General features: G+C 38.2%; 1 protein-coding gene, 1 non-coding gene and 1 pseudogene across 25 annotated transcripts; 2 read left to right on the top strand and 1 right to left on the bottom strand.

The window, feature by feature from the left end:
- The first annotated feature begins 18,286 nt into the window (after window positions 1-18,286).
- Window positions 18,287-106,300, top strand: IPO7 (importin 7). 24 transcript variants are annotated; one of them, XM_072727308.1, is made up of 31 exons: window positions 18,403-18,705; window positions 22,361-22,440; window positions 41,528-41,720; window positions 42,972-43,129; window positions 47,421-47,489; window positions 50,497-50,545; window positions 50,628-50,994; window positions 67,157-67,238; window positions 70,921-71,074; window positions 71,841-71,999; window positions 76,644-76,800; window positions 78,314-78,403; window positions 82,916-83,010; window positions 83,123-83,207; window positions 85,611-85,745; window positions 86,346-86,445; window positions 87,317-87,393; window positions 87,542-87,658; window positions 90,213-90,302; window positions 90,721-90,886; window positions 91,066-91,226; window positions 93,224-93,352; window positions 95,078-95,144; window positions 95,228-95,353; window positions 95,769-95,866; window positions 98,075-98,170; window positions 98,878-99,098; window positions 99,185-99,390; window positions 100,782-100,988; window positions 103,438-103,554; window positions 104,163-106,300. In XM_072727308.1, exons 7-31 carry the CDS (start codon window positions 50,911-50,913, stop codon window positions 104,258-104,260), a joined length of 3,117 nt encoding a protein of 1,038 aa, XP_072583409.1. In that variant the 5' UTR covers window positions 18,403-18,705; window positions 22,361-22,440; window positions 41,528-41,720; window positions 42,972-43,129; window positions 47,421-47,489; window positions 50,497-50,545; window positions 50,628-50,910; the 3' UTR covers window positions 104,261-106,300. The 24 variants fall into 24 exon arrangements, with proteins under 24 accessions (XP_072583400.1, XP_072583423.1, XP_072583408.1 ...); XM_072727301.1 differs by lacking the exons at window positions 41,528-41,720; window positions 47,421-47,489 and adding exons at window positions 35,920-36,122; window positions 40,139-40,283; XM_072727318.1 differs by lacking the exons at window positions 22,361-22,440; window positions 41,528-41,720; window positions 47,421-47,489 and adding exons at window positions 35,920-36,122; window positions 40,139-40,283 and having other exon boundaries at window positions 18,472-18,705; window positions 50,632-50,994.
- Window positions 90,454-90,638, top strand: LOC112927118 (small nucleolar RNA SNORA23). The gene has a single exon (XR_003236463.1). It is a non-coding gene; the product is annotated as a small nucleolar RNA SNORA23 (small nucleolar RNA).
- LOC140594482 (dCTP pyrophosphatase 1 pseudogene) lies at window positions 97,510-98,092 on the bottom strand (annotated as a pseudogene).
- Window positions 106,301-111,426: the final 5,126 nt, after the last annotated feature.

Here is a 111,426-nt window from a genome sequence, read left to right as displayed (position 1 = left end):
GGAGCTTGCTTCTCCCTTTGCCTATGTCTCTGCCTCTCTCTGTGTGTCTCTCATGAAGAAATAAAAAGAAAATATTTAAAATAAATAAATACATACATACATACATACATAAAAGGAATAAAATCTTGCCATTTGCAACAACAGATGGATCTAGAGGGCATAATGCTAAGTGAAATAAGTCAGAGAAAGACAAATACCATTAGATTTCACTCATATGTGGAATTTAAGAAACAAAAGAAATGAACAAAGAAAAGAAGAGACAAGTGAAAAAAACAGGCTCTTAAATTTAGAGAAAAAACTGGTGCTTCCCAGAGAGGAGGTGGGAGAGGATGGGTAATGTAGGCAAAGGGGATTAAGAGTACACTTATTGTGATGAGTACTGAGTAATGTATAGAATTCTTGGATCACTATCTTGTACACCTGAAATTAATCATAAGCACTATATGTTTATTATACTGGAATTTCAAAAATAAATAAATAAATGCCGGGAAGGTAAAAATTTACCATATAAGGATGGTAAAAATTAAGATATTTTATTGCCTTGGGGCATTTGGTGGCTCAGTCAGTTGAGCATCTGACTTTTGGTTTCCACTCAGGTCCTGATCTCAGGGTCATGAGATTTAGCTCCATGTCGGGCTCTGCGCTCAGAGAGGAATCTGCTTGAGATTCTCTCCCCCCGCCCCCCGGTCATTTTTTCTCTGAAATAAATTTTAAAAAAGATATTTGGGACACCTGGGTAGTTCAGTGGTTGAGTGTCTGTCTTTGGCTCAGGTTGTGATCCTGGGGTCCTAGGATCGAGTTCTGTATCAGGCTCCCCACAGGGAGCCTGCTTCTCCCTCTGCCTCTGTCTCTGCCTCTCTCTCTGTGTCTCTCATGAATAAATAAATAAAATCTTAAAATAAAAATAAAAATAAATTTAAAAAGACATTTTATGGCCTTCATATTTGTAATGGTTGATACCAAGTAAAGATGTATATTTGCATCATAAATAATTCATGTTATCAATCACAGCTTTATCCTAAATGTCTGAAATATAATTTTGGTAATATTGCTTGTATGAAATCTTTAAACTAGATTTCTGGGTCAGTGTGGGAATTTGTATGTAAGAAGCAGGGCCCTCAGAGAAAATGGCAATTGATTTCATTCCTTTCACCTTCATTTTCCTCATCTGTTAAATGGAACTAATAATCCTTATCATAAAGAATAGATAATGTATACCTAGCTTTAGATGTAAGTACCTTGCTAAAGCAAGATATTCTATAAATGTTATTTTGGGTTGTCTCTCTCTTTAAAGTACTTGAGATCCAGAAGTCCTTTGAGTAGCATCTGGCCTTCTGGTCTGTGATCTGCTTCAGCCGTACTGAGCTCTATTACTCATCCTCCCTGAAAGTTTATTATTCAGCAAGTGCTGTGGGAATAAAGAGTATTCTGATTGTAAGCTGCTTCTCAGAACAATAACAACAACAACAACAACAAAATCAAGTATCATTTCCAGTCTCCTCTCCAGCATCAGCTGTAGGAACCTAACACTAAAGAGGTATCTGGGATACAACTGAACAATGTGCATTAAGAGCCTGTGCACCCATCTGGTGGAGGTTACACTTCGTCAGAGCCCACAGAAGGAGCAGTACAAAGTTGAAACACAGCAGTGAATGTCAGGGATGCCTCCCTAACAAGCGGCGGCTAGCTATATGAGTAGAGCTCTGTCTCATCCCTCTTCCTACCCCTTCCCAAGAACTGGGAAAGGGATGAGGTGCCCAAGCACATGATCCAGATCCATCTGCCCTTCTGGGCACTAGAGTGGGAACATGATTGAAAAAGTCAACCAGGGCAGCCCCGGTGGCGCAGCAGTTTAGCGCCGCCTGCAGCCCAGGGCATGATCCTGGAGACCCTGGATTGAGTCCCACGTCCGGCTCTCTGCATGGAGCCTGCTTCTCCCTCTGCCTGTGTCTCTGCCTCTCTCTCTCTCTCTCTCTCTCTCCCTCTGTCTCTATGAATGAATAAATAAAATCTTAAAAAAAAAAAAAGAAAAAGTCAACCAAAAAAAAGAAGAAGAAGAAGAAGAAGAAGAAGAAGAAGAAGAAGAAGAAGAAGAAGAAGAAGAAGAAAACTCAACCAGTCTTCTCCTGGGTAAGTCTAGCTTGTATTGGGTGAGGTAGAGAGTTTTGAACCAAACATGAGTTGATGTTTTAAATGAGATTGAATTGCATTGTAGTATTCAAGTCATAGAATCTGCCAGGGGTGTAATTAAGGTACAGGAGAGGGGGATTTGCCAGCCCAGTTGACAGTGGTGACTGAAAATAATAATAACACCTAATAATTACTGAATGCTTACCAGGTGCCTAGCCTGTTCAAGAAATTTACATATATTAATCCATTTAATCTTCATAATAACCTTATAAGGTAGGTCCACGATAATCTCCACTGGACATAAGAAGGAATTGAAGCTCAGAGAAGTTAATTTACCTAATCCAGGCCCCTGCAGTCCTGCTCCAGAGCCACATTTCCACCTAATATGCTCTACTGCTTCTTATGTCTTGATAGGTTTAGATTTCCTTGTAAGTCAATTACTCATATATGTGGGGCCCACCCCATATCAAAACCGTATGTGTGAGTTCGGAGTATTCTCTTCAGCTTCCTTAATGAATAAAATCTCTCAAGATAGGAATTTCAAGAAATCTCATCTTATTCGAAGCAGAAATTTTTAAAGGTAAAACCCTCCTGGTTTGCAAGATAAAGACCAAATGCAGTCCCTTATCAAGAAAAGTTAAGAGAGCATCTTCCCTGTCTGCTATTGTCTGTCTCTCACTCCATTTTTTTTCCATTTTTTTAAAGTAAGCTACACCCAATGTGGGGCTTGAACTCATCGCCCCGAGATCAAGAGTTGCATGCTTGACCTACTGATTGAGCCAGCCATATGACCTTCTCAGTCCATTTTTTAATAGCGAAGAATTTACATGAGAACAGCCTCCCAAAGTATTCATGTCTTCCTTAAGCTACATTGCTCCTTGTCAAAGAGCTCTTCAGTTTTTTCAGTTAGTTTCTTCTATGAATCAATTTGACAAATGCTATTGAGCGTCTGAATTGTGTTCATCTGACTGTTTCATCCCAGGGTTATTATGAAGAGTCACTGTTGTTTTTTGTTTTTTAGAGAGGGAGAGAGAAAATCTCAAGCAGGTACTATGCCCCCATCATTGAGCCTGACACAGAGCTGATCTCACAACCCTGAGATCATGACCTGAGACAAAATCAAGAGTCTGGTGTTAAACCAACTGAGTACACCCAGGTGCCCCATGCAGTGCACTGTTATGATAGGTTCTTCCCTCAGGAAAGTAAAATCATATCTACCAGGAGAGAAAGGAAAATATGTAACTAGCAATAACTGCAATTGGATTATGGTACTTGTTCTGGTGGTTTTGTGGGAACCCAAAGAAGTGAATACTGGGTCCTGGTGTGTCAGGAAGCTCCATGGAAGAATTAGCATTTGAGTTGGATTTTGAAAGATGAGTGGGATTTATGTAGAAAAGGTGGGGAAACAGCATTCCAGAAAGAAGGAAACCATAAGCAAATCATAAAAATGCATGACATGTTCTGGGAAAGTAGTGTTCAACAAGGCAAAAGAAGGAGGATGAATGTTGGGACAAGGTGATATTTAGATAAGAACGTGAGAATGGAAATTGGGTACTAAGAAAGGGAGCCTAGGAGAGAGAGAAGAGGACTGGGCAGGGACCTGGAAGAGAGTGTGGCTTGCCAGAGAGGTTCCATATGAGAGGTAGTGGTAGCTATAAAAATAATTTGGGACTAGACTAGGGAAAGAAAAAATTCAGTTTGGGACATGTTTACAGTGTTTGCTTATTGTGTAGGTGAAGATACTCACCAGAAAAGTAAAATTTAGGACCTAAAGCTCAGCAAACTTTAAGGCGTTGAATAACAAATGAAATGATTCAGAGGAATTAGCCTATGAGTGAGACAGAAAATTGTGGGAGTGAATAAAATTATTCAGCAAAGAGGGTAGAGCAAGAGGATAAGATGTCTAGGAATGGAATCTCAGAGATCTCCTTAGGGCAAGTAGAGAAAAGAAAACAGTGAAGGTACAAAGAAAGAGCCGTTGGAAAAATAAAAGGAGAATCCATGCAAGGGGGAAATCACACACACCAAGGGAGAAGAGATTCAAGAAGTCAAGGGCAGTCAAAATGGCAGAGAAAGGAAATTGAGGGACACCTATGACTCTTGATCTCAGAACATGTGATTCTTGATCTCAGAAACATTGGGTGTGGAGCCTACTAAAAAATAAATTAATTAAAAAATAAAATTTAAAAAGAAGAAGAAAGGAAATGGAGTGAGAGTCACTGGGTTTGGCAACTAGAGATTGATGACCTTAGAGAGGGAAGTTTCAGTATAAGAGAGATACTTTCTCAAAAAAAAAAAAAAAAGAGAGAGAGATACTTTCTCTACATCAGAGGGTATACAGCAAATGCTATCACTAATTTCCTTTAGTAGTTGCCTTTTTTTAATAAAGATTTTATTTTACTTATTCATGAGAGACACACACAGAGAGAGAGAGGCAGAGACACAGGCAGAGGGAGAAGCAGGCTCCATACAAGGAGCCTGGTGTGGGACTCAATCCAGGGTCTCCAGGATCACACCCCGGGAATGAAGGTGGCACTAAACCGCTGAGCCACTGGGGCTGCCCTAGTAGTTGTCTTAATCATTGTCCTAGGCAGCTCAAGTTACCATAAAGGAATACCATAGACTAGGCGGCTTAAACAACAGACATTTATTTCTCATAGTTTCGGAAGCTGGGAAGCCTAAGATCAAGGTGTCTCCTGAATTGGCACCTATTAAGGACTTTCTTCCTGGCTTGCAGATGTTGCTTCCTCCTGTGGCAGAGAAAGACAGCTCTAGTGTCTCTCCAGCTGCTTGGAAAGGCACTATCCCATCATGGGGGCTCCAGCCTCGTCACCTCATTTAAATCTAATTACCTCTTGGGTCGCCTGGGTGGTTCAGTGGTTTGAGCATCCGCTTTTGGCTCAGGGCATGATCCTGGGGTCCCGGAGTCCCGGGATCAGGTCCTTCATCAGGCTCCCTTGCATGGAGCCTGTTTCTCCCTCTGCCTGTGTCTCTGCCTTTCTCTCTCTCTCTCTGTGTGTGTGTCTCAAGAGTAAATAAATAAAATCTTCAAAAAAAATCTAATTACTTCTCAAAGCTCCACTTCCAAATACCATCATATTGGGGGATAAATTCTCCAACATATGAAATTTGGGGAGACACGAAAGTTCAACCCACAGCAGTCACAATTCTTTGGGTCACAAGTAATAAGAGAAATTCACTTCAAACTAGGCAAGAAGGAGGTATTTCAGGAATGCTCCAAAGTAACCAGGATACAAACGCAAAGGAAACAACATCCAGAAAACTATCAGGAACCATGATCCTGATAGTCCTCTTCATCTCTATTTCTCTCTGCACAGCTGTTTTTAGGTATCCTTTGTCATGGAAAACTATCTCTCAATGTTTTTTTACATGCATATGACCAAATATGACTATTCCATAACTTCTGAGAATGCACTTCCTCTCCTCAAGTATCATGCCGATACTGAAGTAGAATTTCTCAAAGCTATTATAATTATTGATGTGGGTTGTATACTTGAAGCCAACTCCACCTTTGGCATGCTTTAGAGGAATGAAACAATAACCTCCCTTTTTTCACAGGTTAGGGTTTGTTTTGTTTTGATTGGTTGGCTTTGTTGTTGTGTTTTCTTTTAAGTAGGCTCCCAATGCAGGGCTTGAACTCACCATCCTGAGGTCAAGACCTGAGCTGAGATCAAAAGTTGGACACTGGCTCAGCTCCGCCCAGCTCAGCTGCTGTCTGCACTGCCTGAGGCCCGCCGCTTTCTGAAATGGCCGAGCAGAAGAGATCCAGAAGCACAACCACAGCAAGAGCATCTGGTTGATCCTACACCACAAGGTGTACGATTTGACCAAGTTTTTGGAGGAGCATCCTAGTGGGGAAGAAGTATTAAGGGAACAAGCTGGAGGGGATGCTACTGAAAATTTTGAGGACGTGGGGCACTAGAGAATTGTCCAAAACATACATCATTGGGGAACTTCATCCGGATGACAGAGCAAAGATAAACAGCCTTCGGAAACTCTCATTACTACTGTTGATTCTAATTCCAGCTAGTGGACCAACTGGGTGATCCCAGCCATCTCAGCACTGGTGGTAGCCCTGATGTATCACTTCTACACAGCAGAAGATTAAACACGTTCTCAGAAGCCAATGAAAGAAAAGACTGCTTTGGACCAGGGAGAAAGAAGCCAATGTTAACTGCTTTAACTGATAGAAACTTTCACCTAAAAAATAATTTTAATGCACCAGTTTCCCTTTTCTCCTACTTTGAATCAAACCAAAAGAGAACTCTTCTGTTCTTTCTACTCCTGAACTCTTAGAATGTGCCTTTTGTTCATCAACTTTTTTTGATGTTCCATCATTACATAATTTACTTATTATAGGCGTGATCTTTTAAAAATATATCTGGCTTAAAAAAAAAAAGTTGGACACTTAACCTACTGAGCCACCCAAGTGCCCCTCACCAAAGATTTTTTTTTTTTAAGATTTTATTTATTTATTCATAGACACACAGAGAGAGGCAGAGACGCAGGGAGAGGGAGAAGCAGGCTCCATGCAGGGAGCCCAACGTGGGACTCGATCCTGGGTCTCCATGATCACACCTCAGGCTGCAGGCAGCGCCAAACCACTGCGCCACCAGGGCTGCCCCACCAGGGCTGCCCCGAAGATTTTTTAAATTGGGTTTCTGTTATATGCAATTGAAAGAGTTCAGAATTTCTTTTCTTTTAAGATTGTATTTATTTATTTGAGAGAGAGAGCATGAGCAGAGGGGCAGGGCAGAGGGAGCGACCTGATTCCAGGACCCAGAGATCATGACCTGAGCCGAAGGCAGATGCTTCACTGACACCCGGGTGCTCCAAGTTCAGAATTTCTGATGGTAAAAGTTGTTGAACCCCAGGATGGTTTCCAAGAAAGGCTTTCTTTCTAAAGAAACTCTCCAAGAATTGCCTAAAATGAACAATTGTTTTCTTAAAAAGGCCTGAAATCCAAATTTCTTCCTATCATTTCAAAAGCAAGTGACCAAGAAGAAATCACTCAATTGCTTCATCTCCCTGGGGAGGCAGGAGTATTAATATCCCAATCTGACGTATACAAATGGGTACAAAGATACTGAATTATTTGCTGTTGTTATCCATCATGTCAACAGACCTGCTAGAAATGGAAAAGTCTTTTTACCCTCAGGATTTTTTTTTTTTTCAAAAGTAAACTGCAGCACATCAGCAGTTAATAAGAAGGAAGGTAAACTTCTAGAGCTCATTTACTCCATCCAAGTAAACACTAGCCACTGTCTTAGCCAAGTACACTAGGTAGCTTTAGGCAAATGAACCCTTGAGCAGAAGATATGATTGGGAATGAGCTCCTTTAGCATCTAATCTTTTTCACCCAGTTATTTCGGTACAGCTTGCCTCCTCTAAATAATCTTTCATCATTTATTCTTTAGGGAATCTGAGCATTGCATTGCCTTTTGAGATCTGGTTGTGAGGCATTTCAAGTCCTTTGGTAAGAGCGGGATTTCCCACTGTGAGAAAGGTATTTTAACTAGTTACTTTGAAGGGGGGGTGGGGATTGTGCAGGACTTTTACTTCCTAAATTAAATATTTCTGAATTGTTTGAAATGTTTACAATGAGTATGAATTGCTTTTATCATCAGAAAATAATGTGAACATATACTCCTTTAACATGTTCAATGCCAAAAAAAATATATAATAACATTTCAATGCCAAATAAAAAAGCAACACACAGAAAAGATACTTTAGTGTGGAACTCTCCGAGGGGAACAGTGTTTTCTCTAGCATCTTGCATATTTCGTGCTTTTTCTCTTCTAATGATGAAATCCTGTGCTTTTCTAGAAATGCTAATGTCTTAGCAGAATCACAATAACCTCAGGTCTCTGCCTCCAGCCTTGCCCTTTTCATTCCCCACACTGTTACCAGCGTGATCTTTTTAAAACATAGATCTGAGTATGTCTCATCCCTACTTCAAATTATCTGAGACTTCGCTTCCTCTGCAAGCCTCAGGGACTCCATAAACCAGTCCTTACCCACCTGCTTCTCCAGCCTCATTGCTCTTTACCTCTCACCTTGCTCTTTAAGTTTCCACAATACCAGACTAAGCTATAAGACACAGCATCTCAAGGTCCAAACTGAGTGATCTCCTTATCTGCATAGATAAGGAAGTACAAAGACTTCTCAAAAGACTTGACTTTGCTGGGGCTGGACTCAGGTGTGCTCCTGTGAGTAGAACCAAAGTCATAGGGATGGAGACACAAGAGTTGGCACTTAAGTGTGTGGAGTGTCATCACCTTGGTGATCATCTGCAGACATCTCCTCATTCCTACCCTAACAACAGCAGAATCACCAGCACATTTCTACATCCCCTTAATAATGTTTTTTTCTGTGATCTTAGGGGCTTGACCTAATTCTTTGGTGGCTGTTGCAATGTCTGCAAAATGGATCACCTGATATTTCTAACACAGAAACAACCTCAAAGTGAATGTCATGTAGATCACAGGCTGCTGTGGCTTAGTGTTACTGGGCCTCTAGAGTTCCTGTTGTTGCTAAAGGATCAGGAAGTGGGGGGTGGGGAAGGGCCTTAAGTAGGAAGAGAGCCCACACCAGAGTAGTCCTGTGCCCCAAAAGACTGTATTATCAAAGGCCAGCTTCTTCCTTGTCTGCTCTTAATTGTGCAACAATTGGAAGCACCCCAAGCTTTCCTCTTAGACATGCACAATTTATTATTGAACTGATGTGCTATAAGAACACAAAAAGTTATGTGCTAATGATTGCACCCAGGGCAAACACACTTATAAGTGGTTAAGATCTACAAAGGAATGTGCCAAGATATAATTAGTAATGTGTCAGGTTAGTGATACAATAGGTAGCTTTTTCTTTTAAAATGTTTTAAATAAGGGTCGCCTGGGTGGCTCAGCGGTTGAGCATCTGCCTTTGGCTCAGATAATGATCCCCCGGGTAGTGATCCCAGGATCCTGGGAATGGGGAGCCTACTTCTTCTGCCTATGTCTCTGTCTCTCTCTGTGTCTCTCATGAATAAATAAATAAAATATTTTTAAAAATTGTTTTTAAATTAGTTCATCTTTTAACTACTTGCTAAGAGAAGAGGGGGTGGGAAGGGAATAATGCTGCCTCCTTGAGACCTGAATTTCTAGCATCTAGTGTAATGGAATGTATGTATACCATATAACCTGTTCTACTCCAGGAGTCACCACAGAGCTCAGCCAAATACAGCCATGGAATCAGAAAGTCATAGAAGTTACCTTAAAGACAGTCTAGCCCTGTTCTTCCTTTTATAGAAAAGAAAGCTGAGACCCAGAAAGAGCAAGTGGTTTTCCACACTAGCCCAGCTAATTAGTGGAAGAGATGAAAAGAAAAGTGAGACTTCTTACCTTGGATAGAAAGAAAAGAACAATTTTATTTTTTCTTACTACTGTCATAAATAAATAAATAAATAAATAAATAAATAAATATATAAATAAAATTAACACAGCTCATAACCTTGACTGACAAGCCTGACTTTTTTCCTTCTGCTTTACCAAATTCACTCTGTTAACTCTCCCTTCTTATCTCCTTAACTTACCACGTCTGGTCCTTCAGCCTTTGCTCACCCCTCAAGTGGGATAAGACATCAGTCTTTACACCCCACAATGCTGCAGACTCAGATCAGATTGTCCCAAGTACTCTCTCCCCACACTCTGCTCTAGTCCCCAGCGACCTCAGGGCATTTCTTCCCTTCAGCACATGTGGCCATTAGAAGTTGGTCAGTCTCCCCTCATGTCAGATCCATATTCTTTACCCACCCGCCCCTTGACTGGAGAGAGAAAAACACAGCACTCTGAGAGTTCTCTTCAAATAAATCCTCACGTTTGAAGCCTCTTCTCTTGGACTGTCTTTTCTCAGGCCCCAAGTGGGTGACAGGTGATAGGTTTCAGGACCCTGAATTAGGGGTCTACCCTCTGAGCAAGTCATGCATAAATGATCCAACTCATCTCCTTATAATATGGGGGCACTTGCCACCTATTATTCTAAGTTCTGAAACTAAGGAAATAGGGAAATCTCAGTTAACATCCTGTTACAAGCCCATCTGTTTCTTTCCCAGTTCTCTTTGTTTCTTAATACATTCCAGCTGAAATTTTTCAATTTAATTTTTTATTATGTAATGCATTCCAATGAGAGCATAACATGCCTCTTACATTTTGTAATTCGTTAAACCCTGTGGTGGGACCAACCTCTCCCTTCTTCCCCTTAGCTGAGGCCATCAATAGCACCTGCAGGCTCAGTCTTGCTCAGGCATGGGGTCCTACACTGAAGAAGGAGGAATTTATGGTACTTATTCTAGGGTTTCCTACTAAGGCTGTTGTTAGTCTGAACTTATTATGTCCAAGTTCTATTAGATAGCTGAACTTTAGGGGATATGCCTGGGTGGCTCAGTGGTTGGGCATCTGCCTTCGAACCAGGGCATGATACTGGAGACTCAGGATCGAGTCCTGCATTGGGCTCCCTGCTTGGAGCCTGCTTCTCTCTCTGCCTATGTCTCTGCCTCTCTCAGTGTCTCTCATGAATAAACAAATAAAATCTTAAAAAAAAAAAAAAAAAGCTGACCTTCAGTCTCATACTTAAGACTCAGCCCTCCCTGCCTTGGACTCCAGACCCAGTCTATGAATTCTAGCCTAGCACCTCACATCCTTTCATGATAGCCCTGCAACTGGGCCATCTCCATTCAATGGTCTACTCCTTGGGATTGGAGTGTCCCTGAACTTTAGCTCAGTGACTGGGGTCCAACTACCTGCTGACCAGACTTATCTGTTTGTCTAAAATCCTGAGTATTATCTATTATCTCAGAATTCTCTCTCAGTAAGACAACATGTCATTTTCTTTCTGGCTTCATATAGCAACTGCTTGCCTATGATACTGTTTGCTATTTGTCAGTGTGCCCTCTCAATGGCAGATTTGGCCTGCCTGGTACATCTGCAGCTGACATTGTGTCCCCTCTCAGCTGGCCCTAGGCCACCACAGAACTCAAGCCAGGCATGAACCATTTCCCTTGAACAGAATGTTTTATTTCTGAAGAGCCATGCAATCCTTGGGACCAAACCAGGAAAAGCACAGCCCTGTGTAGTGAGCCCTTTGAGGACAGATCATAGAATTGCCTGTAGTCTCTATTCAGGCAGAGCCAACCATGATCAGAAACCATTGAGTCCTAGTCCTAGTGAATGTGTGTGTGATGGTTTTTCCTTCCCCATTCTCAATCCATAAAGTTCTGTCTGATAGGGTTGATCCAAAATCCAGCATTAGCCCTGGCCAACCAGAGCAACACAATATACCTTGGACATAATGATTGTTTTGGGGATGTGCATGTGACCCAAGCTGGGCCAATCAATGACAGTCTTACCTGAGGATGATAGAGATGCTGTCTGCTAGAGATAGTAAATTGGTAGAATGCAACCTGGAGCTGCTGGTGGCCATCACTGGGAATGACGTCAACTCAGAGAAAAGCAAAATTGAAAAAAAGAAGCAAATTTCTTACATGGATCCAATCCTAAGGCCAGCCATCCAACAATGGACCCCTTGGTTTATTAACCAACGTATTTACTTTTATTGTGTAAGACAGTAGAAGTTGTATTTCTCTTACTTTAAAATTAATACACCTGGGGCACCTGGCTGGCTCAGTTGGTAGAGCATGCAACTCTCAATCTCAGATCATTAGTTCAAGCCCCACGTTGGGTGTGGAGCCTATTTTAAATAAATAAATAAATACAATTAATATAGCTCATAAGCCTGACTGAAAAGACTGACTTATCTCCTTATGCTTTACCAACTGGTTAAACCTCCAGGGTGGAAATACAGCAAAGAAAAGCAAGTTGAAGAAAAACATACTCAAAAATGTATTCTTTCATTCATTCAACTATTACATAAGAACAACAGCATAATGCAATGAAAACAACACAAGGTTCAGTGCCTATCAGAGCTCTGTTCAAATCTTAAATCTCCTATTTTCTAGCTGTATATAGTGGGCATGTTAATACCTCTGAGGCTTTGTTTCTTCTTTTGTAAAATGGGAATGGTATCACCTACATCCTAGGGTTATTAGGAGGAATAGATATAATGTATATGGTGCCTGGCACTAAAAGGTTTTCAATAATGGTGCTTATTTTAATTATCAAACATCTTGAGCAGCAAGGTCTTGGGGCTAGGGGATTTTTTCTTTTTTTAGATTTTATTTATTTATTCATGACACAGAGAGAGGCAGAGACACAGGCAGAAGGAGAAGCAGGCTCCCTGCGGAGAGCCCGATGCAGGACTTGATTCCAGGATCCAGGGATCTCAACCCAAGCCAAAGGCAGCAGCTCAACCACTGAGCCACCCAGGTGCCCCATGGGGCTAAGGGATTTAAAAAACGAAAGCAAGGGGTACCTAGCTGGCATAGTCAGTAGAGCAAGCAACTCTTGATCTCAGGGTCAAGTAGGATCCACATCTAATGTGGAGCCTACTTTAAAAAAAAATTGTAAAAAAAAAACAACAAGGGATCCCTGGGTGGCGCAGCGGTTTGGCGCCTGCCTTTGGCCCAGGGCGCGATCCTGGAGAACCGGGATGGAATCCCACATCAGGCTCCCGGTGCATGGAGCCTGCTTCTCCCTCTGCCTGTGTCTCTTCCTCTCTCTCTCTCTCTGTGACTATCATAAATAAATAAAAAAATTAAAACAAACAAACAAACAAACAAACAAACAAACAACAACAAACCAACAAAAACAGCAATAAGACTTGGCCACCACCAGAGATTTAAAATCTAAGGAAGAAGCAATGTTAAATAGAGAGAGTCAATGTAAGCTGTCTTGTGACTGGCAGAAGCCTTGATAACTGGAAGGAAGGAAGATAATTCCCTCTGAAGTGATCAAAAAAGGCTTCATGGAAGAAGTCAAATCTGGACCCTAGAATAAACAGAATTTTTTAAAAGATTTTTATTTATTTATTTATTTATTTTAGAGAGAGAGAGCAAGAGAGCGCAGGGGGAGTGGGAGGAGGAAGTGAGGGGAAAAGGAGGGAAAGAGCAGGGGGTTAAGCAGACTCCCTACTGAGCACAGAGCCAGACTAGGGGCTTGATCCTAGGACCCTGAGATCATGACCTGAGCTAAAGTCAGACACTTAACTGACTGACCACCCAGGTGCCCCTAGAATGAACAGAATTTTTTTTTTTAAGATTTTTATCTATTTATTCATGAGAGACAGAGAGAGAGAGAGAGAGGTAGAGACACAGGCAGAGGGAGAAGCAGGCTCCATACAGGGAGCCCGAAGCAGGACTCGATCCCGGGACTCCAGGATCACGCCCTGGGCCAAAGGCAGGCGCTAAACCGCTGAGCCACCCAGGGATCCCAAGCAGAATTTTTAGTAAGTGGAGATTGTGAAAAAGAGAAGTCCAGTTAAAAAAAAAAAAAAAAAGGCAGGAGTGAGAAAATTGCCCTATGTGTGGGATTACAGGACATAGCAACATGGTTGGAGTGCAGAATCCATATAGGAGAGGGAGCTAAAACCGGAGAAGTTAGCTGCTGCCAGTCCAGGGGGTGGGTGTGCTGAGGAATGCAGCTTCTGCCCTGTTCTCAGGGACTAGAATCTTTGAATAGAATCAGGTGATGGGAACCTTTGAACATTTTTGGATAGTGTTTGTACAGGATGAAAGTTCTGATTGATCAGAAAATCACTTAGATCCTCTTTCATACTGCACATTTCTACCAGTTGTCCCTAGAAACCCTGCCTCGTGAACCACTGTAACTAAGGACAGCATGTTATAACTCTCAGCCACATGTGCACGAAAAATGGTTGGGAAACATCCATTCAGAGGCAGACAAACTATTTCAGAGACTATTGTATGTGCTCAAAAAGCTTCAGTAAAGCTGTGGGAAAAAAGAGCAGGTGGATAGGAGAGGACCTGTATTTATCTTCCCTTGGCTCCTACAAGTATTTCCTCCTAGCTCCTCTTTCTGCCTTTGATCCTTCTCTATTTCTGACTATTTCATATTTCACAATCAGATTAATCTTCCTGTTCTGATCCTATCATTCCAACTCCAAAACTCTTAATGATAAGCCACAAGACACTATCTACAGAACAGACTGCAATTCTTTGGTTTCCCATGGAAGTGTCCTTTTGGATGAGGTGAAAACCACCTTTTAGACCTCACTTCCTACTATTTTTTTGTTTTAAAGATTTATTTATTTATCTGATGGAGAGAGAGCACAAACAGGGAGAGGGGCTGAGGGAGTAAGAGAGAAGCAGACTCTCTGCTGAATGCAGAGCCCACCCCAAGAGGCTCCATGAGTGGCTCCGTGTGGGGCTCCATCTCATGACCCTGAGACTATGACCTGAGCCTAAGTCAAGAGTGGATGCTTAACCGACTGAGTCAACCAGGCACCTCAAATTTCTGCTATTTGTTGTCAGGTATCTCTGGTCCAGCCAACCTGACTACTCAAGATTTACTTACTATCCTGTCTCCATGCCTCTTCATGCCACTCCTCCTGCCTAGAATACCACTCCACAGCCTCCTTCTCAACTACCTCCTTTTTTTTCCATTCCTGAAGGCTCAGTTCTCATGCCTTTTCTGACCTCCTCTCTCTGCCACCCTGCTTTGATAGTATTTCTCCATTTTAAACTCCCTTAAAACTTTACCCATCTCTCTGTTTATGTGTGACTCATTTGCTTTAAAACAAAACAAAACAAAACAAAACAAAAAACCCACTAGTAGTTATTTTTTAAAAAATCAAAATTTAAAATACAAAACAGTATAAGAAAATAAAAATTGTACATACTCTCACCACCCAAAATCTCACTCCAATTTTTAAAGTTTCATATTTGCTTCCATATTTCTTTTTTTTTAAGATTTTATTTTTTTTATTCATCAGAGACACAGAGACACACAGAGAGAGAGGCAGAGACATAGGCAGAAGGAGAAACAGGTAGGAGAAACTCCCTGCAGGGAGCCCAATGTGGGACTTGATCCCAGTACCCTGGGATCACAATCCGAGCCAAAAGCAGACACTCAACACAGTAACCCAGCCATCCCAGATTATGATATTGTATCCTCAAATTAATATTAACGGTATCATGATATATATATCGTTTTGTATATTGCTTTTATCACCCAAAGCTATTTTTTGAGACTAAATCAGGTTGATAAATGGATATACTTTTATTTACCCATTACTCTGATAATAATTTAGGCTGCTTCCATCTTTTTCCTTTTATAAACAATAGGGAAGAGAACATCCTCATACTCATTTCTTTGTACACATGGGTGAGAGTTTCTTTGGGATACATATCCAGAAGTATAATTGTTAGGTGATAGGGTATGTACATTAAAGAAAATTGTTAAGGGGTACCTGGGTGGCTCAGTCAGCTGAGCATCCAACTGTTGATTCCAGCTCAGGTTATGATCTCAGGGTTGTGGGATTAAGCCCTGAGTCCAGCTCAAGTGCTGGGCATGGAGCATGCTTGAGATTTTCTCTCTGCTAAAATAATAATAATAATAATAATAATAATAATAATAATAATAATAATAATTGTGGTTAAATTAAAGACATAAAATTTACCATCTTAGCCATTTTTAGGTATACAGTTCAGCAGTGTTAAGTACATTCACATTGTCGTGCAACTAATCTCCAGAACTCTTTTCATCTTGCAAAACTGAAACTCTAAGGTCGTGTACATTGTTAACACATTAAGTCCATAATTTATTATCTACTAAACGGCAAGCTTGATAAATGTGTGATCAACATCTTATTAATTTAACATTTAAAAAAAAGAGCCTAATGCAGTAGTTTAACAGGTAGACACAACAAATATTTGTTAAATGAATGAAGAAACTAATCAATCAAGAGGAATGATATTATTTTCACAATTTTAGCGAGATAAAAATTCCTCATTACACAGATGAGATGCTGGAACTCACCTCTGGCAACCTTACCTACTTGGAGCATATCCTGTGAGCCAGAAAGGGACAGCAATGACCTCTGACAAAAAGAAAAACAAACAAACAAAAAAAACGAATGCTCTAAAAATATACGTATTTTACCATAGGAGATCCCTTTTGAACATTTATATTTTTTTGGAATCTACTTACTAATTTAACATTTGTATTATAAAAATATGGCATATTTGGTGCCAAAATTAGGAGACCACAAAAAAATGTATAAAAATGGGTTTTAAAAAAATCACACTTTGCGATGCCTGGGTGTCTTAGCAGTTTAGCGCCTGCCTTTGGCCCAGGGCTGAAGGGGTGGTGGGATCAAGTCCCACATCAAGCTCCCTGCATGGACCCTGCTTTTCCCTTTGCCTATGTCTCTGCCTCTCCACCTCTGTGTCTCTTATGAATGAATATATATATATATATTTTAAACATGCTTTGATGCAGATAGGCAGACTGGTCAGAGTTCCCCTGAAGAAAGGACTTACTGCCCAGCTACAGGGAGTGACAACATTCAGCTGTTAAACCTCTTGGTCATCCTCAGCTGTCCAGCCACTCATTCTCTCAGAGTGGCCCCAGCCAATGACTGTGGAAGGTGGTGGTACAAAGGCCTGTTTATTTCCATCCCTCACAGAACACCTCCAATAGGCAATCTCTCCTCCAAAGTTCCGTGCTGTGTGCTGGGAAAGATTTTGTCTTGGGACAAATCTTGGGAATGTGATTTTGTCATCACATATGCTCAATTCCACTTCTTTCTTTTCATTGGTTTAACTCCCTGACAAACTTTTTCACTAACTTCAACTCAGCATTTGCTTCCTATAGAACCCAACTGACACAATCTTAATTCTTTAATCCTAATTCCCAAAGATACACACCATATAAGCATTCTAAAGGACTTCTAAGTCATCTGTTTACTAAGAATATATGTGCTTTTGCATTCCTTTTTTCCCACTCATTGAAATTAGCATTTTAGTATGAAATTAAATAATTCTCAAAAATGTGATTTAAAAATCATCATATGAAGGCATCATGATTTTTTAGATTATTGCACTCTGTTAGATATTTACGTTGCTGCTTGTTTTTTTTTCTGGCTTCTAACTAAATTATCCTACAATGACTATTGTATACAAATCTTTGCCATTATCTGTAATTATCACCTTGGTATATATACATAGAAATGAAGGGATCCCTGGGTGGCTCAGCGGTTTAGCACCTGTCTTTGGCCCAGGGCGTGATCCTGGAGTCCCGGAATCGAGTCCCGCATGGGGCTCCCGGCATGGAGTCTGCTTCTCCCTCTGCCTGTGCCTCTGCCTCTTTCTCTCTCTCTGTCTATCATGAATAAATAAAATCTTAAAAAAAAAAAAAAAAGTGAACACCATCCAGCCTAAAAAAAAAAAAAGCTTTAAAAAAAAAAAGAAATGAAATTATGGGAGGGCACCTGGGTGTCCCTGTGGTTTGAGCGTCTGACTTGGTTTTCGGCTCAGGTCATAATCTTGGGCTGGTGGGCTCAAGCCCTTAGTTGGACTCTGTGCTCAGTGTGGAGCCTGCTTGAGGATCCTCTCTCTCCTTCTGCCCCTCCCCTGCTCTCTCTTTCTCCCTCTCTAAATAAATATATTTTTTTAAAAAAGAAATGAAATTATGCAAGGGTGAGTTTGTATGCTTTTATTTTTATCCATATAAAAATGAATTTAAATTTTTTCATTGAAAATGTTCATTGAAATATCGAAAAATATGTCAATGCTTTAATACCACTAAAAAATGTATAGCGAAAAACAGTTGTCTTCTGCCTTGATCCTCTTTATAGCTCAAGGACAACCGTTTTCCACCTTTGCTGTCGCTTTAAGTATTTACCTCCAGATTTAAAATAATGTGTTTTTGTTATTTCCTGACGTATCTGCGTTAAACATGCTTTATGGCCCTGCTGTTGTGGTAGATAAGGATGAAGCACCCTTCCAGATACAACAAATAGACAACCACACAACCTCACTTGTTTCCCATCCTCTCAAAGTAGTTAAATCATCATTTTGGCTTTTTTTTTTTTTTTTAAGATTTATTTGAGAGAGCACGCGCGAGAAAGAGCATGCCTTTCCAACCTTTTTCCTTTCCCCTCTATTCACTTCTTTGCTCTCTGTCCTGCTCATACTCAGAGCACTTACTACACAGTATTGTAAGTACTGCTTTTGTGTTTATCTGCCCAACCCCCAGCTCCTGCAGAGGTGCCACAAAGTAAGATGAAGAGTAAGCAAAATTTATGGGAGGGATGGGGGTGTGGGCGAGCCAGGCTTTGGTGCCTTAAATCCTAGGAGAAGGACTTTGTACTTAAACCGAGAGAAAACAGGAAAGTGTTCCATTATCTGGAGCAGGTCACTGTCTTGATGAACATAGTGTGCCTTAAGAATGTAGCAGGTCGTTGCTGACCGGACGGGAATGCGGCAGAACCAGTTAGGAAGTCATCGCAGTGACCCTGCGCTGGAGGGAAGAAGAGCGAGATGGTTGCGGCAGCATGGAGAGAGGAAGAACTACATCTACTAGCTATGGCAAAAGAAATGATAATGAGAACTGAGATTTGCCGAGTTTCCACGATTGGCTAGGCTGTGCCAACACCACCAAGGTGGGTACGGACGCACCCCCATGTTGCCCATGTGCCAAGTGACATCTGGCTAGATTAACTCTCTGGGGGTCCCACGCCTGCAAGGGGCTGGGCTGAGCTGCCAGTGCAGGTCGTCCGGCCCTTAAGACCCAGGGCTGCCCTAGACCAAAAACGCCCGGGTCAAGGGGTCAAGATTATCCGCTGTCGGGCGATCCGGGTGGCTCCGCGGTTTAGCGCCGGCTTCAGCCCAGGGCCGGATCCTGGAGACCCGGGATCGAGTCCCGCGTCGGGCTCCCTGCGTGGAGCCTGCTTCTCCCTCTGCCTGTGTCTCTGCCTCTCTCTGTGTGTGTCTCTCATGAATAAATAAATAAAATCTTTAAAGAAAAGGAAAAAAAATATTATCCGCTGTCTGCACTGCGGGCCCAGGAATATTTTCGCTGAGCCCTGCAGTCCTCCACCGCGAAGGGCCCTGCAGGCCCAAGCACGGCAGGGCCGGGACGCCTTAACGAGCGTCAGGCCCTTTCGGGACCCTCGAGGCCCGCGTCGCGGCGGCGGAAGCGGCTGAGTCACGGCGGGGCAGGACCGCGGCGGGCGAGGCGAGGGCCTGGCGCCCGGCGGCCCCTGCCCGGGGAGCGGTGACGCCCGGCGGCAGCGCACTCGGGGGGCGGCGGGCCGCTGACGGCGACCGGAAGAGCTGAGTCAGCGCCGGCGCGCGGGCGGGGGCCGCGCCAGCTCCCGGCCCGCCGGCTGCGCCGCCCCGGGAGGACGCGGGTCTGCGCGGGGCGCGCGCGGGGGCGCCCGGGGGTGGCCGCGGAGCCTGAAATGTGAGATGTTGAGGGGCCGCGAAGCCCGCAGCGGGCACGCAGGTTCCAGTGGGAGCTACTGACCTTGGGGAAAGAGACCAGCTTTGTCGCAAAGACCGGATAGATCTTTGACGATCAGAGCGACTTGCTCAGGTCCGAAAATGACTCGTCCATCTCAGTTCCAAAATGCAATAAGTAATAATTAAAATAAAACACACAATTTTGTTCTTTTTTAAATATTTTATTTATGTATTCATGAGAGTCACAGAGAAGCAGAGACACAGGCAGAGGGAGAAGCAGGCTTCATGCCGGGAGCCCGGCGTGGGGCTAGATTATGGGACTCCAGGATCAGGCCCTGGGCTGAAGCCGGCGCTAAACCGCTGAGCCACCCGGGCTGCCCTAATTTTATTTTTTATTTTTATTGATTATTTATTTATTTATTTATTCATGATAGATATATATAGAGAGAGGCAGAGGGAGAAGCAGGCTCCATGCAGGGAGCCCGACTCGGGACTCGATTCCGGGTCTCCAGGATCACGCCCTGGGCCAAAGGCAGGCACTAAACCGCTGAGCCACCAGGGATCCCCCTTTATTATTTTTTTTAATGCAAGAGCAAAGCTTCCAGAATTCCAAAAGAAAATAAACCTTGGAATAAAGATGTACCTCAAATAAAGTTCTGCCTGCACAGGGAGCTTTCTAGAGGTCGCTGGTTAACTTGATCCATAGATCTTTCTCCACTTTCTCCCCACTACTATACTGGGACCAGAAACCCATTTTTGTATATTTTACTGTTTTTACTCAAGCTGGGTTTTTTTAAGTCAAAACGATACTATAGAAATTTCTGGGGGAAAAATGATACCTAATTACAGTCCCTAAAACTGGAAACCACAATTACTTTTGCTTCTCCCCTTACATTTTTGTTCACAGTAAGAGGTTTTTACATAGCTGCATCAGCTCTCATTTTCTATTTTACTGTCTTCACGTAATGTTTTATAAACATTTGCCCATGTCTCACAGATCCTCAAGATCCTTACTTTAAATAACTGCAGTATGCTCATCACGTAAACTACTAAATTATCCTCCTGCAATGTGCTTGTAGATTATTGACTAGAATTACTGTTGTTTTTGATTGTCCAGGTTTGTCTTCCATCAGGAAACCTCACTGGGCAGAAGGGTGGAACCTGATGTGGAAAAGTGGCTGCCAACCATTGCACTTTAGGAAAGCTTATTTTCATTTCATTTCATGAAAGCTATTTCAGCAGGCATAATTTCTCCAATTATTCTTTTGATATTTTATCCCACTTGGATAATCATAGCCTTTCTTTAATGCCATAAGGTATACATTTATCTATTTATTTTTAAATATTTTGTTTATGCCTGGATGGCTCAATCGGTTAAGCATCTGCCTTCTGTCCTCAGCTTGGGTCAGGATCTCCAGGGTCCTGGGGTGGAGCCCAGCAACAGGCTCCCAGTTCACCGGGGACCCTGCTTCTCCTCCTCCTTGCTCATTCTCTCTATGTCTCTCTTTCTCAATAAATAGAGACAGAGAGAGCAGGAGCACAGGCAAGGGCGGAGAGAGAGGGAGAAGCAGACTCCCTGCTGAGTATAGGGTGAGGGGTGTCAGTAGAAGTTGGATGCAGGTCCATTGCAAGGTGTGTCCCAGGACCCTGAGAATATGAACTGAGCCAAAGTGCAAGCTTAACCAATTAAACCACCCAGGTGCCCCATCAGGTATATATTTTTAAAAATTAGACCTTTCCAGGAGTCTGACAGAAGTGGGATTCAGAGTAGTGTCAGATATTTTTGGATTTTCATCAGGCAGTTTATGTTTAGGTGTTAGGTTTACAGCCTTCTGTGTGACTTGGAACAAATTATTTAACCTATGTCAGTCTCGGTTTCCTCATCCAAAAAATGGAGTTAATAATAGTACATTCCTCATGAACTGTTGTGAGAACTTGAGATCACAGTGCTTAGAATGATGAGTGCACATAATACTCCATAAATGTTTTCTTATAAATACTGTCTTTTTGCTACTAAAGACAACAGTAGCCTTGTATAGAGCAGTGACAGGCACATCTACCATGGTTACCAAGGCTGAAATTGTAGGAGTTCCTTGCAAACTTTCCCCACCATTTGAAAATCAACTCAATGTGTAAGCCTTCTTGATCAGATCAGTAATTTCATAGAGAAAATGGAGAAAGCTAAAAAGAGATCTGTCACCAGATCTTTGGAACAAAGTTTATATTTAGGAACTTGTACCTATTTGGACCCAGTGGGACTGAAGGTGGGGGGGGGAGAGAAGGAGATCAAGAAGCCGTTATTTTTCATCTTAAACTCTCTAGTACTACATTGTAACTATGCAAATATATTATTTATTTCTTGTCCTTTTTTTTGTTTTGTTTTTTATTTTTGTTTTTGTTTTTTTTGTCCTTTTGTTTTGAACTTTTGGCCTGATTTCTTGCTTTTGAATCAGAAAGCTGGATAGTTCTTCAAATAAAACCAATCTGAGTCCTACATCTGGTTCTGGTGTAACACACACTAGAATTTTCCTTTTTCATTTTTCTATCTTAAGCACTTTTTGAACTGTTATCATTCATTCATTCATTCATTCACTCAACACAAACTTGTTCAGTGGCTATTATGGGCCAGGCACTATGCTATATGCTGAATATGTTTCTTTAAATATTCAACCAAAATTTGGAACATGTGTGTCAGCTACCTATAATAGATTTTTGTTCAAGACTTTTATTGCGGTTCCTTGGGTTTGTTGCTAGAAAATCTGGAGATGATCTAATAGAATGTAGCTTTTTCATTTTCTTTTCTTTTCTTTTCCTTTCCTTTCCTTTTTTTTTTTTTTTTTTTTCTCCCAACAGAGCTGGACCTAGAAATTCTGCTTCGGACTCCAGGGTCCTGCACATAAGAAATGTAGATACAACTGACTTTGGGTCCTGTGGTAAGGGAATCACTTCCACTAATGCTGCCTTTCTGGAGCTCTGCCCTAAGATATGTTATACCAAAGGGCCCTGAGGGTACTTTGCTGGAGATGTTATTTGATTCAAATCAATTCAATTCAAAATCATATACTGAGTGCCTACTACTTATCAGCACTGGGGTAGGAGTGGGAGATCAGCCAAAGATGAAAACAATCCAGACCTTGAAGCTGATTATCATTTAGGAGTCTTAAATCTTCCTGAAGTTTGTTCTGATCCAGACTCTTGTCTTTTTAAAATCTTTAATGGGTATCTTTTGCTTTCAGATTTTTTTTTTCATCTCAAAAAATACTAAATTTAACTGGACACTATGCTAAGAATTGATGATACCATTTCAAAAAGTTACATTGCTGATTGCAGCGTTGTTGATAGCATCTGAGTCACCAACACAACAAGCTTGTATCAGTCCAAATTGCAACTGTAACATTTATAGTTTTGCTATGTATAGTTTCAAGCATCTGACTACTGCTTCATAACTTCTGGTATAGCTATGCATGAGCAATTACATACTGAAATACATATTATTTTATTATGAATAACTTTCCTTTGTGTTTTTGTGGGACTTTTTTTTGTAATACAGTTGAGCACTTTGTTGATTTTTTAAAAAAATACATGTCTGTGTCGTTAGACTATAGTATCTTTGTACCCCATTTAAGAATACTAGAGAGTTTGAAAAAAAAAGACAAGAGAAAAAAAAGAATTATATAAAGAATATTACAAAAAGGGGTTGGATAGGGAACTCTGAGAACTCTGGCCTAGTCAATTAAATCTGTAGTCACAGATTTTAATTATCCTGGCACACTTATCACACTTATCCTGTCATCACTATCTTGTCCCAGGTTTATTCCTCTTTGTTACACCTAAGATCAGGCCAAGTTGCTTTACTTAATATGCCTATTATGGGAGCAGTGCCTTCCACCCCCACAGCTGTGAGGTCACCTTGTTCTATACCACAGGACTCTGTTACCTTTGACACATCTAATTGACCATTCTATTCATAGCCTGTCCAATTGCCCAAGGGAGTTGCTCAATGGGGATGATAATAATTAACCAGATCAATCAAATTTTCTCTTGCAAAGATTGAATTTGAGGCCCAGACAATAAAGTGGTTAATAGCAGAGTCAGAAGATGAAAGACATACAAAGAAAAAAAAATGTAACTGGAAGTTATGACATAGCAGAAGCCAGGAGTAGACAGGATCTTGAGTGTGCAGAAGTAAAATAAGTTATAAATGGTAGTAGATGCAAGGAACAGCATCCCTATGTAGTGAGAGGCCATAGAGAGGGATCCAGACAAAATATCTGATCCCTTGAGCTGCCTTGGGTCTGGGATAACCTCCCAGTCCCCAAATGGAATTTAATCCCCATGAAGCCTCGGCCCTGAGTGATTGAGATTCCTGTCTTCTTTATTTTCCCACATAGCCTTGGAAGTAATTCTTTTTTAAAGATTTTATTTATTTATTCATGAGAGACAGAGAGAAGCAGGCTCCATGCAGGAAGCCCAATTGGGACTCGAACTCGGGACTCCAGGATCATGCCCTGAGCCAAAGGCAGATGCTCAACCACTGAGCCACCCACACGTCCCGGAAGTAATCTTTATCACTTAAAGTAATGTTGTCTTTGCAACCAAAGATCCTAACTACCATATTCTCACAAACCATGCTCTCCCTTTTCTGTGCCTTTGTCATCTCCACTTGCATTGTTCTGCCCTCAGTCTTGTTATTGCACAATTCAGTGCTATGTATCCAGAGTCCAGCTCAGATGCCACCCTCTCCAGCTACCCATCCCTACCTAATATCTCAGCTGTAATGACTCCTTCTCTCCTCAGAGCTCCCATTTCTAGGGCTTTTAAGAATATTTTTCACTCTCAACACTGTATTATATAAAACATCATCTCATGGGGCACCTGGGTGGCTCAGTGGTTGAGTGTCTGCCTTTGGCTCAGGTCCTGATCCCGGGTCCTGGGATGGAATCCTGCTCGGGCTCCCTGCAGGGAGCCTGCTTCTCCCTCTGCCTATGTCTCTGCCTCCCTCTCTGTGTCTCTCATGAATAAATAAAATCTTAAAACAAAACAAAACTCATCTCTATTAGATTATGAGCATCAAGGGACACCCGAGTGGCTCAGTCGGTTAAGCATCTGCCTTTGCCTCAGGTCATGTATCCAGGGTCCTGGGATGGAGCCCAGTACCATCTGGCTCCCTGCTCAGTGGGGAGCCTGCTTCTCCCTCTCCCTCTGCCCTACCCCCTGCTCCTACTCTCTCTCTCTCTCTCTCTCAAATAAATAAATAAATAAATAAATAAATAAATAAATAAATCATTTAAAAAAATAGATTATGAGCACCTTGAAGTAAATAGAAAGACTATTATATTTTTCCCTCCTAGCAGAGCTAACCATGCCATAATGGTGGTTAATTATTTACTGCTCCTTCTACTGATATGTTGTCTTCTCCCCATTTCTCAGATCTTAATCCTTGCATGGTATCTACTATCCTTAAGAACATGGCTTTGAACCACTAGATTTTTCAATATGTGTTAGCTGAATGGAAGATCTTTTACTTGAGAGTAGGTCAGCATCATATCCCATGCACTAGGCATCAAAAGGATACACCCAATATTTCAAATTAATGTTTTCGGAAACAAACATGTTCCTCTTTTGCATTGCACGTTTATTCTAATAGTGTTACTACTCTGCAAGTCACTCAGGCTTAAAAACTTGCCACTACATCTAAAGTTCCATTGCCATAGTTTGGGTTTCCCCCAAAGTAGAGCCAGGGATATAATGCCAGTAGTTTATTTGGAAGTACAATTGCAGAGGGCAGGAGTGAGGAGTAAAACTGGGAAGGAGAAAGAGCCAACATGAGCGAAGGTTCTAGGTGTCTGCTACCAAGGGATCCTGGCCTGTGACTCTGTGAGATTTATGAAATGTATCTTGGGACCATCTGACCAAGAGAAAAAAAGAGAATCATCAGTTCTTATTCCTAATTGGTCAAGGATTTGCCTCACAAATTGTTAACCTTCCTGCACTTCTAGGTTGCACATACATAAAAGCCAAACAGTTTCTGTGGGTATATTGTAAGATGGCATCCCAAAAGCCCTGGTGTAGGAAGTGAGAGGCCTGCGGTTCAGGCATGAGGTGAGGCCCAGTCACACAGACAGGGATGCTGAGAGAAGATATGAGATTCCTAGGTCAGAGGCAAAGGGCTTTATTACTTACTACACAGCAGGCAGCATCAATTTTACATTCATATTATTACTCTGTTTCTGGAGTAAGTGTCAGTCTCAGTAGGAACCAATTGTTGTCCCTCCAGGGAGGAAGGGATCTGATGTAATTAATCTGTTACCAAGTGTCCGACTGGTTTCCTCAAAAAATGGAGTAATAATGAGTACTCAGCATTTATCTCTTCTGCTGGCAAGTTGGACACACATTAGGTAACACCAATCAGATCATCTTTGATGAGAAAGAACCCATAATGTTGGACCCATGTATAGCTCCCATCCCTGCTATGATGGCCACTCCATTAATAGGGCCATTATTAAAAAAAAAAAAAATAAGGCCATTATTTAAGCATTGGAATTGCCAAGGAGAGAGTCTGACTGGCATCCATAAGACAAGTCATCCTCCCCGCTTGGTTTCTGAGTGCCTTTCTTGTGATGTTTAGTCTCTGGTGGACATCATAACGAGGCACAAAGAGCTACATACTTTGTGCCTATTTCTTTAAATCACCTGTTTACCTTCCCCAGTTCTCTTTGTCCTCATCTTCCAATTTTTCTTTTTCCAACACCCTGATTAACCAGATAAAACATTCACCATTGTATTCCATCTATATCCATATCTCAGGCCACTTATGCTGCCATATAAAGTGATGAGCAAATGTACTGTTATCATCTCTACCTGCTGGGAGAATTTTCCTTTACCACCAATGAGTTCTTTAGGGCCACCCTGAGTAGAGCTGTGGTAGAGCATCCTAGTCCATTTTTTATTAGGATCAACATATTAGCTGATCTTTCTGTGAACCAGACCTACCTTTCCGGCCCCCATCATTGAAGTGAATTGAAAGGAGAAGCTTCAGTGCTACAGACACAGTGACACACAAGTTTGGGTCACTTGTTATTGTAATTTATTTATGCCTTCTCATCCTTAGATCCAATCCCAAATCTAGGATTTCTATCATACAATGGAATGCTTGACTTTTTTTTTTTTAAGATTTTATTTTGAGTGATATCCATACCCAAACAGGGCTCAGACTCATTCCTGAGTTTAAGAGTTGCACATTCTACCAACTGAGTTAGCCAGGCACCCTGGGAATGCTTGACCTTATGGCACAGTAGATCTTGCAACACCAGCACATCATTGGGACCTCTGACTGCATTGTCACTAGTGTCCCATGGAAAAGCACTTGGACTCCACAAGGTCCCAGCTACACACTAGAAACTGTTTCTCAAACAATTATTTAAAGGATCAGGTAGCAAATATTTTATACTTTGTAGACAATATATAATTTCTTTGCATATTCTTTTTTTATAATATCCCTTTAAAAAATGTAAAAACCACTTTTAGCTCGTGAGTGGTTCAAAAACAAAACCCAGGGATGCCTGGGTGGCTCAGCAGTTGAGCATCTGCCTTCGGCTGGCTCAGGGCATGATCCTGGAGTCCCAGGATCAGAGTCCCACATCGGGCTCCCAGCAGGGAGCTTGCTTCTCCTTCTGCCTATGTCTCTGCCCTCTCTTTATGTCTCTCATGAATAAATCAATAAAATCTTAAAACAAACAAAACCCAAACAAACCAAAATCGAAACCAACAACACAAGTTGATTTGATCCACAAGCCATAGTTTTCCAACCTCTGGTCTAAAACCTTAGAAACACATGGCAACTCTCTTTTAGAGCATGCAAGATTGGTTTTACCTACCATGGATATCTCTGACATATCACATCTACTGAGCCATATAACCCAGGTGGCAGGACAGCTTTCTCTGTTGCTTGGACCTTCTGTGCAGCAGGTCTCTCACTCTTGGTCTGACTCAAAATTGGGAGCTTTCCTACATATCTGATAAACGGTTAAAGTAATATGTGGGATGTGCTGTTTTCATAATTGAAAGAAGTCTATCAAGCATAAAAGAATACTGTCTTTCTTGGTGCAAAGTGAATCAACTTGTGCTTTAAATTTTAAGGCTGCCACAAACCATTGGATCCCTAAACACTTCACCAATGTGGTAGTCCCTTAAATCTTCATGAGTTTTTTTCTCTCACAGTCTGGTCTGCATATGTAATACTAGGATATTTAGGGGTATTTCTCACTTCTGCTCACCATGTCCAATTAGTATGATGTATATTGGACCAGTATGGTGTTCTGTAGAAATTCTTTTTTTTAATTTAAATTCAATTACTTAATATATAATGTACTATTGGTTACAGAGGTAGAGGTCAGTGATTCATCATTATATAACACCTAGTGCTCATTACATTGTGTGCCCTCCTTAATGCTAATCACCCAGTTAGTTACCTTATCCCTTCATCCACTCCCCTCCAGCAACCCTCAGTTTGTTTCATATGATTAAGAGTATCTTATGGTTTGTCTCCCATTCTGTAGAATATTCTTAAGAGATCAAGGTCACTGTAGACTATACAGTGGCAGAGCAGGAGACTTAAATAAAACGGTCATGGGGCAAGGCAGCAAATGGGTATTAATGTCTTTTCCATTAAAGGCAAACTGTTTTTGGTCCTTACTTTCTAGAGCCACAACCACTTACTAATTACTAGAAGCTGTGTTCATGTGTTGATATACATTCCTTATGTTCAAGCTTCAAAAGAGCCATCCCTAGCAGGGTATTAGGACCAGCTCCAGGTGTTCTTGCCAGAACATTGAATTTGATTTTTGGGCGAGTGCCTCCATGCTAATAAATTCTCACCTACTTAGCTTTATATCTTGCTCTGCTGTTTTAATACGCTTGAGATATACTCTGTTGGTTTCTTTTGGGACATATTAGCTAATTTCTATCATTCTTTTGGTGCATAATTTATTTTCTCTTGGAGCAGGAATGGTATTTCCTTTCTGGGGCTGTACCGAGACCTAACCCTAGTTACTAGGATTAGCCTGGAGCAAAGAAGGGTGGCAGGGGTAGATCTTTAAAAAGACAAAAATCATCTTACACAACATCTGCCTCAGATTAGATCCTACAGGACCCTCAAGTGAAGGGAGGGACCTCTTCTAGCTGGACTTCTGCCTTCCAGCTTTTGCTAGCTTGGAGGATTTAAGAGAATCCAGGGATTCAAAATTCTCATGCTTATCCATCTAATTATCTTTATTCTAGCCCTCAGAGTTCCACTTTTTATCAGGGACTGACTTTGACATAGATCTGTTGAGGCTCTAAAGCAATATTATCCTTATGATTAGGACCTTGGCTTCATTTTCAACACAGGCTGCAATTTTTTACAGATGTTGGGGGCTGTCCTGAAATGCTGTTGTAGAGGCCCCTACTTTCATAGTTTAGAGTAGTTAATAGACTTACGGGAGCTTGTCTTTTTCCTTTTTAATTCCCATCTTCCAACACTAACAAAAGTGAACTCCATCCATAATCTCATAGTTATCATTGCCCTATGCTGTTCAAGTGCCACAGCCACTGTATACATAGCTAATATTTCCCTTTCACCTACACCTCATCCCAATAAACCACAGGTGAGATTCTTAGTAAATGGAATTCCAGGGCAGGCCAGAGGTCATCTAACCCATCTAACTAAACCTGCTACCAACAGCGATGAAGTCCTTGTTAGGTGATACAATTCCTTCCTGAAGGCTTGCTTTCTAAAACCATTTTATGTATCATGCTCTTAGCCTGGATTGCCCTGATAGCAGGCCCTGAGACAAAGGCTTACATGTTTTTTTAGAGTGTGATTCCAGAGGCAGAAGTAAGGGCAACATGAATTATATAACAAGGAAAGAGGCAGAATCAAGACAGAGATAGACTATGGAGTTAGCTGCTGTTCTGGACAACTGGATGCTAGATCCTGGGAGGCCATCTGAGGAATTATTTGAAATGTATCTCAGGACTGTCCACCAAAGGGAAGAGAGGGGGAAGCATTTGTTCAATCCTGTTTTCATTGGTTAAGTGTTGCCCCACAAGGCTTAAACCTGCCTGGGCACTTCAGGGTTACACAGGTGCAAGTACCCAAGCAGGTGCCCTCAGATCCCAAGAAGGGATTTAGAGAAGTCCTAAGGCAGGAAGTGAGAGGTAAATTGCAGGCTTGAAGTGAAGTGCTAACAGGGAGCCTGGGTGGCTCCGTTGGTTAAGGGGCTGACTCTTGGTTTCAGCTAGGTCATGATATCAGGGCCCCAAGTGAGGCTCTGCACTCAGCGAGGAGTCTGCTTAAGACTTTCCCTCACCATCCCTACTTGCTCTCTCTCTAAAATAAATAAATCTTACTGGAGGTGGGGGAAGAAGTGCTGTCAAGTTGCAGTTTGATGTGAAGGTGAATGAAAACTGCACAGAATTGGTCACTACTGCTGTAGCTGTGAGGATTTGAAGTGGTCCATAAGGGGTATATGAAAGACCCATAAACTTTATTTCCTGAAATATTGCTCTCTAGCAACACTTAGATCCTCTTACTCTTACCTAGGCTATTGTAGCTTGTTTTTATCTGTTATCTGCTCTTAGTCTCAGCTGTTCCAAGTCAACCTTCATATTATCACCAGAGTGATCTTTCCAAAATACAGGTAATTCTCCGGTTCAAATGATAAGCATGATGATGGCAATGATGAGGATAATGACAATAATAATAATAGTAATAACAATAATTCAAGTCCTGAATATTTACTGTGTGCTGGGTACACTGTTTGGAGATTTACTCATTTCTCATAACTTACCAAGATAAATATCATTATTACTTAGGGACACCTGGGTGGCTCAGTGGTTGAGTATCTGCCTTCGGCTCAGGGCGAGATCCTAGGATCCAGGATCAAGTCCTGCATTGGGCTCCCTGCAGGAAGCCTGATTAAATTGTCTCTGCCTCTCTCTCTGTATCTCTCATGAATAAATAAATAAATCTTAAAAAAAAATCATTATTACTTAAGTGTTCATGAGAAACTGAGTCTCACTGAGATTAAATAACTTGCTCAAGGTCATATACCTGCTATGTAAGACAGTTCAAATTCAAACCCAAGTCTTTTTTTATTCAAGTCTGAGATTTTATTTTATTTTATTTAAGTCTGAGCTTTTAAACCACTCCACAGTAGTGTCATAACAAATATTTTTACTATTAGCACAAAGTTTAACATAATACTTTGTTTTGGCACTAACTAACCTTTCTGGACTCATGTTTCATTATCATCCTCCTCTTTCCAACAGGCTCTGTGCTCTCATTACTTAATGTCTGTACACCTACTATGCCTTCTTCCTGAAGTGCTCTTCATCGTCTTTTTAAACAATTTTATTTATTTGAGAGTGAAAGTGAGAGAGAGAGAGAGAGAGCATGAGTGAGGAGAGGAGCAAAGGGAGAGGGAGAAGCAGAAACAGAAGCAGAGGAAGAAGCCAAGGGAGAAGCAGGCTCCCTGCTGAGCAGCGGCTCAATCCCAGGACTCTGGGATCGTTCCCTGCGCCAAAGGCAGATGCTTAACCAACTGAGCCACCCAGGCACCCCAATGTTCTTCATCTTAACTCCATCTGCAGAAGCATCTTTCATCCTCAAGTTAAAAAACCATGATATATAGTCATCTGAAAAGTCCCCCTGGACACCTTAAATATTCATAATTTTGAACTATAGTTTGTTCTTTCATATTTCTAGCCTTACATTTTTCCTTCTTCCTACCTCACTTTCTTTCTTTCTATCATTCTTTACTTTTTGGATGTCAGATGTGAAAAAGTTGAGTTGATTATATATAGTCTTCAGTTTTTAGCACATTATCATCATTAGCCTGTGTGAGACTCCTCTACTTTTCCTCCTTGCGTCTGTGACTCTCATTAGTATCTCCTTCCCTTCCAAGGGGAGCCACTTTAATATGTTTCATATGTATCCCTAAAGAAGTATAATCTTTGTAAAATTTATAATATTATCTTGTGTGAGGATGCATTTTTATTTTTATTTTTTTATTTATTTACGATAGTCACACACACACACACACACACACACACAGAGAAAGAGAGAGAGGCAGAGACATAGGCAGAGGGAGAAGCAGACTCCATGCACCGGGAGCCTGATGTGGGATTCGATTCCGGGTCTCCAGGATCGCGCCCTGAGCCAAAGGCAGGCGCTAAACCGCTGTGCCACCCAGGGATCCCCGAGGATGCATTTTTAAATGTTAAGTAAAATAGGCTTTAATGAAAAAACTTACTGAGATAAACAGAATTATTTCATAATGATAAAAGTTTCAGTTCACCAAGAAATAACAAAGCCCCCAATATGGAATGTAAAAAACTTATTGGCAGAATTTTAAGAATAAATTTAGAAATCTATAAGCATAGCTGATTTTTATTTTTAAAATTGTTTCAAGAAATAAACAGGACTTAGAAAAAGGAGAAGGACTAGGAATGTTACATTGTGTGCCCTCAATATTCCTATGTTGAAGTTCTATTGGTACCTCAGAATGTGACTATATTGGGAGATAGGACCTTAGAAGAGGCAAATTTAAAATGAAACCATTGGGGTGGGACCTCACCCAATCTGACTGATGTCCTTATAAGAGGAGATTAGGACTACAAAAAGAGACGTCAGAGAAAAACATACACAGAGGAAACACTATGTGGGGATACAGTGAGAAGGCAGCTGTCTGCAAGCCACGGAGAGAAGCCTTGGGACAAACTAACCTGCTGACTTCTTTTTTGTTTTTATTTAAATAATCTCTACATTCAACCAGAGATCAAGAGTTGCATCCTCCTCCTGACTGAGCCAGCCAGGAGCCCCATCCTGCTGACATCTTGATCTTGGACTTCTAGTCTCCAAGACTACAAGAGAATAAATTTCTATTATTAAAAAAAAAAAAAGTGACAGTGTGGTATATTTTTTCATTATTTTTTAATTTTTAATTTTTTTTTTTTTAATTTTAAGTAGGCTCCACTGGTGTGGAATCCAATGTGAGGTTTGTGCCCATGACCAGAGATCAAGAACTGAACTGAGATCAGGAGTCAGATGTTCAATTGACAGCCACCCACGTGCCCCTCATTATTTTTTACTTTTTTTCTTAACTTTTAACTTTGGAAGAATTGCAAACTTTATGGGAAGAGTCCAAGAATTCTCATATATCCTTTACCCTGATTTTCCAAATGTTAACATTTTACTACATTTGCTTTACCATTCTCTTTGCATATATTTTTCAAAAAGTTTGAGATTAAGTTGCAGACATGATACCCCTTTACTGCTAATTTCTTCCATGTACATTTCCTTTTTTTTTTTTAAGGTTTTATTAATTTATTCATGAAAGATACAGAGAGACAAAGGCAGAGACATAGGCAGAGGGAAAAGCAGGCTCCATGCAGGGAGCCTGATGTGGGACTCGATCCTGGGACTCCAGGATCACGCCCTGGGCTGAAGGCAGACACTCAACCACTGAGCCACCCAGGTATCCCCCATGTACATTTCCTAAAAGCACAGTGGACAACTTTGAGGGTTTGTTTTTAGATTTTAAGGTGAATCTACTGTTGGTTTTTCATTAAGACATGGTCTTTGGGCAGCCTGGGTGGCTCAGTGGTTTAGTGCCACCTTCAGCCCAGGGCGTTATCCTGGAGACCCAGGATTGAGTCCCATGTCAGGCTCCCTGCATGGAGCCTGCTTCTCCCTCTGTCTCTGCCTGTCTCTGTGTCTCTCATGAATAAATAAATAAAATCTTAAAAAAAAAAAAAAAAGACATGGTCCTTTTACCTAAGGCACAGCCTTTCTAGTGTTTCAGCTGAGGTCCAAAGGGTGTTAGTGAGATTCCTTAGCTTTGTCAAAGCTAAAGCTCCAGTAACCCCCAGACTGCTTGATCTCTAGTATCTCTATTCCATTCTTAAGCTCCTAGAAGTTTCCATCCGGCAAGACTTCAATGGTTTCATATAGTAAGACCAGTTTACTTATAATGGGAGACCACTATACAGACTTCCAGGGGTCATCTCTATGAAGCTCCTTCCTCCATGAAATTTTATCCCAAAGATTCTAGTAATTTCATCTGTCTTGAACTCTTGTTTCTGCCTCCTCATTTCAGCAGGACCCTGGGGTTCTGCCCCAACTTAGTTCTGTGAACTCTAGGTGAGAATTATTCTCAGACAGGTAAGTGACAAGCATGGGGCTCACTTTGTAAAGGTCCCTTTCTCTTAGGGATCATAGTCTTACATTGTCTTTTTCTTTTCCTTTACCCTTTATATTCTGTCCAATTTTATAGTTGTTTACAGTGAGAGGTCTATTCCTGTCGTTACCATGTTATGGTCAGAAGTGGCATGTGTATGGGCTTGTCATTTAAAAAAATTTTTTTTAAGATTTTATTTATTCATGAGACACACACACACACACAGAGGCAGAGATGTAGGCAGAGAGAGAAGCGGGCTCCATGCAGGGAGCCTGATGTGGGACCCCAGGACCCCAGGATCATGCCTGGAGCCGAAGGCAGACGCTCAACCACTGAGCCACCCAGGTGTCCCTGGGCGTGTTATTTACATCAATGTCATTATGCTATAAATTTCATTGAGTTGCTTCCTTTTTCACACAGCAGTGTGTTTTCAAAGATCTGTCCATATTGCTATGGATAGGTACATAGAGATTGTTGCTTTTAACTGCAGCTTGATGTTCCATGGTGTGAATTTACTACTTTTATCTTTTCTGGTGCTCTAGTGATAGATATCTGGGTTACCTCCTACTTCCCCCTACAACAACAAAAAGCCATAAAGAATAAACTCTGAAATATAAACCTTAGGACCAGGAGTATAGGCTTATAGTGTGTAGGTATTATTTAATTTTGTGAAATACTAACAGATTATTTTCCAGTTTATACTCTCACCAGTTTATACTCTCATGAGCCATGCACAAGAGTGCCAATTTTCTAGCATACTTGTAAATACTTGGTATTATACAGTTTTATCTATTTGGTCATTCTAATAGAATAAAAATAGTATTTCATTTTATGATTCACCAATTAATAGTGACCTTGATCATTTCTTTATGTCTCATTTTGTAACTCAATCTTCCTATGAATTGCCTTATAATAATAACATTTTCCCATTTTACTTTTGGGTCTTTTTTCTACAGATTTTTAGAAATTCCACACATAGGGATGCCTGGGTGGCTCAGCAGTTGAGCGTCTCTTTGGCTCAGGGTGTGATCCTGGAGTTCTGGGATCAAGTCTCACATCGGGTTTCTGCAAGAACCTACTTCTCCCTCTGCCTATGTCTCTGCCTGTCTCTCTCTGTCATTCATGAATAAATAAATAAATCTTAAAAGAAAAAGAAATTCCACACATATAATCAATAATAATCCTCCGTGAGTTTTAGATGTGATAAATATCTTTACAGAGTCTGCTACTTATCGATTGACCTTGTCTATATTACTTTTTATTGGACATAAATCCTTACTTTCATCTAGACATATTTTTGGTTTTCAGTTTCAAAAACCTTTCCCTTTCTCTAAGTAAAAAAAAAAATTCTCTTACATTTTTTCTATTAGTTAGAATTTTGCTTTTCAAGTTGATGTCTTTGATCTTTCTGGGAGCCACTTACATATATGGTGTGAGGTAGGGAGCCAGTTTTATTTCTTTCTTTATAAAGAGCCTGTTTTTCCAAAACTACCCACTACACAACTTATACTCTCCCCATTACTTTGGGGTGTCCACTTTGTTATATATGAAATCCTCATTCATATAAGGATCCAGTTTATAGCTTTTGGTTCTGTTCCATTTTCCTATTTGCCTGTTTCTGAGCCAATGACATTGATGCATGTTTTTAATTATTATGATTTTATGGTGTTATAGTGAATCATATCTGATTTCCTGTTATATTTTCTAGTTGGTTATGTTTGAGGTTGGCAAATGCTATTGTTTTTTTTTTTTAATTAAAAAAAATTTTTTTAAAGATTTATTTACTTATTCATGAGAGACACACAGAAAGAGGCAGAGACATAGGCAGAAGGATAAGCAGGCTCTCTGCAGGGAGCCCGATGTGGAACTCAATCCCAGAACTCCGGGATCATGCCCTGAGCTGAAAGCAGACACTCAACCACTGAGCCACCCAGGCATCCCTCTTTTAAAAATTTTTACTGAGGGATCCCTGTGTGGCGCAGCGGTTTGGCGCCTGCCTTTGGCCCAGGGCGCGATCCTGGAGACCCGGGATCGAATCACACGTCGGGCTCCCGGTGCATGGTGCCTGCTTCTCCCTCTGCCTATGTCTCTGCCTCTCTTTCTCTCTCTCTGTGTGACTATCATAAATAAATTTAAAAAAATAAATAAAAAATTTTATTGAGGTATTATAAAGATTTTATTTATTTATTTAAGGGAGAGAGAGAGGAGAGAAGCAGAGAACACAAGCAGGGGGAGAAGCAGGCTCCTGCTGAGCAGGGAGGCTGATGGAGACTTGATTCCAGAACCCTGGGATCATGACCTGGGCCAGAGGCAGAGGAGCAACAGACTGAGCCACCCAGGCACCCTGAAGTATAACATATATAATGGAGTACACAAATCTTAAGTGAAGAAATTAGGTAATTTTTGCATGTGTGTTAATAATTGTTGTAACCACTATCTAGACAAATAGAAAACATTTCCATTATTCCAGAAGGTTCCTTGTGGCCTCTCTCTGTTAGTATCTCCTCCAGGGGTAGATGCTATTCTGACTTCTACAACCATTGATTAGCTTTGCATGCTTTTTAATTTAATATAAGTGGAGTCATATATATGGTTTTGTGTGTGATTTCTTTTATTCAGCATTATCAGGGAGATTTATCCATATTGTGTGCGTATCAATGGTCTGTCTTTTGTTGCAGTGTAGCATTCCATTGTATGAAATTTTTTTATTCTTTCTATTAATGGGTATTTGGATCATTTCCAGTTTTGAGCAATTAAAAAGAAAACTACATAAATATCATCATGCCTGTCTTTTGATGGACATAAGCATTAATTTCTTTATGGTATTTATCCAGGGTCATATGTATGCTTAGCTTTAGTAGGCACTGCCAAACATTTTTCCTAAATGATTGTACCAAATTACACCCTACCTGCAAATCATGAGAGTTCTAGTTGTTCCACATCATAACCAACCCTTTGTGTTGTCAATCATTAAATTTTAGATGTTCCTTGGTGAGTAATGCTACCTAATGGTAGTTTTAATTTGCATTTCTTTGATGGCTAATGATGTTGAACATCTTTTTATAAGTTTATTGTCCATTTTGTTTTTCTCTTAAGTAAGATGTCTATTTAAGTCTTTTGCACGTATTTTAACATATTTTATTTTATTTATTTATTTTTAAAGATTTTATTTATTTATTCATGAGATACACAGAGAGAGGGAGAGAGAGGCAGAGACACAGGCAGAGGGAAAAGCAGGCTCCACGCAGGGAGCCTGACGTGGGACTCGATCCCGGGACTCCAGGATCATGCCCTGAGCTGAAGGCAGGCACCAAACCGCTGGGCCACCTAGGGATCCCCTAACATATTTTATTTTTAAGCAATCTTTATACCGAGTGTGGGGCTTGAACTCGCAGGCTCGCGATTAAGAGTCAAACATTCCACCAACTGAGCCACCCAGGCACCTCAGTCTTTTAAAATTTTTAAATTGAAAAAATAAAAAATAAAAAAATAAAAATTTTAAATTTGAGTTGTCTGTCTTTTAAAAAAAAAAAACAAAAACAAACTGATTTATAGGAATTCTTTATATATTCTGGATATAAGTCCTTACTTAGATTTATGAAACTTATTAGCTTGCCACTATTTATATTTTTATTTATGTTTTTAAAAATATTTTTTATTTTATTATTACTATTTTTAAAATATTTTATTTATTTATTCATGAGAAAGAGAGAGAGAGGCAGAGACGCAGGAAGAGGGAGAAGCAGGCTCCATGCAGGAAGCCTGACGCGGAACTCGATCCCAGGACTCCAGGATCATGCCCTGGCCCAAGGGAGGCGTTAAACCACTGAGCCACCCAGGGATCCCTTATATTTTATTTTTAAGTAATCTTTACACCCAACATCAGGCTGCAGCTCACAACTTGGATATTAAGAGTTGCATGCTCCACCAAATGAGCCAGCTTGGTGCCCCAATTTATCGGGTATTTTTATTTTTTTGATTTATTTATTTTAAAGATTCTATTTATTTATTTGACAGAGAGAGAGCATAAGCAGGGGGAGCGGCAGGCAGCGAGAGAGAGGAGAAGCAAATACCAAATTCTTTGGTATTTACTTAAAGAATATGAGAACACTAATTTTAAAAGATATATGCACCCCATGTTTATTGCAGCATTATATACAATAACCATGATATGGAAGCAACCTAAGGGCCCACTTGTAGATGAATGGATAAATATTTCTCTCTTTTTTTTAAACTTTATTCATTTATTCCTGAGAGACACAGAAAGAGAGGCAGAGTTGTAGGCAGAGGGAGAAGCAAGCTCCATGCAGGGAGTCCAATGTGGGACTCCATCCCGGACCGTAGGATTACACCTTGAGCCAAAGGCAGACGCTCAGCTGCTGAGCTACTCAGGTGTCCCCCCAACTTTTTTTAAGATTTATTTAATTATTCATGAGAGACACACAGAGAGAGGCAGAGACATAGGCAGAGGGAGAAATAGGCTCCTTACAAGGAGCCCAATATGGGACTCGATCCTGGACTCCAGGATCACGCCCCAAACCAAAGGCACATGCTCAACCACTAAGCCACCCAGGCATCTCTCTCTCTCTCTCTCTCTCTCTCTCAAAGGAATAGTACTCAGCCATGAAAAAGAGGTAAAATCTTGCCATTTGCAACAACATGGGTGCGTCTAGAAGACATAAGGCAAAGTGAAATAAGTCAGTCAGAGAAAGAGAAATAGCAGCATTTCACTCACATGTGGAATTTAAGAAACAAAACAAATGAACAAAGGAAAAAAAGCGACAAAACAAACAGACTCTTAAATTGACAGAACAAGCTGGTGGTGGTTACCAGACAGGAAGTGGGCAGGGGGAATGGGTGGGTTAGGTGAAGGGGATTAAGAATACACTTATTGTGGGGTTTTTTTGTATATATATTTTTACTGGTGTTCGATTTGCCAACATATAGCATAACACCCACTGCTCATCCCATCAAGTGCCCCCCTCAGTGCCCATCAGCCAGTCACCCCAACCCCCTGCCCACTCCCTTTCCACCATCCCTTGTTTGTTTCCCAGAGTTGGGTGTCTCTCATGTTCTGTCACCCTAGAATACACTTATTATGTTGAGCACCTAATAATGTACAGAACTGTTGAATCACTGTATTATATACCTAAAGCTAATATAACCCTGTACCTTAATTTAAAAAAATAGTACAGAGAAATCCTGTGTACTCTTCACCCAGTTTCCCTATTACATCTTAAGCAGCACAATATTAAAACCAGGAAATTGACATTGGTGCAATGTTTGTGCATAGCTCTATGTAATATTATCAAATGCATAGATTTGTGTAACTACCACTGCAATCAAGATATTTTATCAGCACATCCCCATTGTGCCACACCCTTTATAGTCACACAGCTTCTTTTCCTCCTTCTTTGTTACCATCTCTAACCCTTGATAACCACCAATTTGTTCTCCACTTACATAATTTTACCACTATTTATTTTTGAATTCACTTTATTTTCTTTGGAGCAGTTTTAGAAAAAGTGAACAGAAAGTACAAAGTGTTCCACTTGTCTCTTCACCCCTCCCTATACAGTTTTCTCTATCATTAGTATCTTTCATTAATGTAGTATTTCTTTTGTAATTGATGAGCTCATATTGATATATTATCAACAAAAGTCTATGGTCTACATTAGGATTCACTTCTTGTGTTGTACATTCTATGGGTTTTGACAAATATATAAGGCCATGTACCTTATATTATTATATAAGTAGTATCATGTGGAGTAGTTTTACTACCTAAAAATCTCCCTATTCATCTCTCTCTCCATCCCTCGAGCCCTGCCAACTGCTAATATTTTCACATTTTCCATGGTTTTGCCTTTTCCAGAATGTCATATAAATATAGTATATAATCTTTTCATGTTGGATTCTTTTCTTTTTTTTTTTAAGATTTTATTTATTTATTCATAGAGATGCAGAGAGAGACAGAGGCAGAGACACAGGCAGAAGGAGAAGCAGGTTCCATGCAGAGTGCCTGACATGGGATTCGATCCCTAGGCTGCAGGCGGCGCTAAACCGCTGCGCCACCAGGGCTGCCCTCATGTTGGCTTCTTTAACTTAACAACATATACTTGTTTCCTCTGTCTTTATGTGGTTTGATAACTCATTTCTTTTCACTGCTGAGTAATATACCATTGCACGAACATATGTGGCTTAATTATCCATTCACCTATTGAACAATATCTTGGTTGCTTCCTAGTTTGACAATTATATAATAAAGCTACCATAAACATTCATGTATAGATTTTTGTTTGGAAATACGTCTTCAACTCATTTGGGCAACTACCAAGGAATGCAATTGCTGGATTGTATGGTAAGAATATGTTTATTTTATTTTTTTTCAAAGATTTTATTTATTTATTCATAGAGACACAGAGAGAGAGGCAGAGACACAGGCAGAGGGAGAAGCAGGCTCCATGCAGGGAGCCTGACGTGGGACTCGATCCCAGGTCTCCAGGATCAGACCCCGGGCTGCAGGCCGCGCTAAACCGCTGTGCCACCGGGGCTGCCCGGTAAGAATGTGTTTAGTTGTGTAAGTAACTGCCAAACTGTCTTCCAATGTGGCTGTACCATTTTGCATTTCCACCAGCAATGAAAGAGAGTTTTTGGGATCCCTGGGTGGCTTAGCGGTTTAGCGCCTGGCTTCAGCCCAGGGCGTGATCCTGAAGTCCCGGGATTGAGTCCCAAATTGGGCTCCTTGCATGGAGCCTGCTTCTCCCTCTGCCTGTGTCTCTGCCTCTCTCTCTCTCTCTCTCTCTCTCTCTCTCTCTCTGTGTCTCTCATGAATAAATAAATAAAATTTAAAAAAAAAGAATTTCTGTTGTTTCACAATCTCACCATTATTTGGTGTTGTCAGTGTTTTTTACCTTAGCCATTCTGATAGGTGTACAGTGGTATCTTATTGTTTTCATTTGCAATTCTCTAATGACCTGTGATGTTGAGAATCTTTTTATATACTTATTTGCCATCTGTATGTCTTCTTTGGTGAGGTGTCAGTTCAAATTACCACTTGTTGAGTTTCCCATACTCTGTGTGCATGGTTTGTGCCAACTGCTTGATATATATGATCTTACCACAATCTAATGATAAAATTACTATTGTTATATTTTACAGGATAGAAAATTGAGGACTTCAGTCATGTCAAAGCTAGGAATTGTAGAGTCTCTCTATTTCTGTGTTAGTATGTATAATGTAATATTACTCAGCCATGAAAAAGAATGAGCTCTTGCCATTTGTGATAACATGGATGGACCTAGGGGGTACTAGGCTAAGTAAAATAAGTCAGAAAGAAAAGACAAATACCACATGATTTCACCTATATATGGAATTTAAAAACAAAGCAAAGAGACAAACAAAACAGAAACAGTCTCATAAATACTGAGAACAAGCTAGTGGTTACCAGAGGGGTAGGGATGGGAGAATGAGTTAAATAGATGAAGAAGATTATGAGATACAAACTTTCAGTTGTAAAATAAGTAAGTCATGAGGATAAAAAGTACAGCATGGGGCAGCCCGGGTGGCTCAGAGGTTTAGCATCGCCTTCAGCCCAGGGCATGATCCTGGAGACCTGGGATCAAGTCCCCACATCAGGCTCCCTGGATGGAGCCTGCTTCTCCCTCTGCCTGTGTCTCTGCCTCTTTCCCCCTCTCTCTCTCTCTTTCTCATGAATAAATAAATAAAATCTTAAAAAAATAAAATAAAAAGTACAGCATGGGGAAATAGTTGATAATATTGTAATAACTTTTTTTTTTTAAAGATTTCATTTATCTATTCATGAAAGACACAGAGAAAGAAGCAGAGACACGCAGAGCATGCAGGGAGCCCGATGTGGGACTTGATCCTAGGGCCCTGGGATCACACTCTGAGCCCAAGGCAGACGCTCAACCACTGAGCCACCCAGGCATCCCTGTAATAACTTTGATAACAGATGGTAGCCACACTTTATCATGGTAAGCATTTTGTAATGTAAATATTTATCAAATCATTGTGTTGTACAATTGAAACCAACACAATATCACATGTCAAATGTACTTTAGTTTAAAAAAAATCTATCAAAAAAGCAAAAATTTGGTGTACTTCGCCCCCAAATCTACATAGTCCTATATCTACTAAAACTTACTTCATTATTTAAAATTTTTCCAGAAAGAAATCTTCAGGGCTCAGATAGTTTCACTGCTGATTTCTACCAAATATTTAAAGAAGAAATAATGCCAGTTCTACCCAAAATCTTTCAGAAAACAAAGGAGGAAGAAGTATATTTTATGAGACTAGCTTTACCCTATTATTAAAACTAGGTAAAGCCATTTAAGAAAACTACTGACCAATATCCCTCATGAAGATAGATGCAAATGTCCTCCAAAAAATTAGCTAATTGAATCCAGCAATATATAAAAATGTTTTTTTTAATGTTAATACATTAAGACTAACTGAGGTTTATTCTAGGAAAACAACATGTGAAAATCAACTCATATAATTCACCACCTTAACAGAATAAAGAAGAAAATCCGTATGATGGTATCAATAGCTCTAGGAAAATATTTGACAGAATTCAACATCCTATTTATGTTAAAAACTCTATGAAAACTAGAAATGTTAGGGAACCTTTTCAATCTAATAGAGAGAATCTATGAAAACTCTATGGCTAAAGTATGGGAAGAAAGTAAAACCATTTTAATGTGCAGAAGATCTGGTTATATGCACAGGAAATTCTAAGGAATTTAGAAAAGAAACTACTAAAATTAGTAAGTTTGCTTAGCAAGACTGTAGGATAGAAGGTCAAAACATAAAAATCAATTGTCTTTCTAGATATAAGCAAAAACAGTTGGAAATGATATATATATATGTTATATATAACATGAAATACTTAGGGATACATTTAAGAAAATATGTGTGAAATATGTACACTGAAAACTAAAAATATTGTTAGAGAAATTCTTTAAATATCCAAAAAATTGAGAGATATACCATATTAAAAGAAAAACACTCAATATTTTTAAGATGTTAATTTTACCCAGGTTTATGTGTAAATTTTTTAAAAGATTTTATTTTTAAGTAATCTACACACCCAACATGGGGCCTGAATCCACAACCCAAAGATCAAGAGTTGCATGCTGCACCAACTGAGCTAGCCACATCTTGTGATGTGCAAATTAAATGCATTATCTATCAAAATCTCGAAAGACTTTTTATTTTATTTTCAGACTTTATTTATTTATTCATGAGAGACACACAGAGAGAGGGCAGAGACAAAGGCAGAGGAAGAAGCAGCGTCCTCGAGGAGAATCTGATGCAGGACTCTGCTGGGACTAAGGATCACACCCTGAGCTGAAGGCAGACGCTCAACTGCTGAGCGACACAGGTGCCCCTTCAAAAGCCATTTTATTGTTATTTTTATTTTTTATTTTTAAAATTTTATTTATTCATGAGAGACACAGAGAGAGGAAGAGACGAAGGCAGAGGGAGAAGCAGGCTCCATGCAGGGAGCCTGCTGTGGAACTCAATCCTGGGTTTCCAGGATCACGCCCTGGGCTGAAGGCGGTGCTAAACCACTGAGCCACCCGGGCTGCCCCAAAAGCCTTTTTAAAAAAGATTTTATTTATTTATTTGAAAGAGATCATGTGTGTGCACACAAGGTGGGGGTAAGTCAGTGTATTTAAAAGCAAGCAGAGGGAGAGGGAGAAACAGACATCCTGCTAAGTAGAGAGCCGGATGGGGGCTCTGTCCCAGGACCCTGGGATCATGACCTGAACCAAAGGCAGACTAACTGAGCCACCTAGGTGCCCCTCAACAGGCTTTTTTAAAACTAGAAATTAACAAGCTGAATTTCCCAAATGTATTTTGAAATGCAAATAACCTAGAATAATCTAAACAAATTTGAAAAACAGTAACAAAGTTGAAAGATTTACACTATTTGACTTTAAGACTTACTAGAAAGGTACATTAATCAAGGTGTTGTGATACTGGCATAGACACAGATAAGATGACATCGGGCACGTTCAGGGTGGTATGGCCATAGTCCGCACAGACACATAAATAGATCAATGGAACAGAGTAGAGAATTCAAACACAGATCTACACATATTTGGTCAATTGATTTTCAACAAAGAGGCCAAGGTAATTCAATGGTCAAGGATAAACTTAAAAAAAAAGTGTACTGTACTAATTAGCTGGATATCCATATGCAGAATGAAATGACTTTAGTCACTACCTCACATCACCTGCCCCCCAAAATTGGACCATAGATGAAAACATAAATGCTAAAACTACAAATTTCTAGGAAAAAACAGGAGAAAATCTTTACAATTTGAAGTGGGAAAGATTTTTTATATAGAACACAAGAGGTGAAAAAAAAAGAACACAAGAGGTGCAATCACCTCGTGAAACAATAGATAAATTGAACTTTATCAAAATAGGACACTGCTTTTTGAAAGATAAATTAAGAAAATGAAAAGATGCAGACTAAAAGAAAATATTCACATTACAGAAATCTGACCAAAAAAATTGTCCCCAGAATATCCTACAACCCAAGAGCAGTAAGGCAACAACCCAATTTTAAAAATGGATGAAACAGACACTTTTCAAAAGATGATACAAATGGCTAATAGCACGTGAAAAGATGCTCAATATTATTCATCATTGGAGAAATGCATCAGTGCGTAATGACATACATAATCACATAACCACTACACATCCACTCTACATTTTAAAAGACAGAGAATTCAAACTGTTGGTGAAGATATGAACAGTGGAATGCCCATAAATAGCTCATGGGAATATAAAATTGTACAACCAATTTGAGAAATGATTTGGCAGTTTCTTATAGAGTTACATATACATTTACAATATAAATCAACCATTCCATTCTTAGCTATTTATTTATTTATCTATTTATTTAAAGATATTTGTTTGCTTGTTTGTTTATTCATGAGAGACACACAGGAAAGAGACAGAGACATAGGCAGAGGGAGAAGCAGGCTCTATGCAGGAAGACCAATGCGGGACTCAATCCCCGGTCTCTGGGATCACACCCTGAGCCAAAGGCTCAACTGCTGAGCCACTCAGGCGTCCCCATTCTTGGCTATTTACCAGAGAAATGAAAACATACATTCACATTCAAACTTGTACAGGAATGTACATATCAGTTTAATTCACAATAGCAAAAACTATAAATGACCCAAATGTTCACCAACAGATGAATGAATAATTTGTATATCAGGTAACAGACTGCCATTTAGCAACAAAGAGGGAACTACCTATACGCTCAGCATCATGGAAATAATCTCAGAAACACTACAGTGAGTGAAAAAAGCCAGACACAAAAAGTACTTACTGAATGATTCCATGTATATGAAACAATAGGAAAGGCAAATCTAATTGATAACGATAGAGAGCACATCAGTGAGCATATGTGGCACAGAGCTGAACATGTAAAGATTACCTGGAAAGGGCTGATGGAGATTATCTATATGTTGATTGAGGTAGTGTGACATGACTGTATAACTTCGTGAACACTCATTGAATTTCCTGTAAATTAAACTTTGATGAAGTTGATCTTTAAAATTGTTTATATGGGGATCCCTGGGTGGCTCAGCGGTTTGGTGCCTGCCTTTGGCCCAGGGCACGATCCTGGAGTCCCCGGATCGAGTCCCGCGTCGGGCTCCTGGCATGGAGCCTGCTTCTCCCTCTGCCTGTGTCTCTGCCTCTCTCTCTCTGTGTCTATCATAAAATAAATAAATCTTTAAAAAAATAATAAAATTGTTTATATGGTTTAGAGCATGAACTCCAATTTTTGTAAGTCAGTGTATTTAAAAGAAATGTAATAGGGGTGCCTGGGTGGCTCAGTGGGTTAAGTGTCTGCCTTCAGTTCTGGTCATGATCCTAGGGTCCTGGGATAGAGCCCTGCTATCCAGCCCATATAGAGGTTCCTACTCAGCGGGGAGTCTGCTTTTCCCTCTCCCTCTGCTGCTCCTCCTGCTTGTGTTCTCTCTCACTCTCTCTCTGTCAAATGAATAAATAAAATCTTTAAAAATAAGAAAAAAATAAAAGAAATGCAATGAGGAATGGTCTTCATTTGACAATTTCAGTCCAAGACTGTCTTTTACCTTTTCTTGCATACTAAGCTTTAGACGCATACTTACAAAGATGCTGAACATGCAGAATTCTAGCTGCTAGGAAGGATGCTCTGCAAAAACTCATTTTGTCACTTTCTTTAACTCTCCTTCCTTGCCCTCTTACTTTCCTTTCTCCTCAGTTCTCCCCTTAAAATACCAATAACGACTTATTTTTGTTCTGATCTTTCTAATTACAAAGCACTTCCCAATCTCATTTGATTCTCAGAATAATTTTGGAAGCCCAGATAGGATTATTTACTCATTTCACAGGTGGAAACTAAAAAATGAGGGCCAGTGAGATAAAAGGTTTCCTGAGGCAGCACAGTTTGTACATGCCTCAGAACATAATCACTCTTTTCTTAGCTTCCATGTCTTTTATTTTTAACCCCCCCACTTTAAAATATTTTTCTGTTGTGGTCCTAGGAGTGAGCAGATACCTGGGAAAGGATAATGCTCAAGAAAACTTATTTATTTTTAAAGTAAACTCTACCCCCAATGTCGAGCTTGAACTCATGACTCCAAGATCAAGAGTCTCATACTGGGCAGCCCGGGTGGTTCAGCGGTTTAGTGCTGCCTTCAGCCCAGGGCGTGATCCTGGAGACCCGGGATTGAGTCCATCAGGCTCCCTGCATGGAGCCTGCTTCTCCTTCTGCCTGTGTCTTTGCCTCTCTCTCTGTGTGTCTCTCATGAATAAATAAATAAAATCTTTAAAACAAACAAAAAAAAAGTCTCATACTTTATTGACTGAGCCAGCCAGGCATCCTAACCCCCTATGTTTTGAATTGTTTAAAGATCTTACCAAAGTGTAAAAATGAATTTCACTTAGTTATGAGTAGTGATTATCATTATTTAAAAAACTAAATTTCATGAAAAATGTTGTCTAAAATGTTTTGGATATCTAAAATAGTCCTAGCATAGGATGTATAGGATGTGGGCTTTCAGTAATTATGGAATGTCTTGACAAAAATCCAGTCACCTCAGACAGATCAGTCTAGGTCTTAAGATACCTTTGGGTGCTAGATATTTGTCATCAAGGCCTTATCTCTGGTGTTTAGCCCACAAAAGCTTCCAATGGAGGTTTGTAAAGGGAAAATTGATTCTTTTTATTCCCTTTTCTTATAGTTGTATGGTCACTCCCTGGACCGTCCTTTCCTTTCATACCTGTAGGAAGACATGTATTTTCTGTTTGAACAACAGAGCCATCATTTATAGGATCAGTTAACCAAGTGACCCTTGCATTGTTCCTTACTTCTATTTTTGTCCAATTCCATTCCAGCTCAAAATCAGCTCTGGGGATCCCTGGGTGGCTCAGTGTTTGGCGCCTGCCTTTGGCCCAGGGCACGGGCCTGGAGTCCCGGGATTGAGTCCCGTGTCAGGCTCCTGGCATGGAGCCTGCTTCTCCCTCTGCCTGTGTCTCTGCCTCTCTCTCTCTCTCTCTCTCTCTCTCTATCATGAATAAATAAGTAAAATCTTAAAAAAAAAAAAAAAAAAGAAATCAGCTCTGAAACCTTGTAATTTATGCTTTTCTGAATTCCTCAGACTAATCTTACCCAAGAAGACATTATATATTGGTTATAGTGGTATTGGGACTTGAGACTGAGCATTGAGGTAAGTTTATCTATTTATGTTTATACTGGCATAATGTAGCACTCTTTTCTTTAATCCCTACACATTTATTGATTGAGCACATGCTCATTTCTGTGTTTACCACAAAGAGAGACATTGTTCCTGCCCTGGAGGAGCTCACATCTAAATATCCAGTCATATAAGTCACGTTCTCCGTGTCACTAGCTTGACAAAAAATAATAAACCTACGGATAAGTTGGGTGTGCTAATCACACAGCAGCTAAGTTTTTGAAGAGTCTTTTTTTTTTTTTTAAAGTTCAAGCTTTTTCTTTTTAATTTTTTTTAATTTATTTATGATAGGTACACAGTGAGAGAGAGAGGCAGAGACACAGGCAGAGGGAGAAGCAGGCTCCATGCAGGGAGCCCGACGTGGGATTCAATCCTGGGTCTCCAGGATCGCGCCCTGGGCCAAAGGCAGGCGCTAAACCGCTGCGCCACCCAGGGATCCCTTTTGAAGAGTCTTGGAGCCAAACTCCTTGTATGGATAAAGGAACTCTGGTTGCCCAGACAGTTATCTAGCATCCTATGAGCTCTATTCTCTCTGAAGCACAATACACAGGCCCCACTGCAGCTTTAGATCTGAAAAACTTCCTGGGTCCCAGTTCCCAATACTACAGCTTAAACACACACACACACACACACACACACACACACACACACACACACACATAGAGGCAGAAACACACAGGCAGAGGGAGAAGCAGACTCCATGCAGGGAGACGTGGGACTTGATCCCTGGTCTCCAGGATGGGGCCCTGGGCTGAAGGCGGCACTAAACCGCTGAGCCACCAGCATTGTCCAAAACCATATTTTCCATTACCACCTCTCCCTTTCAGTTTCAGGGAAAGGGAATTAATATTTTTGGAGCACTTTTAATGCGTCAGGTCTTTTTTTTTTTTTTTTTTAAGATTTTATTTATTTAATCATGAAAGACACAGAGAGAGAGAGAGGCAGAGACATAGGCAGAGGGAGAAGCAGGCTCCATGCAGGGACCCCGATGTGGGACTCAATCCTGGGTCTCTAGGACCACGTTCTGGGCTGAAGGCGGCGCTAAACTGCTGGGCTACTGGGGCTGCTCTGTGTGTCAGGTCTTTTACATACATTGTGCTATGCTGTAATTGTCACAATTTCATAATGTACAAGTCAATCCTGGAATCTAAAATTGATATGTAGTAGTGCAAAGAGGATTGGATTTGGAATCATGAAAATTGAAGTATCAATTCTGGCTCAGCCACCAACAACTCATTACTAGCTCATTCATTCCTTTCTTCTTCTATTCACTAAAACATTTATTGAACTCTTAGCAGATATTTAAGCTTCATGATATGTGATAGGGATACAAAAGTGAATAAAACATAAGCCTTATTTTTAAGGCTATCACAATTGAGGGATAGGTAGAGAGAGGAGATTTTTTTTAAGTTTATTTATTTTTAAGTAATACCTAGGTGTAGACTCAATATGAGATTCAAACTCAGAACTCCAAGATCAAGAGTTAATGACCCCAAGATCAGGAGTCACATGCTCTTCCTACTGAGCCATCCAGATACCCCAGGAAGAGGAAATTCTTTTTTTTTTTTTTTTTTAAGATTTTATTTATTCATTCATGACAGAGAGAGAGAGAGAATGAGAGGGAGGCAGAGACACAGGCAGAGGGAGAAGCAGGCTCCATGAAGGGAGCCGAATGTGGGACTCGATCCCGGGACTCCAAGATCACTCCCTGGGTGGAAGGCAGGCACTGAACCGCTGAGCCACCCAGGCATCCCAGGAAATTCTTAAATAGACTATCAGTACACTGATAGAGTTAACAATAGGTTATATTGGGATGCCTGGGTGGCTCAGTGGTTGAGTGTCTGCCTTTGGTTCAGGGCATGGTCCTGGAGTCCTGGGATTGAGTCCCACATCAGGCTCCCTGCATGGAGCCTGCTTCTACCCCTGCCTGTGTCTCTGCCTCTCTCTCTGTGTCTCTCATGAAAAGATAAATAAAATATATTTTTTAAAAAAGTTATATTAAGGAAATTTTATGATCTTTCACAATTTAAGTAGCTTGTGAACCTTGGATTCTTTATTTGTAAGTTAGGAATAATTATATAAACCTTCCTTCCAGGCACAGAAGTTGGCATGTAAGAGATATTAATATTGCAAAGTCCACTGTTTCAGGGAAAGATTTTTGTGCCCCCATTTCTCTTTTTTTGCAAACTAAAAACAATAAGTGATCTTTTAACAAGTTGCATTTGAAGGTTTATGATTCATTATAAGTAAATATGTTTATGTAATTTTATTATAGCGATGACAAATATGAAAGGAAATTTCTCAAAATCTCAACACCCTAGAAAATCAATTTATTTCATTTGCCAGCTTTGTTTTCCAGTCTTTGCCCATGTTTCAAAGCCATAGCCTCATATAACTGTTTTTGTGTTGTTACTATATGTAATATTTGTCATTTTAATGGGTGTGAAATATTTAATTGAATTATTTTAATTTGCTTAACAGTTCTCATATTGACATTTCTCTTAAAAAGCAGAGTGTTTTAGTGAAGAGAATGAAAACTTTCAAAGCAGAAATATCCTGTTTGAAATCCTAGGTGAACTTCTTACTAAGTGAACTTGGGCAAGTTATTTAACCTTTCTGAAACTGTTTAACTTTTTTAAAAGGTGAGTGTAAATAAATAAATAAATAAATAAATAAATAAATAAATAAATAAATAAGAATCTAATAGAGATTATGTTCTTATTCTGTGTTTACAGGTGATTTATATAAAGTTCCTACCAAAATTTGGAGACTCAATAAAAATCCTATTTTTAGTAATTGGTAATCATAGATATGTAACGTTTAATACCTTTCACACATAAAGTTTATTTAATCTTTTGTGTCATTTTCTTAGTATAAAGTCTCATGAATGGGAATTCTTGGGGTAAAGATTATGAACATTTTTATGGCATTTAGAAACACATCTGAAATTACATTTCAAAAAATTATTTTCAATTACTAGCAATGGATGGCACCACATCTCGCATCACATCCGCCTCACGGTCACACAGGTATATTATTATGGGAAATCTTTGCGTGTGGTTGTTTTAATTTTTTTTATGTGCTGTCTGAACATTTTTCCTTTTTGAAAAGCAAGACCTGCCTGTAGCAGCTACAGTTCAAGGCCACGTGGGCTGCGTAAAGCTCACGCGGACTACATCTCCCAAGGTGCCCCGCGCGCGCGCCGACAGGAAGTGGCTGGAGCATCTCCCGCCTCCACGCCGAGGCGAAGAGGTTCTATCCGGGGCCTTGGCGCTTCTCTTTCCTTTCGCGCCGGTTGCCGCTGCGGAGCGCGGCGGGTCCATGTGCGCTGTGAGCGGCGCTATTCCTGGCCCAGTAGCACCCGAACCCCGGGTTTGACCGAGTCCGCGCTGCGATGGACCCCAACACCATTATCGAGGCCCTGCGGGGCACCATGGACCCAGCGCTGCGTGAGGCCGCGGAGCGCCAGCTCAATGAAGTAAGGACGCCGGGCGGGCGGCTGACTGTGGCAGGCCGAACCCTCTGGGCCTGGCCAGAGGCGCGGACGGCGTCTCTGAGGGGCCCAACAGGAGAGGTGGGGCGGGGACCTGACTGCGAGTGCCACGCCAGGGCGCCACGGGCTGCTGCGGTGGTGGCGGCGGCCAAGGCAGCCTTTGCGTCGGATCCTGAGCTGGGCCTCTGGCTGCGGTCAAGGCATGAGGAGCCGGCTGAGGCGAGGCGGGCGTGACGGGCTGGACACATGGCAGGCTCGGGTGGCCAGCCGCCCTCTGGCTCATTTCCAGCTCGTTCCTCGCGCCCAGGAGGGGGCGAAACTCACTGGGAGGTTTTTCAGACGTTTCCGGGAGCCGTCTCGCTGGCGCCGGGTTCGGAGGGGCTCCAGGGAATGTAGAGCTGGTCCTTTGGGGGCTGCGCCTGTCAGCTTGTCATTTCACGGGGCTGATCGGTGATCTGCACAACTTTCCTGCCTGCGACTGAGCGGCTAGGGAAAGCTTTCAGAGGCAAGCCCCCCGCCTCTCGGGAAGGGCGAGGGTAGTGCGGACTACCTATATCTGTATTAGTCTGATTCACTGTTCTACACTGCTAATGCCACAGTGGGAGGCAGGGCTCTGTAGTAGAAAGTGTCGGGTGAAGTGCACCCTTCTAGGTAGAGCTGAACCACTGATTTTCTTGACTGACCTTGGGCAAGTCGCTTAACCTTTTGCTGCTGAGTTTCTCCCATTCATAAAATTAGGCTACAGGGTTGCTGTGACGGTCAAGTGAGAACAGTGTAAGGCAGGGTGCCTTGAAACGTGCCAAGCTTGTTATCAACTCGCTGAGGATTGGTTCCTTTTTTTCCCCCTTTATTTTCGGGGGAACCACACTTTGGTAAAACAGCCTTAATATGTGGGCAGCTTACTATCCTCAGTTTTATTATTTGTTTCTAAATTTCTGCAACTTTCTATATTTTAGTATTTTAAAGGCTTCTTAAAAGGACACCTGTAATTTCCTGTGCCAGTTAATAATTGGTCTTTTGGTATCCTACTGAGTCTGCAAGCTTTAGTGAAGTTCAGTGTACATTTATTTTTAAACGTAAAAAGAAGTCCCTCTTTAAAGTAGAAATTCAGTTATTTTATGCTCCTCTTAGCTGGTAGGAAACTCAAGTAAAAAACATTTACGTTGACTTCTCAGAAGCCACAGGAGTATTCCTAATTGGACATCTTCAGTGTATAAGGCTGTTTTTAGAGATCTCTGCCCTCAAGAAACTTATATTTTTATAAGAAGCCTACCCAGAAAGTTTACGCAAATTAAGTGTAAAATTATTTTAAAATAAAAAAGTTAGGGACGCCTGGGTGGCTCAGTCGTTAAGAATCTGCCTTTGGCTCAGGGCATGATCCTGGGGTCCCGGGATCCAGTTCTGCATCTGGCTCCCTGCATGGAGCTTGCTTCTCCCTCTGCCTGTGTCTCTGTCTCTCATGAATAAATAAATAAAATCTTTTAAAAATAAAATAAAATAAAAAAGTTAAATCTTACATATGTAAGTGCAACTGTCATTAGATCATACCAAGAGTGATGCTCAATTTTTTAAAAAAGATTTTGTGATTAATCCCTGCATCCAATCCACAACCTCAAGATCCAGAGTCCCCTACTTTACCCAATGAACCAGCCCCCCCCCCCCCAAATTGTTAGGCTCAAAGTCACCTTGGGAGGAGCTTAGATTTCTTTTGGGTATAAAATAATTCACTGAAATACATTCCCATTTTGAACCATTATGAAACTATGGAGGGAGTTATAGATCACTTTGTTTTGTTTTGTGAGAGATACATACAGGTTAAGATGAACGTTATTTTGTCTATGAAGTATTCATGCATAGGTAAGTTTAGGTGCCCCAAAAATTTAGTCAATGATTTCTACCATGATTTTATTATTCTGACTATACATGCTGTATGTAATTGTTAATTTTAAAAATTATTTGAAAAAAAGAGTTGGTTCCCTTATAGAAAAATTTGAAATTCATTCATTCCTCAAGCAGATATTGAATGTCTAGTAGTATACACTGACATCTTATACTTGAGACCTGGGATAAATATTTCATAGGCTGATTTTTAGAAGATGAATAATCAAAATAGTGTAGCATTTTTAACTTAACTGTTAAGCTTCTGTTAAGATTTTGGAGTACTCTGGAATATTGAACAGTGCTCTTCTGACAAAATTTGTGGTCTAGCCTTTATTTCTCTGATTCTTAGCTGTTTACATTTTGAAATTTCTTTCCATTATTTCATCTTGATTTTTTTAGTAATTTTTCCTAAGATAACTTTTCTTTTAATTAGAAAATTCTTATCTTTAGTCTTCATTCAATTTTAATCAAGTGCTTCCATTTGAATGCTTACTTGCTTTGACTTTTTTTTTTTTTTTGTGGCAGAACCTTGATTTAGGAAACAGATCCCGGATAAGTCTTGAAGAAGGTTAACTGTAGTAAGAATGAGGAAGTAACAGTTTATTTCTGTCAGGCTCTTCTTGCTTTGGATAAGACAGGAAGCAATCATTCCATACTGCTTTTAGTCAATTGGAATTATATTTTGGTTCATTTAGTTAAAAGAAAAAGATGATTGACATTTGAGTGAATCGCTTAAGCTAATTGAAGTGATCACTAAGTATAAAAATTGTAAATGTTATCAAGTATAAAAATATCAAATGTTATTATAATGCAGATAGTTAAAAACAAAGTTTTCTTGCCTTACAGTGATTGCACTTGACTGTTCCATCTTCTTGGAACTGTTTTATTTCAGTAATCTCCTAGACTTGATCTCTTCTATCATTGTTCAGCTGTCTCCGTTATCACCGAGGAATTCCCCTGAATACAACATTCCAGACACTCTACATCTCCCTTCATTTATTTTTCTCCATAGCACTGGTTTATCATACATATTTTATTTAGTTTCACTAGTATAATTTTAAGTTTTACAAGGTGTGGATTTGTCTTTTGTTACAGCAGTTCTTTGATTTGTCAGTGTTAGGCTTTACTTCATTAGGGTAGATAATAATATGGGCTTTAGCTCTGTTAAACCACCCTCAAATTACACCCTCAAATTAAGGGTATTTAAACCATTTATATATTTTTATGTTACATATAGATAAAATTAAGAAAGTTCCGTTAAACTACTAGAGACCACAGTAAAGACTCTTTTCGGCAGAAATTTCAAGATATATTTAATACTCCTTACTGACTTAACTCTGTGGCATGGCATGAATTTTGATTTTTTTTTTCCCTCTCAATTGCTGTTACAGTGTTGGACCACGTTGTCATGTCCCAATTTGAAATATCATCATGTAACAAGCTTTTGGCTCAAAAACCGATAAAAAGTACAAGAATTCTTGGAAATATGATTGAGAACCCACTTAGTTACTGGATTTTTTTTTTTTTTTAAACTATGAAGTGTTCTGTACTAGCTGAGGGATGTTAGGAAAGTTATTTAACTTCTAAGCACCATTTTCCTTATGCGTAAGATAAAAGTAGTAATAGTATGTATGTCATAATGTCATGTGGGTTGAGTGAGATGAGGCATGTAAAAACTTCAGGAAAGTATTTGGCACCTAATAAGTTCTTTCCAGGTTATCTGAACTACTGCATAAGTGCCAACTGATTAACCCATCTACTGTGCCATGCGTTTTATTTCCTGTCTCAGTCTAACTGTAGTAGTTGTATATTTCAGTGGAAAATGATCAGCACTAATGGAGAAGGAACACAGATGTCTGAATAGTAAGATCATTAGTAGCATTACTGTAACACAAAAATTAGCACAATTATAAACACAGTGCCTGGCACACTATGGACTCTCAGCAATTACTTATATGCAAAGAGAAATAAGAACTTGAGTAATAGAAATGTCTTTCAGTCTTTAAAGTAGATTTGTGGGATGCCTGGGTGGCTCAATGGTTGAACGTCTGCCTTCAGCTCAGGGCATGATCCCTTAGTCTCAGAATGGAGTCCCCACATCAGGCTTCCTATAGGAAGCCTGCTTCTCTCTCTGCCTATATCTCTGCCTCTCTCTCTCTGTGTCTCTCATGAATAACAAATAAAATCTTTAGAAAAGTAGATTTGTGTACAGGAATCTGTCATTTATCATTTAAATTATATACCTTGAGATTAATTGACTTCTGTATATCTATAGGTAGAGTTTAAAAAAAATTTTTTTAAATACACGCGACATTTGGTATTCATTCAACATTCATTGTATATTATGTTTCCAGAGACTGTTTGCTACTTCCTACTCTCCCTCTCATTCACTTACTCAGAAATACTTGTTTCTTCATTTATAAGATAAAGTTAAGATATCTCTGAAGGTTTTGGCAGATTATTATAGTAGACAATAGTCTTTCTGCATTCTTCCTGCTTTAGCTGTCAGTGTTCTTCAGTGGAAACCTTTATATACAAACCTTTGCTTGTGTGCCAACCCCTCCTGTTAAGCTCTTACCACCTAAAAATAAGTTTTCTTGTTCACAGATCTTATTAATCCCATCTTAAATGCCATCTTTTCCTACTCAGACCTTCTTTGGGACTTTGTAAATTGAAAACTCTCCTTTTTAACACCTAGTTATATATATTTGTCCTTAAATTTTAACTATTTTATTTTTATTTTTTTTAATTTTTTTATTTTTTAATTTTTTTAAAATTTATTTATTCATGATAGTCACAGAGAGAGAGAGAGAGAGAGAGAGGCAGAGACATAGACAGAGGGAGAAGCAGGCTCCATGCAGAGAGCCCGATGTGGGATTCGATCCCGGGTCTCCAGGATCGCGCCCCGGGCCAAAGGCAGGCGCCAAACCGCTGCACCACCCAGGGATCCCCTATTTTAATTTTATTTGAACTAGATGATTGTTGTCACTTCTCTCTCTCCTCTCTCTCTTTTTTTTTTTTTTTAATTTTATTTATTCATGACAAACACAGAGAGAGAGAGGGAGGCAGAGACACAGGCAGAGGGAGAAGCAGGCTTCATGCAGGGAGCCCAATGTGGGACTCGATCCCCGGTCTCCAGGATCATGCCCTGGGCTGAAGGCAGCGCTAAACCACTGAGCCACCCGGGCTGCCCTGTCTCTTCTACTCTAAAAGTTCACTGACTTTGAACTTCTCTCCAGTGGCAATAAAATCTGTAGATGGTGTTTTTTTAATCTTGGGAGATTAGCTGAGAATGGACTATTCAACAACTCATTATTTCTGATTGTTTTCAAATATTTTAAAAATACTTGAAAAAATATTTGAGTGCTTATCATGTGGCAAATTCTGTCTTCATGCTGGGGATACAATACTGTACACAAGACAGAGTCCTACACAAGTTCTCAAATGAAGCTTAGATTTGAACTGAAATTATAAGTGTAATGTCAGGAAAAATTTTTTTTTAATGTTTATTCCGAATAACAGTTCCCAATCTGGTTCTTTTTTTTTTTTTTTTTTTTTTTTAATTTGAGAGAGAGAGCAGGGGAGGGGCAGAGGGAGAGGGAGAGAGAATCTTAAGCCAGCCGAGCTCAGTGCAGAGCCCTACACGGGTTTGATCTTAATGACCCTGAGATAACCTGAGCTGAAACCGAGTCAGGCATTTCACTGACTGCACTACCCAGACTCAGGCTCCTCTGGTTCATTTAATAGCAAATGTCTTTTGATAGGCCGTGAGCTAAGTGGTTGATAAAGAAATTCGTGATTCCTGCCTTTCTGGAGTTTCATAGTCAACACGGCCCTCACAATACATGTGGTTGAGACTTATAATAGAGCTATGTGTAAGTTTTGGATAAGAAAACTATTAAATCTGACTTTGCTTAAGGCAGATATGATCTTAGCATGAGTATTCTTTCCCTCTTAAACTTGCAGCAAGAAAAATGCCTTAAGTAGAATTAAAAGGCTTACCTAGGAGCCTTTTAAACTTTCAGTTCCTAAACTTAATGTGCTATAACATGTTTATGTAGATAGAAATGCTGCTTTCTCACATACTTTATGTGAAAAAGTAAGTGAAAATGGCTTTGATAAGTTTCTTGATACTTCTTTGTGTTTACCCTTTAAATTCATAGACCACCTGAGTCACTTCTAGGATTTTCACAAATGATTACAGTTACTACTATAAGTGATATATTTTATTCATAAGTGGTGAGTTTGATTTTGTTTTATTAAAGGACTTATGAAATGTTCAAGTAATGAAAATATTAGGTCTGGAAAAGTTCGAAATGATGGCATGTTTGTAGTACAATTTGGCATGTCTAGAAATTCAGCAAAATATTTATGGGAATATAATGTATATTTTTGGAAGACAGAATAGTCTGTAGTCTGAACAGGTAACATTCCTTTTTTTTTTTTTTTTTTTTTAAGATTTTATTTATTTATCCACAAGAGACACAGAGAGAGAGAGAGGCAGAGACACAGGCAGAGGGAGAAGCAGGCTGCATGCAGGGAGCCCGACGCGGGACCCCATCCCGGGTCTCCAGAATCATGCTCCGGGTTGAAGGCAGCCCTAAACTGCTGAGCCATCCGGGCTGCCCAGTAACATTCCTTAATTAGGAATATCTCTAAGTAGATGCTGTTTTGAATTTAGGAGAGGGAAAGTCCCTGTATACTTTGGCTGTTACACAGGAAATTATTCAGTGACAGCATGTTAAAGATCTGAAAGAAAGATATCACTGGCATTAATATTCATAAGTAAGTTTCTCTTTTAGATATAGATGCACATAGTATTTAACTTATTATTTGCTTCTATCAGTGGCACATTAATGATGAGTTTGATTTAAAGTGGGTTTTTTTTCTTTTGGTTAATTTGGTTAAGGTAATTTGTAATTAAGTTTTTTTTAAACTCCTTGGTTGAAAAGCATTTTTAAATTTTTATTTACTTATTTTTTTGAAAAGCATTTAAGTATTACCACTATTTAATGAAAAACTGAAAGACATAATGAAGAGTCTCAACTTGGTCCTAATTCTACCACTATGATGACTTAACCTCTCTCTGCCTAATATTTCGTGTAAATAGAATATTTGTCTTTGTCAAATTCTTCTTTTAAGATTGATTGATTTGAGAGAGAGCGTGGGAGGTTGGGGGAGACAGGGAGGAGAGAGTCTTAAGCAGACTGTAGCAGCCCCATATCACGACCCTGAGATCATGACCTGAGCAGAAACCAAGAGTCAGATGCTTAATGGACTGTGCCACTGAGGCGCCCCGTCTGTCAAATTTTTTAGTAAAGCAGAAAAGTTAGAAATCCCGTTGCTCTTGGGACGCCTGGGTGGCTCAGTGGTTGAGCATCTGCCTTGACTCAGGGCCTGATCCCAGGGTCCAGGAACCAGTCCCACATCTGGCTCCTGCAGAGAGAGCCTGCTTTTTCCTCTGCTTATGTCTCTGCCTCCCTCTCTCTGTCTCTCATGAATAAATAAATACAGTCTTTAAAAAAAAAAAATCCCTTTGCTGAATAAATAAATACAATCTTTTTTTAAAAAAAAAGAAAAATCCCTTTGCTCTTAAAATTATCTGGTTGTTTTCATGCATATATTTTGATGTCATAGTGCCCTCATGCTTGTCTTTTTCCTTAAAAATAGTGTAAAGTACAGTAGCTAATTGAAGCTCTCTTTGGTTGCATTCCAAAGAAGGGAAATAAAAAATTACCTCTTAAAGGGTTACTATGAAAGATACTGACATCAGGTAATTCTCTTGGAAAATGTAGGTCTAGAGGGGCAATTGATACTGAAGAAAACAACTTAAGTTTTAAGTCACGTTTGAGGATGTGGTAAACATCAGATAGAAAATGTATAGCAGGGGGATCCTGGGTGGCTCAGAGGTTTAGTGCCTGCCTTCAGCCCAGGGCGTGATCCTGGAGTCCCGGGATTGAGTCCCATGTTGGGCTCCCTGCATGGAGCCTGCTTCTCCCTCTGCCTGTCTCTCTCTCTCTCTCTCTCTCATAAATGAATAAATAAAATCTTTTAAAAAAATGTATAGCAGGCAATCGGGAATGTGGAATTGAAGGTTATGAGAGAAAGCAACAGTAGAAAACTTATTTTTCTGGGTAAATTGTGAGGAAAGGAGTATGAACTAGAGGTGTGGGGTGAACTGGATGGCTTCATTGTTGGCCATGCCCGTTTTTTGGAACTTTAAGAAACAGGAAAAAGGAGACTGGAGAATTGTGCATAAAAGTAGGAGGAAGCCAGGAAAAGGAATTTTAAGTAAGAAGGTTCGTTGTAGGAACTTAGTTTCCTTTTTACTTAAATGAATTTCATAGATTTTCTACCAGTGAACATGAATTACTTATGTAATAAGTAAAAAGCTATTAGGAAACAAAAGGTTGACATTTCTAAATGAGAGAAATTAAAGCAGAATGAAGACTTTGGAGGGAAAAGCTTTTAAAATATTGGTAACCTCGGAGAAAGCAATTTTCTGATACAGTTAGAATGCTAGTAAGGGGATGGGGAAAAGACTGTAGGTTAAAGGGTTAGTAGGGTCTGGGGAAATTTGTTTATGTGAGTATGTGTATTTATTTTTTTCTTTTGTAAAGTTGTACTTACTTTGGAGAATAGGGGAAGCTGCCCATGGAGTAGAAGTTTTTTAGGCCTATTAATACCTAGTAATAATAGCTTTCCACTTATGATGTTTTATAGTCATCTATTCTAGAATTACATCCTTGGTACTGCTTTAAGACTGTGTCATCCGGGACGCCTGGGTGACTTAGTAGTTGAACATCTGCCTTCCACTCAGCATGATTCTGGGGTCATGGAATTGAGTCCTGAATGGGGCTCCCTATAGGGAGCCTGCTTCTCTCTCTGCTTCTCTGTCTCTCATGAATAAATAAATAAAATCTTAAAAAAAAAAAGACCCTATCTTTATCTGATTGTGTAAAAATTTCAAAAAAAAAAAAAAAAGTTCACACTTAATATAGGTCTCGATTTGGTCACAATTTACCTATTCTTTTTTTTTTTAAGATTTTATTTATTTATTCATGAGAGATACAGAGGGAGAAGCAGGCTCCCCATAGGGATCCCAATGTGGGACTTGATCCTGGGACTAGAATCACCCTGAGCTGGAGGCATACTCTCAACCGCAGAGCTACCCAGGCATCCCTTACCTATTCATTTTTGTCTTTCATTGTTGTTTTTCATTCTCTTAATATAAATCTCTTTTTTAAAAATTTTATTTATTCATGAGAGACAGCAAGAGAGAGAGGCAGAGACACAGGCAGAGGGAGAGGCAGGCTCCATGCAGGGAGCCTGATGTGGGACTCAATCCGTGGACCCCAGGATCCGGTCCTGAGCCAAAGGCAGACGCTTAACCACTGAGCCACCCAGGCATCCCTTAATATAAATCTCTTTAACCTTAAACTTTTCCTTTTAAAAATCTTGTCTCCCCATCTCTATGGGTTTAAATCGTTTTAATGCAAAATTTTACCTGTTAGTCCAGGTAGAATTATTAATACCCCAACCTATCTTATAGTGATCTTTCATCTCTGTAGTGTCTGACACATTGTAAGTACCAATAGATAGAATGGAGGTAAAGGAAAAGGAGATGGAGTTGTGGCTGTTGAGGAATTTTGATGAAATGAATTAAAGGTGAATGTCAAATTATCTGGGTTAATGACAAATAATGAGAAGGTAAGAAGTTGTATAGAAAGGTAGCTTTGTGTTACCTTTTTAACTTGAGTATTGGCAGTTTTAGTTCTACCTAATGATGTATAAATGACCCATTTGTTGCTTCAGTTTTCCTGGTTCTCTGATTGCTGGAAACCAGGAGCTTGAAGAAGGGCCTTATTTTTTAATAGCCCCCCCCCCTTTTTTTTAAAGATTTTATTTATTTATTCATGAGAGACCCAGAGAGAGAGAGGCAGAGACATAGGCAGAGGGAGAAGCAGGTTCCATGCAGGGAGCTCTATGTGGAACTCGATCCTGGGACTCCAGGATCAGGCCCTGGGCTGAAGGCAGGTGCTCAACCACTGAGCCACCCAGGCGTCCCAAAGAAGGGCCTCTATTAACTAATGCCAACAGTTTACGTTTATACCCTAACTCGTACTCTAAAACATTTATTGTAGCATCTTGAGGCCTGTATCAATGTTTACTTGTTGAGAATACCATAATTACTCAGATTTTCTTGAGAATTTCATGTCTGATAGTATTACTTTATGTCTATTTGCTAACTTTCTTTGGGAGACTATAAGGCATTAGAGATTTCAGCTGGATGGAAATTTGTATGGGGCAGGTAGGTAGATATCCATCCAGGTTGAATTTGCTTGTTACTTCTGCTGCCAGAAATGACTTTCTTACCCTTTGGTCTAGCTCAGCTGTCTGAAAGTAACACATTTCCTGTTGTACCTTTTAGACTTCTACTTGTGTGTTTTTGAAGGCAAAGTGACTTAAAAGAGTAATAAAATAAGTACTTATTTTAATAGTTCAGTTTTGTTGATTTTTTTTATTATAACTTTATTGAAGTCAACTACTTAAAGTTTCCACTGTGTTGTTAAGATTTTATTTATTTATTAGAACATGAGTGTATGAGATAGGGGCTGGGGGCAGGGGGGCAGGGGCAGACAGAGAGGCAGAAGCAGACTCCACCCTGAACAGGGAGCCTGATGCTCTTCTCCATCCTAGGACCCTGAGATCATTACCTGAGCCTAAGTGGGATGCTTAAAAGACTGAGCCACCCCGGTGCCCCTCCAGTTCAGTGGCTTTTAGTATATTCAGTTATGCAACCATCACCACAAACTTTTTTTTTTAAGATTTTATTTATTTATTCACGAAAGACACATACAAAGAGAGGCGGAGAAGCAGGCTCCATGCAGGGAGCCCGATGTGGGACTCCATCCCGGGACTCCAGGATCACACCCTGACCCGGAGGCAGATGCTTAACTGCTCAGCCATCCAGGCGTCCCATCCACAAACTTTAGAACATTTTCATCACCCCAAAAAGAAACTCCAAACTGTTAGTGGTCCCCCTCTCTACCCCCTGCAAACCCCCCTTCCTAAGGTACTGGTGCCTTTCACAAAATGTATTTTTAAGGTTCACATATGTTGTAGTATATATCAGTGCTTCATTCTTTTCACTACGAAATAATATTTCATCACATGTATGGATATGCCTTATTTTGCTTATCCCTTCATCAGTTGGTGTACTTGTGGGTTGTTTCTACTTTTGGGCTATTATTAATAATGCTGCTGTAAATGTTCAGATAAAAGTCTAGTTAATTTTTTAAAATTGAGGCATAATTCACATGTAACATTAAGCTCAAATATGTATAGCCCATTCCATTTTTACCTAGGTACCACTATTCAGATCCAAATTTATATAACATCTCTGTTGGCTTAGAACTTTCCCTTGAGACTTTCCCAGTTGATACCTTTCCTCCTTCAGGTTACCATTATTCTGATTTCTGTTAGCTATAAATTAGACTTGCCTATCTTTGAACTTCATATAAATAAAATCACATGGTATGTACCTAAGTAGTCTAGCTTCTTAACATGTTTTTTTGAGGTCCATATTATTGCTTGATTGCATAGTTAGGCTTTTTTTTTTTAAGTTACTGTGTAGTTTTTCATTGTATGAATTGTACCATAGTTTGTTTATACATTCACTTATCAGTGCACAGGTATTGTGGACATAAGCACTTATTTTCTTGGGTATATAAAACTAAAATTGCTAGGTTGTAAAGTAGGTGCATGTGTGAAACTGCCAGTTTTCCAGTATGATTGTACCATTTTATGCACAATCTACCAGCATTGTGTATGAGTTCCATTTTTTTTTTTTCACATTCTCACTAGCACTTTGATGCTTTGCATATATTGTTTTCAGGTAGGAGTGTCCACTTGTACAGATTTTTTTGTAAATTGCCTGCATATATTTGCTAATTTTTGTTTTGGAGTGATTTTAACTCTTCCTCAGATGTTGCAGATATCTCCCCACCCCCTCCGCTTTTTTAAACACTGTTTATACTGATGAGAGAGTGGAACATATAAAAATCTTACTTTTTTATTTACTTGATATGAAAACTATTTTTATGGCTTTCAGTCTTTTGGTGTCATGATTAGCTTTTTTTCCACCAAGATGATAAAAATATTTACCTTGGGGTTTTATTTTATTTTTTAAAGATTTTATTTGAGAGAGAGAGATGAGAGACGAGAGAGAAGTAGACTCTCACTGAGCAGGGCTCACTCCCAGGATCTGGAAATCATGACCTGAACCAAAGGCAGATGTTTAACCAACTGGTTCAAAAGGTTCCCCTGGGATTTTATTTTTTATATTTAAACCTTAAGTTAGAAGTTGATAAAATTCTTTTGTTAGTGTAACATTTGTGGAGTACCTATTGTGCTTGTAGGAAGATATAGTTAGTGGCACATGGCTCACTTTTAACTCACAGGTGGATGCATATGTGGGGAGCCAACAGAAACAGTGGTAGTTGTGGTGGTTTTTGTTATTTTAACATGACCCCTGAACATAATCCAACAACTTTATTTGGGGTTCCAATCATAGAAAGCAGTCATTTTCAACTCACAAGGAAAAAAATGTGGTATTGGGACCTCAAGAGAACTTATTTACAAAACCCCATATATTGTATTTTATAGGCGATTTATTTATTTACTCATTCATTTATTTATTTTTTAAAGATTTTATTTATTTATTCATAGAGACAGAGAGAGAGAGAGGCAGAGAGAGAAGCAGGCATAATACAGAGAGCCTGACGTGGGACTCGATCCAGGGTCTCCAGGATCACACCCTGGGCTGCAGGCGGTGCTAAACCGCTGCGCTACCGGGGCTGCCCTATAGGTGATTTAAAGAACTAGAGGACCATTTGGCAATTTTCAGTTTATCCCCTACTGACTTTAGAATATACTCTGAGGTAGATGAGATTCTATTGTCAATGGAGATAAAAACAACAGAAATTTGTTACTTGACATTTACTGTAATATTTTCACATATTTTACTTATTCCTTATAATCATCTTGTGAAGCACCTTTTGTTACACTAATTTTGTAATTAAGTCTTAGATTTACTGAATCAACTTGCTCAAGAGTTAAAAATGTTGGAAGTAGCATCACCTGTATTTGTAATCAGACTGTCCATTCCAGGAATTCATAATTTGATGCAGGAGATAAGATATATACTATAAGTAACCTAAAAAGTTCCCTACTAGTAGTGTGGATAGTAGTGTCCTTTGTGGGCCCATTTATCTCTTTAATATAAACACTTTTTTACACTGCACTGCCCCTAGGTGATCACAGCTGCTTCCAAGGCATTTTTATAGTTGTTTCATTTTAGTTCTTCATATAATAAATTTGTTAAATACCTTAAATGCCAAGAGTCATGAGGACCTGGGTTTACAAATAGTATAGTTCCTATCAGTGAAGCTTAAAATCTAATTAACAGCAGAGGCAGACATAAACCAGTCTATATATATAATAATTACAAATATGTAATAAATGGTATGGAGGAAAAAAACCCCCGAGATTATGAGACTAATAATAGGGAGCCCTACTTTAGCTTGAATGATCAATCAAAGCCTTCTCTAAATGTTTAGGAGGAGACTCAAAGAATGAAGCTGTGAACCAGTTAACCCTGCTGGAACACTGGAGAGAAGAGTGTTATAGGTAGAAAGTCATAAAATGTACAAGACTCAGAAATGTAGTAATTATGTTTGTTAAAAGAACCTAAAGAAGGCTGCTAAAGTGGGAAGTAAGAAAGTTTCTCTAAATGAGACTGAAGAAATAGACAGGGGCAAGATAATGCAGGCCCTTAAATATTAAATAGGCTTTGGGAAGTCGAGTAGAAAGCTATTTAAAAAAAAAATTTTTTTTTTAAAGGGGATTAGTTTACAATTTTAAAGACCTTTGCTGGGATCCCTGGGTGGCGCAGCGGTTTGGCGCCTGCCTTTGGCCCAGGGCGCAATCCTGGAGACCCGGGATCGAATCCCACGTCAGGCGCCCGGTGCATGGAGCCTGCTTCTCCCTCTGCCTGTGTCTCTGCCTCTCTCTCTCTCTCACACTGTGTGCCTATCATAAATAAATAAAAAAAAAAAAATTAAAGACCTTTGCTGACAAATGGAGAATGAGCAGGAGAGTGGGGAATAGTTAAGAAAGATGATAGTCATTTGGACTAGGTTGATATTAGTGGGAATGGAGAAAGTGGGTATATTATATGAGTATTTTGTATAAAGAATTGACGGGTCCTGATGCATTTAATTGGGGTAAAAAAGAGGGAAGTATTAAAGAGGTCATTCAGGTATTTGACCTAAGTGACTGAGGATAGTGATGAAAAAGATGGGGAGAAGTAGTACAAGAAAGTAGAAACACAGCTTTCAGGGGAGAAGATGCTTTGAACAGTATAAATTTGAGAGGCCTGTGCAGGTAGGGATATTAAATAGGTCTCTTAAGAGTGACCTGGACTGGAAATCATGTATTTGACAAGTAGATAGTATTTAAAGACCGTGGTTGGATGAAATCAGCTGGGGAGTGTAAAAGATGGCCCATGACTTGAGCAGTTATAGTTTAAATAGCATAAGAAACCAAAGTAATTTGAGAAGGAAAAGACCAGGAAAAGCGGTCTATGAATTGCTTAGGTGGAAGGATGTTTCAAGAAAGTTATAGTGGTTAATGGTGGTTGGAGTACTGGAAAGGGCAGATAACTGTCCTTCATCCATTTAACTACTCCCATTCATGTCTTAAATTTAAGCATTTTTTTCTGAGGTTAGAAGATTCTCCTTTTGATTCTTTAATAGTGTCTCTACCCCTTCTACTGTACTTTATTATAATTACTTGTTTTTACTATCCTTCACATTAAACTTTTAAGTTTCAATGGGGTCACAGAGCCTTATTGTTTTGTTTCAACCCTTGTATACTTAGCTCCTGGCGTGGTGTCATACACCCGGAACGTCTGAAGAAACAATTTTTGGAGTGACAGAATTCCAGGTTCTAATGTAGAATAAATTTTTTATATCCAGAGGGAAATTTTTCTGTTTCTAAGAATGTTTTTGTGGAATATTGGGGGGAGGAGTCTATAAAGAAGAAACTAAAATAAAAGTTACAGTTGTTTATGTGTATATGTTAAGAAAACATGCTAAAACTTGGGCTGAAATGAAGAGATGACATAGGTGGTAGTTATATTTGGGGAGAGGGAATGCTACTCTGAAAACATTCAAGAAGGGATATAGCTTGAATGTTCAGTTCTTTTTCTAAAAACCAGAAGCAAATATGACAATTTAGGAATCATTAAGTAACTTTTTTATACTGTTAATGAACGTTACCAGGGTCTGTAGTATAAACTGCAAAATAGAAAACATGTAAAGAATAGCTCCTTTATAATCCCACCACATGAGAGATAACATATTAACATTCTGGGTATATTTCATTATTTTCTGTATATGTTGTATTGGAATTTCATATAAATGTATTTATTATTATCATATAGTTTGTATCCTACTTTTATTGTATATTCAAAACTTTGATTTTAGAACGCCTGAGTGGCTCAGTTGGTTAAGCATCTGCCTTCTGCTCAGGTCATGATCTCAAGATCCTGGGATTGAGCCCCATGTTGGGCTCCCTCCTCTGTGGGGAACCTTCTTCTTTCTCTCCCGTTCCTCCTCCTTGTGCTTGTTCACTCTCACTCTGTGTCAAATAAATAAAATCTTAAAAAAATTTTTTTTGATTTTTAAATTTTCTGTTTAAATATAGCATACATACAGAATAGTCATTGTAAGGGTACACTTGATTAATTTTCACAAACTGAACACACTGAGGTAAAATAGCCATATTCAAAAATAAAACATTATTAGCACCTTGGAAACCACTTCCCAGGCTATTAATTTTTACTGATTTAGTCTGGTCACTCAAAACATCTCTTTGGAGAAATTATTACTGAATTGGGGAAATAGGTATTGCAGAGGATATTGTTTTTGAGCTGTTGCTGTTCAGTGTAAGTTAAGAATGCTAGTTAGGATAAGTGGGAAGTGGAGCAGTATGCAGGCAAATGTAAACATCTAAAATATTTTAGGAGTTAGGTTATTAATTTTTTTTTTATTCATTGTTGGTGAGTGATGGGGGAAGTAAAGCTGGGACCAACTTGCAGGTGGGTAGCCTTTTGTGTCAGTCAAACAGTGGAATAGAGTACTGAGAATATTTGCAGAAATTTAAAACTTTTTTATTATTTTTATTATTTTTTGTTTTGTAGGCACACAAGTCTCTGAATTTTGTTTCAACACTGCTTCAGATTACTATGTCGGAACAACTGGATTTACCTGTGAGACAGGCAGGCAAGTTGCTGAATTATTTTCTTGGTTTTATGTAAATCAATTCTTTAAAAGGTTCATAATTGAATAGCAGAGGTGTGTTGGGTTGGCCCTTCAGTGATTTTCTTCCCTGAAAATCAGTTTTCCCTCATGTGTTTACTACAAACAGCTAGTGCCTTGGTATTGGTGGCAGAGTTAAAGGAATGTGTTATTTCGTTGAATTAAAAGAGAAGCTGAAAAGAGAAATTGATAGGGTTTATTGAAAAGAGAAATTGATAGGGTTTATTAAAAGATTCTCTGTATTCTCTGTTTCCCTACCCAGTGGATGATTCTAAGATAACAAACCTCTTTGTTTATGCAGTTGCTCTTTACAGCTTTTGCATTTACTATTTTAATCATTTAAAAAGTACTAAAGTAGTCCCCCCACCCCAATCCATGACTGATTACATTTTAAAACCCTCAGTGGATGCCTGAAACTGCATGGTACCAATGCTATATATACTACATTCTTGCCTACACATACATACTTTTGGTAAAATTTAATTTGTTATTAGGCAAGAGATTAGCCACAATTAATAATAAATTATAACAATTATAACAATATACTATAATAAGAGGTATGTGAATGTGGTCTCTTAAAATATCTTATTTTACTGTTCTCACCCTTGTGATGATGTGAAAAGATCAAATGCCTGTGTAATGAAATAAGGGAAGGTAAATGATGTAGGCATTTTGACATGGTGCTAGGCTACTGTTGACCTTCTGATAATATGTCAGAAAAGATCATCTGCTTCTTGATTATGGGTGATGAAGGATAACTGAAACCACAGAAAGTGAAACTGTGCATAAGGGAAGATGACTATTTCTTAGTTGCAGTGTCAACAAGATATTGAGCAATTCTCTCAGTACCAAATCTGTGAAAATGTGATGTGCTACTTCTCATATTATCCATTGGTCTGCAAAATAATGGAATTCACATCTTTAGTATCCTGTTCTTTATTTGCTGGTGTATTAATTTTGTCATAGCAAATACAAAATACTAATAATTTCTCTATTCTAGAGAAACCAGTTATGTTCTAGTATTATTTTTTGGTGTTCTTTTTCCCTACATCAATGTTGTTAAAATTTTTTTTGCTTCACTTAAGGTATAATAAGCACTTCCCTTTTCTTTACATAATATTAGTCTTAAAATTTATTTCAGTGACTAATTTACCATAATGTGCCATATGCAGTGAACCATTTCTCAGTTGTTAGCATTTAATCTTAGATTTATTAACAGTTGTATTCACAGTACCTAAAATATTGCCCGACACACCAAATGTACCCAGTAAATAAATAATGCATCTAAATTTATTTATTTTTTAAATATTGGTATATAAGTAGCAGCACAATAATGGAACATTTTGGGGGCCTGTAAAATAAAGTAATTTCACTGGACCCTGGTGAGCAGTAAATCTTTTTTTTTTTTAATTTCTAATTAAATAGAAAAACTTTGCTTTGATTATTTTAACTGTCATTTCTCTTTTACTAAAGAAGTTGGCATTTTACCCATTTGGTTATTTTGTAGGTAAGCATCTTTGCCTTAGAGAGACAAATACCATACGATTTCACTCGTATGTGGAATTTGAAAAATAAAACAGATGAACATTGGGGAAAGGAAGGAAAAATTCGATGAAAATTGAGAGGGAGGCAAACCATAAGAGATGTTCAACTCTAGAAACAAACGGGGTTGTTGGAGGTGGGTGGGGGGAAGGGATAATTGGGTGATGGGCATTAAGGAGGGCACTTGATGTAATGCACACTGGGTGTTATATGCAACTGATGAGTCACTAAATTCTGCCTCTGAAACTACTTTAAAAAAAAGAATCTTGCCTTTAAATCTCAAATTTTTACTAAGATGTTGAAAGTGGACCATTTAGGAGGGACCGTAACATTTTGAGATTTGATTATGTACATTGGCAAAATTAAATTGTACCAGAAAGTTGTATACTTAGTATGTGTGCAACCAGAAGCAGCCAAATTGTGGAATTAGTCAAAAAAATTTAAATATAATCATTACTTTAAAAATTGCATTCTTGTAATAATTGAATGATATTCTAGTGTAAATGGTGATTTCATCTGCTAGGCCTGAGAGATACACATTAATTCTGTCTTTGTAGCAGAGTCCAAGCATCCTGGATGAAATAGACTGAATCTTGGTATTCTTACAGTGCAATTCTCACTTGTTTATGTGTTTCGTAAACCAAACAACTTAAAATATGAAATCATAATTATACAAATAAACATATATGCCCCATTCTTTTTTGTATTATGAAAGAAGTACTCAGGGGCTCTATAGAAGACCTGGGGCTATATCAAGTCTTAATTTTAATCTTTGTTATGTTTTGTAGCTAAAGAATCAAAACTCTGGAAATATTACTAATCTAAAATATGTTGCATATACTGAGTCAGTGTTCTTTACTATAAGTGTAGTTTGTCTTAAAACTTGTTGAAAGGTAATTTAATGTGTAACCAATCTTTTTGAAATACTGTATGTGGAGTATTATTTTAATTCCCAAGATAGAGCAAAATAGAATATAAAAATCATAGGTATATCAGTTATTCTTACTCAGATAGGTGTAATACTCCAGGTAAGAGTTAATTACTAATCAGAGAAGAGCTGATGTAGAGTATACTGATTGATTGATTTTGAATGATTTCTGTTTCCTGTACATTATGTACATTTGTGATTGAGGGTTCTCTCTCTCATTTGCAGGGAGAGGACTGGATAAAAAGCATGGTTAACAATTTAGCTCAAAAAAAAATCTAGTTCATATTGTGTTAACTAGTAGAGTTCAAGATAGCAGTGTGATAGCTAACGGAAAATAGTAATATGTACTTTTTGAACACAGCACATTCTCCCATAAAGTAACATGAATTTGAGGTGGTATATTAATGAAATGCTTAAATTTATAGACTAAAAATTTTTATGCTGTAATTTTTCTCTGATTAAAAATAACAGCCTTGTATGTCTTAGTCATTTTGGGCTCCTGTAACAATTACTATAGACTGAATGATAGAAGTATATTCCTCAACAGTTCTGGAGGCTAAGTCCAGAATCAAGGAGCCAAGCAGATTTGGTGTCTGATGAGGACCCACTTTCTGGCTCTTAGAACCCAACATGTTGGAAGGGGAGGAACCTCTCTAGGGTCACTACTATAAAGACATTAATCACTAAGAAAGGCCTCACCCCTAATACCATCAAACTGGGGTTTAGGATTTAAATACAAATTAGAAGGGGCCACAAATATTCGGTCTATAGTAGTGTTATTAATTGTGGAAACAGTATTGGTGTGTGTATGTGATTTTGTCTTTAGAGATATCACTTAGAAAATTTAAAATTAAGCCAAATAGCTTTCCTATAGAAAGGAGGATAAAAGTATAAATGTGATGTAAAAAGTCTTAATAGTTTTGTTTGTATAGTGCATTTGTAGAGTTTCTTAGGCTGTATGTTTAATAATAACTTCAGGGGTGATTGATTACTTAGGAATTAAACTTGTATTTTAATTATCAACTTAAAATAAATAGAATGCAGTATTTTATTTTTAAAAAGGGTATCTTCACTAACGATTGGTCTGAAAGAAATAAATGATAGTGTGAACACTTAAAAAGGGGGTATTCACAGTGCTTTCACAGTAAATACTCTTGTATTTTGACTACATTTTAGGTGTTATCTATTTGAAAAATATGATAACACAGTATTGGCCTGATCGGGAAACAGCACCAGGGGATATATCCCCTTACACAATTCCAGAAGAAGATCGACATTGTATTCGAGAAAATATAGTAGAAGCTATTATCCACTCTCCTGAGCTCATCAGGTATATGTATATTTTTAAACTTATCCATTGTAGCAGATACATAATTTGTAGTTTGTGAGGGAACTGCGAAGTGGGTCTTTTCAGAACACTTAAACCTGTCAGTAAATTTAACAAATACTGTTTACAAATTCCTTTTTGTTTTTTTACTGCAGTTTTCACATTTATAAAAATCAGAAACTTTTAAAATTATGTAAAATTTGTGAAACATAGTGTGATCAGGTGAAATGGGATAAAGAAAACTGTAGAATGCTGTCATAATACTTTATATTATATGGTCTTGCTATTTAAAAGCTCTTATTTTTATATGATTTTGCAGGATTTCTTTTTAGGAGATTGTATTTATTTTTAGATAAGAGAGCGGAGAGGCAGAGGGGGAAGAAGAGGGACAAGCAGACTCCTATCTACGCTCAGTGTGAGCCTGCTGAACATGAGCCCTGATGCAGGACTCAGTATCACCACCCCAAGATCACAACATGACCCAAAATTGAGTTGGATGTTCAACTGACTGAACCACCTACACATCCCTGAATTTGCAGTATTTTTAATGAAAATAGCTATACTCTAAATGAAACTCATCAGTTGATGATAGGGATGAAAGATAAGAAAAAATAAAATCACTTTTAACATTTGTCGGTTTTCTTTTAAATCAGTAGGAACAGGTAGTTTTTTCTCAGTGACTTTTTGTGTAAGCAGCCATTTTCTTGTATGAGTAGAACTTTATCTAGGTAGCATTTCTTCCTCCTTATTGTTTATTTTTGACTTTCAGGGTACAGCTTACTACATGCATTCACCATATCATCAAACATGATTATCCAAGCCGCTGGACTGCCATTGTGGACAAAATTGGCTTTTATCTTCAGTCTGATAACAGTGCTTGTTGGCTAGGAATTCTTCTTTGCCTTTATCAGCTTGTGAAAAATTATGAGTAAGTGTCAATTCCTACAGAGATTGGAGAAGTAGGAAAAGTTTGGAAATTTTAAGGTGTTTTAACATTTGGCATATGGAAATAAGTGAATTATATGTTGATTTTAATTAAGTATTTTCTTTTTGAAATAGCATTCTTATTTTCTACAGTCGCTTCTGTTGATTCCACTAAGAAACTCCTTGTGCCCTTTCTTATTATTATGTTTCCCTATTATCCAATTCCTGACTATGGTCTTCTTAAATTTTGCTGATAAAGGCCTAAACATAAGCTTCTTTAAAATGTGAAGAGTATCAGAGTACTTTGAGCCTTAGAGCTCTTTATTTAACTTCTGACTTTCTGTGAATTTTTTATCTTAGTTTGGGGTCTTGATAAGTTTCAAGAACCTACTTGTAATTCTTTAAGAAGGGTATGTTGGAATTTCATATGATCACTTTTAATCAGTGTTTTGAGGTATTCACAGTCACCTGTTTCAGTGTTTGCATATTTGAGCAAATTATAGTTCATATAAGTAATTAGTATCAGTAAGAAAGATTTTAGGCCAAGGGATCATTTTAGATCTGGGTTAGGGATGAGAAAAAAAAAATCTAACCTTGGAAGTTGAGGTATAGTACTGAAAGTGGTAAGCTATATGTTGAAGGGATTATCTCAAGTGTGTAGTGAAAGTAATGAAATTTGTAGGCACTTGAAAGTTTTGATATCTGAAAATTATTAGGAAGGCATGAGGAACACACCATGATGGTGGCTTTGTTTCCAGTCCTGACAGCTGCACAGATGCCATTGTGAGCCCTCTAATTCTGGGGCTTGTAGTTAGCCTCCGATACCCTTTTTGGGTCCCAACTCAAAGTAGCTGATGAACTGCTGCTTTTCTTCTGAGCAGGAGAGAAGTATACCATTTACAGCATTGGTACTGGTGTTTTCTTGTGTTCCCACCAGCTACCCATCTTCCTGCTAAGGAATGTTCCAGCTGTTGCTCCAACCTCTGTCAGAGTGCCAGTTGTTGTAGTTCTGGTAAGTGAGTGACTGAAATGAGAGAGAATAACAATAATAAGCTGTTATTGTTGTTGAGGAGGTTAAGTCTCTCCTGTCCTATAATCTTAGCAGGAGAGAGTGTGACAGAGATTTTTTTAAATGGGAGACATAGGAGGCTGCTACAATATTGGAATTCCAGTTCATTTTCAGCCAGTGTTCGATTGTGGAGCACAAGGCATTCACAAGGGATCTGTGTGGACTGAAGCAGTTCTAAGAAAATTCATGGAGAAATTGGAAGTTATGGTGGTCTTCAGGAGCATAGATCCTCAGGAAATGCTTGTCAGTTGAAGGAGCACAGAAGGAGCATTTGAAGAGGAAGGAATGTCACATCATACGGAGTAGTATGAACAAAGAAGGAAAGGTACAGAGGTGGAAATGAGATACTGTCTTTAGTGGGTAGTGAGGAGACCACTAAATGGTATGGATAATTTCTGTTTAGAGGTGGGGGATAAATTTAGGCTGGTAAATTGGGACTGTGGTAAAGAGGGTTTTGAATGCTGTGATGGAGAATTTGGATTTAACCTTTTAGACACTAATATATCATTGAAGATTTTTTTTGTTTTTTTAACAGAAAAGTGATGGGCTAGGACTTAGGATTTCCTATGTGCATGGCTCACCAGATTGGCACATTGTAGCCTTGTGGTGGTCTGCTTTTATTAGTGTCACATTTTCATGCTTTCAGGAACTTTCAGGTCTTGTGGGGTAGTAATTTGTTTCCTACTATAATTACTTTTATTTACCAATTAGCTTAGATAAGCAACTAGTACCACCTAATTTCTAGTCCTCTCCTCAATGTAGAGAAGGAGGTAGGAAAGAAGAGTGTATAAAATGGAATGGGTATTCAAACCCTCTTAATGTTGATGATCATCTGGGTTTGATAAATGGAGAGAAGCACATAAATAGTTCTTTATTGTTAAAGTGAAACATTGTCTATAATTACTATAGTTTGTATAATCAGATTGGAGGCTCAAAATGATTTTCTTTTGTAAATTGTTATTGTTTTTATTGACTCAGAACTGTACAGGTGTCCTAAAATATATGCTAGGTGTGATTTCTCAGCACATTAAAACAATTTAAAATAATGTCAGTTAATTGTTTGTCTTACTCATTATTAGTGAAAACATTTATCTTGGTGTTTTTTATTCTTGGCAATTTACTTTGGTTCTGATTTCATCTAGTAAGGAAAAAGAATCTAGCTTTTCTACCTTTATCCTTTAAAAAAAAGATTTTATTTATTTGAGAGAGAGAGAGAGTGTGTGTGTGTGTGTGTGTGTGTGTGTGTGTGTGAGAGAGAGAGAGAGAGAGAGAACAGGAGGGGCAGAGGGGGAGGGAGACAATCTCAGACTCCTTGCTGAATGTGGAGCCAGACTTGGGGCTCCATATATTAGGACCCTGAGAACATGAGTGAGCTGAAATCAAGAGTCAGATGCTTAACCAATTAAGCCAGCCAGGCACCTCTTATCTTTACCTTTTATTTTTATTTATTTTTTTAAATAAATTTTTATTTATTTATGATAGTCACACAGAGAGAGAGAGAGAGGCAGAGACACAGGCAGAGGGAGAAGCAGGCTCCATGCAGGGAGCCCGATGTGGGACTCGATCCCGGGTCTTCATGATCGCACCCTGGGCCAAAGGCAGGCGCCAAACCGCTGCGCCACCCAGGGATCCCTATCTTTACCTTTTAAAAATGCGTTCAGATAATTCTTTTTTTTTTTTTTTTTTTTTTTTTTTGTGGGCAGCAAAGCAGTTTATTGAGCAATAATAAAATGTATTGAATGATATAGAGTACAAAGCTCCTGAAGAAGGAGGGGACCCAGGAGGATTGTCCCAGATACTCCATTCTTAAACACATTTTCCTCCTTCAGGAAGGTTACCAGTAGATAAAACTGGAGTCTGGTAGGAAAAACCAATTAAAAAGCAGTTTAGATTAATATCTAAAAAGATAAATTGTGTTTTTTAGAATAATGATTTAACCATTACTCTGTATTTTGCAAAGCTATTCTGCTTATTGACTCCTTAATAACGGAAGCTGTGGTATCTTTCCTATAGTTCTAATCTGTTAATTCAGTTGTTTAAAATTTTTTTCACTTAAGCATAGTTGAAGCAGTGTTTTTTATTTATTTATTTGTTTATTTGTTTGTTTGTTTTTTATTTATGATAGTCACACAGAGAGAGAGAGAGGGAGAGAGAGGCAGAGACATAGGCAGAGGGAGAAGCAGGCTCCATGCACCGGGAGCCCAACGTGGGATTCGATCCCAGGTCTCCAGGATTGCGCCCTGGGCCAAAGGCAGGCGCTAAACCGTTGCGCCACCCAGGGATCCCGTGTTTTTTATTTTTTAAAAATATTTTATTTTTTATTTGAGAGAGCATAAGCGGGGGTTGGGAGGGGGGTAGAGAAGCAGACTCCCCACTGAGCAGGGAGCCCAAGACCCCAGCCAAAGGCAGATGCTCAACTGACTGAGCCACCCAGTCACCGGACACAGTGTTTTTTTAATTGAAGTACAGTTGTTTTTTTTTTTTTTTTAAGATTTTATTTATTTATTCATGAGAGACACAGGCAGAGGGAGAGGCAGGCTCCTCCCAGGGAGCCTGATATGGGACTCGATCCCTGGACTGGGATCATGCCCTGAGCCAAAGGTAGACACTCAACCGCTGAAGTATCCCTGAAGTACAGTTTAATTTTAAAAATAAATAAATAAGCCAATAGACTGTTAAAATAAACAATACTGTTAAAATGCTAAGAAATCTATAAGCAGAAATTTCTTACTTAGGTCAGCAGTTCTTTACCAACATCCTTGAAGTAAATGTGATTTCAGAATTCAGGATTTTTTGTTTTTTGTTTTGTTTTTGTTTTGTTTTTGTTTTGTTTTTGTTTTTTTTTTTTTGGATTTTTTGGATTTTAGACAACAAGGTTCATATAAGTGAACCAGCACCCAGTAGTCAGACACATATCTGCTACAAAATATGTGAATATCCATTCTATATGGTATAAATGAAGACCATAAATAGCTTGTTAAAGTCAGGTTTTGTTGCCATATAGGTTACAAAAGAGCTTCCTGTCTATAGTGCTTTTAGAAGTAGAATATTTTCTGCTTTATAGGTGCAACTTCTGCCTTAATGCTTTTGGTATGTAAATAACTTAAGGATGGTAATATATAATCGATTTTATATCCATCAACTACTAATATTTAAAAGCCAAGTCACTGTAGCTCCTCAGTTGTATCAGTATTTACAATTAGTGACTGTATAGTGAAGTGGTTAAAGAGAGCAGACCTTGGATCTAGACTGAGGTTCATACCTAGATGAGTATGCTGGGAAAGATATTCCTCTGTGTTTCAGTTTCCTCAAACTGTGGAAGTAAGGATACTAATGGAGCCTTCAAGGTGCTCAGAAAATTTCAAGTATTTTACTATTAGTTGAGGTTTTTCTTAATTTGCTTTTGCTTGTGATTTGGTTTCATATAATTTTTTTCTTTTTCTGTTCTAAGACTCTAAAGTTGCTTAGGAAGTATTTGCTTATATTTGTGTGAACAAACAGTTTAATTTTGTATCTCACACATACAAATAAAATTGTGAAATAAATTCTCACAGAATTAGTTTGTATTCCTACCCAAAGGTACAAGAAACCAGAGGAACGGAGTCCATTGGTAGCAGCCATGCAGCATTTCCTGCCAGTTCTAAAGGACCGTTTTATCCAGCTACTTTCTGATCAATCTGATCAGTCTGTCCTCATTCAGAAACAGATTTTCAAGATCTTCTATGCTCTTGTTCAGGTAATTTTTATAAAGTAGTTTTTAAATATAAGTCTATCACAAAGGAGTCCTGTGTCATAATAATAATTTCATTTGAAAATCTAGATTAAATGGATGATTTGCTAGTCAAATATAAATTGCCAAAATTATAAGTACATTAAAGGTCTAACCAAGCACACTTCCCTAAACACAAACAATTCCAGTAAATCTTAAATTATAATTGGCCAGTTCTCTTAAACCATCCGACACTATTTACAAAATTACTAAAAAATTTTTGTCTTTCACCTTAAGGATTCACAAGTTTGAAAACCAGTTACTGAAATTATAGTTTATATCTAGCATGAACCTGATGTGTTAAATATATATAGATTGTCCCGATAATTACAAAACCTGTTTCTAAGTTTAGCACAAAAATACTAATTCTATGGGCTTGATTGGCACATTTGACTGGGTTCTTCATTTTTACATATTGTAAATCTTCCTGGGATAAAAGATATCCACTAAGGAAATGGTTGTGTATATATTCTCAGTGGGATGTAATTACTTATATGAAACAGTTTTTGATCAGGTTTTAAATTCTAGTTCTTTTTGTGCCAGTAGCCACAGAAGGATTAATCTCATCTACTGGAACCTTTGGTTCAGTTCAGACCCTTTCTCATTTAAATAGACCTGTAGGCCCACCCCCCAAAATAATAATAAATAAATAAATAAACAAACAAACAAACAAACAAACAACCTACCTGTGCCTTTACTTCTACTAAGATTGTAACTGACTCACTCTGTTGTTTGGTTGGATTTTGCATGTCTTTGCTGGATCAGGAAGGACAATTCTCTCCCAGTGTTAACCAAAGGGCATTTTAATGCCATTCCAATGGCTTCTTACAGAATTTTTAAAACTGATTTGGGTATACAAGATCTATATTGTTCTCATTTGTTTTCGAATTGGTAAGATAACTTTTAGGTTAATAAGTTATTTGACACTAGCGTTCCCTGATACCAAATACAGTCACTTGTAAAAATAGATATCCTGAAATCCTAAATAGAATATTGATTTTATGAGCCTATTAAGAGAGGATTTATCCAAAGAATGTAAGAGTGAATCAATGGTAAGAGATCAGTTCCTGTGATTTAACTCTTATATGAAAAAAAACCAAACCTGTAATCATTTTTAAGGATGCCAGATAAAACATTTGATAAAATTTAGTAACCATTCCCATTTAAAAACAAAGAGTCTTGAACTAGAGATTTACTTCATTTGATAAGACATTCACTAGAAATCTACAATATCACTTGTAGGGTAAATATAAGACATATTCCTGATAATTCAGGAATAAGACAAGGAAGTCCACTGTCAGTGCTACAGTTCTCCATTGTAGATAACTGACAAATCAGCCAGATAAGAAATTTGCTTATGTACCAAAAATAGGAAATGTGGATTGAATGAAATACTTATTGTAGGTTTTCTGAAGAATTAAAGGAAGTGGGATTTTCATTTGTAAGGATTTTAAAGTATCAATTTTTGATTTTCATTTAGTATACACTACCACTGGAGCTGATAAACCAACAGAACCTGACGGAATGGATAGAAATTTTAAAGACTGTTGTGAACAGAGATGTGCCTAATGTAAGTCTCTGTGTGTTCTTATATTACTAGAATATCTAATTATCTTTTGAGAATTTTAACTGATTAATGAGTTTCTGTAATTTATGATGCAAATTATTCTAGATAAAACATTTGTTTACATATATGCAATACTAAGTAAAAAATTGTGAAGGCTTATTTCATATACTATTGTTTAGGTACTTTTATCTGTCTTTATCTTAATGCTTCAGTTTCTTAACTGCTCAGTTAGTAATTTATAAAGATTTTATTTATTTGAGAGAGAGAGCACATGAGCAGGAGGGAGTGGGAGAAGCAGACTTCCTACTGAGCAGAGAGACAGAAGCTGGTCCTGAGATCATGAATTGAGTGAAGGCAGTTGCTCAACTGACTGAGCCACACAGTATAATGAACATAATGAACATATATTATTTAAAAATTTCTTTTAGGGGATCCCTGGGTGGCTCAGCAGTTTGGCGCCTGCCTTTGGCCCAGGGCGCGATCCTGGAGTCCCAGGATCGAGTCCCACGTTGGGCTTCCGGCATGGAGCCTGCTTCTCCCTCCTCCTGTGTCTCTGCATCTCTCTCTCTCTCTCTCTCTCTCTCTCTCTCTCTATGTGTCTATCATGAATAAATAAATAAATCTTTGAAAAGGAAAAAATTTAATAAAAAAAATAAAAATTTCTTTTAAGTTTTATTTATTTAAGTAATCTCTACCCCCAACATGGGGCTCAAACTCATGACCTTGAGATCAGGAGTCGCATACTTTTCCACCTGAGCCAGCCAGGCACCACATCTGCTCAGTTTTTAATTTTTTGTTTTTAAACTTTTTACATTTATGTTTCAGTTTGTTAGGGTAGGAATTTGTTGTTTTGTTGTTGTTGTTGTTGTTTTTTAAGATTTTATTTATTTATTCATGAGAGACACACAGAGAGAGAGAGAGGCACAGACACAGGCAGAGGGAGAAGCAGGCTCCATGCAGGGAGCCTGACGTGGGACTCGATCCAGGGTCTCCAGGATCACACCCTGGGCTAAAGGTGGCGCTAAACCGCTGAGCCACCCGGGCTGCCCCTCAGTTTTTTATTTATTTTTTTTATTTTATCATTATTTTTTATAAACTTATTATTTATTTTTATTATTTTTAAGGATTTTATTTATTTATTCATGAGAGACACACAGAGAGAGGCAGAGACAGGCAGAGGGAGAAGCAGTCTCTCTGCCGGGAACCTGATACGGGACTCAATCCCAAGACCCCAGCAGGATCACTACCTGAGCTAAGGGCAGATGCTCAACCCCTGAGCCACCCAGGCGTCCCTACCCCTCAGTTCTTAATTAAGAGTTGGTAACATATATCACCTCAAAATTCTTTTCTTCTTATGATGAGGATTTTTTTTTTTAAGCTTTATTTAGTTTAGAGAAAGACTGTGGGTGTGTGAGCAGGGGAAGGGGTAGAGGGAGAGGAAGAGAGAATCTTCAAACAGACTGTCCACTCAGTGTTGATGCCCATGTGAGGCTCAATCCCAAGGACCCTGAGATCATGACCTGAGTCAAAATGAATAGTCAGAGGCTTAACGACTGAGTCATCTAGGTGCTCCATGATGAGAATTTTTAAGATCTACTCTGTTAGCAGCCTTCAAGTATATGGTACAGTATTGTTAACTACAGTCACTATGCTGAACATTTTATCTCCAGAACTGATTTATAACTGAAGTTTTGACTGCCTTCTTAAATTTACTGTGGTAATTATTTCACATTGTATATGTATATCAAATCATTATGTTATACATCTGAAATGGATACAATGTTGTATATTATTTATGTATTTTTTAAAAAAGACTCAAAGGGCATCCAGGGTGGCTTGGGTTTAGCGCTGCCTTCAGCCCAGGGTGTGATCTTGGAGACTGGGGATCGAGTCCTGGGTTGGGCTCCCTGCATGGAGCCTGCTTCTCCCTCTGCCAGTGTCTCTGCCTGTGTGTGTGTGTGTGTGTGTGTGTGTGTGTGTGTGTGTGTCTAAAAAGTAAATAATCTTAAAAATAAAAATAATAATAATAAAAAATAAAAAGCACTCGGAGCTAGATTTTAGCCTAATAATTTGTCAGAAGACTTTGTAGTTAGTTGCATTACTTGTTTTTTTAAATAACACTTAAAAAAAAAAGATTTTATTTATTTATTCATGAGAGACAGAGAGAGAGAAGCAGAGACACAGGCAGAGGGAGAAGCAGGCTACATGCAGGGAGCCTGACGTGGGACTCAATCCTGGGTCTCCAGGATCATGCCCTGGGCTGAAGGCGGCGCTAAACCGCTGAGCCACCCGGGCTGCCTTTAAGTAACACTTTTATTAGAGAGATAACCCATATGCCCTAAAAATTCACCTTTTCAAAGTGGGTTTTAGTACATGCAGAATCTGTGTTTTTTTAGTCTCAATTTTTAAAGTAACTGCAATTTTTCTTGATAATCTAGTTTTCTAGAAGGCACTGAATTCATTTTTTAATTTTTTTCATTTTTCCCCCGTCCCCTCTGAATTTATTTTAAATACAGATATAGAAGGGTTATATAATTTATCCAAAATAATTTTGTTGCATAAGTGAGACCAACCTCCTGTTTTGCGATTTGCTGCCCAATTATTTATTTATTTATTTATTTATTTATTTATTTATTAGATTTAAAAAGAAATTTATTCATGAGAGACACGGAGAGAGGCAGAGACACAGGCAGAGGGAGAAACAGGCTCCATTCCATGCAGGGAGGCTGATGTGGGACTCCATCCCGGGACCCCGGGACCACACCCTGGGCTGAAGGCAGCACTAAACCGCTGAGCCACCCACCCTGCCCTTAAATTTTATTTAAAACGAAAAACAATGTATGGGCACCTGAGTGGCTCAGTTGGTTGATTGTGTCTGATCAAGTGAGACTCCTGATCATGGCTCTCAGTTTTTATCTTGAGGTTGTGAATTCGGGCTCTGTACTGGTTGTGGAGCCTACTTTTTTTTTTTTTTTTTTTTTTTTTTTTTTTTTTTTAATTTTTTATTTATTTATGATAGTCACAGAGAGAGAGAGAGAGAGAGGCAGAGACACAGGCGGAGGGAGAAGCAGGCTCCATGCACCGGGAGCCTGATGTGGGATTCGATCCCGGGTCTCCAGGATCGCGCCCTGGGCCAAAGGCAGGCGCCAAACCGCTGCGCCACCCAGGGATCCCGGAGCCTACTTTTAAAAAACAAAACAAAAACAGCGCAGAATAAATGAATAGAACATTTCCACTCCGTAGGAAATTAGCTTGGTGTATATTTTTCTGGACACATTTAATAGGTACAAAATAAAATTCACAAATTTTCATTCATATACTGTAGTTTTGGCATATAATTTATAAACATGCACGTGCTATAAATAGTCCAATGAATTTTCAATTATATGTATCCATGTAATCATCACCTAGAATATTTGCTGGTGGCTAGTTTTAGTCATTCCTACTTCACCATTCTCATTTCTAGCACCACAGATTAGTTTTGCCTGTTCTAGATCTTAATATAAAAGTAATTTTTTGTATTTACCTTCTTTTGCGTGATATATTTGTGAGATATATTATTCATGTTTTGATATACTAGTCTGTTCCTTATGTACCAGTGCTCTCCTCATGTTGTGTTGTAGTTTTTATTACCAAGTAGTATTTTCTTATGCGGATATCCTACAATTTATTTATCCATTCATAAGCTGATGGAAATCTGGGTAGTTCCAGGCTTTTAGTAGTACAAATCAAGCTGCTATGAATGTTCTTTCACAAATCTTTTTGTGATCACATATTTTCATTTTTATTGAGTAAACACCAAAGAGCAGGAGTGGGTCAAAGTATATGTATATGTTTAACTTTATAAATAACTTCTAAAGTGATTTCCAAAGTGGTTGTACCATTGCTCTCACCTTTAGTTTTAGTCTGTGGTTGCTCCACAGTCTAAGTTTCTTGTTGTAAATTAAAAATATGTTGGGATATCATAGGTGAGTATGTAAGGGTCCAATCCATTCTTTTAGTGATCTGTAGTAGTCTTTTATAGATGTTGCATAATTAAGCATCTCCTTATTAGTGAACATTTAGGTTCTTGGTAGTTTTTTACTATGGTTTTTAAATAAATGTTCTCATCTGTCTATTATTGTGTGTTTATACTAATATTTCTAAAACTAGATTTCTGAAATGGTGTTTCTCATGCCCTTTTGATTTGAACTATGCTCATTTTGATTCATCTACTTTCCATGACCTTGACTTTTCATTATTTGGATTTTTGACTAAAATGTTTGAGCTTGATCTATAAGAGCAAGCAATTTTAAAAGCATATCCAAAAAAAAAAAGCATATCCTTTGTAACCAAGTAGTGAAGCAGGTGAAAGTGCCTCCTACGTTTAAATAAGAGTTAGTATTTTTCCAAATCTAGCCTTTTATTACAAAAGGCCAACATTGGGGGAACACTTTTTGTGAGACTTCTCACCTCCTGCTGTTCCTCTTAGATTATATAATCTCTTCCTATCATTAAATAAATATCTCTTTAAAGGAAACACTTCAGGTTGAAGAAGATGACAGACCAGAGTTACCATGGTGGAAATGTAAAAAGTGGGCTTTACATATCTTAGCAAGGCTTTTTGAAAGGTAAGCTTCTCCCAGTATAAGATGATTTAAATTTATTTTTTTCAAACTGTTTTGTAAGTGTCGATATATAAAGCATTATAAAGAAACAGTGGGCTTTTTAATGTTCTTTTAGATATGGAAGCCCTGGCAATGTTTCCAAGGAGTATAATGAATTTGCTGAAGTATTTCTGAAGGCATTTGCTGTTGGTGTCCAGCAAGTAAGTCTAAGAATTATTCTAAATTGAAAAATGGCATTATTAGGTTAATTTCTCTTTTTTTTTCTGGTTCATTGGTATCCAACGATTGCATGTATCATTCTTTAACATTTTGAACCTTGTAGCATTTCCATTTTTGGTCTTACGTCTTCCTTATTCTCTTAAATTTTTGAGAACCTCAGCAAGCTTCCAACCTATTATATATTAACACAAAAACACATTTTTTAAAAATAACTGCTTCCCAAAATGAAAAGTTTTTAACAAAAGGGAGTGGCATTGTTAAAACTTTCTTATTAATATTTTGTATGGCTTAATAAAGGCAGTTATATTCATCTACTTATGTATTCAGTCGGTTTTAATTTATTTTGGTCAATATAAATCCACACCATGTAGCCTCAGAGAAGTTGGAAAATCAGAGGCTGGTTTTTTTTTTTTTTCCCAGAAGCTGTTTTAATATATTTTTCACATAATTGTGGAAATTCTTTGATATCATCTCAAATGTGATGATAGTTTCTTTTCTTTTCTTTTTTTCCTTTTTTTTTTAAGTAAATTCTCTACCCAACCGTGGAGCTTGAACTCATGACCCCAAGAGTCAAATTGCATGTTGTACTATCTGAGCCATTCAGTAGTGGTAGTTTCTTAAAGGTTAATTGCAGTGTAGAGTTTGTAACAAGCATTTTTTTTATTGTTAGAACTGTTGATCTGTATTGCACTTTTTTAGAAAAAGGATTTTATTTATTTATGAGAGACAGAGAGAAGGCAGAGACATTGGCAGAGGGAGAAGCAGGCTCCATGCAGGGAGCCCCATGCGGGACTTGATCCCAGATCCCTGGGATCATGCCCTGAGCCAGAGGCAGATGCTCAACCACTGAGCCACTCAGGCATCCCTGTATTGCACTTTGAATGGATCTTTTATCCATTGATGATTTTGTAGTAGCTAGTCATTTGGAAATTAAGTTAATGAAGATTTTCCAAATGTTAATGCATTTAATTGTGCAATTTTATTTTATTTTTAAAAAGGTGTATTTGTTTATTTGAGAGAGAGAGAGAGAGAGAGAGCACAAGCAGAGGGAGAGGGAGGAGGGAAGCAGATTCCTTACTGGGTGTGGAACCCACCTTGGGGCTCATTCTCATAATCCTGAGATCATGACCTGAGCAGAAATCAAGAGTTGAAGGCTTTAACTGACTGAGGCACCCAGGTGCCCCTCATTATGCAATTTAAAAAGGAAATCACATTTACTAATATACCACTGATGTCATTAGAAATATATTTAAATATTGGAAAGTTAATTAAGTGGAACTAAGTCTTTACATCTAAGATTTTGAGCATTCTAATTTTTGTTTAAAATCTCAAATTTTGGGCAGCCCCAGTGGCACAGCGGTTTAGTGCCGCCTGCAGCCTGGGGTGTGATCCTGGAGACCCGGGATCGAGTCCCACATTGGGCTTCCTGTATGGAGCCTGCTTCTCCCTCTGCCTATGTCTCTGCTTCTCTCTCTCTCTCTCTCTCTCTGTCTTTCATGAATAAATAAATAAAATCTTTAAAAAAAAATGAAATCTCAAATTTTAATACCAGTAACAAACTGTTGATTATTTTCCATGAAGTGATAGGCTCATTTTATTCAATTTTGAGGAAAAATATGTTATATACACAAGTCTATATAACCATAATTTGTCAGTTACTCTTTCCAAGTATATGGTAGCGTTTGATGGGAAAAGCTACTATTTCAGCTTTTCCTCCAACCATTGTACTTTGGTATGTAGCAGAAGTGCTACATGTATACTCCGCATTTAATAATACTTATATTTCTGATTTGTTAAGGGTGTTTCTTAAGGAAGGGTTGTTTTGCAGTTAATATGGCTGTAAAGAATATAACTGCGGGTATACTTTGGTGCCACTCCTTGATTCATGTTAGGCATGAGAAGTTTCGCCACCATTGATGCAGACGTCAAAATAGTAAATGGGCAAGTAACATCTTAGCCTTATGAAAATAGTTTTGACCTCACAGACCCTCCAGGAGGTCTGTGGGCCAGATCTTGACAACTGCTCTTCTGAAATACCATGTAGAATTAGATCTCTCGGCAGACATTAAATAGGTAAGTGGTTTGGGTAAAGTTTTTCTGGAAGGTAAATTTTGGTATGTTCAGTAAGTAACCTATGGTTTTCTTTTTTTATACTTAATCAGAAACTAGTCCTTTGACATATAATATTAATTCAGCTTGTTTTTTTTTAATACCTGGGAATAAATATGGTTGTCTAATATATAATTTAAAAAATTACTTTATTTTTAATAGAATATGGTTATTTTAGGATGATGATCTCGGTATTAATGTGTCAAGTGTTTTTGCTGGCTTATAAAGTTAAATTTCTGTTTAACTTGGTTTTTGATCAAGTATTTTTTTCAAAGGTTTTATTGAAGGTATTATATCAGTACAAGGAGAAACAATATATGGCTCCTCGAGTTTTACAACAGACATTAAATTATATTAATCAAGGAGTTTCTCATGCCCTCACCTGGAAGAATCTGAAGCCTCATATACAAGTAATACTTTTCTATCTGAAATATTTTTTCTGGAAAATGAAATGGAAATAACATTAATGATCATAAAGGTTGAAAAATGCATATTTCGTTGACTTCTATTACTTAGTCTAATAGCTTTGAGAGTATAATAGGAAAATGAGAAAATACCTTGGCATAAACTTAAAAAAGCTATTTTGTGAATATTCAAATTACCTTTTAATCTAAAACTTAAAATTTGCCTTTAAATTCTTAGTGCTGACTTATGATTGTAACATTTTATTCCATGTAATTTGGAAGAAACAGATTAGTTTTGAGGATAATTCATATATGTACTATTTCTATGATTAGTTTATTTGCTTTATTTAGAACTATAGGATTGATGGACTAAAATTTCATAATATATTTCTCCGAATACTTAATTGTTACCTACATACACTTATATCTTATTTTATAATTACTTGTTTCACCAAGAGTAATAGTATGTACCTTGATAGTTGATCTGAGAATCATTACTAAAGTTTGATATATTAAGCTTTAAAATACGTATTCTAGGGTTGCTTTTGTTTTAGCACTTAACCAAAATTGAAGGCTGACTTAAGGTTACTTTCTTCTAAATTGCAGGGCATTATCCAAGATGTTATTTTTCCACTGATGTGCTATACAGATGCTGATGAAGAACTTTGGCAAGAAGATCCTTATGAATATATACGCATGAAGTTTGGTAAATTTTCAGTTTCTTAGAAACAAAATGTATCAGTAGCTAAGTTTATATATAGTATACATAGGGAAGTATTAAGGCCTCACCTTTGGTACTGAAAAATCTTTGTTGTTTTAATGCAATTTATCCATTTTGTAGACTTCTTCGGTCTGTTCATTAGTTATGGCATTTGATAGTGATAATCATTTTTAGCAGCCACAAATAGTAGCTATTACTAAGTTATAATTATTGGATGTGCTTCTGGCACATGCCAAAATTGTTAGAAATTTAAGATTACACCTTACACTAAGTGTTGATAGTTTTGCATCCCATGTGAGTCATCAAATGTGTGGGAATTGAGAAGACACATATTAGAAGCTGGAGTCACAGGAGTCTTACATAAAACTAAAGAATTGTAATTTGGCTAACATTGAGTATTAGTCCTTCTTCCTACCACAATCTGTTGTATTTGTAGTAGATGTAACTTTTGTATCCATGTTGTGAAAATTCTCACATTATGAAAGAAAAGTAATTGTTATGAAAAATTAATGGTCTAAAATTTGTACTGAAAAGACATGAAATTAGGCTATTGCAAAATTATATAGGAACCTGGGTTGATTTTTTTTTTTTCATGTTTATTTTTATTTTTTTATTTTTTATTTTTTATTGGAGTTCAGTTTGCCAACATATAGCATAACACCCAGTGCTCATCCCATCAAGTGCCCTCCTCAGTCCCATCACCCAGTCACCCCCAACCCCCGCCCACCTGGGTTGATTTTTATACCTTGCATTGAACGTTTAGCAAAATTTTAAGGTTTTGCTTTTTACAAAATTATGTGAAAATATTTGTTGAAGAAATTGAAATACTGGTTTTCATGTTAATTTTATTCTCTAGATGTGTTTGAAGATTTCATCTCTCCTACCACTGCTGCCCAGACACTTTTGTTTACAGCTTGTAGCAAAAGGAAAGAGGTAGGGAACTTTAGCTTTAGTATTTAAAATTTGTTCAGATACACACTCAGCTTTTAATGTTAGCCAAGTGAGTCATTTTGTCTTTTTGTTGTTAAGGATTATTGGTAAATCCAATAAAGTTTAACTTTTCTTTTTAAAAAAAATCTAGGTACTGCAAAAGACAATGGGATTTTGCTACCAGATTCTTACAGAACCAAATGCTGATCCTCGGAAAAAAGATGGAGCCCTGCATATGATTGGTTCTTTAGCTGAAATACTTTTGAAGGTAATTCTTCTTTTGTATGCAAGTAGTTTAATAACAGTTTATTAAGATACCGTTCATATACCAGACTATTTACCCTTTAAAGTGAGTAATTCGGTGGTTTTTTTTGTTTTTGTTTTTGGGTTTTTTTGGTGGTTTTTATTATAGTCAGAGTTGTTCAATCATCAATCCCAAAAGAAACTCTTATTTAGTGGTCACTTTGCATTTCCTTCCAAATTCTTGGGCCTAGGCTACCCCTAATATACTTCTTTGTCTTCTCTGTGGATATATCCATTTTGGACATTTCATGTAAAGGGAATGCTATATAACATAAAGCTTCTTGAGGATTCGCCTTTTTCACTTTGCACAATATTTTCAAAGTTCATCCATGTTGTGGCATGTGTCAGTACTTCATTCCTTTTTGTTGCCAAATAATGTTGTTGTATTCATATACTACTTTTTATGCATTCATCAATTGGTGTACATTTGCGTTGTTTCCATTTTTTGGCTATTAGGAACACTGATCATTTATGTACACATCTTTGTGTGGACATTTTCACTTCTCTTGGGTAATAAACATGTAGGAGTCAAGTTGCTGTTATGTTTTGAGCAACTGCCAGACTTTTCCAGAGTGACTGTACCATTTTATATTTTTACCGGCAATGTATGAGGGTTCTAGTTTCTGTGGCCTCACCAACAATCATTACCTTTTTATTATAGCCATCCTAGTTGGTGTCAAACAATACTTTATTGTGGTTTTGACTTAACATTTCCCTGATGACTAATGATACAGAATCCTTTTTCATGTGTATGTTAGCTGTTGTAGATCTTTTGAGAAATGTATTATTTAAATCCTGTCAATTTTTTAACTGGGTTATTTGTCCTTTCATTGTTGAATTGTTAAGAGTTCTTTGTATATTCTAAATATTAGACCTTTTTAATGTATATGATTTGCAAGTATTTTGTAAGATTATTGTTTTACTTTCTTGATGTTGTCCTTTGAAGTATGATTTTTGATACAATTCTGAAATTTTGTCCAGTTTATATTTTCTTTAGCTGCTTGTGCTGAAGGTACTTTTTGCATGTGTCATTTTTATTTTCATGTTGTAAGATAACTGTAAAATAGTGGGCTTTTTCCTGCAAAAAATTAATCTTTAAGGAAATTTATAAACATGACTGTATCCATTCACAGCCTAGGAACATCATGCTTTTATGACAAATTTCTAATTAAGAATGACCCTGGATTAGATTAATTTTTAAGAACCTCAACTTAATTGTACACATTGTATCCGACTTCATAAATAAGATCTGAAATTTGCTTTTGCTTAAAAGTTAATAAATGGCAACCAAAGTGTGAGTATTTAATCATAGAATTATCTAACTTTCAGAAACCTTGTTCCATATCACTATTAACTTATAGGTATATTTTGTTCATACTTTAGGTTTTTTTTTTTTATACTTGTCCACCCATCATCCTTCTGTTAGTTTATAAATTAAAGATAGTGGTTATTTATTGTATGGCAGGCTAGGAATCTTGAGTGAGTTGTCTTGACAGGTTCAGGTTTTTCTGTTTTAACTTTTTATTTTTAAGTAATTTTAGACTTACAGAAAAATGGCAAAAACGGTTCTCTTCACCCTTCATGTTAGCAGCTTAGATAGTCATACTGCAATTCTCAAAACAAGGAAATTAATATAGATCGCATAATCTTCAGTAATCCTACAGACCCTTTCACATTGTGTAAGATTTCCCACTGATGCCCTTTTTTCTGGTCCGTGATCCAGTTGAGAATCCCACATTGCATTTAGTTCCCATGTCTGCAGTTTTTCAAGCATTTATTAGTTTTTAAATGTTGATGTAATATGCAATTCCAGAAACTGCTTAAAAGCTTGTTAACACTTAGAAAAGACCCTATTTTAAGATTCATGAGAATATCTTTTTTTAAACCGTGGCATATACATTTTTTTAAAGATTTTATTTATTTATTAGAGATAAATAGCTCTCTCTAATAGTGGGGAGGAGGAACAGAGGGAAAGGAAGAAGCAGACTCCCTGCTGAGGAGGGAGCCCTTCATGGGTCCCCTCTAGGACCCAGAAATCATGACCTAAGCCAAAAGCAGATACTCAATTGACTGAGCCATCCAGGCACCCTGGGAATATCTTTTTAGATACCTAGATTATTACCTTATAAGCAGGGTCTTTTCTCAATCTGTGTTGTATGCATTTAAAACCTTTCCAGAGAGGCTTTTTTCATTATAATAGTTTTTTTTTCTCATTAAAATAGTTTCATAAGGTAAGGAATATAATTAACCACACTTCCATTACTCAGTCATGATCACTGTTAAGATTTGGTATAAATGCTTTCTAAGAAAATGAGGTAAAATTAAAGAAAAGGTATTCAGTGTTTTTTGATGGTGAAATTTGAGAATGAGAAAATTTCATATGGATCTTGAAGTACAAAGAATCAGAATAAATGTGTGTTTTGACATAAATAGTCATTTTTAACATTAGTGTATTTATTTGGCATTGAGGTGATTATATTTGGAAATCTTTCAAAAATAATTGTTCTTTATATTTACAGAAAAAGATCTACAAAGATCAGATGGAATACATGTTGCAGAATCATGTATTCCCTCTCTTCAGCAGTGAGCTCGGCTATATGAGAGCGAGGGTATGTTTTAAATCTGTATTAATTTAAACATTTATGTTTTGTAATGAATGACTGCTTATGTGGACTATTATGTGGAACCTTTTTAATGCTCACCTTAATATTTGCCTTAATTGATTTTAGACTTCTGTTTCATGTAAATATTTATATGGCTGCTGTAATGTGTGCATGGTTTTCGTCTGTGTCTGATAGCAGTGTCTGCCTGTGTTTTGCATTCAGATCTTGCTATCCACACAAATGTCATGCAGCCAAAGAGTAAGTTGGGATCATAGTACTGGTCTAGTGTTGTCTCTCTGGACATAACCTGCCACTGACCAGCCTCCAAATTCCCATACACAGAACTTGTGAAATAGAGATACTGTAGCTTGCTGCAATTTAATTTAGGATACCTATAGTAACTCACTGCATTTTTTTTAAAAAGGCTTGCTGGGTCCTTCACTATTTTTGTGAAGTAAAGTTCAAAAGTGACCAGAACCTGCAAACGGCCTTAGAACTGACACGACGATGTCTGATTGATGATAGGGAAATGCCTGTGAAAGTGGAAGCTGCCATTGCACTTCAAGTATTGATCAGCAATCAAGAAAAAGGTAAAGGATTTATATCTCAAAAATAGTGATTTTACACACAACTGTATGAGGCATTATCCTAGAAACTTGACACATTGTCTTCCCCTTTATGTGAAAGTATCTATTTTTTATTGTTTGATATATAACAAGTTTTAAAGAGTTTTAGTTGTTTTGGCCAGATTTTTTTTTTTCTCTTATAGCTAAAGAATATATTACACCATTCATCAGACCTGTAATGCAGGCTCTTCTTCATATTATAAGAGAAACAGAAAATGATGATCTTACCAATGTAATTCAGAAAATGATCTGCGAGTATAGTGAAGAAGTTACTCCTATTGCAGTAGAAATGACACAGCATTTGGTATGTTATTTGAACCAATCATTTATTCATTATCTTACAACAATTATTTTCACAGAGCTTACTGTATGTCAGGTACTGTTCAAAGCCTTTGATAGGTATTTAGTTCATATATTTAGCTCATGTAGTTCTCACACAATCCTATATGAAGAATAGTCATGTACTGAGAGAGAATGTGAACTATGGAGCTGGTATTCACACCTGAAGTATATGCCTCCACCACACACATTCTTAACTACTATCAGTGTTGATCATGTCTGTTTTGTTTGTGTGGTTTCCATGAATACTTTGGACCAGATATAAAATAGAAAAGTAGAAAAATAAAAGATGAAGTAGAAATAATATTTGCAAATAGAGAGGTTTTTAAATTTAAAAAATTTTTATTTAAAAAAAAATTTTTTTTAAGATTTCTTTTTTTAAAGGTTTTCTTTATTTATTCACAAGAGACACACAGAGAGAGAGAGGCAGAGACATAGAAAGAGAAGCAGGCTCCATGCGGGAAGCCCAGTGTGGAACTCAGTCCCGGAACTCTGGGATCATGTCCTGAACCAAAGGCAGATGCTAAACCACTGAGCCACCCAGGTGTCCAAGACTTTAAGTAATGTCTGTACCCAGCATGAGACTTGAACTTAGAACCCTGAGATCAAGAATCACATGCTCTGCTAACTGAGTCAGCCAGGTGCCCTAAATAGTTGTTTGTTTGTTTGTTTGTTTGTTTGTTTGTTTTTAAAGAGAGAGAGACCATAAGCAGGGCAGAGGGAGAGGGAGAGAGGATCTTAAGCAAGCTCCACACCCAGCATGCATGACCCTGAGCTCATGACCTGAGCTGAAATTAAGAGTTATTATGCTTAACTGAACCATTTCGGTGCCCCTAAATAATTGTGTGTGTGTTTTTGTTTTTTTTTTAAGATTTGTTTATTTATTTATGAGAGAGAGAGAGAGAGAGAGAGAGAGGCAGAGATACAGGAGGAGGGAGAAGCAGGCTCCATGCCAGGAGCCCGACGCGGAACTCGATCCTGGGGCTCTAGGATCGCACCCTGGATCAAAGGCAGGCGCCAAACCGCTGAGCCACCCAGGGATCCCCGTGGTTTTTTTTTGTTTGTTTTTTTTTTAAGTAATTTATTTATTCATAAGAGACACAGGTAGAAGGAGAAGCCTCCCTGTGGGGACCCCGATGCAGGACTTGATCCCAGGACCCAAGGATCATACCCTGAGCCACAGGCAGATGCTCATCCACTATCCCCCGAGCCACTCAGACATCCCTAGTTAATTGTTTTCTTTCTTTTTTTAATGCAATTTGTAAATAGTAGTTACTCAGTAGTTGTCCTTTGTTTATGGTACATTGCCCCATGTCCCCAACAGTTACCCCTCACAGTCCCTATATAGTGATTTGTGTGATGCAGTTTACATTCTTGCTGAATATTGAGGTTTCAAGAATCTAGCTCTTGGTATTTGTTGTGGATTTAAGCAAAAAGCAAAGAGTTTTGTGAAAAACTGATTTTGAAGTAGGTAAGGATATTTGAATAACTGTAACAGCATTCATTAAATATGTATATTGCATTTATAATAAGCTTATTATTATTCTATTCTCAGATATTTGAAAACAATTGAATTTTATAACACGAATCCTTGATTAATATACCTGTATTTGGGCATTTTTAAATATTACTAAACATATTCATAATATTAAGCACTTTCTATGCCTTGCCTCATTTAATCCTCACAGCATCTCTGTGATAAAGTTCTCAAATGATATGTCAGGAAACAGGTCGAGTAATTTAAGGTCACCTAGTAAGTGGTAGTACCACTTGCTTATAGAGCCCAGATTCTTAATTACTATTAATCAGTTTGGTAACATTGATTGGTTTTGCTGTCCCTGTGAGAACATTTCAAAAATAAAGTTTTATTTATTTATTTATTTATTTTTCCAAAAATAAAGTTTTAGACCAAAATGTGTTTTTACTGTTTTAACAGCAAGCCTTATATTCTCTTGAATCTAGGCTATGACATTTAATCAGGTAATCCAGACTGGACCAGATGAAGAAGGAAGTGATGACAAAGCAGTTACTGCTATGGGAATCCTGAATACCATTGACACACTACTTAGCGTAGTTGAAGATCATAAAGAGGTAAAGTGATCCAGTGTTCTAAGGTTTTGATCCAGGTAATGATCCAGGTCTTAGGGAATTTAAAGCCATTCTTCAACAACTGTTCTAATGCTTTTTTTGGAAGGCTCTGGCTTATCTAATCCTTATTTTTAACATGTACCTTGATTTTGCTATCTTTTAACTAGTTCCCTTTTATAAGGAGACTGTTGGGATCTTATAAATATTTTAGGTTGTTTAATATTAGAAGGAAAGGGAAGGAAGGATTTGTATTACCATATCCTTACCTCAAGTCTCAGGATTTTGGCTCCTTAGATTATCTATCCAGATCCAGTAGTGTGGTGATTCCTAGGAAAACCTTCCTGGCTTTCCTTTTTTTGTTTTTAAATAGGGAGAGGGCAGAAGGAGAGAGAGAATCTTATGCAGATTCCACGCCTAGCACAGAGCCTGATGCAGGGTGCGATCTCTTAATTATGGTAAACTACACATAACAAAAAATTTACCGCCTTAACCATTTTCAAGTGTACGGTTCATTAGTGTTGAGTATACGTTGTTATGCTTCCATTACTATTGTATTTCTAGTTTTCTTTTATAGTTGTCTTTCATAAACAAAATTGTAATTGTTAATTTTTAAAAATGAAATATAAGACATTCAGAAAAGGATAAAGGATAAAGAACAGAAAACTATAACCAGTACCCTTTAACTACCACCTGAATTTATTGGATTTTAACATTTTATAGTATATCCTTTTGGCTTTATTTCCAGTAAGAAAACCAATTCAGATAGATGTAATTGAAGCCTTTGGGGTACCACTTCCTAATCCAGTTTTCTTTATTTCTTTCCGTTAGAAGTAACTAGTGTCCTGAATTTGGTGTTAATAATTCCAGTGCAGATTTTTATGTTCATAAATCACGTTTTCAGATTATTTGCAAATTGCCTTTTGTTACTGGAGATTTTCAGTAAACTATATTCTGCAGTATAATTGGAGATAGAAGCCATGAGGAATTCTCTAGCTGCCTATGGTTAATAAATTAGTTGTTGCTATATTTGAAGAGTTAAAAATGTTTTAAATATATGTAATTGAAATGGATGTCCTGGTTCTATATCCATTTAGTAAATTTTATCTCCTCTCCCCTCCCCACATTAAACATTCTAATGGCTTCCAGGGATTTGGGGTCTATTGAGGATCATACTGGCAATTCAAGAGGAATTTGTATTTTTGGTCTTGGGTATTGTGGTTCACTATATCTTAACAGTTATATAAATAGAGGTGATTAAGAATTAGTGGGAGTGGTAAGAATAATGCCTTCTTTCAAATAATTTTTCTGTAAGCCACTGACAGTGACTTTTCAATTACACTTGAGTTGAATTGATTTATATTTAAATATTTAAACACAAAAAGGTCTGTAATCTATCTGGAAAATGATGTGGCTCCTTTATTTTCATAATTATATTCTCTGGATGCTATTTCCTCTACTTTTCTTAGGTAAATTGTGCATGTGATTCCCTGTGTTTGTTTCATTGTAATGGTATCTCATTAAGTTGTAATGGTACTACATTAAGTTTCAATTCCACATTAACCCACAATTTGGGTTACTTTCAAACAAAGACTTAAAAAACAACAAAGACTTAAAATGATTTATGATGCTGACTTTATATTTCAATAAGCAGTGAGTTGGATTATGCATTATTTATTAATTCATTCACTAGTGTGCAGCAGTTACATACAGTTTTCTCTTCTCTTTTAGATAACCCAGCAACTTGAAGGAATCTGCTTACAGGTCATTGGAACTGTTTTACAACAACATGTCTTAGGTATATACCCCTGATTGTGCTTAAAATTTCCTACTTTTCTGTATCAGCAAACATTGTCCTAACAACTCCATACTGTCTTTTAGAATTCTATGAAGAGATCTTCTCTTTAGCACATAGTTTGACATGTCAACAAGTGTCTCCACAAATGTGGCAGTTGCTACCTCTGGTATTTGAGGTTTTTCAACAAGATGGATTTGATTACTTTACAGGTAAGTAAAGTCAGCATATTAATACTGAGAATTTCTCCCTGTTTTGATTCATTTTTAGTATATCACTTGAACATATACTTTAGAACATTGTAAATGCTTCTTAGATATTTTCATTTGCAGTTAATACTCCAGGATAACATTGATTTCCATTATATATTTTGATTTAGTTATGCTTTAACACATATTCTTACCCTCCTGTCCCTGTCAGTCTTTTTTGTACAATATAATAATACTCTTTGTATAATGTACATATATATATACTGCTAGGGACCAAACAAATTCATATTTGCTTTCTTTTTCTAAGGAGGTATTTCAGAAACAGCATTTACATTAGTAAAAGTTTTAACTTTTAGTAATTTTTTGTTTTAATTAGTTTAATTCATTGTTAATATTTTTATGCTTTTCTTTAATGCAGATATGATGCCTCTGCTTCATAATTACGTAACAGTTGATACAGATACACTTCTGTCTGATACCAAGTATCTTGAAATGATATATAGTATGTGTAAGAAGGTAGGTCATTTTTAGTTAATATAATGATATGTCATGAGGCTGATGCTGTAAAAATTAAGTTGTGATGAGTGAAGATACGTGATACATTATGGTGAACATATTATATGGGTCTGACAGAACAAGGGCTTTTTTTAAGGATTTTATTTACTTTAGATAGCATAAACAGGGAAGGGGCAGAGGGAGAAGCAGACTCCCCATTGAGCAGGGAGCCCAACTCAGGGCTCGATCCCAGGACCCTGAGATCATGACTTGAGCTGAAGGTTAACCACTGAGCCACCCAGGCACCTCTGTGTGCCCTGACGTTAGCTGGAGTTATGTTTTTAATTTTTTTTAGAGTGCCTGGAGCTTACCTTACCATAGTTCTTTGCTAGGCTTTGAATCTAAAGAAGGAAGAATCGGGCAGCCTGGGTGGCTCAGCGGTTTAGCGCCACCTTCAGTCCGGGGCGTGATCCTGGAGACTCCCATGTCGGGCTCCCTGCATGGAGCCGGCTCCTCCCTCTGCCTGTGTCTCTGCCTTTCTCTCTCTCTGTGTGTCTCATGAGTGAATAAATAAAAATCTTAAAAAAAAAAAAAATCAACTTATTTGAGTGATATTGAAAGGATCAGGAACAAAGATTTTTATAAAGAAAATTCTTGGAGGATACAGATTATGGAGGCTCTACAGAAATTATGTAGTAAATAGCAAGATTGTAAAAACCAGGAGTTTATTTAAAATGAAAGTCAAAAGTACTGTGCCGTTTCTTAGAAAATCAGAAGTAAATGTATGCAGAATGTTACTTTTTTTAAATAATGCTTTTCTTACACAAGAGATATGGGATATAATCATTGAATTCATTATTTATTGTCAATTATATAGTTTATGTTATTACTCTGGGAACAGTGATAATCTATACCATCTACTTTCCTTTTCCAGAAGTTACCCTTAACACTTAGAATTCTTTAGTCTAATTAGGTCAGTTTCATGTTTTTTATTTCTTGTTTAGGAATAGCATTTGCCATCAACAAGCTGCCTCTTCTAACTCCTCTCCCAATTCAGTGAGACTTTCTTATTTTATGAGACTTGTGTGGAGAAAGGTCTTTCCTAGAAATGTCAGCTTTTTTTTTTTTTTTTTTTTGGTACTTCTTTACATACGAGCTAGATACCTTCCTAAGAAAAGTAGAGTGCTTTGGCTACCATGGTTGTATGAGAAGACAGTGGTTTTCAACATGTTGTAGTCCTGAATGGCCCTACAGCAGAGGTGATTTGATTACGTAGACCAAGATGTGTGATTGCTGAGATATAACCAACCAGTAACTCCAAATTCTGACAGTTGCTTTGGATTATAGTCTGTACAATGAATATTGTAATCATTTATATTAATTAGAATATCTTAAAAACTCAAGGGACTATAGGCAGGGTACAGATATTCTGTGATTTAAAGGTTTGGTTGTTTTTGTTTTTGCTAACCAAAACTTTGAGAGCAAAAATACCAGAGCAAAAATACCAGTAGACTATCTACTGGAGGTTCTTGGGCCTCAGACCTTAGGAAGTAGGGCCCCTAAACCTGTGATCTGTTAGAAAAGGAGTAGAACAAAGTTCCACAGCCAGGCCACTTTCTTTTTCTCAGATGCCATGCTGAGTTGCAGGTCCTGTGCCCAGGTTTCTAGGTTGAGGCCTGGCCTGTGGACTCACAGTCTCAAGGTTTGCAGGCCCCACAGCTTGGTCTTCAGAGGTGGCCCCACGGGGAAGTCTATATTTGAGGGGAGAGCCACGGGACAGATGCTGGGTAGCACCAGCAGTTGAGGTCCATCTTGGAGAGCACCGTTTGGGGCAGGTCCACATGGCAGCGGGCTGCTAATGCTACCAGGTAGATGAGGACGTCACTAAGCTTCTCTTGAAGGGCTGCCCGTTCCCTGGGGGACTGGGCTTGGCTAGGCTCCTCATCAGGCTTCCACTGAAAGAGCTCCGCCACTTCCCCCACCAAGGCCAGTAGGAGGTTCCGAGGCTAGTGCAATTGGCTCCAGTCGTGTTCAGCAGCAAACTCAGCATGCAGGCGGCGGATGTCCTCGAGTGTGGACTCTGGGCTGAAGCTGAAGTGGCTGGCAGCAGCAGTACTGTCTCCCCCCATGTCCCCACACGCGCCCCCATTCGCCCAAGACATGCCACCCACCATGCACCAGCCGGGATGCATAGGACCCTCACTGCAGTTTTATATTTGTGTTGATCAGGTTCTTACAGGAGTTGCAGGAGAAGATGCAGAGTGTCATGCAGCAAAACTGTTAGAAGTCATCATTCTACAATGCAAAGGGCGTGGCATTGACCAGGTCAGTGGGGTTAACTATTAATGATTCCTATTTGAGGCTTTGTAGAGAGAACCTTTACCTCCAGTTTACTTCTTTTGGGGCAGTTGCTGTGTATTTTGTGTTTTGTTGTTTATTATGACACTAGATAACATTTCTTAAATGTTTGTTTAAAATTTAACCAATATATAATGATCATATCTTTAATATGTATGAAAATATAACTGGCAAGTTTTATGGCTGTTTGTTATCATGCAAGGTAAGTTTTTTTATAGTAGGCTCTGAGAGTATTGTTTGCTACATTTATCACATTGCAGTAAGGTGGATTTGGTTCAGTTTCCGTGGTTTCTCCCCCCCCCCCCCCCCCCCCCCCGTGGTCAGTTTCAATAGGATTTTTTTCTTAGCTTTATTGACATAAATAAAATAAAATGTCATATAAGCATAAGGTGTACAACAGATGAATTGATACAGATGTATGTGTGTTGTGAAGTGATTATTACAGTAAGATTAGCCAATAAGAATATTGTGAATCCAGTTGGCTATCCTGGTGAGGATCTGATAGCTTAGTGAATACTTGTCTTCTCTAACGTTAGGTTTTTCAGTGAGTGCCTAGGCCAACGCTAAAAACTATTGGTCATCTAATAGAAAAAGAGATTAGTTGAGGCAATAGGTTACTATGGTTAGACTGCTATTACTTAAGGTTTTGGAATATTTTGCTGTCTTCTTTATAGTGCATTCCCTTATTTGTGGAAGCAGCTTTAGAGAGACTGACAAGAGAGGTGAAGACAAGTGAACTTCGGACGATGTGCCTGCAAGTTGCCATTGCAGCTTTGTACTATAATCCACACCTACTTCTCAACACCTTAGAAAATCTTCGCTTCCCTAATAATGTTGAACCAGTTACAAATCATTTTATTACACAATGGCTTAATGATGTTGATTGTTTCTTGGGGTAAGTGACATATTGGATCTTTTTTTATTTAACTTTGTGAGATACTCTACTTATTAAAAATATATATACTTGATTTTATTTTTTAGACTTCACGACAGAAAGATGTGTGTTCTGGGCCTTTGTGCTCTTATTGATATGGAACAAATACCACAAGTTTTAAATCAAGTTTCTGGACAGATTTTGCCAGCTTTTATCCTTTTATTTAATGGATTAAAAAGAGCATATGCCTGCCATGCAGAACACGAGAATGACAGCGATGATGATGATGAAGCTGAAGATGATGATGAAACTGGTAAGGGATTTGTGGTGGAGGAAGCCACACTTATTACCTGGTTAGAAACATCAGTAGACTTATTTTTTTTTAACCCTTCTCCTGAAGAAATGAGGGATCATGGCCAAATGCTTTCATTATTTATTCATAAAAAGACTGCCTTATTGGGCAACCCAGGTGGCTCAGCGGTTTACCGCTGCCTTTCGCCCAGGGTGTGATCCTGGAGACCCAGGATCGAGTCCCACATCAGGCTTCCTGCGTGGAGCCTGCTTCTCCCTCTGCCTGTGTCTCTGCCTCTTTCTCTCTGTGTCTCTCATGAATAAATAAAATCTTTTAAAAAAGAAAGGAAGGAAGACTACCTTATCTTCCTGTTGGAATGTAAGGTCTGCGAAGGCAAGAACTTTGGCTAGATCTCCTGACATGTAAAGCAATTCTAGGTATTTATGGTTTCTGCTGTTGGCAAACATCTATTATCTATTAGTGCTAAAACCAAGTATACCTGCACTATAAAATTTTGATTAGGTTGGGCAGCCCCTGTGGTGCAGTGGTTTAGCGCCACCTGCAGCCCCAGGCGTGATCCTGGAGACCCTGGATCCAGTCCCACGTCGGGCTCTCTGCATGGTGCCTGCTTCTCCCTCTACCTGTGTCTCTGCCTCTCTCTGTGTGTTTCTCTATGAATAAATAAATAAAAAATCTTTTTAAAAAATAAATTGGTTGTTTTATTAAAAAAAAATAAAATTTGATTAGGTGGCTAATACAAATGGACACTACAGACTACAAGAGTATAAATTGATAGAAATTATTATAATAGTTTCAGAATAAGATAGTTATTGCTGTTTTTGTCTTTTATCATTCACTGACCTAGCTGGCCTTTAAAAAAATAACAACTCAGAAAGGTGTTCTAAGGACGTAACATAAACTATATTATTTTACTGTTGGTGTTTGGTTCGGTATATACCGTAAGGCCCAGAGCCCAAGTGCTGAATTTCATCTCATGTAATCCTTTTTCAAACCTCTGGTATTAAGAATTGTGGTTGAGTTTCTTGAATTTTTATGAGAATGTTTTATTCTGATAATTGCTAAATATTTATTTAAATATTTATTTATTTGTTTATTTGAGAGGAGAGAGAGAGAGAGAAGGGCAGAGGGAGAGGCAGAGAGAATTTCAAGCAGCCTGGGTGCTGAGCACAGAGCCTGACGTGGCGTTTGATCTCATGACCCCAGAACAGGACTGGAGTCAGATGCTTAACCAGCTGTCCCAACCAGGTGCCCCATTGAATATTTAAACACCAATTCTTAGAATTTGAATTTATTCATTTGTGATTTGTAATTTACTAACTGTGATCATTGTCAGTTTGTTCAGTAACAGAATACCTCAGTGTTAACAAATGCACCTATTTATGACTTGGCAGAGGAACTGGGGAGTGATGAAGATGATATTGATGAAGATGGGCAAGAATATTTGGAGATTTTGGCTAAACAAGCAGGTGAGGATGGAGATGATGAAGATTGGGAAGAAGATGATGCTGAGGAGACTGCTCTAGAAGGCTATTCCACAATCATTGATGATGAAGATAACCCTGTTGATGAGTATCAGATATTTAAAGCTATATTTCAAAGTAAGTCAACTTGTTACATGTAATTCAGACAGCTCTATATGATCCATTTCCCTGAACCTATCTGTTCTTATTTGTGTCTGTCACTTAAGGGATTTTAGGTATATCAAACCCAAACTAGACTATGGTTTAAGGAGGACTAGTAGCTAGTATCTGAAGTTACTGCGATTGCCATAGGGTTTCAGAGTATTTCCTCATTTTATTATTTTACTGTTATTTAGATGTGCATGTAATAGGAAGATACTATATTTCAAAATTTATGCAATGACAGTTCCTCTTTCCCACTTCTGATTTCTGTCCTTTCAGCTTTCTCTAGAAATACCCACTTTTATTATCTGTTACTTGTTTTTGTATCTTTTTTCCCTCTGGCCAAAACTGTAGTTAACTTTCTGAGAATTTGACCATTTTTAACATCAGTTATCTTGGAATCCCTTTTCTTTTTTCCTGTAACACATTGTATGTGGCTATACCATCCATTGCTTGGACTTCACCAAATAAAACATCTGTGTTCTAGGGGCGCCTGTGTGGCTCAGTGGTTGGACGTCTGCCTTTGGCTAGGGCATGCTCCCGGGATCTGGTATTGAATCCCACATTGGGCTCCTTGCATGGGGCTTGCTTCTCCTTCTGCCTGTGTCTCTACCTCTCTCTCTCTGTCATGAATAAATAAATAAAATCTATAAAAAATCTGTGTTCTATCCAGCTTAAGAAATTAAAATTGGCACTATATTTGAAATACCCTTTCCCCCACAAAGTGCTATCATTCCTGTATATTATAAGAACTTTGATGTTGAATGAGTTCTCTGATAACCAGGCATTAGTCTTCCAAACCTGTGACAAAGCAGTTATGATGCAGGGTTACAGAAATACAACAGATTGGTTTCTGAGCTACATGTCGGGCAGCAAGAATTGAATGAGGTGCCAAGAATTATAGACTTGTTTTTGTCCATGATTTTGTATTTTATAGACTTAAATAGGGCAGCTCAGGTAGCTCAGTGGTTTAGCACCATCTTCAGCCCAGGGTATGATCCTGGAGACCCGGGATCGAGTCCCACAACAGGCTCCCTGAATGAGCCTGCTGCTCTCTCTGCTTGTGTCTGCCTCTCTCTGTGTGTGTGTGTGTGTCTCTCATGAATAAATAAATAAAATCTTAAAAAAAGAATTATAGACTTAAATATATGTTAATCCCAAAGGATGGTTTATAGTAGAGGACTGGTGCATAGTAAATGCAATAAAGTAGAAATAGAAAATCATGTGATTAGTTGTCTGATTTTCCCCCACCCCCAAAATATCTGGCATCTGATACATGAAGAAATTGGTTTTCATTCTTGGAATTACTATGTTAAAAACTTCTTTTGTGGGAATCTTTTTTTTTTTTAATTTATGATAGTCACAGAGAGAGAGAGAGAGGCAGAGACACAGGCAGAGGGAGAAGCAGGCTCCATGCACCGGGAGCCCGATGTGGGATTCGATCCTGGGTCTCCAGGATCGCGCCCTGGGCCAAAGGCAGGCACCAAACCGCTGCGCCACCCAGGGATCCCTGTGGGAATCTTTATAGAGAATTTTTTTCTCCCTCTCAAACTCACTCTATACACCTACCCCTTTGAATAGCTACTTAATTAAAACAGGGAAATACGTAGTCAGACTTGGTACCCTTAACTGTCTTTTTATCTAGTGCATGTTTTTGTAAAACATTAAGATTTTAATTTTTTTTTAAGATTTTACTTATTCATGACACACAGAGAGAGGCAGAGACATGAAAGGGAGAAGCAGGCTCCCCATACGGAGCCTGATGCAGGGCTTGATCCTGATCCCAGGACTCTGGGATCACGCCCTGAGCGGAAGGCAGATGCTCAACCGCTGAGCCACCCAGGCATCCCAAAACACTGAAATAATACCTGGTCTTGTCACGTACTGGGAAAATTTGTTCTCCATTTATCACAGATTGGATTTGACCATTAATTTAGGCTATAACATAAAACGTGAGCATTTTAAAGTTTTCATACTTTATTACTTAAGTATATAAGAACTGTTTTCAGCTCTGATTTTTAAGTATTTATTTGTTTGAGAGAGAGTGATGGAGAGATATCATGAGTGGAGGAAGGGCAGAGGGAGAGGGAGAAGCAGATTCCCCAGTGAGCAGGAAGCCAGATGCAGGGCTCCAGGATCATGACCTGAGGTGAAGGCAGACACTTAACCGAAAGAGCCATCTTGGCACCCCTCAGCTCTGATTTATTTGCTAGAGATATGAAGTATGAGAGTGATTAGAGTTTTTGCAGCATAAAGCTAAGCGAGAATTTTTTCTCCCTATATCTTTCACAAATAAGTTAATCTAAATTATTATTGGGAAAATATAAAATAGATCAGAATTTAAGTACTAGAGGTGAAGTAGAAGGAACACAATAGAAAGGCCTCTCGTATTATTACTCTTTTTTCCCTTGTTTTCTTTTGATAGCTATACAAAATCGTAATCCTGTGTGGTATCAGGCTTTGACTCATGGTCTTAATGAAGAACAAAGAAAACAGTTACAGGATATAGCAACTCTGGCTGATCAAAGAAGAGCAGCTCATGGTATGTCAGTGGACCACAACCTCTCTTGAATGCAATTTATGAGTTGATGCAGCTTTAAAATTTTATATTAATGTTTTAAAATTATATAAAAGCTACAGTTGTTACAGGTGATAGGAATTCAGAAGGAATGAAATGAAGAAATGAATTGTTTTTTGCCAAGTTGACTGATTTTAAGTGTAGTCCTAATAATTTTCTATAGGTCTTATTAGACTAATTTAATTTTCAAAGAAGTATCCTCCTTACAAAAAGCACAGCTCTCTAAGGTGTGGATTTGCCTGCACTAGATTTATTAGCTGTTACTCCCTTTGAAGACTGACTCCTGATTCAGTATTTGACTTAGGTGTATTTAAAGATTTTTTATTTTAACATCAGAAAGTGAAAGTTGGCCAAAAGTCTCCAGCATACAACATGAGAGTTTATCTTCTCTCTGTAATGTACCTCTCCTCCTCTCTTACTCCTATACAAGAGAAGGAAGGAGAGGACAACTTTGGAACTTTGGCTAATACCAGTGGGTTAAGCTTTTGTAAATGTCTGTCAATTCCTTCTCTTCTTCAAAGTAGTAAGATGATTAAATACCCTATTAAACTTTCACTTACTTGTTTTTTTAGAATCCAAAATGATTGAGAAGCATGGAGGATACAAATTCAGTGCTCCGGTTGTGCCAAGTTCTTTCAATTTTGGAGGCCCGGCACCAGGGATGAATTGAGTTATCACTTTCTTTCCTGCTGTGTGATTGTAGTGAAGAGCTTGTGTTCCTCCTAGTAGCGGTTCCAGAACTGGTTCATGTTATCTACTCTAAACTAATTGATCAATAGATGGACAGAAAAACCCAGGCGGTGGGACCTGATCATGCAACTTGGCACTGAAAAAGAAACCAGAGGGATTTCGGGGGGGAGGGCGGTAATTTGGGGGTGGTATTTTCTTTATTTTTTGAAGAAAGTAAGATTCTGACTGAAAGTTCAAGTGACACTGTGGAAATCTGAAACGAGGGGATGTCATGAAGGCAGCTTTTCTTTTTCTGAGGAAAAAATAGGCATGGGCTACAGGACTATTTAAAATGTCTCATTTACAGTATAAGCTCAAAGGTAGATGTAATTTTTACACCTATGAGTATTTGTCCGATTTCTGTCTCTTCTTCACCATTGGGTATCTATTCTTTATATGTAAATAAGATAAGGTAATCAATAGCCTTATTCAATCTTCATCATTTTCATTCATCAAAGATTGTTCCTATGTAGATTATTGGACATTTATTGTAGCACTACATAACTGATTAAAAAAAAATCTGTAAATGAATTAGCACTTTCATATTGAAACAAGCCTGCTAGCCTATGTATAAAATAGCAAAATGTTTGCTGTTTATAAAAAGAAGGGATGTAATGGGGTGGGGGGCAGGGGTAATTTCAAGTTATTAATTTAAAAATGAACTAGCAATTTTGTACCTGGTGACTTTGTGGTGCACTCACCTCTGATAGTGACTTGAATTCGGTATGTTAAAAGGGGTTAGTGATATTTCATTGCTGCTAAAAAATGACAACTCCCTCTGTGTCCTGTTTTCTTAAAGCTCTCAGTGTACAAGTGGAGACTTGGATACAAGACCTTACTGTATCAAATAAGAAAGGTGATATTTGAAGCATGTAAATTGGATATAAAGTTCTACTCTTAAAGAGTTGATCAAAGAGTATGGCTAAACAACTATATATGCAATCTATTAAAAGAACTTAATTCGGCTATTATGTCTTGATTTGATTGCAGTTTTTTCCTAATTATAAAACTTTTTCTTCATTGGCCTGTTTTTATCCTGTACCTCGAAAGAGTGCAGAATGCACACTTTTAAAATTTAACACCTGCCCATATCCCCGTCTTCCTATCCCCTCTTGTTGATTGTGGTATCTGATCTTAAATAGCTAGGCTGAAGGCACACGGTTCCCTCCAAAAACCACTATTGATACCACTGCAAAAACAAGCCAGCAACAAAGACAATGTGGAGAGGTTGGCTTGCTTCCTTCTCTCCTAACTGCATGTTGAAAAATAAGCCTTTATTGATCTTAAACATCTGTCAGATGAGTCATACATTGGGTTATTTTTTTATATACATGTATACACACAATATTTCAAATTGAAAGCAACATCTCAATGGATTCAAAGCTATTAAATGCTGTTGTCTATAACAGACTAGGAAATTTATAACTGTAAAAATGAAACAAATGCACATATTGATATTTAAAATGCATAATGAAGAAAACCCATTGGTGTTGTGTTTTTCTTGTATGCCAATAATTAAGCCACTACTGTTGGCACTGTTTGGTTTTCTATTTTAACACTGAAGGAGTGAAAGTATTTCCTATATTTATGAATTTACTATGAAAATCTTGGCAAAAAAACAAAAAACAAAAAAAAATTGTCTGTCTAAAATGTGTGGGTGAAAACTGTTAATCAAGTGTGTTTCTACTTTTTTTCCCCCCAAGTTGGACACCATCTGTATACCCTAGGTTGCTTAAGGGGATTTCACTATTATATAAAATCAATAAAATTAAAACGGAGTAGTTGTATATATGCAACATTGTGTACAGAGGGGATATATTGAATAGTATTAAACATTTTTGTCTTCCTTTGCCTTTTATCCCTTAATATCTAGTCTACTTTTTTAAATTTCAGACTTCAGTACTCTTTGAATTGATAATTCCAATTTTCACATTGTTATTGGAAAACCATATCTAATAAAGGTTTTAGTTATTCCCATGAACAGTATGAAAATTCTCATTTCCTGAGCTTTTATTCCAAGAAAATGTATTGGTATGTCTCAGAATAAGTTTTTTTGTCTCCTCTGTCATACAATCCAAACTAATCTCCATTTATAGATTTTAATTGAAAAAAAAAGATTTTAATTGAAATTAAAGACCTTAAAATTAAATTATATTTACTATTAAATAGTATTCATGTTAGTTTCTAAAGTATCAAATATATATCCTTTATTTACAGTATTTCCTTAAATTTAACATCAAATTATAGTTTTTATAGATTATGCACCTTGATATTTGTCAGTGCTTCTGGATAAGGTTGTAGGACTTTGGATAAGAGTGTTTACAGACTTGTAATTGGTTGTGTGTAGATATTATTTAACATAAAGTCTTTCCCACAGTTTCACTAACCTGTAACTTATTTTTTAATTTATAGAAGTTAATTCTGATTTTGTTTGGGTTTCAATTTTTGTTTTGTCTAATGGCTGACAGTGTAGAATCTTCACTTTTTGGTAAACTTAAGCCACCTATTTTTTTTTAATGTATTCATTTATCATTATTAAAGGAAGTTAATCTGTTTCTCTCCAGGTAATAAAATAATTACTAAGCTACATACCTTATCAAGATAGTGACTGCTGTGCTCACCCCTGGAAGAGACCAGAGTGTAGAGCAGGGGTGGCCAAACCACAGCCATGATTGTATGCTTCTTTTCAGCCCTAGATGTAGGCCCTGAAGCAAGCATGAAGAAAGTCATTAGGAACTGTGTTAATATGACTAAACCATGTCTTTGGGAAGATCTAACACAATGCCTTAATCATAGTAGGCATTCCATAAGTGTTTGTAAAATGAATGACCTAAAATTACATTAAAACATCCATTACAAAAATGTCAGTTCTGTTTTATATAATTTAAATTTTGGTGAAGATTATCTGTGACTTTTTTTTTTCTTTTTCTTTTTAGCATTCCTGAATTCTGTTTTACCCTTGATGAGACTGGCCACTCTTGCTATAGCACTTTGGTGAATGTGGTTCTTACAAAGGGAAACTAGATGGCCAGCTAGAAATCTAGGATTTTATTAATATGCAAGGAGAAAGTATCTTTTTTATAACTTTTTTTGTGAGGCAACACCCTCCCCTTCTAGGTTTTTAAGAGCATAAGTGATATGTCGTATGTGTCTGGATTCTGCTTTCATGTATAGGTTGAAGTTTGTCAGTTATACTCAATATTTGGATCCTATATTTAAATGCTTCCTGTCTGAGTCTTAAGATTTCTTTTAAAATCCTTTAATAAACTCAAAGTAGAAATACAAGGAACTCCTCAACCTGAAAAAAGGCATGAACAAAAACCTAAAGCTAGTTAATGGACATAATGATGAGAAATTAAAATCTTACCCCTACAATCAAGAACCAGACAAGCAAGTTCCTTGTTGTCAGTTTTATTCAGCATTGTACATAAGGCTGTAGCCAGGGCAATTAGGCAGGAAGAAGAAATAAAAGGCTTCCAGATTAGAAAGGAAGAGGGGAAACTAGCAGATGACATGATCTTGTATAAAGTTTATAGGAATCCCTACACAAAAAGACCTACTGACTTCATTATGGTTGCAAAACAAAAGATTAATATAAAAAAATCAGTTGTATTTCTATACAACAGCAGTGAAATTAAACCCCATTTATATCCCCATAAAAAAAATTAGCAAAACTGAAAAACCCACTGTTGAAAACTGGAAACATTGAGAGAAGACCTAAATAAATGGGAAGGTGTCCTACATTCGTGAATTAGAAGATAGTATCCTAAAGATGGCAGACCTCTCCAAATTGATCTATAGATTCTGTGTAATCCCTATAAAAACAACTTTTTTTTTTTTTTTTGAGGAAATGAGAAACAATTTGGATATGCAAGGGACTCAAACTAGCCAAAACAAGCTTGAAAGCAAACATGATTTTGTAATCATGACAGTGGTACTGTGTAAGGATAGACATTTTATGCTGACTGATGGAATAAAATTGAGAGTCCAGAAATCCATAAGTTTATGGTCAATTGATTTTTGACAATGAAGCCAAGACCATTCAGTATTAGAATAATCTTTTCAACCAGTGGTTCTGAGACAGCTGGGTATCTATACTCAAACTACACAAAAAATTAACTCAAAGTGGTTCAAAGATTTAAATAGAAGATCTCAAACTCCAGGGCAGCAGCCTGGGTGGCTCAGCAGTTTAGTACCGCCTTCAGCCCAGGGCCTAATCCTGGAAACCTGGGATGGAGTCCCACGTCAGGCTCCCCATGTGGAGCCTGCTTCTCCCTCTGCCTGTGTCTCTGCCTCTCTGTGTCTCTCATGAATTAAAAAAAATAAAAGTCTCAAACTCCAAAAAAAAAATTTTTTTAAGGATTTTATTCATGAGAGGCAGAGACCTAGGCAGAGGGAGAGGCAGGTTCCCTGCAATGAGCCCAATGTGGGAATTGATCCTGGACTTGAGAATCACACCCTGAGCCAAAGGCAAATGCTCAACCGCTGAGCCACCCAGGCGTCCCTTAACCTCCAGAACTCTTAAAAAATATTGACATAAAAAATTGGCATAAATCTTGGACTATAAATTAGGCAACAGTTTGTTGGATCTAACGCCAAAACACAAGCAACAAAAGATTAAACAGGTGATTTGAACATCAAAATTTTAAATTGCTTCATTTTTCTTTTTTAAGAATTTTTTATTCATGAGAGACACAGAGGAGGCAGAGACATAGGCAGAGGTAGAAGCAGGCTCCCCTCAGGAGCCTCAACCCCAGGATCACACCCTGAGCCAAAAAAGCTTAACCACCGAGCCATCCAGGTGTCCCTTTAAACTGCTTCAAAGGACACTTTACCAGCAAGTGAAAAGACAACCCAGAGATTATGAGAAAATATCTGCAAATCCTGAGTATATAGAGGACTCTCAGAACAAAGACACCAATTTAAAAAGGAATCAGGGTGCCTGGCTGGCTCAGTAGAGCAGGTGACAATTTGGGGGTCATGAGTTCAAGCCCCATGTTGGGTGTAGAGCCTACTGGAAAATTTCTCCAAAGATAGATGGCCAATATCAGGAAAAGATGTTGAACATCACTAGTCAGTAGGGAAATCACAAGGAAATATTTCACACCTACTAACATGTCTTAAGATGAACATTACAAGTTTGGTGAGGATGTTGGAAATTGAAACCCTCATAAACTGCTGATAAAATGAAAATGCTTGGGATCCCTGGGTGGCGCAGCGGTTTGGCCCAGGGCGCAATCCTGGAGACCCGGGATCGAATCCCACATCGGGCTCCCGGTGCATGGAGCCTGCTTCTCCCTCTGCCTATGTCTCTGCGCCTCTCTCTCTCTCTCTCTCTCTCTCTGACTATCATAAAAAAAAAAAAATTTTTTTTTAAATGAAAATGCTTATAGAAAAGTTTGGCAGTTCCTAGAAGACTGAAAATAATGTAATCCAGAAATTCTACTACTAGATACACATAACCAAAAGAAATGAAACGTATGCACAATTGTTCACAGTAGCATTATAGCCAAAAGGTAGAAGAAACAACCCAAATAACCATTAATTGGTGGGTGGATAAAATGTATAGCCATACAGTCCATTGGATATTAGGCAATAAAAAGTAATAAAGTACTGTTAAGTGTTACAATGTGGATGAGCCTTGTGGCACCTGGGTGGCTCAGTGGTTGAGCGTCTACTTTTGCCTTTGGTCATGATCCTGGAGTCCTGGGATCAAGTCCTACATTGTGCTTCCCATGTGGAGCCTCCTTCTTCCTCTGCCTATGTCTTTGTCTCTCATGAACAAATAAAATCTTAAAAGTGAATGAGCCTTGAAATTGTGAAAGAAGTCAGACAAAACTTTCCATTCGTATGTAATGTCTAGAATTAAGTTCAGAGACAAAGTGGTGGTGGTGGGTGGAGAAGGAATGAAGAATTCCTGCTAATGGGTGGTACAGGGTTTCTTCTGGGGATGATGTTTTAGGTTAGATAGTGGTGATGGTTTGTACAGCCATTTGAAAATTCTAAAAGCTACTAAAGTAAACACAAGAATGGTGAATTTTATATGAATCTCAATTTTCAGTTTTGTTAAGTCTCAAATTTGGTTAAAGTTCTCTAAAGATAACATGAAATGTTTCTAAATTTAATAGTTTTATTCATAAAAAAAGTTTTATTCATGATTATTTAGTTGTAAGTAGTCTAGAGATTGGGAGTAAATAGTTTGAGATTGTATCTCCCCATATTTTGTTTTGCTACTAGTTCATTTATTGTTAAGTAACTCTAGGCCCAACATGGGTTTTGTACACATTACCCCAAGATCAAGACTCACATACTCCACCAACCAGATGCCCTGTTCATATTTTAAATCCATCACCCTATCAAACAGCCCAATTAGCTGTAGTTGGTGCCAAAGTTTTGGGGGATGGTCCTTAAAATTCTTGTTTTCCTGTAAATGTCACTCCTCTGTTGTATCTTTTAATAGAACACATAGTATTAGGAATTTAAGACAGCCAAACTTTTTTTTTTTTTTTTTTTTCAGAATTACAGCACTGGGCGTTTTTCTATAGAATAGTACCAATCTGAGCAGCCTGGGTGGCTCACCAGTTTAGCGCCACCTTCAGCCCAGGGCCTGATCCTGGAGACTGGGGATCAAGTCCCACGTCAGGCTCCCTGCATGGAGCCTGTTTCTCTCTCCTCTCTGCCTCTGTCTCTCACGAATAAATAAAATCTTTAACAACAAAAAAATAATACAATAAATCTTACAAAAAATTGCCATTTTGTCTCAAGATTGTTTACCAGGGGTGCCAGGTGGCTCAGTCAGTTGAGCATCTGACTCTTGGGTTTTGACTCCGGTCATGATTTCAGGCCCAAATATCAAGCCCTGAATCAGGTTCAAACCAGGTTCTGCATGGAATTCTGCTTATTCCTCTCCCTCCCATCCCCCTGCTTGTGTGTGCACTCGCTCTCCACTACTTACTCTGCTGAAATGCTGCAGATTTACTATGCATATTAATGAAACTGGTTTTCCTTCTATAATGCTCTAGTGTTAATTAGAAACCAAAATGATAGCTAGAATGTTGTCAAGGTAGCCAGTGTCAGAGGCACTTGGAATTTTAAGGGGCTTTATTT

This window comes from Vulpes vulpes, chromosome 11 (genome assembly GCF_048418805.1).
Source record: "Vulpes vulpes isolate BD-2025 chromosome 11, VulVul3, whole genome shotgun sequence".
In the NCBI taxonomy this organism is placed as follows: Eukaryota; Metazoa; Chordata; class Mammalia; order Carnivora; family Canidae; genus Vulpes; species Vulpes vulpes.
This window is presented reverse-complemented; position numbering and strand designations above follow the sequence as displayed.

Bases quoted from the DNA above. Each gene is read 5' to 3' on its own strand.
- IPO7 (XM_072727299.1), top strand. From the start codon at position 50,911: ATGGACCCCAACACCATTATCGAGGCCCTGCGGGGCACCATGGACCCA. The intron at 90,303-90,720 runs GTATGTTTTAAA...TTTTTTAAAAAG, and splicing joins TCGGCTATATGAGAGCGAGG to GCTTGCTGGGTCCTTCACTA. The intron at 100,989-103,437 runs GTAAGTCAACTT...TTCTTTTGATAG, and splicing joins ATTTAAAGCTATATTTCAAA to CTATACAAAATCGTAATCCT.